General features: G+C 37.4%; 1 protein-coding gene across 4 annotated transcripts; it reads left to right on the forward strand.

Moving 5' to 3' along the window:
* Positions 1-24116: 24116 nt before the first annotated feature.
* Positions 24117-90853, forward strand: LOC124233814 (speckle-type POZ protein-like). Of its 4 annotated transcripts, none has more exons than XM_046651035.1 (12): positions 24117-24413; positions 40908-40992; positions 69038-69174; positions 69359-69480; positions 69747-69898; positions 71800-71927; positions 77240-77417; positions 77497-77552; positions 78977-79099; positions 82230-82372; positions 82462-82515; positions 86200-90853. In XM_046651035.1, exons 3-12 carry the CDS (start codon positions 69097-69099, stop codon positions 86342-86344), a joined length of 1179 nt encoding a protein of 392 aa, XP_046506991.1. In that variant the 5' UTR covers positions 24117-24413; positions 40908-40992; positions 69038-69096; the 3' UTR covers positions 86345-90853. The 4 variants fall into 4 exon arrangements, with proteins under 4 accessions (XP_046506991.1, XP_046506992.1, XP_046506990.1 ...); XM_046651036.1 differs by lacking the exon at positions 40908-40992 and adding an exon at positions 60117-60161; XM_046651034.1 differs by lacking the exon at positions 40908-40992 and having other exon boundaries at positions 86200-90852.
* Positions 90854-144179: the final 53326 nt, after the last annotated feature.

Genomic DNA, 144179 nt, shown 5'->3' on the forward strand with positions numbered 1-144179 from the left:
TCAAACAGATACACTTTTAATAAACTGGTTGAAAGTTTTGTGGGGCTTTTTCCCCCCGTTCCATCCCAACTGATCCCAGAGTGTTGGTGACAGGGTGTTCTATCAATCAGTGCTTTTTCAAATCGAAATGTGTTGCCATTCTACTTTCTTTGGTAAGAGAAGACTTAAGAAAGTGGATGGAAGCAGGCCTGAGAGTACCAAAGAGCTTTCTTCTGCAATCCAGCCCTACTACTTTCATTTTAGTCCACAGATGTAGTAACCTGGACCTGGAAAACTTGGAATATAGCCTTGTCCATCCCTCTGTTACACTTGCAAGTGAAAAATGTGAAGGTACTCCTTATAAGGGCTGTCTAGATCCACAGAGCATTCATTCAGTGTTTTTTTTTTCTTTCCCAGAGTCATAGTATTTAACAACAAAATTAAAAAGATCTTTTGGTAGTTTGGGTACTTTCTCTTTTTAGAAGTATAGGTAATTTTTTCTGTCTAGCTAGGAGTTTTGGATAGATAGACATAGTATTTCTGGATAAATAGATCTCCACCCAAGAGAGTCAAGTAATTTCTACAACTTCCAATTCTTAATATGACCCTAATTCTAAGTCAGCCAGTGGTATTAGTGTTATAAAAGGCCTGAAGAGTTTCTCTTGCCCTATCCCCTGTGTTCGAACCAATAAGATGCAATTATGCTCATGTCTTCATTTTATGGAGTGAAGTTCAACTGTCATGCTGAGGACTCACTGAAACACAAGGCCAGGAGGATCCGGGACAACCGCCTCTCGTGGAGTGCCTTGATCTGCCACCACACTCTACTGCTTCTTTTTCTAGAACAGTGGCTGATTTAAGCCATATTATTATAAACCAGGCCATAGACATTAACTTAATAATTGAGTTCTGTGCAATTTCCAAGCTAAATAATGATGATTAAAGAGTGTCTTCACAATAACAACTTCATAATTAAAACAAAGAAAGGTTTTGTAGAATGTTGTGGGCAATAAAACACATTTTTTCTTTTTAATAAAGCAGTAAACAAGAGGAAGCATTATTGCTAATTATTTAGATTCTCCTACCAATGCATATAATTATAGAATTCCTACATGTCATAGTGAATGTATCATTCTGGTCTGAGATAAAATTCTAGAGTCAAGAATTATAATCAGAGGAATGAAAACAATGAAATTGCTACATAGAAAGATGTGGTAGCACGTACTGGTGCAATATGGTAGGACATTTGCTTGTGGTCTCTGTGCCTCTTGGTAGACGGGTGAATAGAACAGGGTATGGGAAACCTAGGATTGGATATTTCCAAATGGGAACGGTGTTTTTTGCCCTATGCTACCCTTGCTCCAGAGAATGCCATCACTCTATCAAGCATAATTCAGTCAAAACCCTGGTTTTCCAAGGGAGCAGATTGCCATACAATGCGCACCAAGAAAACAGAAGTGGTGTTTCCACAGATAGTCTCAAGAAGCTTGGGTGGTATTTCAAGCCAGCCTTTGAGAAAGCCTCATATCTAATGGAAAATGGGGATATGGAAAATACAGTTTACTATTAAAAATACATCTTGTTCTGAAATGTTATTCAAGTAATTAAAGCAAATATTTCTATGGCATGGTTTTAACATATTTTATGAAACTAGAGATTTGATTCTTTACATTAACAGTGTGGACAAAGACCTCTATCTGGTAAATTAACACTCCTAACTCCAAGTGTATGTGACCATGTGTGTTCTTTCTTGCTCTAGAATAAAATCTTTTGGTTTTATATTTCATGTAAAAATGCAAACATTTAAAAAATAAGGTCCACAAACTGATTTTTCAAACACTATGGTTATGATATTTTAAAACAAATTAGTACAGACTCTATGTGATTGATGAAATTAAGGAACTGTGTTTACTTTTTAAAAACAACTGTTTAAATTTCATACTTTTAGGTGAGACTATTTCTGGACAGCATGTCCAGATTTACTTATTTAAGTATTATTGTGTTCATTGCCTTGTCCCTAAAAGAATGTAGGGGAGATTAAAAAGATATATATCACATGAATCTAGCTTTAGATAGTTAGGTTAATTCAAGATTATATTGTAGACAGTTGTATTCGTCAGGATAGGTCAGATTATGCTTTGGTTAAAAAAAAATACAAACGCAAATCTTAGTAGCTTAATAAAACAAAAATGTGTTTCTTCTTTACTATGAGTCTGTTGTTGGTCAAGGTGGCTCTTCAGGCAACGTCCTTCATATGGAGACTCAAAAAATGGAGGTTGCTTCCACCACCTCCTAACAGTTTTCAGAGCATGTCATTTTGACTTTTATAAAAATTATGTGAGGGAGCGCATTCTTTAAATGTGTATGTGACAGTATCAACTGTAATTTTTACTCTAAGTCCACCCATCCATATAATGCTAGGATAGGGTTTTTTTCCATCTATCTCCACAATATTTACACTTGCAACTTTGCTTGTTAAGTGATATTTGAAAGGCTATTTACATGATTATCTTTGCAATTGTAAGGTCACATCCCTCCCTCTCGAATAACTAAATCTTTTTACATTATTGTGCCTCCTTTTTTTTCCTTTAAAACAGTTCATTCAGGTGACCCATATGAGCATTTAAAACTAGCACTGATTTTGGTCATTTTAGTTTAATTGTGTTCCCCAGACAATATTTGTTTAAAATAAAATAATTTAGAAAATGCCTTAAAATATGAAAGGTTGCAGGCACTGGAATGTAAGACAATATCCTTTCATCCTGAGGCATACTTATGGATAAAATATTAAGAGTCTATTATATGCTAGGCATTATATCAAGTACTAAGAGAAAGATAATACAAAGAGGCAGAGAGAGACCTGAAAACTGGGTATGCGGGAATGGGTGTGTATGCCATTTGACTGGAGGGGAGAGTAGGCCTCTCTTGGGGGGTGATATGCATGCTGATGGTCAAATGAGGGAGACAGTGAACCACATGAAATTTGGGGGAAGGGCATTCCAGCCAGAAGCAATGTTAAGCACAAGCACAAAAGCCATAATGCATGAACAAGTTCAGCTTGTTCAAGGGTTTGGAAGAAAGTCATTTTCTGGACAGAGAGTTGTAGAAGATTAACTCAGAGGAGAAGGCAATGTGTGAATCATGCAGCATCATGATGGCTATGACTTGGGGTTAAGATTGAAGTGTGCCAAGAAGTAGGTCTTGGATATTTTTAGTAGGGATGTTCTGATTCATATTTTACAAAGGCCACTCTGCCTTATACATACAGAATAGTATCTAGGAGGCAGGAAGGGAAGCAGAGGTTTAGGAGTAGGCTGTGGCTCTAGTGCAGGTGGGAGCTGATGGAAGCTTAGATGAGCAGTGGAGATGGAGAGAAATGGACGGAACTCCGTAAGAAAATTCCAAAGACACACAATGAACGGGGAAAATATTTGTACCTCATATCACAGAGGGCTGATTTTCTACAGATCAATAAGAAAAAGACTGACAACCTAAAAGGAAAATGGACAAAGAATATTAACATGCAGTTTGCAAGAAAGGAAATAAAAAAGACTTCGAAATATATGTTAAGCTGCTCAACCTCACTCCTAATAAGATAAACGGAAATTAAAATTACACTGAAATACTTGTTTAACTAGAAGATTGGCAAAAAGCAAAAAGTTCAATTGAATGTAGACTTGGGGAGAGCATGAAGAAATAGATGCTCTCATACATTTCTGATATGAATGTAAATTAGTATACTCTGTGTGATGGACAATTTGGAGATTTCTACCAAAATTACAAATGCACTTGTCCTTAGACCCTGCAATCCTGCTTATGGTAATTTAACCCACAGATTAACTTTTATTCTACATCATTGTAACAGATACTGTTAATGCTCTGTCCATCTCTCTCAGATCTGCAGCCCTCCATCAATGACTCTTAGAAGCCGGTATGTATTTACCTCAGCTCTCTCACCCTTGAGACTGAATAATTGTGAGGAGGGTGTTTTGCTTCTTTCTCAGATTTCTCGGTGTTAACTTCCCATAAGATTAAGCTCCAGTTACCCACTGAGGTACCTGGCTTAATAGTGCGCCATTGGTTGACTTCTTTTTCCTGGATCACTTTCCCCTTCCTTTGCTCGTTTGCCCAGTGCCTCCAAATAAACTACTTACAATCTATGTTGCTTTCTGGAGGAACCCAATTAAGAGAATCCTTGACCTCTTCTCTGAATGTGCTTTCCACCTTGAGATTCCTAAGGGGGGTCTATTGGCATTTGGGCAGGGTAACTCTATGTTGTACACCTACCCCTACCTTTCAGGACTTTTAGCACCTCTCTTCCCTGGGTACTAAACATCTATAGCACTCCAGTCACTAGTCATTGTGACAACCACAAACTTAATCCATGCATTTCCACATTTCCACATGTCTCTGTCTCTTCCCTGGGAACACAGCCTCCCCTACGGCCCTCACAAGTGGTGTCAATTTCTTCTCTCAGGTGCCTCACACCACTGCACCTGGTGGTGGGCCAAGTGTTCTCCTTTACTCCTCTTTATTGCTTCTAGATCATTTTATCTTGCTCTTCCGCCAAAACTCCAGCTTTGAATTTCCCATCTCTCCACCACAATACCACTATCCCTCATCTTAGGGGTGACAATTCCTTGAAAGTTCTTCCTTATTCCTTGATGATTTTAGCCCCTACCTCATTGTCATTCTATCCAACACTACTCCTTTCATAATTCTTGGTGATTGTAATATTTACCATAGCCTCTATCTTCTCTTCTCTTTTCCTGTGATCTTATCTGTCTTTCTAAAGAGAACCTCCGGAAATTCCCACCACAATATCTACCTATCTCTCTGCATCTGTGCCATGTATGGCCTTTCTGTTATTATGAATGAGCTGTCTCTCTCCCTATCTAGGCCAACATGTTTTCTAGTATTCTAATCCCATACTTTCTTGCTTATTCAAGGACATCACTCCAGCAGTTTGCATCTCTCTACCTGCATCATCAATTTTTCCCTTTCCACTGGGTCCTTACTTTCAGCATTCAAGTACATTCAAGCAAGCAATTTCACCCATCTTAAAGCAATAATATACTCACCTAGTTTTTCTCCTACTTCACAGGACATTTTGTCACAGTCTTCCTTGCTGGTTCTGCCTTATTCCCCTAAATTCCAACTATTGAAGGACCCCAGGGCTCAGTCCATGCTGCCTAAATTGGTGATTTCATCCGGGTTCATAGCTTTAAATGTACATACACTGACAAACTCCAGAATTTATTTCTCCACCTGGGTCCTCTCCTCTGAATTTCAGACTCATATATCCAAAATCCTACTTGGTATCTCTATCTCGATGCTTGATAAATGGTTTTAACCAAAAATCTTCAGAGTCAAACTTCTTATCTCCTCCTACCCAAACGTGCTCCTTCAATGGTCCTCCTCTACTCAGGAAATGGAATACCCATCCTTCCAGTTGCTCAGACCATACTCCTGGTATCATTATTTGATTTTTCTCTTTCTCTCATGCTCCATATCTACTTTATTAGCAAATTACTTTTGGCTCTACAGTAAAAGTATATACATGGGCCGGCGTGGTGGTGCAGCAGTTAAGTTCGCACGTTCCACTTCGGTGGCCCAGGGTTCCCCGGTTGGGATCCCGGGTGTGGACACGGCACCGCTTGACAAGCCATGCTGTGGTAGGCGTCCCACATACAAAGTAGAGGAAGATGGGCATAGATATTGGCTCAGGGCCAGTTCTTCCTCAGCAAAAGAAGGAGGATTGGTAGCAGATGTTAGCTCAGGGCTAATCTTCCTCAAAAAAACAAAAAAAGCCACTTACACCTCCATTGCCAACATCCTAGTCCAAACCATCACTCTTTTCTTCACTGTAATAGCCTCCTGGGTTCTCTATTTTCATTTTTGCCCCCTACAGTCTAATTTCAACACAGAAATCAGAGTGATTTTTAAAGACTTAAGTCAGATTATGTTAGTACTTTGATCAAAACCTTGCATTTCATTTGGAGTAAAGGCAAAAGTTCTTACAATGGCCAACAAGACCACACAGAATCTAATCCCCCAGGCATCTCTCCACATGTCCCCTCTTTGATGTCTTCGAATAAATAACTGGAAAGTGAGACAGATTCAGCGTATATTTTGGAATTAGAACTATTAAGACCTGCCAATGGATTGGATGTGGTAAGATTAGGGAAAGAGAGCAATCAAACATGGTAAACAACTTCTTCGTTTTTGGCCTAAGCAACTGGGTAAATAATTGTGTGTTAGCTTTCATGAGAAACACAGCAGAAGAGGAGGTACGGGCCTGATGTATATATGTGGAATGGAGTTATAGTGAGTAGATAAGAATTCTGTTATGTACATTTTAGGTTTTAAGCACCTGTTAGATGTCTAAGTGAATATTATGCATATGCAGTTGGTTATACAAATCTCGTAAGAGGAAACTAGGTGAGCACGATTTCAAGGAACAATAGAAAATAAAATGCTGTTTCAACAAAGATGCAGTGATAAACTATTTTTGATGTTGCTAAGACTGAGTAAAATTAGGACAATGAACTAGACAAACGAAGGTCATTGGTGACCTCAGGAAGATTGTGTCAGTTGAGTGGCAGAATGGATTAAAGAGGAAGTGGGAGGAGTTAAATGAAGGAAACTTTATACAACTGATTCAACAGTGGGAAGATAAATTAGTTCCCTTCTGATTACATCCATTTCTTTTTTTTTTTTTTTGAGGAAGATTAGTCCTGAGCTAACATCTACCACCAATCCTCCTCTTTTTACTGAGGAAGACTGGCCTTGAGCTAACATCCGTGCCCATCTTCCTCTACTTTATACATGGGATGCCTGCCACAGCATGGCTTGCCAAACAGCGCATAGGTCCACACCCTGGATCCAAACCAGCAAACCCTGGGCCGCTGAAGCAGAATGTGCAAACTTAAGCACTGTGCCATGGGTCCAGCCCCTGATTATGTACATCTTTGAAACATCTTTATTGTGATATAATTAACACTCTGTAAATTTACCATTTAAAGGGTACAATTTAGTGATATTTAACATATTCACAAGGTCTTGCAACCACCACCACTATCTAATTCACGCCAAACTCTTTAACAGTTTCTTTCCGTCTTCTCCACCCCAGCCTCCAATCCCTGGCAACCACGAATCTTTCTGTCTCTATGGATATGCCCATTCTGGACATTTCATGCAAATGGAATCATAACACGTGGTCTTTTGTGTCTGGCTTCCCCTACTTAGCCTGTCTTCCAAGGTTTTTCCATGTTGTAGTAGGTGTCAGTACTTCATTCTTTTTATGGCTGAAAATATTCCATTGAATGGATATAGCACATTGTGTTTATTCATTCATGAGTATATGGACATCTAGATCGTTTCCACCTTTTGGCTACTATGAATAACGCTGTTATGAACATTCATGTGTGAGTTTTTGTGTGGACATAAGTTTTCATTTCTCTTGTGTATACTTAGGAGTGGAATTGCTGAGTCATATAGTAACTATATATTTTGTAATTTGAGGAACTACCAGACTGTTTTCCAAAGAGGCCGCACAATTTTAAATTCCCATCAGCAATGTACAAGCAATGTGTGTTTCTCCACATCCTCACCAACACTTGTTATTATCTGACTTTTTGATTACAGCCATGCTAATGGGTATGAAGTGATATCTCACTGTCATTTTGATTTATATTTCTGAGATGACTAATAATGTTGAGCATCTTTTCATGTGCTGATTGACTATTTGTATATCTTTGGAGAAATGCCTATTCAAATCCTTTGTGCGTTTTTAAATTATTTATATTTTTGTTTTTGAGTTGTAAAAGTTCTTTATATATTCTTTTTTTTTTTTTTTAAAAGATTGGCACCTGGGCTAACAACTGTTGCCAATATTTTTTTTTCCTGCTTTTTTATCTCCCCAAACCCCCGTGTACACAGCTGTATATTTTAGTTGCACGTCCTTCTAGTTGTGGGATGTGGGACGCCACCTCAACGTGGCCTGACGAGCGGTACCATGTCTGCACCCAGGATCCGAACCCTGGGCCACCGCAGCAGAGCACACGAACTTAACCACTCGGCCACGGAGCCAGCCCCTATATATTCTTTATACAAGTTCCTTGCCAGATATATGATTTGCAAATATTTTTCCCATTCTTTTGGTTGTCTTTAAACTTTCTTGATAGTGTCCTTTAATGCACAACAGTTTTTAATTTTGATGAAGTCAAATATATCTAGATTTTCTTTGGTTGCTTGTGCTTTTGGTGTCATATCTGAGAAGCTGTTGCCTAATCCAAGATCATGAAGATTTACACCTAAGTTTTCTTTTAACTGTTTTATAGTTGTAGCTCTTACATTTTGCCTTAAATTTATTTTGAGTTCATTTTTGTTTCTTATGTGACTATTATTTTGATAGTAGTGTACACAGAATTATTTTCTTAATTTCATTTTCAGATTATTCTTTGCTACCGTCTAGAAATACACTGACTTTTCTGTATTGATCTCGTATCCTGAAACTTTGTTGAACTCCTTTACCCTGATATTTGGACTGCTATAGCATTGTAATAATTCTTGAAATCAGGGACTATTAGCCCTCTGTCTGCACTTTTCTTTTTCAGAGCTATTTGTATAATGTCTTTGCCTGGTTTTGATATGAAGATAATGCTGACTTCAAAGAATGAGTTGTCATGTATTCCCTCCTTTTCAAATGTTTTGAAAAGGTTTGGGTAGACTTGATATTATATTTCCTTTAAGATTTGGTAGAATTCACCAGTGAAGCCATGTGGGCCTGTAATTTTCTTTATGAGAAGTTTATTTGGAAAAAAAAAGCTTTCAAATTTCTTTAATAGATAGCAGTCTTTTCAGGTTATCTCTTTCTTCTTGAGTGTGTTTTTCAAGGAATATATCCATTTCATCTAAGCTGCCAAGTATATTGGCATATATTTGTTCATAAATTTCCCTTACTGTCCATTCACTGTCTGTAGAATCTGTAGTGATATCCCTCTCTCATTCTTGATATTATTTCATGTCTTTTCTCTTTTTTTCCTGATCAGTCTGACTATAGGTTTATCAGTCTTATTAATCTTCTCAAAGAATCATGTTTTGGTTTCATTGATTTTTCCCTATTGTTTGTTTTCTGGTTTTTATTTCTGCTTTGATCTGTATTATTCACACCTATTTACTTTTGGTTTAATTTCCTTTACTTTGTTAGTTTCTTAACGGTGGAAGTGAGGTCATTGATTTTAGACCTTTGTCTTTTCTAATATAAGTGTTTGATGGTATAAATTTCCCTCTAGAGGAAATATCCCACAGATTCTTATAAGTTGTTTCCATTTTCATTCAGTTCAAAATCGTTTCTAATTTCCCTTTTGACTTCTTTGATTAATGAGTGATATGAAGTGCATTATTTAATTTTGAAATATTTGGGATCTTTAGGTTATTGATTTCTAATTTAATTCTATTGTGGTCAGAGAACATACTCTGTATGATTGGGATCTTTTGGAATTTTAAGATTTGTTTTATGGCACAGAATCTGACCTATCTTGGTGAATGGTTCCTGGCACTTGAGAAGAACGTGTATTCCACTCTTGCTGTGTGCAGTGTTGTATAAAGGTCAAACAGCTCAAGTTGGTCATGAGGGTTGTTCAAGTCTCCTTATTCATTGTTGATTTTCTGCCTGCTTGTTCTATTATTAAGAGGAGTACTGAAATCTCTGAGTTTAATTGTGAATTTCTCTATGTATCTTTGCAGTTCTATCAGTTTTTATCTTGTGTATTTTGAAGCACCATTAGTAGGTGCATAAATTTTTAGGATTATTATGTCCTCTTGATGAGTTGATCACTTAATCTTTATGAAATGACCATCATAATCCTTATGTAATGAACTTGATTTCATAAGAATTCTGAGGAATTATGCCTGGTAATATTATTTGCTCTGAAAATTTTGTTTTCTAATATTAATATGGCCACACAGCTTTCTTTCGACTAGTATTAGCATGGTATATCTTTTTCATCCCTCTAACATATTTTCATCGTCATATATGAAGCACATTTCTTGTTGGCAGCATACAGGTAGATCTTGCTTTTAAATCCAGTCTGACAATTTTACTGTTTTAGACCATTTACATTCAATGTGATCATTGATATGGTTAAGTTTGAGTCCATCATTTTGCTATTTATTTTCTATTTATCTTTGTTAAAGCTATTCTTTGTTACCCCCTTTCCTCTTTATCTACCTTGTTTTGGATTATTTTATGAATCCAATTTTACTGCTTTCTTAGGTTATTCACTATCAGCTTTTTTGTTATTTTAATGATTGCTTTGTCTTATCACAGTCTATGCTTAAGTGATATTATACCACTTAAGCTCTAGTATAATAATTTTACAATTGCATATTTCCATTTCTCCCCTCCTGGCCTTTATACTATGTTGTCATGTATTTTACTTATACATATGTTATAAACATCACAGTACGTTGTTATTATTTTTGCTTAAATAGTACATTATCTTTTAAAGGATTTAAAGAATATGAAAAACAGTTTTATATATATAACCCATGTAGTTACCAATTCCAGAGCTCTTTATTCTTTTGTGTAGATTCATATTTCCATCTAATATCATTTTCCTTCTGCCTGAGGAACGTCTTATAACATTTCTTATGGTATGCATCTGCTGGTAACAAATTCTTTCAGCTTTTGTATGTCTGAAAATATCTTTACTTTACCATTGTTTTTGAAAGATATTTCAGCAGGACATACAATTCTAGGCTGACCAGTTTGTTCCTTTCCTTACTTTAAAGACATTTTTCCGGGGCTGGCCAGTGGCACAGCGGTTAAGTTTGTATGTTCTGCTTCGGCAGCCCAGGGTTCACTGGTTCAAACCCCAGGTGTGGACATGGCACAGCTTGGCAACCCATGCTGCGGTAGGTGTCCCACATAAAAAGTAGAGGAGGATGAGCATGGATGTTAACTCAGGGCCAGTCTTCCTCAGCAAAAAAAAAAAAAAAAAAAAAAAGACATTGTTCCACTATAGTCTCACTTGGATTGTTTCCAATAAAAAAACTCAAGTCAGTCTTATCTTTGTTGCTCTGTATATAACATGTCTTTTATCTCTGGATACTTTTAGGTTTTTCTTCTTTATCCACCATTTTTGAACATCTTGAGGATGATAGACCTTGGTGCAATTTTCTTCCTGTTTCTTGTGATTGAGTTTCATTGAGCTTTTGGGATTTATGGATTTATAATTTTCATTACGTTTGGAAAGTTTTTGGACATATTTTCTCAAATAAATTTCTGCCTCTACCTCCTTTTCTCTTGTGAGGACTCTAATTACCCATACATTAGGCCACTTGAAGTTGTCCTGTAGTTCACCGAAGCTCTTTAATTTTTTTGGATTCTTTTTCCTCAGATGAGCTTCATTTTAGATACTTTCCATTACTAAGCCCTCAAATTCACTAATCTTATCTTCTGCCCTGTCTAATTTGTTATTAATCCCATCTAGTGTATTTTTCATCTCAGACATTATGGTTTTCATCTCTAGAAATTTGATTAGGATTTTTTTAAATCTCTACTCAACTTTTTGAATATATAAACTATAGTCACAGTAATTGTTTTAAGGTCCTTCACAGCTAATTATATCATCTATGTCAATTTTGGGTCAGTTTTGACTGGTTATTCTCCTCATTATGGGTTGTATTTTCCAGTCTCTTTTCATGCCTAGTAATCTTTAATTGCATGAGTACTTTGTGGATTTTATTTTCTTGGGTGATAGATACTTTTGAATTCTCATAAATCTTCTTGAGCTTTGTTCAGGAACAATGTTAAGTTCCCTAGATGTTAAGTTTGATCCTTTTAAGTTTTACTTTCATGGTTTATTTGGCAGGTTGGGAGCAGTCCTCAGTCTAGGACTAATTATTACCCATTATAGAGGCAAGACCTTCTTGAGTAATCTACCCAATGCCTTATGACTTATGAGTTTTTCTGGTCTGGCTGGTTGGAATAGGCACTATTCCTGGCTCTGCATGAGCTTCAGGCACAGGTTCTTTCTATTCCTTCCAGATGATTTTTCTCCTGGGTCTCATGTAGTTTCCTCACAGGCATGTGCTGAGCAGGACTCTGCTGAAAATTTGACAGGGATCCTTCTGCAGACTGCCAGTGTTCTTCCTCTACAGCTCTCTCCTCATTGTCACTCGTTCTAATAATTCTCACTGCCTTGATCTCCCTGGACTCTCACCAGTATCTCTTCTATTCATGGTCCTAACTGGGCTTTGTATCAGTTCCCCTTCCATATGTCATGGCCTGAAAACTCTCTCAAGTTAGTACACTGGGACAATGGTAGGTCTCATCGCTTTTTTTTTTTTTCTTTCAAGAATCACTGTCTTTCATTGCCTGATATCCGGTGTCTTGAAAAGCATTGTTTCATATGTTTTATAATGTTTTCATTTCGTTTTGTTTTGGTTGTTACATGTGGGAGGGTAAATCTAGTCCCTGTAATTCTGTCTTTGCCACACAGTTTTTGTTAATCAGAGGTAGCAGGAAGGACTCTGAAATGGCCCATCATCAATGTCTTCCCTTCCTTAATTATAATGAGAATGGGAAATTTGGCTCAGATCATTTCTATATATATTGACACAGATTTTTTTTGCCCAGATCTTAAAAAACAGACAAGGCAAACACTGATACCTCAAATGGATTCCTTCTCCAGAAACAAGATAATTTCACCGGGGAACACTCATTTATAGTGTGAGATGCTAGCCCAAGCTTCGCCCTGGCAGAGTTTATAGATCCAAATGTCTACACAAGGGTCTGATAGATGGCAAATTGCAGGCCAGATGTAATAAGTAATAAACTGGGGAAATGGTAAGGAATGTAGAGGTTGGCCAGGTTCAAAGTCATTCAAATTCAATAGTATGACAACAAATAAGAGGGTCCTAACTCTCTGGCCCAACTTAATGGCACTGTGAGCATCTTAAACTCCCACCACTTACATCAGTCATAAGATTATTTTTATTGAAATACTCTATGAAAAAAATGTTTAAGAGAAGAGTAATATATAATATTAATAATTATAGTGGAATTAATATTAATGCCCATAAATCCTTCAAAGAGGGCCCATAGTCCCCCAAGGGAAGATTAACCAGAGGAATGCAAAATCAGAGAATGAATCTAATTTTCTTGAAGCAGTAAGTATCCTTTTTACCAACCTTGGAGACCTCATGTCCACAAAGCTTAGCAATATACTCATGTTACGGATGGTACATCTATTCGGTCTTCCCAGTAAAAGTAGTGCTGTTACTATACCCTGATTCTCCTGTTTTACAATCCGCTTTGGTCAATATTTTCTTAAGCTAGCAAGAAAGCTAATTGACGTAATTGAAGATAGGAAACTGGTCTTAGAAACCTATTGACAATATAAGCTAGAAGAGACATGTTTGGAGGGCTGGGATCAATATTTTTCAAATAATAATTTCTAGATTTTATTTTATTTTATTTCTTTGAGGAAGATTAGCCCTGAGCTAACATCTGCTGCCAATCCTCTTTTTGCTGAGGAAGACTGGCCCTGAGCTAACATTTGTGCCCATGTTCCTCCACTTTCTATGTGGGACACCTACCACAACATGGCGTGCCAAGCGGTGCCATGTCCGTACCTGGGATCCCAACCAGCGAACCACGGGCCGCCGAAGCAGAATGAGCAAACTTAACTGCTGCGCCACCAGGCAGGCCCCTAGATTTTAAATATCTATGATTCGTTCCAGTGTCCTAGAAATTCAATGGTAGTTATGAGTATCATATTAGGAATTGTAATAATACGAAGGATTCTGCTGATTATGTCCTGGCTGTGATGCTCATAAAATTCTAACTCTTGCTGCTACCCAAGGTTGTCTAAACATGTGCAGACCCAGAATATGAGTCATATTGTGACTGACATATGTGTTCCTACTAATATTCAATTTGAATTTCCTTGGCTTAAAAGTCATCAAAAGATATCAGCATAGGATAGTCAGCTATAAAGTATTAGTGTGGTTTTTTAATACCTAGTAAAAATTACAAAAGGTATTAATTGTATGAAGAAAGCCCATCTTGGTTAGGTAGTCCAACCATAATACTCAACGGGAAGATTAGTCTCTCCAACAGAAATATTTAGTAAGACAAATCACTGCTATGACAATACCACTGACTTTCACTGTGGAGTATATGGATCTCTAAGATAGGTTGTTTCATGACTGAATTACATTTTTTTAATAGTATTCTAGTATTCTTTTTTTTTTTAAGATTTTATTTTTCTCCCAAAGCCCCCCAGTACATAGTTGTGTATTTTTAGTTGTGCGTCCTTCTAGTTGTGGCATGTGGGACGCCACCTCAGCATGGCTTGATGAGTGGTGCCATGTCCACATCCAGGATGTGAACCGGCGAAACCCTGGGCCGCCGAAGCAGAGTGCGCGAACTTAACCACTCGGCCATGGGGCCAGTCCCTGAACTGCATTTTCAAAAGCCCTTTTGCAAAATCTTCTTTGGAAAGCCAAACTCCTTTATTTATTTTTTTAACAACTTAAATTGAAAAGAGGTGACATTTTTCAAAGTAGATTTGATTAGATCAGTGGTTCTCAACCTGGGCTGCTTTTGCTCCTCCCTTCTTCCCAGGGGACATTTGGCAATGCTTAGAGATGTTTTGGTTGTCAAAACGGAGGAGGAGGTGCTATCATCATTTAGCAGACAGATGCAGGGATTCCACTGAACACTTTACAATGTACGGGACAGCCCCCTACAACAAACTCACCCAGTGCCAAACGTCAATAGAACTGAGACTGAGAAATTTTGTGCTAGACGAAGGCAGGGGGATGCTACTAAGCTTCAGGATAAATGCCAGTTGAGGAGTATCTTCACTGTTAACTTTTAAAATTATATTCGTTTCAGGAAAAAATAACTCATTTACTATTTTTAAATAATGTCTTACACTTAGTTGCATTTTATCATTCACAACATCCTTTCAGATGTTTTAGTCTCATTTGTTCTTCATAGCTCTGATGAAGAAGTCATCTTTTCCTGTTTTACTACCAAGGGCACTGTTGTGCAGGAGGAGGCTAAGGGATTCAAGTAAGTCCACACAGAGTCAAATTCTAAACGGAAAACCCAGTGCCCTTTTTGCTATCCTACCGCTGTGACACTCTTGTTAAGAACACTATATAAAAGGGATTTAAAAATTAAAAAAGGAAATCGTTAGGTATCTATGGGGTTGTGACTCCAGAACACAGATGTCATAATGCTCTAAGGATGGAGAGTGGGAGGCGACAAGGCAAGGACTGGGTATTACGGGAGGGGGAAAGCAAATATGGGAGGTAAGGAGTAGAAAGAATAATGACAGACAAGCCATGTGGAGGAGAACAGATAGATCCCTAAGTTTAAAGTGACTGTTTCTCTGTGAAAATCATTCCTTCTCCTATAAATAGGATAAGACCCTTATGAAAACATAAAATGGATAAATGTGTGGAGTCCAACCAGAAAAACAGAAACCACACTCATTACTTCAAACAGAGAACTTGATACAAGGAATCCACTGCACAGGTGATGGAAAAACTGAGAAGAATACAGGGATTAGCCACCGCAGGAAGCCATTCCCCTTTTAAACCAGAGAGAGGGAGGAGGTGGTATTGCCAGGGATGATTCCATGATAGGATTGTCCAGCAGGAGATGGAGGAACTGGAGGAAACATAGTTGCTGCAGAGGAGGGTGCCTAAGGCAGAAAGACAGCGGGAGAAATACACTAGCTTCTCCCTTCTTCCTTCCACCCTCCATGCTCCTGACAGTGCTTTCTATCGACCTAACCCAGCACAAAGCCAGCTGAGACAGGAGCCTGGCAAAGAGCCTGCAGCAGCTGGCCGAGATGTGGAGCAGAGTAGGGGAAGGGCAAGGGGGGGATCTGAAGGCAAACAGGGAGGACACCACAGATTAGTTCAAGCCATCAAGTGAATATTCCAGGATGTAAATCATGTTTTCCTTCAAGTCAAGGAAAACATATCTAAAGTCCATCCTGGACCAAACAAATAAATAAGTAAAATAAAAATAAAACATAGAAGAGGAAAAGAATTTGACAAATAAAGCACAATAACATTTTTTATAAATGTCCAAACCTTTTATGCTTAAATGATGAAAACGGAGAGAAATAAAAACTAGAAAAAAAGAAAGAACACAGCTCCAATAGGTGTTCAGAAAGGAAGCTGGAATTTTGTCACACCTGTTTTGCACACAGTAGGCTCCACATTCAAAATAGAAGCAAATTCTGAGCTCTTGACAACATGAAAATAAAAAAATTCATCACCTTTCCTCTCAAGATTGCAGACTGTAACAGACCACGATTTTTAAAAGGCTAGTCTAATTTTCTTTTCTTTTTTTTTTTTTTTTGGTGAGGAAGATTAGCCCTGAGCTAACATCTGCTGTCAATCCTCCTCTTTTTGCTGAGGAAGACTGGCCCTGAGCTAACATCCATGCCCATCTCCCTCTACTTTATTCGTGGGATGTCTACCACAGCATGGCATGCCAAGTGGTGCCATGTCCTCACCCAGGATCCGAACCAGCAAACCCCAGGCCGCCAAGAAGCGGAATGTGCGAACTTAACCGCTGCACCACCGGGCCAGCCCCTCTTCCTCTGTTTTGTATGTGGGATGCCACCACAGCATGACGTGATGAGCAGTGTGTAAGTCCTTGCCCAGGATCCGAATCCACGAACCCCAGGCTGCCAAAGCAAAGTCCACAAACTTAACCACTAGACCACTGGGCTGGCCCCTAGGCTAGCCTAATCTTTTTTCTGGAGGGAAAAAATTGAGAAAGGAGACTGAAGAGGCAATACCGTATTGCTGCAAGGTCTCCCTCCTCACTGGTTCATTGTGTGCACTGAATATGCATCATTCAATTTGAAGAAGTATACTGAAATTCTAGAATCACTAGTATAAAAACTGGAAATCCTGGAAAGTAAAAGCCAAACTTCTAATGGCTATTTCAGCTAAGTAATGGTTAATAATTAGATGTGATCTGGGGTCATTGCTGGGACATTTTGGTTTCTTGTATGTATTCTCAGTCTGTGATAATGAGTGGTCAGGACACCCTCCAGAGAAGTGTGGCAGTGATGCTGCACGTGACTGAGGTATACAAGGCCTCCTTCAGAGAAGCAGCCATCCAAAGCCCAGAGAAATGTGAGCAGACACTTAAGTAGGAAAACGGAAAGTCTGATTTCTGGGAGCTATTGTGCCTCAGACATAAGTGGGCTTCGCTGGTTGGTCCTAGCAGAGGGTAAGACTGAAGCAACCAAAATGCGGTCCTGGCCTTGTCTCCTGGAGTTGGGGGTGCCGCCGGAGAGCTGGGTGCAGCTGCAAACTTAGGAGAGTTCAGTCTGCAAAGAACATCATCATGTCTACAGGGTCAAGCAAACAAATGCCATAGTCCAAAGTTACAGTCTCCTGGAGGGAGGGGTTCTAAGACAATAACCTGGGCCCTCACTGGTGGAAGGAATGCTGTGAAAGGGCACCCAGGGGCTGGTGATGCTGTGAAATCCAGGCAAGCCAACTGGCATTTGAAATAAGGGGAGTGTCTGTGTGAGGAGCACAGGTACAAGATGAGTGACCCAGGCAGGGAACCAAACAGAGAAACCAGTTATTAAAAACTGGGAAGAAGAAAAATTTAAGTGATGATGGGGATTGGGGAGCTTGAAACTGAGTCAAGTGTGAAAGTGCTGACCTCCCTCCCTCCTCGAGCCATTTTTTTAATCTTTTTAAGACTCAGGTTCTCACTATAGGCACAGCGCCCAGGGCCCGTAAGCTTTTCCAGGTTTTATCAATTTGTTTGAGAGCTGGAAAAGAAAATGTGTTGGCTCTAAAATACAAAGAAAACTGCAAAGTGAAATTAATAAATATTTCAAGAGGAAAATGATATGAATCTTTCATTTTGCATAACAAAACATTGTATTTTTCATGTGGGACATGGCTACATTTTCCAGTGTTTGATAGGATGTGGGATGAGGCCTCTAAAAGAATATGCAGGATTTATGTAGCCCTTGAGTTGGCCTTTCTTCAGCCTGGCATAGTTCAAGCAGAGAAGGTCAAGAGTGTGCTAAAACTTTGGCAAGGATGCACAGGGCAAACGAGGGGAAGGCAAAAACCCAAATCACCAGAGGCCAGAAATGTAGGGGGAGGGGAGGGGCAGAGGGGGAAGGGAGGTTTGGGGAAGGGTGTCTGGGACAGTTGACTGGTACTGGGAGGTGCAGGCACAGCGTCCCTGGAGACAGCACAGTCTGGTTTCTAATTTTGGAAATGGCCATACCAGGGTTTCCAATCTGGCAGGCAGGCTGGCAGCAAAGGGCTCGGAATAGCAGAGAGAACCATCTGGTGGCAGGTGGCCACTCCGTGTTGTGTAGGGGTATGAATGCAGAATTGGCAACAGCTGGCAGCAGGGCTTAGTTCTAAAGCGGGGAGGCAGCAGAAGGGAAGGGAGGACCGAGCGGGAGAACTCAGTCCTTCGGAGGCAGCAGAGCAGTGGAAAATCAGAGCCAAGGAAGACTGAGGCACAGAGCTTCCTAGGCCCCGGGGTTCACCTAGTGTCTGACTGGCTGCCGGGCAATCCCGGGAACACAGCAGGAGCTCACCCAATGGGCCCTCTAGGACTTCCAAATTGCTGGTCTGGGAATAGGACCCAATTCTATATGCCTCTGTCTTGGGAGGAGGGCTGCCTTAATCTGAGTGAAACAGGAGGTCACCTGTGAGAGTGTGCTGGAGGCACGGTCCCTTGATGTAGCTAGAGGAAAGGGCCGTGGAGCTGCCATTTCTTGAGTCAGGGTCAGAGGGGAGTGGAGTGAAGTAACTCCAATTTTCAGGGAGAAGAAGACTAGAGATACAGGGAACCACCCCGTGGGTGTTGCAGAGGCAGCTGTTTAAATAAATTCCTCTAGCCAGAAATTGCCTTGATAGGCAGAAGGGTGTGTCTCCCTGGGAGGGGACCAAAGATCATGACCCGGAGACATTGTGATGACTGAGCAGAGATAAAAGAGGAGGAGACAGTGCAGCTGCACCTCCAGAGGCATTTGGGGCTGCTGCAGAGGCTGGTGACCTCTGGCTGGAGAGCAGAGTGGAGAGCTCTAGGCTTCCTCTGGGACTATCTCCAGGGTCAGAATCAACCGCAACTTCTCAGGTTACCTGAGAGCAGAAAAGGGGCAGGGCCAGGGCACCAGCAGAGGAGACAGAGCTTGGTTGGCCAAGCTGAAGAAGAGAGAGGTCATCAGGGACTACTAGATCATGGCAGCAGCGACCGCCTGCATCTTGGCACAGAAAAAGATTTCCAGCAACTGTAAGTGACCTTGGATGAGAGTTCTCAGGGCACGCCTGGAGGGATGCTGTAGGGGGTTTGGATAATCTTGTAAGAGAGATCATTTTTGTTGTTTTTTTCCTATTTCATTGTGAATAGAGGACGTTCAGGTCGGGGGGGGGGGGGGGGAAAATTTTTCCAAGATGGTATCTTGCCTAGGTAGAAGGATTGCTATTTCTCATTCATTGGGCTTTCTTGATCCAGAATCTAGGAATTACTAGTCTTTCGAGAGCCTCAAAAATGTTTCAAACCTGATTAATATTAATACTTAATTGAATGGCTATAAAATGTAATAGTATACCAACTAGTGAACTGCAACTCAACCCTTACTCTTCACATAGCGATAGAAGAAAAACAACAAAAATTAGTTCTCCTATAGTAGACCCAACAGATTATCCAAAGGACCAAAGTGTTAACCATATGGATGCATATTTAATTTGAAATAAGGGAGCATCCGAAATATTTGACATAACGTGGCTGGCAACACGAAAATAAGGGTGTCAGTGAAGGACTTAAACAAATGACATAAAAATGATCCTGGTCTCAGAATTCTGGATGGGCCCTGTTCTTAGTTTTCTGGGAATGATTTTTGAGTGATAAGTACATCAAACTTGCCAGCACTTTTTTGCTATTGGCATCATTACGCAAGGGTTGTAGGTATAATGCTAGAGTTCTGTAGTTTTTGGATCCTTAAAAAGTGAGTATCATATAATGCAGAAGTACTACAAAACTAGGAATTCTCAAGCAAGGTGAAAAGCCAGAGATAAAGAAATGGAGACAGGGGAAAAGAAATGAAATTACATGTAAGATAACTTACAAGTTATTAAACAAGGGTTTTAGTGTGTTCTCACAGGTAAAAGGCCTAATATTTATAACAGTGAAAAATAATTAGCAAACAAGTTGTTCTTTTCTTTCTACATAAATTCCAAAAGCTAAATGTTATTTTAAATGTCTGACCACATGTGTTAGCTTATAGAGGTAAGGCCTGAGTTGGGTTCCCTTAAAGAAAATTTAAGATAGAAGGGGATAATAGTTAGAAAAATATGGGGAAGCCAGCTCACTAGGAAAGAAGAGCTTGGTGGACCACTTTAAAAAGGGTAGGGTAGGGCCGGCCTGGTGGTGCAGCGGTTAAGTTCGCACGTTCCACTTCTTGGCGGCCTGGGGTTCGCTGGTTCGGATCCCGGGTGCAGACACAGCACTGCTTGGCACACCGTGCTGTGGTAGGCATCCCACATATAAAGTAGAGGAAGATGGGCACGATGTTAGCTCAGGGCCAGGCTTCCTCAGCAATAAAAGAGGAGGACTGGCAGTAGTTAGCCCAGGGCTAATCTTCCTCAAAAATAAAAATAAAAAGGGTAGGGTATGAGCAAAATGTCCAGGGAAGCTCAGAGAGTACATCACTTAGGATTCATCAAGTAGACCATGTTTGCTAACAAGCATATTACCACTTTTTTTGACCTCTAAACAGAAGATAATAATGGATTTGTGAATTGTTTGTCACTACATGCTTTAGTTTTTGATAACCAGAATTGGAAAATGATAGTACAAAAGAAGTAGTGGTCTGGAAGATAGTAGCAAGTCCATTGTGCATACCCAGCTGTGAAAAGGGAGCATCTGTAATTTTAATTTAGAAAAGATGAATAATGGGGCTGGCCCCGTGGCCTAGTGGTTAAATTTAGTGCTCTCTGCTTTGGCGCCCCGGTTTGGGTCCCAGGCACAGACCTACGCCACTCATTGGCAGCCACGCTGAGGCAGCAACCCATACAAAATAGAGAAAGATTGGCACAGATGTTAGCTCAGGATGACTCTTCCTCAGCAAAAAAACAACTAACAATAAAAAAGAGGAAGAAGATCCTGCAGTCACTAAAAGATCAAAGTGGAATGCTTGGTTGGCTCTTCAGACAGAGCCTCATAGGGTTGGGTCAAGAAGATCCAAAGTCTGATCTTCACCTGTGCTCATTAAGCTCAGAGAATGGCTATTCTGATCTTTACTAATTGCCAACTTATTAATTACAATAAGTAGAACTTCCAAGTCAGCCACATCCACTGAGCAATCTGAATGGTTTCCTACAGAAAATCGACAATGAGTAGCAAAATGAGCATCATGAACTTTCTTGGTGTCTAAGGAGTTGACTAATGCATAAAGCAGCACAAGCCTGACACATAACTGGTGGAAATACTTTATGCTCCACATCAGTGATAAAGCTATTCCTGATTTCTCTATTTTTAAAAGTCACTTATGACAGCAATAGAGTCAAGCCTACTGTAATAGTCTAGTTTTCCAATAGGTATCCAGGAAGCAGGAAATCAAATCAAGAAAGGTAGTTCTTTAGGGGATTGACAACACAGCACTAAGCTCTAATCTAAACTAATTGACCACAGGACATTTCTCGCTTTGCCGTACCATCACAGTTTTATCAGCATTACTTACAAGCCATATTTACTTACTATTTACCATTACTTTATCAGTGGATAAAGCAAGGAAAAGAATAGTATATCCTAACACTGCAAGGTGTCGACAAAAATAATCCATAACCAATCTGTAAATGAAAATTTGGGTGAGTTTATTCTGAGCTGAAATCTGAGGACCATGGCCCGGGGCCTTTCTTACCAAAGGAAGAAAGGGCACCGAAGAAATGGGGTGCACAGAGTGGTTATATACCCCCAAACAGGGTGTTTCACATATGATTGAAATGTCCCTCCCACAATAGTCACAAGATTGCCCTGTCGGCACAACACTTGATGGACACAGCAGGTAGTGGGTCTGCTATCTTGATGGGCGTAGCAGGAGGCAAAGTCTATGTCTCGAGCTGGGCGGTCACAGGTGAGCGCAGCAATCAGTTTCTAGCGTAAGGAAAGATGCTTAATCCTAAGGAGACGCCAACTTTGGGAGGGGGAGGGAAGTTGGACCTTTACCTCAAGGGCCTTTTGCTCTTGCCATAGGGAATCTCTAAAGCAGATATACAATGCATGCTTAACGGCCGCGGTCAGGCCCTTTTGGAAAGACAAGGTCAGGCCGAATTAGGTTTATACCAAATGGCTTCCTCATATTCTCCAATATATCCTATTGCTTGCCATTTTTATTTGTCAAAGGAGTTCAAGCCTAGAGAAAAGAATCTACGAGAATACCCTGATCAGCTATTTGACATCTTTTTGGTGGAAGTTTATCCAACAACTCCCCAACTAAAACCAGTTAAATGTCAAGGGTCACCAAGTGTCACTCATTTCTTAACTCCCAATTAGAAATCTACTTGAAGAATTTATTATAACTTGATTCCTTGAGCATATTCCATTTATTAGTGCCTAATCATGATTGATTAGTGAAAGAGAAGGTGTGATACAATATTAAGGGGTTGAAATAGCTAAAAGGCCTGGGCAAAAATTACATGTAACATTGTTTCTGTCACATATCATAAAGTTAACACAGACCCACGAGTACGGCAAATAGTTTTACTGTTCTTTGTTCAAGTTTGGAGAACGCGAAATTTTGCACTAATATTTCCTCTCCCCACTAGTCCTGAGCACACCAATGCTTACTTTCACTTCTGTTTCTTAACTCTTGGCCTAAGGCAATTTTGAACTCTGTGGTTACGCTGATCTGTTTTCTGAAATTCTTTGCCCTTGGTTGTATCCCACGCAGGTTTTGTGTGTTAAATACGTGAATAAGATTGCCAAGGTAGTGCTAATTTGAAGTGAGGGGATCTGCTTTCCCAGTGTTCAAACTCCAGTAACCCTTGGATGAGTGAGTTATTTCTGATCCTCAGTTATTTTATCCGTAAAACGGGAATAATTTCTGCCGTGAAATTGTAAACAAGGTGAGAGTAGTAAAAAAAGATACAAGCGTGTGCTTACAGTGCTCAACACATAGTAAAACAATATTTTTTTCCACCCGCCTCTCCTTTTCTTGCGAAACCAGATAAACAGTTGAATGATGCGCCAAGTGAAAGGTTTTGGGGTCCTTAAACGATACTTGTGTCTGCTCTGGCAAAGCCTGAATTGTTAGTCCTTCAAACCTCTTTATTGAGAATATTCTAGATCAAGTATCTTTCTCCCCCAGGTGCGCTGAATAAAGTTTTTTCGCCTCTTCCTCTAAACTCCACGAGTTCGTGCCCTCGTCTGCCTCTTCAAACATTTGCTTAGATACAGCTTTGTTGACAAGCGTCCCGTCTTGCGATGCCGCCTGCTCTTCCGTGCTTCTCAAGCATCCTCGGCCGCCCCTAGGCGGACCCCTTCCTGAGACTTCCCATTAGACGCTCATCTCCTCCCACCGTTCCACTGGGGCACTTTGTCTACGCAGACTGTGGTTTTTATTTCTCGTTGGACTGTGTACCGCTGTTTTTGTTTTAGCAGTTCATACACTTCTGGGCCCTCAGCAAGGGCTCAGTAAAGTTGTGCCTTGGCTTTCTAGCCTGTTACAGCCCCAAGGAAATCGTGCTCGGAACCGTGGTCGCCTTTCGCATCCTACGTGGATCAAACCAGTTAGGAGGCGTTATCGGTGGAGCTTTTGAGGGCAGAGAAAGTTGTATGTTGGGCCGAAGAGGGGGGTCCCCGTAAAACCTGGGGCCCTCGTCGTGCTTTCCAGACCGGCCCGAAACGCACCCCTCGGCCAGAGAGAGAGCCCAACGCCCGTCGCAGGCGGGGGCGACAGCGGCTATCTGCAAAACCCGGCGGCGGATCCGGGCCGGCCCGGAAGTGGCGGCGCGCGAGGGAGGGGGGGGTAAAGCCTCGCGAGCCGACGCCGCCGCCGCGCGCAAGCGCTGTCGCGAGCTGGGGCCGGGGCTGGAGTCGCAACTCGGAAGCCGGAGCCCGGACGGGCCCGGGGCGGGGGGAGGCTGCGCGGGGGCGGGAGCGGCGGAGGCGGCCGCCCCTGGCGGCGGGTTTGTTTATCCCGGGGAAGAAGTTTAGGAGCTGGAGATAGGGAAGGAGGGCGGGCCGGGGAGGAGGGATGCGGTTCGGCGGAGGCGGCCGCCACAGGGACTCGCCGCCATCACCTCCGCTGCCGCGGCCGCCGCAGCTTCGGGCTCCCGGGGCCGCCTCAGCTGGAGAGAAGCCGCCGCCGGGACTGGCCGCTGCCGCCCCGCACGTCCGGGTAGGTGCCCCTCCTCCTCCGGGGTCCCCGCCGCAGCCCGGGCCGCTGCCCCCTCCCCCCCAGGACTCGCCTGCGCCCCCTTCCTCTTGGTCCCGGACCCCCACTCCTGCGGCGCTCCTTCCCCTTTCTGAGGGGCTACCTTTCGCCCCCGCCCCGCAGCCCCACCCTCCGCCCCCCGGCCCGCCCTCCCTTACTCCCCTGTGATGCCCCCCCCCCCACTCCCATTGATTTCCCAGCCTTCGCCTACCAGGATCCCCCTGACTTTCCTCCACATGCCCGCCCCTTTATACCTTGTCTCTTTTCCTTCGCACCCTGAGTTCCGCCCAAAGCAAGCAATACGCCCCCCACCCCCCACGGCGTCCACATCCCTAACTCCTCATCCCAGACAGACACACTCGCAATTATCATCCCTCTTACCCCATTTTATGGTGAATTCTCAGTTCCCCAGCCAGACCACTCAGTACCTCCACCCCCGTGGATGCCCTCAGCCTCGCTCCCTCTGAGTACACCTTTCCCTCTCATTACTTCTCTCTCACATTTACCAGGGTACTTCGAATCAACTCTGCTGTTCAGGGTCTGAGTCTTGAGTTTCCCCCTTCCTGTTTCCTTCTGCTGTCCTGTCTCCTAATTCCTCCTCTTGAGTCTGTGTATTTGTGTACTGAATCACATAAAGGGAAGGGGATGGTAGGATTTTCTCCCTCAAAACAGTAATAGATCTAGCAGAAATAAGATTCACCTTTTGCTTATCCCAACTTTTGGCTTCTTTCCCTGTGAATAGTGTCATTCAACCATACTTTTGAGGCTTCTGGTGCTTTGTCTGCATTTGCATAATCCTGGGCCTAGGTTGTTCCATAATATTACTTGTCTTCCCAGTTCCTCCTTACAGCTGAATCCACTGTGTCTTAGACTGGAAGCTTAAGTGATAAAACGTTCGTACGTTGGGAAATTGCATCTCTCCTGCCATAATGGGAAAGGTGGAATATTTCAAATTCTCATCCTGTTATTCTTGAGAGAAATGGTGCCTAGTGGTTAAGAGCTCAGACTCTGCAGCTGACCTGCCAGGGTCTAAACCCTTGCCTTGCTATCTCCCAGCTCTGGCCTTAGGCAAGTTATTTAATCTCTCTGTGTCTCAGTGTTCTTACAGCTATAAAATGAGAAGAGTGATATACTTCATAAGATGGTGGCGATAATTGCATAACTTAATGTAGGTAAAATGCAACAGTGCCTGGCACATGGTGAGCGTTCGATAAATGTTCTTTATTATCATCTCTTGACTTGGTTTGGCTGTTGGTAGGTAAATTATGAGAGGAGAAGGTGGGACAGGAAAGCTGCCTTTTTCGTTTAACACTTTTTGATGTAGATATGATTCATATTTTGTATTCTTATTTCGTTTGTATAAATTAATTCTTTCTGGTGTGGAAAGTACAGAGTTTTAGCTCCCTATTTTCAGCTAAGTTACCAGGCTAGAAGCAGGTCAGTCCCAATTTCAGACATCTGTTTGAAAAGTTAAAAATGTTATCTTTGTTTTGAGAATAAATGAAGTTGAAATATATACTAGATTTATTATGATGGGGAATAAGGATTTTTCAGATAAGAGTTTTAGTGCTGCAAATTCAATACTCAGAACTGATGGGGTTCTCACACCCATCTGTCCTTTATGTTGGGTTGCTACTCAAGATGGAGCTTTGGCTTTATTCAGAAGACTGGTGGCTTTTCTGTCTTAATGTGTTATGTTTACTCACATGACCATGCCTTGATGTTTCCCAAATTTTACTTACTCTTTAAAATCGTGACCATTTTTGTCGTATTAGCTTACCTCCTGTGCATTATTATTTTCTTGATACATTTTTTTGAACAACTCACTTAAAAAAAATCCAAATAGGTACTGTTTACTTTAGTGTTATAAATAGTAAAAATTTGAAATCACAATTTGCTGTCCTAGTTACACTTAAAAATATGTACATATGCAACTATCAAAATAAAAATGTTTGCCCATGTATAGCCTAAAATCATTTTTTGTGTCACCAATGGGGTGTACTCCAAACTTTGGGAGACACTGCCTTTGCTTAAGCTATTCCCTGGCCTAGAATAACCTTTTCTCTTTCCCCTGCATATCCAGATTCCACCTATCTTCCACCTATTTCTGTTTCTTACTATTGCTACATAGTTCTTGCCAACATTGGTTTCTTTGCTTCTTGGCTTTCCTACTGTCTATTCTGCATTTTTGGCTTTGGCTAACACAGGCAGCCCTGGCTCAAGAAAAATGACTCACCTATTATCAGACTTTTAAAGTTTATCAGAACTTTGAAGGAGTAGAATCAAAGTGACATTTACATCTACTCTGTGCTAAGCACTATTCCTTTGGTTTTTGTAAATATTCATTCTTTCCAGAAACATTTAATGAGCCCCTACTTCATGCTAGGTATTGGGGATGCACAAAAGCAGCCCCTCTCAACCAGGGTTCCAGTGAATATCAAGCCCTAATGCTCTCAGGCATCCCAAGGATGTAGTGAATTAACTCCTCTCCTGAGCACCTAAAAGGGGGCTAGCTCCATACCATCCTTGAGAGAGACAACTGAGGAAATAGTCACTTACTTCAGTTTGTGTATGGCTTCATTCTTACAGAACCTTGCTTGACAAAAGCTCCATCAGAGAATAATAATACAAACTCTGCTTGTTTTGCAGTTTAAATTTCAGTTTGGCACTGACAGACAATAAGCAAGTAAGCGGATAAAATTTATGAGAGCACTGGTAATATCAAAGATAATGATAATTGCTGACACTTAGAAAACACTGTGCCAGGCACTGTTTCATATGATTTGTGTATATTAACTTGTTTAAACCTCATAACAGTCCTTTGAAGAAGCCTTTATTGTATCTCCATTTCACAAATGAGGAACATGAGAAACAGAGTACTTCTCTTGCACAGATCACACAGCTAAGTAAGCAATGGAGCCAGGCAGTATGGTTGTAGAGTCTATTACCCTGGGTTGTCTCCCAAACCTTCCAATTTTTTGTTGGCTACTTTAGGCAAGGTTCTTCACCTTTCTGGAAAAAAATTTTTTTAAATCTCGACACAGGTTTCCCTGTCTTATTAGGTTGTTTAGGGAAGTAAAGAAGATTTAGCTTTGATAATGCGTCTGGTACACAGACTTTTCCCAAGTTTTATATATAATTAGATATTGAAGACATTTGCATTTAGTGGTCCTGCTCACCACTTTGTTTCCTGACTTGGATTTATTTACTTAGCAAAAGTTTATTGATAACTGATCTGTGCCAGGCACTGTGCTAGGCTCTGGTGACACGCATTAATGGAAAAGGTGTAGCTGGATTCATGGAGGTAAAAGACTTTGGGGGAATAAAAGAACCCAAACAAATAATTTCAAAAATAATTACAGTTATGATAATTGCCACAAAGGGAAATTATTATAAAAAACAAAAGCCCACTAGTGTATCAGAGAATGCTTCTCTGAGGAAACGACCTTTAGGCTGAAACCTGAAGGATGACCTGGAGTTACCCACGTGCTGTTGGCAATTTCAGCTTTCTAGAACTGAAAAGTCCTTTAGGGGCTGGGCCTTAGCAAATGAAGCTGGGTGATGTGAAATGAGACTGGAGCAGATCACAATGGTCAATCATTGCTAAGCATTTTGTACTTAATCCTAAGAGCAATGGGGAAGCTACTGGAGAATGTTAAACTGCTGAATAAGTTGCTTAAATTTTTGCTTTAAAAGCATCACTCGGCTGCTGTGTGGAGGACAGATTGAGAGGCAAGTGTAAGTGCAGGGAGACTAGTTAGGCCACTGCTTCTCAGACTCAGCTGGTGAAGGACCTGTTTTGTTTTCTAATCTATACTGGTACTTTAGTAACAGAGTAAAATGGATGTTGTGGCAGTGTTAAATTGCTATAAAAATTTCTACATGCTTCCTTTCAGTTTCTGTGTTTACCTTGTCTCAGACCAGTAACAATAATTCATGGGTTGGTGTTAGTCCATAGACCACACTTTGAGTAGAATTGAGTTCAGCTATTCTAGTAATTTAGGTGAGAGGTAGTGGAACCCTGGTCCAGGATGAATGTGATAGAGGTTAAGTAGCTGGATTTGACAGACTTTTGGGAAGTAGAATTGATAAGGTTTGGTGATGGATTAGATTTGATGATTTAGGAGGAGGAGAAGGCTGACTTCCAGGGTTAGTGGTTCTTGTACCTAACATAGGCATTACTGCACGAGGAGAGTTTTTGTTTGTTAGTTTCTGGGAAGGGGAATAATTCAGTTGGGAAGGGTCAGTATATAGTTTATAATTGACTTCTTAGTGTGGGAGGTGGGGAATGAGAGTGCCTAAGGAGAGAGCATAGTGAGAGAGAAGATAAAGGGACACATGAATCTTCAGCATTTGAACATTGGGAGAAAGAAATGGAGCAAAGGAGACTGAGGAGGTGTAGCCAAAGGTTGGAGGAATTTTCCTTGGCGTCACTGAAGTCAAGGCAGTGGACTGTTTGAAAAAGGAGGGAGTGGCTAATCAACTGTTGAATGAAGCTGAGGAATCAGTTAAGTTGGCAACTAAAAAGTACACACTGGATTTAGCAACATGAAGAAAATTTTATATTTCTCGGTAGTCAGTCCGTCCATAAATTATTTGATGATGAATTTTGTTTTAATCTGCCAAAGCAACAATCCTAGATTTAGGATAAAATTATCATATCTATAGCATGAGCCATATCTTCCTTTCTGAGCTCAGACCCGTGGTTTTATTTTTCACCATCTGGATATGCTATAATCATCTCAAACTCTCTTTCTACAACTCATTCATTTAGAACATATTCAAACAGGATTTTTTTTTAAGTACTATTTATCAGGCATTGAATACTAGACTTTAGGAATGCGATTAGACCTCAGAGGCTGGGGCAATGGACAGTTAAATCTTGTCGTTATAATGTGATTAGGGCTGTCATAGCAGTTTACTCAGGTTGCCTTGGAAGCACAGAGAAGGGGCATCAGGGCAGGCTTTCTAAGGAGAATGACACTTGGGCAGCGTGTTTCCAAAAGACAAATGGGGGAGGTGGAGAGGGCTGTGCTGTGGTAGAGGAGTTTAAAGAAATGATTATTTTAGATATTTTGAAAGCATGCAAAGGCAAGGAATTGTGGCTATAGCATATGGGTGGTAGGTTAGAGAGATTGGCCATGTCGTTCAAAAGTTTTCCTCTTGAACTTCTTTCTTTTTGCTATTTTAATTAATATCATCACCACCCAAGTAGCCAACAAACATGGAGATATATTCTGAATATCTTAAAAAATTAAAGGTAATCTTTGTCGTAGTATTTATTATCCAAGGTTATGTTTTATTTTTGCTAGTTAGCTTTATAGTTTATATATTACACCTATACTTATAGAATCATTAAGTAACTGATAGCATAACTCAGATATTTTGGTTACACTTTAGTGATTTTTTGGGGGAGAAATTTTATACATATAACTTTTTCTCAAATTTAAAAAGTTGAAACTGAAGGCCTAGGTAAGGATTATGAAGAGTTGACTACTAAACCTCAGGTATCTGGTCAGTGATGGTGCTTTTGGGCTCAGTAGAATAAGAACAGTCCTCGATACCTTAAATGCTGTTGGAGATAGTTGTCTAAGCGTCCTTAGACTGATCTCTTGCACCTTAGTAGAACACGGTTCAATTGCAGGGATTGCTTTCTGAAGAGTACTGTAGGTGGCAAAACCTCAGTTGGCAAGATCCAAGTCTCATAGAAAATAGTGTGTTAGAAGAGAAAATGATGTTAAAATGGATTTTAAAAGCACAGTAAATTAAGATTCTAGAAGACATCTGCTTTAAAATAAAAGGGGAGTGGGCTCTATCAAAACTTGCTTCTGAGATACCTTCGTGAGTTATTGTAGAAACATTGTCATGTTATTCTGACCTACGGCAATCTTCCTTAAATTTCATATTAAGAAAATCTGTAACTTTTAAAGTTTATTTTTACTAGTTCTTGCTAGCTTTAGTATCTTTTGCTCTTGCCTTCTCCCTGGTTTTTAGTTTTTAAATCGCGCTAAATTCTTGTGTAACAGCTGTATGCTTTTCATATATTATTGTGGTTCTTACAGGTACACTATTCCAGGCCTTTTATTTATATACGTAAGTGGAGCTGCTCTGATATTCTTCATACTTACTTACATGTTCTAAGGAAGGACAGAATAATTGTTAGCATTATATTCTGAATTGAGTTATATAACTGTGAAACAGAACTTTGTATAGGTAAAAGCAGATTAAAAAAGTTTTTGTCTATGAATATAAAATTGCATTATCTCAAACCATGATTGGGATGGGTTATTTATATACCTGAAGTGCAAGTATGATGGAAATAATTCGTGTGTGCAATATGAGTATACTTAGAAAATACCCTCCCCACAAACACACACAAACTCTTTTGGGGTTGTCGTATTTGCTTTCATCCTTTATTAGATATAGGAATAAAAATAATTAGGAATAACTATTAAGAACAAAAACAAGAAAGAGAGGTTTCCTTCTCATTTTAGGTAATGTAAGACCTCAAAGGTTGTGGTATACCTGAAAAGTAGTATGATGCTTTTTAAGTATTATTTGAGATTTGTTAACAAAGAAGATACCATTGTTTCCCTTCTGGGTGTGTTTTCTGAAGCAAATTTAGGAGTTTTTTCTTGTGAGCATTTTGTCAATAACATTTGAGAACTGGCTTGAATCAAGAGTTATCTTGATTTATACTTTACTGTTGATAGTTTTACTTTTCTCAGGTATCTTATTTTCACTGTTGTTTTGTCTGTCTGTCTCTCCCCACCCCAAGTCCTTTATCAACAAAAATGTTTTCATCCAATTGTATAATGAAACCAGTGTTTTTTCCCAGCAGAGTATAACCAGGTTTATTTGAACATCGCCTGAGAAACTGACAACTTACTACAGTAGAAAGACATCATTACATAGAATTTCCTCATAGATCATTTTGGTTTAAAGGGAAGAACTACCCTTTTTAAAGCACTTGTACCAGACACTCTGTCAAGTACTTTAGATATTTTATCTCATTTACTTGTCACTAACCCATGAGATATAGATAATACCGTAAGTTTTTTTTTAATTTTTTTAATTTTTGATGAGGAAGATTTGGCCTTGAGCTAACTTGTGTTGCCAGTCTTCTTCCTTTTGCTTGAAGAAGATTGTCCCTGAGCTAACATCTGTGCCAATATTCCTCTATTTTGTATGTGGGACACCACCACAGCATGGCTTGATGAGCAATGTAGAGGTCTGCGCCCAGGATCCAAACCCATGAAACCAAAGCCACCAAAGCAGCGCACATGAACTTAACCACTACGCCACCAGGCCAGCCCCTACCAGAAGTTTTTGAGTTGTACTTTCCATCAGTTACCAGGTGCACTGTGATTTTATGTACCCCAAAGAGAGAGAGCACTGTCAATTACAACTGTAATATGCCATCCATTTCAGAATATTAAAATATTAAAAAAATGGGTGTCTTAGAATTAATGAAACGTGACATTAGAGCTCCCTTGTTTTATGGTTATCAGCCTAGGTCCTCAAAATAACCAGCCTCCCAGCATCAAATGAGGTCAGGATAAATTTAGTCTGCTTTTCTTCAGAACTCTCTAGGCAGCATAGCATACAGGCTGAGTGTGCATCCAGTCTGCTATTCAATAACTTTGTCACTTTAGGCAACTTACTTAGCTTCTCTGCCTCAGTGTTCTCATCTATAAAACGGAAATGAGAATGGTACCTACCTCATAAAAGTTGTTGTAAGAACTAAATGAGTTATGCTTACATTTAGAATAGTGTTTTCCACATAGTTAAGTGCTTTGTATAAATGTTGGTTAATCCAAACGGTGATGATATTTCTGATCTAAGATATGTACATAGATGATATGCTTACACAGGAGTGAAAGAGGGCCTTATCAAATGGTTTTTTGGTGTTTTGTGCACAAAATAAAGATTAAAATATTTTATTGATTTGTAAGATTGCAGTCCTGAGGGTTTTTTTTTGTTTTTGGTGAGGAATTTGGCCCTAGGCTCACTTCTGTTGCCAATCTTCCTCTTTTTGCTTGAGGAAGATTGTCAGTGAGCTAATATCCGTGCTGATCTTCCTCTACTTTATGTTGGATGCCACCACGGTGTGGCTTGACAAGCAGTGCTCGGTCTGCAACTGGGATCCTGACCTGTGAACCCTGGGCCGCCAAAGTGGAGTGCACGAATTTAACCACTGCACCACTGGACCACCCCCAGTCTTGATGATTTTGGTATCTAAATAGCATTTTTATTTTCATAGAAATAATACTGTATAAAACTTCAGCTGAAATCTGCTTTCCTTTCATCTCTGTTATGACATATTTAGTTAGAATATTGACAGGCTATGATGGATGTCTTGAAAATAACCTGTGATATACTTATGATGCCTGTCAACCTCATAAGGAATTCATTCTGAAATACTTTTAAAGAGTTTCAGTATTAAAGAACTATATTTAATTTTAGTTAAAACATCCCACTTCTACATTTTGAAGTATATGGAGGAAAAGTAATACTGAGGAAGTTTTTGTTTATTTTAGTGGTTTTATATGTACATGATTTTGTTGGTTCATTTGAGATTTAAAATCTTGTCATATACCCTGAAAACAAAAATAGGTTAAGACTTTCCTTTGAACTTCTTGATTTTTCCCACATTCCCACTTTTGCCTTGTTTTTATTTTGTCCTTTTTCTGTTTTGAGTTCACATCATTCATTTACTCCACAAATAGTTTTGACCAACATTTAAATGCCAGGTTCTGTGTTTACAGTGATGAATTGGAAATAGCCTTTGACCTGGAAGACTCACTATTTGGGATTTATTAATACTGTCCAGTCATTGAGTGCTTAGGCACAGTGCTGAAAACTTTGTATATGTACTCCTTTTGTTTTAATCCTCCCAACTACTCTGCTAGGTTAGGTCATTACTTTTCAAATGTTTCTACTAAGTAAATAGCAGAGAAGAGTGAGCTCTTGGCAGATGGAAGGGAGGTGAAGATCTGAGTGTGGTCAAGGTAGTAGTGGAGTGGGAGAGCTTTGGTGTTAAAATCCTTGTCAGATTAGTGTTTTCTTCTCAAAAGAATTCGATTCTTGCATTCTATTACTGTAATATAGCCGCCTTTATTTTAATATAAAAATGTTTTAAATTAGCACAAGAGAAGGTTCAAAAAAGTATTCTGTCCCAATTTTAGGGTGTAGGGAATATAGCACAGGACTTTATTATAAACATGTAGGCATCAAGGCTGATTATTTATTTATTAAATTTTTATTTGCTTTTTTATTTTAGGTAAACTTTTATTGAAACACACGTTCAAAGACATGCACATAGCATCATACAGCATGTACACCCTTGTTTCTGGCTTCTTACCCTAAACATTTATTTCTATTTATTTGTTTATTATTTTACTGAGGAAGAATAGCCCTGAGCTAACATTTGTTGCGAGTCTTCCTCCACTTTATATGTGAGTTGCTGCCGTAGCATGGCTGACGAGTGGTGTAGGCTTGTGCCCGGGATCCAAAGCTGCAAACCCAGGCTGCCAGGGGGAGCACGCCAAACTTAACCACTATGCCACAGGGCCAGCCCCACTAAACATTTATTTTTATGTGATCCATCCATGTAGTGTGTAGCAGTAGCTTATTCATTCTCATTCTGTGGTATTCCATTCTGTTATGTGACTATATATACTGTAATTTACCCATTCTACTGTTGATGAACATCTAGGTGTTTTTCTGTTTTGAGCCACAGTGAATAGTGTCCTTATAGAATATTCTTGTACATATCTTTTGGTACACATGTATACATTTCTGTAGGATATGTACCTTGTAATGGAATCGTTGGGCTATGGTGTGTGCTTATGTTCAATTTTAGTATATATTACTGTTTTCCGAAGTGGTAATACCAGTTTATAGTCTCATCAGTAGTGAATGAGTGTTCCATTTGTCCCACATACTCTGCAACTTTTGCTTGATTTTGTCTCATTTATTTAGCCATTCTTGTGGGTGTAAAGTGGTATTGTATTGTGAATAGGCTGGTTTTTCAAAATGAATATGACTCCTTTCCCCACTCATACCTACGTACCTCTCCCACATGCACACCAATGGAAAGTGGAGTAGAGACATATTTATTTTCACAAAACCCATCAGGTGATTCTGGTTGCCTTGTCAGTTGATAAGATGCAGAATATAAAACAAATTTAAGTATAATTTAAGGAAAATGAGACTGTCATGAAAATTATAGCTTCACTGTATAGTTCACTGGCTTTCTGACATATCGTGCATTTCTGCCTAACTATTGCTAAACATGAGAAAGGTTTTAAGATTTTGCAAGCTAGTGAAAAGTTTTGTAGGCTCTTTTATTGAGTGAGTCTGCAACATTGTCCCAAAGCTCTGATTACACAATGCTGGAATGCACTTGCTCTTACTTGACTGTCTACCCAGATTGTAGGTTGTGTTCATTCATTATTTTGTGAGGTTTTGCTAACCCTTAAAGTAAGGGAAACACTGTCTACATAGCAGAGCTTACTCAGTTTTCAGAACTTGAAAGTAGACAAAATTTTACCATATGCCCACAGTATGGTTTGTGTTGTTTTATATTTAATTTCTTGTTATTTATGGAGTTTATCTTGTGTCACAGAAGGCAGTATTACCTAATATGTATAAAACCAAGGATGCAAAAAATATTTTTGCATGTGTATCTTTTTCAGTGTTAGAATGGTGGTTAGTCTCTTCTCATTCCTCAGTGAATGTAGATCGCGTTAGAGTCTTATGTCGGAGAAGCACCATTCCTGTACCTTTTGGGAATCGTATTGATTTTTTTCTGTTAAAAAACACATTTAAACTTAGAGACGTATGACTCAGATAAGCCCATAGTTTTCCCTTTTTATAGCTAATATTTTTATATCTGACTACTTCTTACTGCTGCAAAGTACTGTTCCTAGGTGGAGTAGCCATTTGATAAACACTTGTGCTCTCCATATTCATAAGCAGTTACTGATTATCGCTGGTTATAAGAATCTTGGAATTATTAGCTCATCATCATAAGAGCTGAGATGGCATTCATGTCCTTAAGGCATTCCTGTGAGGCACAAGAACAACTCAGTTTATTTTGCAAAGCATTTCCTCATGAGAGAGGTAGAGCTGGTAGGTGGATGGCAGTAGCCCACTTTCATTGTCTAGTTTCACTTTGTGTTACATCATTTCAGAAGAGACTGGATTAAAATCCTAGCATTGCTTTTCGTGGATCATTTTGCTTCATTTCTTTCTCTTTAGGCTTCTTTTTCTTTCTTTCATTTTTTTCTTTTTTTTCCCCTGTAAACTCAGCAGCTATGCAAAATGATTTTCTTTAAGAAAACATTTTACTTTAAGGAGAATTAAGCCATTTTACTGGTTATGGACACACAAGATATAATGATATAGACATGTGGATCCCTATCCTTTATCTTAAGACATGCTATTTTTCCAATTTTTTTCATAGATTTTATTACTAAGAGGTCCAAACAGTAGTAGTCCCTCATTTCTTTTTCAAGGATGATGGTTTATCCTGCTTTTGCCTAGGTTAATACTAAATTTCTGTCTTTTGTCCAGCATCCTATCTGATTGAGCATTTGTAACAGATATTTAATTTTTTTCTTTCTTTTTTTTTTGCTGAAGAAGATTCGCCCTGAGCTGTCATCCATTGCCAGTGTTCCTCTCTTTTTTTGGCTTGAGGAAGGTGAGCCCTGAACTAACATCTGTGACAGTCTTCCTCTATTTTGTATGTGGGTCACCGCCACAGCATGGCTGACAAGTGGTGTAGGTCTGTGCCGAAGATCTGAACCCATGAACCCTGGCTCCTGAAGTGGATTGCTCCAAACTTAACCGCTAGGCCCCTAGATATTTAATTTTGAATGTATCAATTGTTGCATTAAAATAAGCCTGAGTGGATTTAGTAGACTTTTTACTTCAGCTGCTGCCATGAGCTAGTCTAGCCATATGTGAGATACATATGCAATAATGACTTCTATCTTTAACAGGTAATAAAATCTGAAAGGAATCTACCAAGTACACCTTTCTTTCCCTAACCCTCCTCAGATACAATGTAATCAATACCTTCCCTTAATGACAGTATTGGGGTGGGGATCTCCATGATTGGAAGTGGGCTGGGACACAAATGACTGAGGTCAACTAATTCCTTTCGGTATCAGGTGATGGTAACAGATAGATTTGATGCCACTGCCCTTGTTGAGCACTTTGGGCACCAGCCTGTTATTCCATGTTCAGTGCTGCAGCTTGCAGGGTTCTTGAAGTCACAAGGATGGCAGTAGGTGGTGTCAGTAGAAAATTACAGGTTATATGAGCTGAAATAGTGGCTGAGCAGTACTGCTATAGAATGTGTAGAGCAGCACTGTTTTAATGCTTTGTGCAGTGGTAGAAATGTTCTGAATTCTGTACTTTCCATTCTAGCAGCCACTAGCCACATGTGTCTATTGAGCACTTAAAATGAGTCTAGTACAGCTGAGGAGCTGAATTCCCACTTTAATTTAATTATTTCATTATTTGGTCGACTTGTATTTTGCAACAAACCCTTTTGACAGCAATTAGTTAAAAACAGAAGTATGTATTTATTGAAAGCATATACTTAAGAGTCTGCTATTCTGCTCTTTTAAGATTTTCTACACCATTGCTCAGTGAACCAAATAAAAGAGCGGACAATGGGTGTTTAGATTGATAATGGAGTAGAGGGTTTACAGAATGATTGTGGTAAAAGAACAATGGAGTAAAATGTTAAGCATGCTTGCTAGAGAGCGTTTGAAGTGATGCACTGTGGGTTTTGAGTTTGATAAGGAAGGAAGTGAAGCCAGTATGGGGATAATGACTTCAGAAGAATGGGAAGGGCTCAATGAATTGTTGTTGTAAGAGATATTGGAGGATTAACTTGACAGAATGGGAATAAGTTCTGTTATGAAAATGATATACTGAAGTTTATTTTCATAGTTGATCAAGCTATTCTAGGTAGTAAATTTCAAGTCAGAATCTTTGAAAAAGATTCCTAATATTTTAAGTGGGTGAGATCTTTATGGAGGTCAAGAAACTTTGATGTTGGTAGCTTGGAGGTCCACAGAAGTGCAGTCAGCCAAGGTGATGGCAGGAGTAGTGAGGAAGACAATGGAGACAGGTGTTGAAGTCTTCCATAAATGAACCCACCTAGAAGAGAGGTGAGAAGGTGAGAGCAAGGGGGAAGAGGACAAGAGACCCTAACAGTGGGCTCATGCAGTTCCCTACAGTTTTGGTAGGAGGTTGGAAAAGTGTTCTGGAATCAACCATAGGGAAAAGAACTCTATAACTATTCAACTGTTTTTTCTAGATCCTTCACAGGTGTAAGAAAAGGATACTATTTTAGCAGTTCTCCTTTAGCTGCTTTAGTTAGGTATTTGCTTCTCTGACCTTATCTTTGTTTCTCCAGTGCCTGACCTATTTAGGTACTTAATAAATGTTTGTTCAGTAAATGGTAGATGAATGTGAAATTGTTCCAGTGTCCTGGAATTCTGGAACAAGGAGCATTGCTTGCACACTTTAAAAAAATGATTTAAAAACAGGTAAAAGGAACTGTTACTTTAACACATTTGTATTTTCAAAATATGGAATTAATAACCCCAATTTTAATTAGATATGTTTGTATTTGAAAATAGGGAATTAATAACCCAAATTTTAGACATGTTAGTTTAATAGTTATATTTTCAAAATATGGAATTAATGCCCCAATTTTAATTAGACATGTTTGTATTGATGCATATCTTTAGACTTTTCAACAGTTGTTACAACTCTAATCTCTGGCAATGGGTTGCTTTGTTGTTTTCTTTCATTGGAGCATTAGGCTCTTGAGGAAGGAATTATAGCAGATTAACTTTGGGCAAGATGAGTAAAGAAGTCTTCAGTAATTTAAGGTAAAAAATTTTTAACCATCTCTAAATGAGCAGGAGGAGAAACAGGAAGGCAAAAGACTCCATTGTAATTTTGTAAAAAAAAAACCACAGGGAGGGGCTAAAGAGATGAGAGGAGAGTAGGAGAACGAAGATGGAGAGAATATAGCTTTTATTTTGGATGAATGTTTTAGGACTCAGGTAAATTTGAAAAATGCCTAGGGTTAATATTAGTGTATCCAAAGTTAGCAACTGTGCAGAAACTAGTGGAAGTACTTTACATTGTCTCCTTTAACACTCACTCACTGTAATCTTTCTGAGTAATTATTCTCTTTCTGAAGATGACAAAGCTAAGGGCCAGAAAAGGAAGGTGTCTTGCTCAAGGGCTAGGAAACCTAAAAAAAAATTTAATATGTATTTTTTAATAGAAACAGGATTTTAATATAACTATGTTTAATATTCTATTCTAACATTTGCTCTCTACAACAAGTAAATATTGCCCCTCCCCAATAGGTAAATAGGCTGGGTGCTGGGGTAGAGAGATCAGGGAGTTGAGGCAGGGTTGTCCCCTCCTTCCTGGCCTTCAGGGGATGCCAGGAAGCTCACAATGTTCTCCTTCCCATCAGGGTAGGAGGAGCTGCCCCAGCGCACCCTGGGTGTCCCAGCTGTGTCCCCACAGCTGAGGATGGGGCCACACTTCAGCTGGTCTCAGGAGTGTGATCTGCCACTGGAACTGGGCTCTCTGTCAGGGGCCTGGTTGTTGCCCCTGAGCTTGATGATGGCCAGTTCTTCCTGGTCTTGAAGAACAGTTGCATATTGCTGGCCCACTGGTGTGGGGGCTCCAGCTGGCAGGACAAGCTGTAGCTCTCATTCTCACTGAGCTGCTCCATGACCTGGAAGCAGGCCTCAGATTCTCCTCAGGCTCCAGGTTGTAATGATTTGCAGCCATTTGGAGCAGCTGGATCTCCCTATTTACTTTGAATTCCTGAAACACGGGAAGGACAGGATGCAGTCAGGGCCTGGATTGGGGACCCTACAGGGGGCTTGTGGGGGGTCAGGAATGGGGCAAGTGGCCAGTATGTCTTACAGGTACATTTCAGTGAGTTCTGATAGATGTATTCACCTGTGTAACAACAGCCCAGTCAAGATATAGATCATTTCCATCATTCCAGAAAGTTCCCTTAAGGTTACACAGTTCCTAAGAGACATTTTGAACATTTTCCAGCTACACCTCACATTACTTGCATTAAAAGGGAGATGGAAGTTGTTAGAGATAAGCAATGTGAGAGCAACAGAGTTAATACCTGATGTAATGGCTGATGGAGAGCCAAGTGAAAGGGTTGAAAAAACAAAAAGAAAACCTGAAGAAAACTTATTTAGGCAAATTTAACTCTGCTCTTCTTCATAGCATGAGATTATTGCTGTTTTGTAAACTACTTCTATCTTTGAGTTTCACGTTGGTACTCATATACTTTAAGTAAACTAAGAGATTGTGTGGTTTCTATGTACCAGACACTACAGTAGGTGTCTTCTATACATTCCCATTCAGTACACCAGTCATTTGGGATAATTACCATTTATTATTCTGATTTTACAGACAAGAAAATTGAGACCAAGAGAGTTCACACGATTTCAGAATTTGAACCTAAGTCTAATATCAGAAACCAAATTCTTAACCCTGATGGTGTTCCCTGGATCATTGTGTAGTGCTAAATTATATTTGGTACTTTGTTTTTTAGGAGGCAATAAATTATGTACTGTCTAGTAAATATGTAATACTTTTGTAGTAGCTGACTTCAAATCCAGTCAATATACCTTTGCTTACTTTCTGCCGTTTTCTGTACTAGGCAGTGGTTACATAAAGGTGAAAATATAGTAATCTCAAGGAGGTCAGCACATTTGATGAATTGGACAAATCATAATATTTTCAGTTAAAAACCCTGGATTCAATTTCTGACTAGCTGGTGGTTCTTTTTTTCCTAAACCTCTGGGCCTTAGATCACATTCCTTCTGTGTTTCAGTCTCCCTGTTTGTAAAATAGAAGGAACTACTTCACAGGGTTGTTTAGAGGATCAAATGAGATAATGTTGTTTAAGAGTGAAGTTCTCAAGTGGAAAGTAAAATCTTATGGATTATTGAACTAATAACTACAATAAATTTGATTAATTCTGTGTGCGAGGCATTGGTTATGAAAGTACTTGGGTAGCTAGGGATTCCTTCATTTTACTGAGGAAAATGGTATAGGGAAGTAGGTTGGTTAGTAAAAGTTTTACAAAAGAAGGTGGCGATTAAGATGGATAGATTAAAACACAGTGTTGGTGCTTAAAGAAGACATAAGGTTAAATTATCTATCGTTTGTTAATTGAGGTAACTTACTCCTCTGAGTTAGATAAAAGAAGTGTGTTACTGTAATTTATAAATTAGAGCTTGAATTAAATTGACTTTCAAAATTTAAAATTGTATCAGAAGTTTATGAAATGTGTATATTTCCATGCTGTTTCACACGTTTTACAAAAAAGACAAATTACTCATAGATAATTTCTGATTCTTTCTGTCTTGTTAGTAGCCTTAAGCCGTTCCTGATATTTGCAAAACTCTGTAGGCTGATGCCCCTGTAAATTTGCTTTTAGAGACTGGTGAACTTGAAGGTAAGTCTTTGGTGTTAAGAGTATCTGAATGATCCTGTTCCTTTTATCATGCTCCTGCTGCTTAAAAATAAATACGTTCATACACATATGAATTTGGGTGACAGGATTTGGTTTCAGCTATTTGAAATTTTTACCACAAAAGACTTGATCAGGTGTTTGCTGTTTTGTTTGTTCTCTTAAGCACATTTAAAGTTATAGAAAATTTAACCAGAAGAACCTCTGAGATGTAGCTCATATTATGAGGTTAGGGGCTGTCTTTCTGTTCTCCTTCCTTGTTTCCACAGGGCCTAGCTCAGTGTAGGTTCCCCAAAAATACTCAAAACGGGTCAGTGAATAAGAGAGAGAGAGTAAAGGACCAAATGTATGATTAAAAAAAAAAAAAGAACCAGAGAGGTCTTGCAACTTGGCCATAGTGAGTAGTCTCCTGATTTCTAGTCTTGTCGCTTTTTAGTTCACCACAGTTTATTTATTACTATAATTTAAAATCTTGCCTTATGGGGGCCAGCCTGGTGGTGCAGCGGTTAAGTTCACATGTTCTGCTTCGGCAGCCCGGGGTTTGCTGGTTCGGATCCCAGCTGCAGACATGGCACTGCTTGGCAAGCCATGCTCTGGTAGGCATCCCACATATAAAGTAGAGGAAGATGGGTACGAATGTTAGCTCAGGGCCAGTCTTCTTCAGCAAAAAGAGGAGGATTGGCAGTAGTTAGCTCAGGGCTAATCTTCCTCAAAAAACAAAACAAAACAAAAAAATCTTACCTCATGAAGTTTAATAACCATAGTTATAAACTGTCATGCTAACTGAATAAAGCTGATTTTTAAAAATCCCAATAATATTTTTATAAAATTTCTGGAAGTAGCCTCTTTTTAAAAAGTGAAACATGCTTCCTATATTTTAAGGGGATATATCTATTAATATAAATACAGATAGGCTTATATTTTTCTTATTGTGCCTTGTATATAAGTTATTATATAAGTAATAAAACAATTGAATTTATAGCAACTAGCATGACATACAAATCTAGTTGTTTGCAAATGATGTTTAAAAGTGATTTGAAAAGATCCAGAATATCCTTAATATGTTATGCCTTAGGAAAAGCAATCAGGTTCTGAAATGATCTATAGTTGTGCAGTAGATTTTTTTTTTTTTTTTTTTTGAGGAAGGCTGGCCCTGAGCTAACATCTTCCTCTACTTTATGTGTGGGATGACTGCCACAGCATGGCTTGATAGCGGTGCGTAGGTCTGCACCCAGGATCTGAACTGGTGAACCCTGGGCCGCTGAAGCAGAGCATGCAAACTTAACCACTGTGCCCCAGGCCGGCCCCAGTTGATTTCCTTTTTTTTAAGTTCATTGCAGTCTGAGGAAGTTATGTGATGATATCAAGTAAGTCCTAGTCTAAGGTGTATGAGTCTTACTGTATTAACTTAAGGTAGAACTGGATGGGACTGAGTAATTCTTGACCCCAACTCTTTGTATAGCCAAAAGCTCAGTGATATAGGTCGTGTGGCTGAAACCTAAAATGACTAGGAAGAGTCCACATCTCTCAACATGTGGATCCTAGGGCTTTTTTCCATTTTTTCATTGTTAAGGAAAATGACATATTATGTCTATGTCTAGAAATGATGTTAATTGGTTTCTTACTTTTAATCCTTTCTTTGAAAGTACATTAAAGCAACAGAAATTCAGTGATTTTTGTGGGGTTACAATGTGTGTACACAGGAGTTGACTTTTAGTTTTTCTTTCTTTTCTTTTTTTGTTTTTAAGGGAGAGCCTTGGTTTTGAAAGACAAGGCAACAGTAAGCAGTCTTTAAATCGCTGCTTGAGTAGAAACCTCCACCATAAAAAAGAGTTGGTCTTAAAATGTGTGTAAGTCTTTTGCTTATCCTTCTAAAGTTTCCATACATACTATATGCAATTAAAACTCCCTCCTTACTTTCAGTGTTAGAGGGTGTTGTGAATTTCAAACGAGATTCCATAACACTGGATAAGACCCTGGAACAAAGAAGTTGAAAACTAGCCCAACCCCTCAGGATAATACTTAGGTAAAAAGGAAGACTTAGTCAGAGGTAGAGGACAGATGGATAGCTAGGGCAGTGAGGATGAGATTTTTGTATTAGTGGTATTAATAGCTTTCTGGTCTGACCCTCAGACTAGAACAGTGGTTCTCAGTGTGAGATCCCCAGAACAGAAGCATCAGCACCACGGAGACCTTTGTAGAAATACAGAATTCAGGGCCTGACCTAGACCCACTGAGTCATTAACTCTGGGATTGAGGCCCAGCATTCTGGTTTAACAAGCCTTCTAGGTGATTCTAATGCACGCTTAATTTGAGGATTGCTGCCCTAGAGAAATATAAATCCAAAAGGCTACCATTTATAATCACTTAGATGCTGGGACTATTAGTTTGCACCATATGAAATTACTGATATTCTTCTGCTTTTGACTTCTAAAAATGATTTGTTGAAACTTGTTAATCTTGAAGGAAAGTAACCTTTTACTTGGGGCAGAAAGTTTAAACTGTAAAACAGCTATTTCACTTAGGCCTCTCAATAGCCAAAGTAAAAAAAGTTAAGGGCCCAGGTAAGTAGACTATAAGGTAAAGGAAGGTATTTGCTCAGCCCATGCATTTTTTCTTTTTGTAAGCCGAGGCCCGGTGTAGTTTTGTCACTGTCAGCCATACTCCTGGGTGGGCATCCCCTCCTCCTCCCATTTGCCTCAGCTCTTTTGGCTTTCCCTTCATATAGGAATGTATGTAGTCAGGGAGGAGGAATGAGCTTCCCATCCATAGCCAGCTTTTTTCCTGAGGGTTCAGAATACTGCTGTTGCTGTATTCTTCATCTGTTCTTGCCCCCTAGGATTCTTCTCAGACTTGCAGCCACTGAGGTGAGTCATTCTACTGAAAGTCACAGCTGTTTGTTTATATTTTGAAGAGGAGACTTTCTCTCCATGTTACACACATTTTAGTAAACTTCAGACAAACTGGTTTTAAGTGATGGGAACTACAAGTTGACTTTTCTGTTTTCATGTCTAGGTCTAAATTAGCTATTTCATTAATTCCCTCAGACCATATAATTAGTCCCCCTTCCTCTTTTTTTAAACATACACCAAGCATTGTACTAGGCTTTGCATTACAGAAATGAATAAAACACACAAGACTTTCATAGAGATCATAGTTTAGGTAAAAACACAACAATGCACATAGAACTCATAGTGAAAGGCGTAAATGAAGGGGAGTGATGGAGGTGGTGGTAGGAGTGTTTAATGTGAGCTTACTATGGCGATGAGTAACCAATTTCAGCTTTCTAAATGAGCATACGATGTTATCTACTACTCTTTTCCTCCTTCTTATAATGCTTTTTAAAAACAGAAGTCATAATTGGGCCAGCCCGGTGGCGCAGCGGTTAAGTTCGCACGTTCCTCTTCGGCAGCCCAGGGTTCACAGGTTTGGATTCTGGGTGCGGACCTATGCACTGCTGGCAAGCCATGCTGTGGCAGGTGTCCCACGTATAAAGTAGAGGAACATGGGCACAGATCTTAGCTCAGGGCCAGTCTTCCTCAGCGAAAAGAGGAGGATTGGTGGCAGATGTTAGCTCAGGGCTAATCTTCCTCAAAAAAAAAAAAAAAAGTAGAAGTCATAATTGTATTGAGATGTATTACATAAGAGAGTGAAAAGAATAGGAAGTCACTTTCCTACTCCCACTGTAAATTACACCTCCTTTTAGTTCTGTTAGTGGTTTTTATTTATTAGCTCTAGACAGTATTGTCTACCACTCTAAATGATAGTCTTGTTCCTCTTCTCCCTCTCTCAATCTCCCAATTATTATTTGTTGTTAATTTTATCATCAAAGTATTTGCATTTTATTTTTGTAACTGTAATTTCTTTTTTCTTTATTTATAGATCAATTCTAAAAATTTTGAACCTGGAAATACTTATAATGTCGTTATATAAGCACTTAGTCTAGAACAAAGTAGAATGGCCTCACAGAGAATGAAATGTAATCCTATGTACATTAAAACTTTACCAATTGAAAATTTTCCAAGTGTCAAATTCTAGTGGATTCTCTTTTAGTTTTTTTAGTTTCCTTCTCTTCCTCTGAGGCCCGTTCAATTCTATTGTTTCTTCGAGTTCATGGGTTTCTTTTTCCTTTGGTTAGGCCTGTGGTGTTCAAAGTGAGACATCCCCATTAAAAAGGGTGCACAAGATAATTTTGGGGAATGTCAGAATACGTTAGGAATTAAATTATCTGTTAATTTTATCTGATTATTTTAAGTTTTTATTTTGAAATGCTTTATAATATATGTAAATATATTAGTATAATAATATGTTAGTTTAAATAAACATACTGAGAGCATATGTTCAAATGGTTTTTTCTCATAAAGACATGTCTTACAACAAAGGTTGGAGTTCACTGAGTTCACAATACCTCATTGATTAATTTTCAGTATAGGCTGGCAAAACTTTCAAGTATTTGCTGTCTGAAAATGTCCTTTATTCAGCTTGCATTCCTGAATAAATTTGAGTATGGAATTGTAAGTTCAAGATTTTTTTCTCTTATAAACCTTAAAAGCATTCAGTTTTCAGTGTGATTTGTTCCTTTGTAGATAACATGGGAAATTTTAGGATTTTTTTTCTTTTTTGTGGAACTCTGGTTTTCCAGGATCTAGCGTAGGTATAGATCTTTTTTCAGTAAGCCTTCTGAGCGCTTGGTGAGGCCTGTCTATGAACTCGTGGCTTCCTTCACATCTTGGAAATAGTCTTCTGGTTTTTTCTCTTTAAATATCTCTATTATTCCTGTTTTTATCCCCTTAAGGAACACTTATTAGGGTGAATATTGGATCTCTTCAGTTAGATCTCTCGGTCCCTAACTTCTCTTATTTCCTACGTTCTTTGTGTTTTTAGTCTGTCTCTTCAGAAGTAGTCTTTATCTTTTATTTTTCACTTATGCCTCTGTTATAACCATTTTTTTATTCTTGCCAATTGAATTTATCATTTATATTTTTAATTAACAAGAATTCTTGTTTTTCTGACTGCTTTTTCAAAGCAGGGTATTTTTGTTTTATTCAAGCGTACTTTATGATTTTTTTTTTTTTTTTTAAAGATTGGTGCCTGAGCTAACATCTGTCGCCAGTCTTGGTTTTTGTCTTCTTCTTCTCCTCTAAACCCCCCAGTACATAGTTGCATATTCTAGTTGTGAGTGCCTCTGGTTGTGCTATGTGGGACACCGCCTCAGCATGGCCTGATGAGCAGTGCCATGTCTGCGCGCAGGATATGAACCCTGGGACGCCAAAGCAGAGCGTGTGAACTTAACCACTTGGCCACGGGACTGGCCCCGAAAAATTTTTTTTAAGTGTACCATTCTGTCTACTGAATCGTCTCCATTTCTACCAGGGTTGTTTTGTTTTGTTTTCCATTTTTGGATCTTCTCCCAAATGTCTGTGGTCTTTGGTTTTCCCTTAATACTTTGGGATGAAGAACTAAGTTGCCAAGTGATGGTATCTGGCTGGCGTGGTTTTCTCAGAAATTGTGTAGGTACGTCTGTTCCTCAGCAGGCCTCTTTTGAATGGGAAGGCTATGGATGTGTTCAGTGTAAGTGGGCAGTGTTTCAACATGGTAACTCTCTGTAGGTTGTGTGGGTGGGTTGGGAACCCCTACTCATGCCAAAGTAAAGAGGGCTTTATTTTGTGTGTTAGAGTGCTTTAATGTCTAATTTCTCTTAGGAATTATCTCCTCTCTCTATCCCAGCTCTAATGTCTGTTATTCAGAGTCAATCCAATCTGTGTCCTGTTTGTCTCTCAGGCACTGACACTCTCAAAGGAATGTACCCAGACAGGTGGCCCACTTCCTTTAGAGGGCACTTCTTGGGCTTTGGCATGATGGCAAAAGCCACAACTGCCAACATTGGGAGTGAGGAGGGCCCCAGCTGTCTCAGCCAGCCCAAATACTGTTTCTAAAATAATTAACCTGATGATCGCCACTTGGCCTTTTCCTACCCTTTGTGTTTGATAAAAGGTTGGTTCTTTGGCCGTCCTTCAAAGAGCTGTAAATACCTCTAGTATCTTGGATTGTGGTTTTCTCCCTTAATTTCTCTGCAAAGTTGTTCCCATCTGATTGATTTCTCTGCTAATTTGTTCCCATTTATCTGCCTTGAATTTCTCAAAATTTCTGATCCACCAACATCACCCTTTCTTATTTCCCAGCCATGGTATGGCTTCATTCTTCTGTGAAAATTTTCTGTCATCTCATTGGTATATTGGGAAATAAAAGAGACAGATAAATGTGCTCACTTCACTGCCTTGAAGCATGTGCTGTTTTCAGAGTTCCATCTTGGGTGCAATATCTGATCCAGGCATCTAGAAATTAGAAAATTGATAGAAAGCTATATATCTGTCACATGAGTTTGGAAGAGGATGTGAATCCCCTTTGTTTTGGGTTTTTTAAACGAGGCTTTTTTTTTTTTCTGTTGCCAACATAAATTATTTAAGAATTTAATGTATAAGCTTAGGCTCAGAGACAGGCTTTGCCAAATTTCAGCATTATCATCTTGGGCAGGTTACATAGCCTTTGTGCGCTCTAGTTTAATCATCTGTAACATTGGCAAAGGCAGTTATTACCTTCCTCATAGAGTGATTTTGGGAGTCAAATTGCATACATACTTAAGCCTGCCTTATAGAAAATCTTTACAAATATCTGCTCTTGGTATTGTTAAATTGTTTCTATTCAGGAAAAAGCTAGTTATACATTTTAGACAGCCCCTTTTTCCTTACAGAACAGATAAGTTTCTGCAAAGTTGGCCATGAAGTGGATTATTTTACAATAAATTTTCACAATGATTCTCTTTATAATACTGAAGATGCATTTGCAGAGAAAAATCCCTCTGTTATATGAATTGAAAGCTTTTGGTGAAGGGCTCCCTGGAATCAGTAGCAAGCACACTTGCAGGGTTTTAGTTTCTAGAGATTCTTGTTCCCTCTTAGGAGGCACCTGCTGGAATAATAGAGTTCTTTGCATGATTAGACTCATACGAAGCCAATAAATAACACTTACCTGATTGTGTCGTTTTTCTGTGTCTGTGTGCTTCTGTAAAGTTACAATAAATGTGATGTATATTTTTATGGTCTTTTTGAATATGTTTATAATCCTGCCCCCACACTGGTATCTCAAAATCTTAAGTTGTGTAAAACCCCAACTTATGCTTACATGAATCCCCTTTATTGCTGAGTTAAGTCTGTTTTCTAAACTGCAAACTTTGATAACATCTATAATTCCTCAAAATCTTGTCACTTATACCTCTGCTATTCTGACTTCTTATATCTTAAGATAGTTTTACCTGTTTTAAAGCTTTGTATGAATGGAAATCATGCAGCATGTCTGGCTTTTTTGGCTTAGCATTATGCCTATGAGACTGATCCACGTTGCTTGTTGTAATAGTGTTCATTTTCATTGCTGTATAGTATTCCAGTGTATGAGTGTACCACAGTTCAACCATTGTATTGATGGACATTTGGATTGTTTTTAGTTTTGGACTATCACAAGTGCTTATTTTCATATTTATATCTAGAGTCCATCTATGAAGATGCTTGTACACGTCTTTTGATGAACATATGAATGTCTGCTATTGGCTATATACCCAGAAGTGAAATGATGAGTTGTAAGGTATTCATTTGTTTAGCTTTAATAAATATTGCCAGTAGTTTCCCAAAGTTGTTATACTGATTCGTGCTTTCCTTCTCTGTAATTTTAGAGATTAGTTCTCCATATCTGCCAACATTTCTTGTATTGTCTTTTTAAATTTTAGCTATTCTGTTGCTTGAGTAGTGGTATCACATTGTTGTCTTAATGTGTTTGTATGATGACTAATGAAGTTGAACGTGTTTTCTTATATTTATTGACCTTTGGATATCCTCTTCTTTTCTTACTTTTTATGTAATATTTAAGTTTTTGACCAATTTTTCTGTTGCATTGCTTGCATTTTTTATAATAATTTGTAGGAATTCTCTGTATATTCCGGATATAAATCCTGATCAGATACCTGTATTGCAAATATCTTCTACCCTGTGTCCTGCTTAAGAAATGTTTGCCTACCTCAGAGTTATAAAGATATTCTCCCATTTTTTCCCCCCAAAAGCTTTCTTGCTTTACTTTCATATTTATTCTGCAATGTATCTGGAATTGATCATTGTATATGATGTGAGTGAAGATTTTATTTTTCTATGATTATTCATTTGATCCAGCACTTTTTTTTTTTTTGAGGAAGATTGGCCCTGAGCTAACATCTGTGTCCCTCTTCCTCTACTTTATATGTGGGATGCCTGCCACAGCATGGCTTGATAAGGGGTGCATAGATCTGCACCCAGGATCCAAACCAGTGAACCCTGGGCTGCCAAAGCAGAGCACACAAACTTAACCACTACGCAAGCACACAAACTTAACCACTAAGCCGCCAGGCCAGCCCAACCCAGCACCATTTGTTAAAAGACCATCCTTTGTGTACTGCACTTCATCATTAACCTTTATCATAAATGAACTGACTATATATATGTGCATTTGTTTCTGGACTCTTTATTTTTTTCCTTTGATCAGTTTTTCTATTCTTTCACCAATACCACTCTTTCTTAATTTCAATGGCTACATTTTAAGTCTTGATATTTTATAATACGTACATCATATACATTCGTGCGTCACTTAAGGACTGTAATATGTTTGGAGAAATGCGTTATTAGGTGATTTTGTCATTGTTTGAACATTACAGAGTGTACTTACAAACCTAGATGGTATAGTCCACTACACACCTAAGCTATATGGTACTAACTTTATGGAACCACCATCGTATATGTGGTCTGTCATTGACTGAAACATTGTTATGTGCTGTGTGACTGTATTTAAGTCTTGATTATCACATACTTGGTGTACTTATAGTTCTTCAGCTTTGTTATTCTTCAAGATTGTTTTGGGTGTTCTTGATCCTTTTGCATTTCCATGTAAATTTTAGAATTTACCTGTCGATTTCCACAAAAAAGCACTGTTAGAATTTTGATTGTGATTGCATCGAATTTATATCTTAATCTGGGGAGAATTCTTCACAAGATTGATTTTTCCATTTCATGGACATAGTGTATTCCTCCATTAGTTTAGCTTATCTTTACTGTCACTCAGTACCACTTTCTAGCTTTCAGTGTAGAGATTGTGAGCATCCTTAATTAGATTTACTTCTAGGAGAAGTGAGTTTTTAAATACTATTAATGGTATCCTTTAAAATTTCCTGTTTGTTGCTAACACAGAAATATAATGGATTTCCTAATGTTTACATTTATTTTACTTTTATTGAGTTTTACATTATATTCAATTGTAAACACTTTCCAGAATTACTCTCACTTCATCATTCCTTTGTTCTAACTTCTTTATCAATCTCTTCAACAGTAAGAAATGGAGCGATTATAGCATTTTCTGGAAAATTTGACATTAACCTTTTTAAAAATTATTATTTTCTGTGACATTAATTTGAATTTTTGACTGGTACGGCACACCAAAGTTAAAATATTCTTAGTAATTTCAGTCCTATTTAAGCAAAACTAGAATTCAAAATTTGAACCTCAGCAAATGTTGTAACTAAGCTGGCATGAGAACAAGGAAATGAACGTAAACAATCAAAATACTTGTTTAACCTGTAGAGGATATATAAATCTATTTAAACTCTAATTTTAAAATATTTTATATGTCAGCTATGAGTTTAGTGCATGTAGAGTCTTTTCAGAATATTACAGAAATATCTTGACTAAAGAGATGGGCTGTCATAGTCTCTGGTATACTGTTACACAATTTTAAAACAAAATTATCTGTTATAAAAGATCATTTGTTAAAATTAGGAAGATGGAGTGACTGACTCGATTGCATATATTTGGGAGAGCATTCTCTGTAAAAACATAGCCCTCAATTTAAAAACTTTCATATTTATGTATTATGTAATTTTAGGAAATTATAAACTGCTTTAACAGCAGTTACAAGATAGCAGACGATTTTCACTTAGGTGCTTCAGCTATTACCAAACACTCCCCTGGAGAGGGTCCCTAGAGACTCTCAGGCCAGCCAGATTTACCAAGTCTAGCTGTTAAGTGTGGTGGGCAGACTCTCAGATCTCTGCCTGTCCTGCCGTTGTGTGTCCTCCTCTCCTTCTACTGTGCGTTTTTCTATGTTGACCTTGTATAAAGCAACCTGGACAAAATTACTTGTTAATTCTGTTAGTTTGTACACAATCATGTTATCTGTGAACGTGATCATTTTCTTTTTTCTTTCCGATTCTTATGCTTTTTATTTTTCTTGCCTTAAGGTACTGGCTAGGACTTCCAGGGCAATGTTGAATGAAAGTGCTGACAGTGGTCTTTCTTGTCTCATCTCACTCGGCACTCTTACTGTAGGGCTGTGGGTGTGGATGTGTGTTTTAAGACACTTTTTGTAAAATTAAGGAAGTTCTCTCTTATTCCCAGTTTGTAAAGAGTTTTTCTCCTGAATGGATGTTTTGAATTTTATCAAAAGGTTTTTCTGCATCTGTCAAGGTGATCTGTTCTCCTCCTCCTTATTATAATAGGGTAAATTACATTAATAGATTCTGATGTTAATCACCCTTGCATTACTCGAACAAAACTCCATTGGTCATGAAGTGTTATACTTTTTATGCAGTCCTAGCTTTGACTTGCTATTAGTTTGCTTAGGATTTTTACATCTGTGTTTATGAGAGAGATTTTCCTTTTTTGTAATGTGCTTACCAGATTTTGTTATAAAAGGTACACTGATTTCATCAAACAAGCTGCGAAATTTGGTTTTATCTTCCCTTCTGTGGAAGAGCTTCTGCAGTGAAGCCATCTGTGTAAGTTTTCCTTGTGGGAGGGTTTTTAATAACTAATTGTTTTAATCACATAAGACTATTTATGATTTTTCTCTGTTATATTATGTGTCAGTTCTGGAAGTCTTATGTTTTTCAAGTAATTTTCTCATTTCTTCTGAATTATCAATTAGACTCGTGTAACATTTTCATGAGAGCCTCATTATCTTTTAGGGCTTCATTTTTGGTGTTGTAAATTTGTATTCTTTCTGTTCCCTTGATTAATCTGACTAAAGCTATCAGTTTTGTTATTTTTCCCAAAGAGCTAGCTTTTGGCTTTGTATTTTCTCTCTTGTACATTTTTCCCTAGTTACTGGTTTCTGCTCATGCCTTTATTATTTCTTCTACTTTCATTGGGTTCGACTTATTTTTTTCTAGCTTCTTTAGATGGAAGCTTAAGTCATTGATTTTCAGTCTTCCTTTTCTGGTGTAGTCATGAAAGGCTATAAATTTACCAAGTACTGGTATAGCCACATCTTACAAGTTTGGAAATTTCTTATCTTTAATGTTGTTCAGTTCAAAATACTTTGTAATTTCCATTGTAATTTCATTTTTCACCCCTAGATTTAGAAAGCTATTGTTTAATTTCTGGGGACTTAGATATTTTCTGGTTATCTTTTGCTTATTGAATATTTTTTTCTTTTTTGAGAAAGATTAGCCCTGAGCTAACTGCTGCCAATCCTCCTCTTTTTGCTGAGGGAGGCTGGCCCTGAGCTAACATCCATGCCCATCTTCCTCTACTTTATATGTGGGATACCTACCACAGCATGGCCTGCCACGTGGTGCCGTGTCCGCACCCAGGATCCGAACCGGCGAACCCCGGGTGGCCAAAGTGGAACTCAAGAACTTAACTGCTACGCCAACAGGCTGGCCCCTTGCTTATTGATTTTTAACTTAATTCTGCTGTGATTAAGGTTCATCCTCTGAATGATTTCAACGACCTGAAATTTGTTTGCAAGGCTTTCTTTATCCTGCACCAAAATGGCTAGTTTTGGTAAATGTTTTCTGTGCAGTTGAGAAGAATTTGCATTCTTTTGCTGTTAGTGCCACGTTATGTGTATATACATGTATATTTCATTAAGGTTGTTCTTTCACTTATTGAGTGACTGGAGTTAAAGTCTCCCACAATGATTTTTGAAACCAATCCTATTGCATACAGACACATTTAGAATTATGTTTTCACAATTGGCTTTTTTTCTCAGTTTATTATTTTCTTTTTTCTCTCTCCTAACGCTTCTTGCTTTAAAGTCTGTTTTGTCTGATCATAGTATAGTTGTACCTGTTTTGTTTTGGATACAATTTGTAAGGTATATATTTTCCCTTCATTTTAACTTAAACCTTTTTATACCCTTATATTTAAGTCTTCTCCAAACAGCAAATAGTTACTTTTTTTTCCTCACACAGCTTTCCATAATGTTAACACACTATTAGACCCCATGTTAAGGAGCAATTACATTTAAACACCTTGTTATTGTATTAACTAATATAACAATATTAAACTTATCAAAACCAAGAAATTAACATTGGTATAATACTGTTAACTAACTGAAGAATTGAACCAGATTTTTACCAGTTTTTCCTCTGCTGTCTTTTTACTGTTCCAACATCTGACATTGCACTTAGTTGTTATGTCTTCAGGTATTTATTTATTTAATCCAGGCTGAAAATTGTAGTATGTAACCTATTTACATATAGTGTAATTATATATAATCATTATCTATCATCGTACTATTTTTCAATAGTTCTTCTCCCCCTTTTTTTGTTTCTCTATTAGATTTTTAGTTATGCTATCTCACATTTATTTTAGTGGTTACCCTAGTGATTAGAGTATGCTTCATTGACTTATTACAACTAGTACCAGTACTTACGCTTGCTGCTTCCCCATTTAGAACACTTTTTATTCCATTTTCTCCCCATGGCTTTTACATTATTCTTGTCACGCATTTTAATTGTACATATATTTAAGCCCCACAAAACGTTACTATTGTTTTGTTGACCAATTTTGGAAAATTCTTAGTTATTTATCTTTTCAAGCGTTGCGAGTCCACCCACACGTATGGCAGGCTTTCACTGTCTCCCATTCATCCTAGGTTCTTTTTGCATTTTCGGTAATATTTTTTTCTGCATTGGTGAAAATATCTTTTATTGACCTTTTAAAAAGTTTTCTAGTCCTATCTTTTGTTGTTTAGTCTGCTGTTAAACTTACCTATTAAGGGAGCTGGCCTGGTGGCATAGTGGTTAAGATTATGCATTCCACTTCAGCAGCCCAGGGTTTGTGGGTTCAGATCCCATGCGTAGACCTACACTCCACTCATCAAGCCATGCTGTGGCAGCATTCCGCATGCAAAATAGAGGAAGATTGGCACAGATGTTAGCACAGGGCCACTCTTCCTCAGCAAAACAAACAAAAAAAAAAACTTTACATATTAAGTTGTTGATTTCAATTATTTTCCAGTTCTAGAATTTCCGCTTGCTTCTTTCTTAAGGAATTCTTGATACAAGTCTATTTTTCATCTATTTTTTTTCCATCTTTTTCTATTACAACATATTCATCACAGTTATTTTAAAGTTCTTGTCTGAAAGTTCTGTAGGTCTGTGTCTGTTACCTGTTTTTGTTTTCTCCTACTTTTCAGTCATATGCATCTGTCTTTTTTGGCAGCCTGGTAATTATTATTGAATACTAGCCATTATGAGAATATTAAAGGCTCTAGATGATATCTTCTTTCATAGAGGATCCTTCCTTTCCTCTTAGATATAAGGCACAGGGACCGATCACTTTGAGCTAGTCAGAGACTGAAGTGAATTAAGGCTATTTGTATATTTGGTTTGTCCTTCTTGTATAGCCTAGCTTTCCAGGCCTTCCAAATGAGAACCGGGTGTTTTTACTCAGCCCCTCTCTTTCGCGGATCCTGAACTCTAATCCTTGTCTCCTCAGCAATATGAGATATCTGAACACTTTGCTTTCTTCTTGGCTTCCTGCTCCATGCTGGGTCTGCATTTGGCAGAAATCTTAAAGGGCACTTTTCATCAGGATCTTAGCCCCTCAGGTATCCTATTTTTATCTCCTACCTCACCAGGCCAACAAAATCTTTGCTGATACTTCTACCCCTTGGCAGTGGCCCTCAGCCCGGGCAAAGCCTGGATTCTCGCTCTGCACTGTGGCTAAAATCAGCAAATACTCGTAGAGAAAAAAGTAGCTGTAGTCTATCAGCTTACCTTTAGATGATTCCCTCTTCTCTGGAATCTTGGAACCTCCCGTCCTGATTGCTTGAGCATTTCTAGTTGCCATTAAACAAATAGTTATTTTATTTTTATCCAAGTTTTTCTACTTCACAGCAGAAGTTAGTTCACCTACCAGTGTTCCATCATACTCAGAAGCAAGACCGCATGACAGCCTTTAAGTACTTTTTATACACATTATTTGTCTTGGTTATTCCCACCCATATCACTTCTGCCCAAATTATTTACTTCCAAGGTCACCTGTGAAGTTTTCCTTGCTATATGTCTGTTCTAGTACTTACTTTGTGTGAAGTGTAACCACTTATATGTATATTATTTCGTGTTGTCCAACCATAGGGAAATGAGGTACTGGAATCCTTTAATGGAAAAAAGGAAAGTCCCAATGTCTGTAAGGTTACAGAATCCATGACAGGAGAGTGATTCACATTAGTCTCACTATAGAACCCTTGCTTTTCAAATCTCTGCTGTAGTTTATGGTTTTCCTATCATTTGCTTTCTTCCTTTAGAATCCAGCTCAAGGGCTTTCTTCAGGACAGCCTTCCTGTTCTGAAAAGGCTTCATTTACTGTGTACATTCCTCTATTATTGTATTGAAAGTATCCTAGCAGGTGTCTCTCCTACTATCTTATGGTCTTCTCTAGAGTCAGGACTATTTATTATTCATGTTTGTGCTTCAAGGTCCCTTAGAGTGCACAATATATCTAAGCGTGTAATAAATGTTTATTGCACTCCCATGAAGTCGTCATATGCTTAATTCAAAGAGATTTAATAAAGATATGATACATGTATTGTTAACTGTTTTATCACCTTTATAAACATTTATTACAGTCTAATTATTCCTGATAACAGTCTTAGCAAAACTGTTGAATATTATATATGTGTTACATATTAACTCATTTCCTTTCATTATGTAATCATAGTCATAATTTATAGAAAATTGCTTTGATCTCAGTATTTTCAGTTATAACTTTATGAAGCAGTTCAGATAACTTTTAGCAAAAATATCCTAGTATTTCACAGTTTTAGAGTGATTTACATTTTGTTAGTTGAAGAATTAATAAACAAAAATGCTATATGATTAACATCCAGGTTAAGCTAGCTCCTAGAAGACTTGAGCTGATTTCAGATGACAGTAGAAAAGAAGTATCCCATAAACATGCTGGTTACATGGTTATGAATGGATAGAATTTTAATAATATTCTTCAGACAGTGATTTAAAACAACTACTTTGCTGGATAATTTATATATTCCATTGGTCTGGAAGCTCAATAGTTAGCATACTAGGAGTATTGCACAATTCAAGACAAATGTTAAAAAACCTTAATAGTTTTTCTTTTGAGAGTCATTAAAAATCTGTTTAAGTACTTAATTCTCTAATCGTGGCTAATTTCGACTCAATAGTTATAGAAGAAACTTTATAATTACTTCCATTACTTTTTTGTTTGTTTGTTTGGCACATTGAGTTTTGGTTTAGTTTTCTTTTTTTTCCCCCCAAGTTTTATTGAGAAATGATTGACATACATCACTAAGTTTGAGGTGTGCAGCATCATGGTTCGATTTACGTATACTGTGAAATGATTACCACAATAGGTTCAACTAACATTCCTCTTCTCAAATAGATACAATCAAAAGAAAAGAAAGAAAAAAAGAAGAAAAAAAACTTTTTCTTGTGATGAGCACTCGTAGGATTTACTCTTTTAATAACTTTCCTGTATATCATACAGCAATGTTAGCTATGCTTATCATGTTGTACATTGCATCCCTAGTAGTTCTTTATCTTGTAAGTGGAAGTTTATACCTTTTGACCACCTTCTTTCAAATCTCCAGCCCCCCCCTGTAGTAACCACAAGTCTGATCTCTTTTTCTATGAGTTTGGTTTTTTTTTCCGTTTTAGATTCCATGTATAAGTGAAATATCTCAGTATTTTTCTCTTATCTGACTTGTTTCACTTAGCATAATGCCTTCAAGGTCCATCCATGTTGTCACAAATGGTAGGATTTCCTCATTTCTTATGGTGAATAATATCCTGTTGTATATGTATACCACAACTTCTTTGTCCGTTTGTCTATCTGTGGCCACTAAGGTGGTTTCTGTGTCCTGGCTGTTGTAAGTAATGCTGCAATGAACATGGGTGCGGATATCTTTTCGAGTTAATGTTTAAGTTATCTTTGGATATGTTCCCAGAAGTACAGTTGCTGGATCATGCGGTAGTTCTGTTTTTAAGTTTTTGAGGATCCTCCATACTGTGGATCTATTACTTCCATTACTTTTTAATCACAAAAGAAAGATTTTTATGTAGTACATATGGACACGTATGTGCCTGTACTTTTTTTTTAATGAGGTAAAATTCATTAACAAAATTCACCATTTTATCAGTTTTAAAGTGTACAATTCAGTGGTATTTAGAACATTCACGGTGTTGTGCAACCAGCACCAGTATCTAGTTCCAGAACATTTTATTAATTCAGAGGGAAACCCCATACCCATTGAGCACTCACACCCCATTTCCCTCTCCCTATAGCCCGTGGCAACCACTAATCTTTCTCTTTTTATGTATCTGCCTATTCTGTATATTTTATGTAAGTGAAATCATATGATGTGTCACCTTTTGTGTCTGGCTTTTACTACTTAGCATGATATGTTGAGGTTCATCCATGTTGTAGCATATATTAGTACTTCATTACTTTTTATGGCTACATAATATTCCGTTGTGTGGAGATGCCACATTTTATTTATCCATTTATCTGTTGATGGTCTTTTTGGATTGTCCATCTGTGAATTGATTATTAACCAGTAACATTTGGGCTATTGTGAGTAGTGCTGCTGTGAATATTGTTATACAAGTTTTTGTTTGAACACTTGTTTTTTTGATTATTTTGGATATATACTTAGTAGAAAAGCTGGATCATGTGGTAATTCTATGTTTCACTTTTTGAGGAACTTCCAAACTGTTTTCCACAGTGGCTGAACCATTTTACATGTCCACCAGCAATATACAGAGTTTTCACTTTCTCTTCATCCTGCCAACACTAGTACTTTTCTGTTATTTTTTGTTATAGCCATCCTAGTGACTATTTTTTCCTCGTCTTTGGTTTTCATCATTTTTGCTGTAATGTGTCTGTGGATCTCTTTGCATTTATCCATTTGGAGTTAGTTGAGTTTCCTAAATGTGTATATATTACTGGTTTTCAATAAATTTGGGGAAGTTTTCAGCCATTATTTCTTCAAATGTTTTTTCTGCTCGTTTTGTCTCTCCTCTCCTTTTAGTATGCCCATTATATATGTGTCAGTCGGCTTACTGGTGTCCCACATTTCTCTGAGGCTCTGTTTATTTTTCTTCATCCTTTTATCTCTACATTAGATAATCTCTATTGATCTCTCAGCAAGTTTAATAATTTTTTTTTTACCAGTTCATATCTGCTGTATAGGAACATAGTTCCTTATGTGAATTTTTCATTTCAGTTGTACTTTCTTACTCCAGAATTTCCTTTTTAAAAAAAAATAATTTTTACTTCTTTATGGATATTCTTTATTTTTTGTGACATTGTCAACATACCTTCCTCTACTTATTTAATCATGATTTTTCTTTAGTTCTTTAGGCATATTTACAGTGGCTACTTTGAAGGCATTGTTTGTTCAACCCAGCATCTTCTTGCAATCAGACGTTTCTAATACCTCCTTTTTGCCTGTTGCTTGGGTCATACTTTGCATGCTTATAATTTTTTGTTCAAAACTGGACATTTTATATTATGTAGAAATTCTTGGAGCTAATTTCTCCCTTCCGGTGTTTGTTATTGTTTCTTGCTTATTTAGTGACTGGCAGAGTTATTTTAGTGGAGTCAATTTTCCTGTCCTTCCACCCCCTCCTCCCCTTACACACACACACACACACACACTCACTCACTCACTCACTCACTCTTAAGCCTCTGATGCTGCTCCTCAGGGACACAGTCTTGGGTTTTCCCAGTTAGCCTGGGATGGCAGTCGTTTCGGCAGGGCTCTCTTTGACTGTCTCCTTCCTTGACCACATACAACTGTTAAGGTCCACTAATCTAGTGCTAATTGCTCTGTTGTTTTCAGCATTCCTTGATGTAGTAATTGATCCACAGACTGAACTAATCAAAATTTGAGTTCCTTTGGAGTGATAATTTCCTAAGTTAGTGCTTGATTTGTTTCTGACCCTAGGCAGGCCCCTCCCAGCTGTTTGCCTTCTTGTTCTCTCTGGCAAACAAACCAGCCTTTAGTTTATGCTTTATGCCCAATAATTTCTCCAGTGTCCTTTCAGTTGCCTTTTACCAGGACCTGCACTGTTTTTTTAGAGCACCCTTGTCCATTCCCTTACAAATGAAGCCAGTACTTCTCTAGGAAGAGATTTGGAGCTGTTTTATGAACCCCTTTGCCACATAGGCAGTATCATCAAATCAGGTCTCTAGAATATGGAGTGGGGACAATGGTGCATTTCTCTCTTAGTGATATCTCTGCTCTAGGAGCTGAGCACTTAGTGGAATGGGAGAAGAGGGGAACGGTACCCTTAGATCTTCTTGTCTTGGCTCTCCCAGTGTGGAAAGCCTCATCTTACAAGCTGGAACAATAGCACTTTGTGCCCCACCAGCACCACACCCAAGGTATAGCCTATATCCCACCACTGGGGGCTGCATGGAAGAAGGGATGCATCCTTCACCTCCCCTCTTAGCCACATTAGCTTTAGCAATAGGTAGCTGGAGGCAAGATGAGAAATGTTGGCATCCTGCCCCTCCCAGTAAGATAGAACCCTGAGCCCACTGGGCAAAGAGGGAGCCCTGTGCTCTTGGCTTTACCCGTCTGGAGTGGAGTTTCTGACTCCCTGAGCTGGAAGGATGGAGGGAAGGGCAGGTCCTGGTTCAAACACCACAGACTCTCACATTTCTTAGAGCACCTAGTAGATTTTCTTGAATACATCTTTCTTCTTTGCTCTGTAGCCCCAGGACCATTTCCAGAGGTAATGGTTGTTCTTTTATAATTTTCACCAGTTTCACTGGAAAGCAAATCCATGGAGCTCCTCAGGCTGTCATGCTGTAAGTTGTTTTTTAATTAATGATTCAGTCTCTTTATTGGTTATAGATCTGTTCAGATTTTCTGTTTCTTCTTGAGTCAGTTTTTATAGTTTGTGTTTTTTAGGAATTCGTCCATTTCTTCCAGGTTATCTAATTTGTTGATGTACAATGTCATAATATTCTCTTATAATCCTTTTTATTTCTGTAAGATTCGTAGTAATAGCCCCACTTTCATTTCTGATTTTAGTCACTTGTGTGTTCTCTCTTTTTCTCTTGAGCAGTCTAGCTAAAGGTGTCCGTTTTGTCCATCTTTTCAAAGAACCAACTTTGTTTTATTTTTTTTCTATTTTTCTGTTCTCTATTTTATTTCCTTTCTCTCTGCAAGCTTTGAGTTTAGTTTGCTGTTCTTTTTCTAGATCCTTGAGATATAAAGTTAGCTTATTGATTTGAGATCTTTCTTTTTTTAGTGTAGGTGTTTATATTTACTACACATTTCCCTCTGAATGCCACTTTCATTGCAACCCAGAAATTTTGGTATATTGTTATTTTCTTTTGTCTCAAAGTGAAATTCTGATTTTTCTTCTCATTTCTTTTTTTAAGAATGTGTTTTTTGGGGCCGGCTCTGTGGCCAAGTGGTTAAGTTCACATGCTCTGCTTTGGCATCCCAGGGTTCATATCCTGGGCGTGGACATGGCACCGCTCATCAGGCCATGTTGAGGCGGCGTCCCACATGCCACAACTAGAAGGACCTGCAACTGGGACATACAGCTATGTACAGGGTGGTGGGGGGGGTGTTGGGGAGATAAAGCAGGAAAAAAAAAAATGTGTTTTTTAATTTCCACATACTGGTGAATTTTCCAGTTTCCCTTCTATTGATTTCTAGTTTCATTCCATTCCAGAGAAACACTTTGTATAATTTCAATCTTATAAAGTTTATTAGAGACTTGTTTTGTGGCCTAGCATATGGTCTAAATGGAGAATGTTCCATGTGCATTTGAAAAGAAAGTATATTCTGCTGTTGACAGGTGAATCTCTGTTAGGTTTAGTTATTTTGTTCAAGTCCTCTATTTCTTTATTAATCTTCTTGATTGTTCAATGGATTATTGAAAGTTGGGTATTGCTGTCTCCAGCTATTACTGTAGAACTGTCTATTTTTCTCCAGTTTTGTTGGTTTTTGCTTGATATAATTTGGAGCTCTGTTGGTTGGTGCATGTATGTTTATAATTATGTCTTGATTAAATTGACCCTTTTATCAATATGTAATGTCCTTCTTTGTCTCCTGTAACAATTGTTTTTATCCTTCCTTCCTTTTTTTTCTTTCATTTTTTTATTGAGTTCATAATAGTTTACATCATTGTAAAATTTCAGTTGTACGTTATTTCTTGTCTGTCACCATATAAGTGCTCCCCTCACCCCCTGTACCCACCCCTCATCCCCCTTCCCCTGGTAAGCACTGAACTGTTTTCTTTGTCCATGTGTTTGTTTATATTCCACATATGAGTGAAGTCATATGGTGTTTATCTTTCTCAATCTGACTTATTTCACAGCATAATACCCTCCAGATCCATCCATGTTGTTGCAAATGGGATGATTTTGTCTTTTTTCTGTGGCTGAGTGCTAGTCCGTTGTACCACATCTTCTTTATCCAATCATCAGTCAATGGGCACTTGGGTTGCTTCCATGTCTTGGCTATTGTGAATAGTGCTGCAATGAAGATAGGGGTACAAATGTTACTTTGGATTCTTGATTTCAAGTTGTTTGGGTAGATATCCAGTAATGGGATAGCTGGGTTATATGGTAGTTCTATTTTAGTTTTTTGAGGAATCTCCATACTGTTTTCCATAGTGGCTGCACCAGTTTGCAGTCCCACCAGCAGTGTATGAGGGTTCTCTTTTCTCCACACCCTCACCAACATTTATTTTTAGTCTTAGTGATTATAGCCATTTTAACAGGTGTAAGGTGGTATCTTACTGTAGATTTGATTTGCATTTCACTGATGCTTAGTGATGTTGAGCATCTTTTCTTGTACTTATTGGCCATCTATATATCTTCTTTGGAAAAATATCTCTTCATATCCTCTGCTCATGTTTTGATTAGGCTGTTTTTTTGTTCTTGTTCAGTTGTATGAGTTTCTTATATATTATGGAGATTAACCCCTTGTCGGATATATAATTTGCAAATATTTTATCCCAATTGGTGGCTTGTCTTTTTGTTTTGATCCTTCTTGTAACAGTTTTCAACTAAAGTCTATTTTGTCTTATGTTAGTATAGCCACCCAACTCTCTTTTGGCTGTTTGCATAGAATATCTTTTTTCCACCTTTTCACTTTCAACTGATGTTTGATCCATATATATATGGAGACAAAAAAAGCCCCACAGCTTTTCTAGTCTTGTAGAGTTTGGCTCTCTGTTGGGGCACTCCTTCACTGCTTAGCCAGGCCATTTACGATTCTGCTTTAGCTTCTTTCTTCTTGCTTGGCACCCAAAGATCCACCAGAGTTGATAGCTTAGGGTCTTCTCACATATTTTCCAAGCATGTGTTTGGCCCCAGGTATGTACATGGCCTTCTAGTTTCCCCTGTATATGTGGGAGCTTTTCAAAGCCCTTTTCCCCCAAATATATTTCTCAGCTTCTTTCTTCCCAGCCTTTCCTTTCTGGCTATTGCTCGCCCCATCTCTTATCCCTCGCTCCAGGCAGCTGCAGCTAATACGTTGCCGTTAGATGCTTTTGACAACTCCTGCCCCCCAGAATGCTGCTTCTACCCTGGGGATGCTCCACAGCAGGTGAAGCAAAGGTAGGCCCTTGACCTGATTCTTCAGAGAGTTACCAGACTGGACAGAGCATGCAACCACAATTATTTTAGAATAAATCTATGTAGCTCCCTCTGGTCCCAGCAGCCTGCGTCAGCAATGTGGGCTGATGTCAACTCGGCTGCTGCTGAATTGGAGAGGGGGCCATGGTGAGTGAGTATCTTAAAACGCCACAACTCTTACTCCCTGCAATTCAGCAGCTGCATTCTTCATTTAGCATTCTCCTGGTTGTATGTTTTTGATTCACTTCTGGGTTATGAAAAAGTTTTTGCCATCTTATTCATTGCTTTTGTGGAAGGATGGAGTTTTGGAGTTCTCCACTTTGCCATTTTTGGTGATGTCTATGTCCTTTATTACATATCTGTGAACTTCTATCCATATGGTTTAGGGATTCACAGATAATAAGAATGTGAAGAAATTCATTGATATAACAAATTCAGGATACAGATAACTTCTGGTAGTGAGAGATTTGATGGTGGGAATATATACAAGGATGGCAGGAAGATGGTTGTTTGACATATGACTCTTTGTGTATTTTTTGAATATTTGAAATTTTTAATAATGTATATAGTTGTGTGTGTGTTTGACCTATAGAACATTAATTCTGGCACTCAGACATTTTGTTAAGCTAGAAAATCACATTCGTGTTTTTTCCAATAACAAGTAGGAGTCTTGCTTTCCTTTAATAAGTAAAACTAGGAAACATCACACTTTAAATTTGTTTACAAAGCAAAATACAGAATATAGAAGAAAGCTTTATTTTGTTAATGTGTATAGATTGATTGTCTTGTATTATTCTCTAGATCTCATTTTGGTTGTGCTGTCTCTCTGCAAGCTTTTCTGCAAGCACAGCAATAGGAAGTCGTGAATGTGGTTAATTGTCTACTCTCTTTCTCATTTTTTTCCTTTGGAAAAGAAAAGGAATACTGGACATAGCACTGAAATGGACCTTGGGAGATCTTTGTCCATCTTTTAATATTTATCTAACAGTGTAAACTTGGACAGTTTATGTAACTAGTCTAATCCATTTCTCTCTTCTTGGTTCTCCACTGTAAAAGAAGAGTTAGACCAGATAGCTGAGGGCTGTTTCAGCTCTGTAATATCAGGAGACGCAGCATGACTATAAGAAAGAGTATAGACGTTGGAGCCAGTAAATTTGTGATCAACCACTTTCTGGTTACTTACAGTTAAAGGAAACCTTTTAACTTGTCGTTAATCATTTTCTCATGGTTAAGATGGGATTATTACCACCCGTCTCATAGAGTTGCTGAAGAATAAACAAGGTGCGTCGTCTTCTCAGTGCTCACCAATGCAATCTGCTTCACCAGCATTCTCCATATCTCCATCCCATAATTACATCATTTGAAGAAGCTGGAAAGAAAACAAAAATCTTTGTAACCTTTTATTTAATTTGCTTTTATTTATGAATTACATTGTGTGTTATACTTGAGGAGGGTAATAGCTCTTGTAGAGCCATTAAAGAACTTTCTCCTCTTTACTCTCCAGAAAATGAAATTTATTTTTTATTTATATATTTTATTAGTATTAAATTAGCTAGTGTCTTCTTATAAAAACTCAACTTTAATCTGCAGTGTTTTTCTTTGCCTTACCATCTTCATTGACCTGACATCTCTCAATCTCTGCTACTTGGAAAGTAACATATACACACAAACGCACGCATAACATATTTTCTGTGGGTTTATTTGAGTATGCAAATAACTATGTTTTTTACTTCTTTTAAGAATAATGACTTGTATTTCTTTATTAAAACATAATAATATATTTAGAAAATATAAACAAATGAAAAAAGCTCATCACCCAGAGATTAGTAATATTTAGATGTATATCTTATCGGCATTATCATGGCAATGCCAAAGTGCAACTCGGTGCATCTGTGTGCCAGTCTGTTTCTCTTTATGCACTTGTACCTGTATTAACTCTATATGCTGTTTATATTTACAAAAGTAAGATCTTTTTAGGCATACTCTTTGATTTTTTTATATACTACAGTTCTTAAATGTCATTAAGAAAATTTTTCATACACTCTCAATGGTTGTGTAGTTCTACATGCATATCACAAAAACATACTATGTTTATACTTATCTTTTTCCACAGTTGTATTACTTTTCCCAGGATGAGTTTCTAGGATAAATCTGACAAAGAATTTCTTTTCTCTCTCTCTCTTTTTCCACCTCAGCACAGTAGACAACCATGGTAGTTTTACCAGCCTGGGGCTAGCCAGGAAAACCAGCAGTTTTGCTGTCAGATCGAGTGGATTTGATTTGGGGCTCAGAGTGGGGAACCTGTGGCTTTGTCACCAAACTGTTTGAAAGAAAGGGGACCGCCTGCATGCAGCTTTGTTAAGCAGGGAAAAAAACTTAAGAATAAAAAGCTAGACAGAAATATCAGCAACCACGCAATATGGTGGAGACAGATGTTGCAGTTAAGTCCAGGCAAGCTATTAAGAAGAAGACAGCAAGCCATAGGAAAACAACTCAGAATCAGAGTTGCTGTAGTATGTTAACTGGAAATGTCCAGCTTTCAGCCAGAAATTATGAGACATGCTAAGAAACAGGAAACTGTAACACTTAGGGGAAAAAAAAAGCAGAAGCCAGACATAAAGCTACATATTGCACAATTCTGTTTGCATTAAATTTCTAGACAAAGTATAACTATAGAGAGCAGATTAGTAGTTGCCCAAATTTGGAGGTGGAAAGGACCTTTTGGGATGATGGAAGTACTCTAAAACTACATTGTGTTGATAAAAGTTCACTAAAAATCATTGATCGGTACATTTAAAATGAATGAGTTTATGAGTTTTGTGATATGTAAATTATACCTTAATAAAGTTGTTAGATATGGAGGGGGCACCAACATGTTTAAAATGATGGTAGTCTATTAGTGATCTCAACTTACTGTGGGGTGGCTACCTGTTTGCCGTACTGTTTTCAGATAAAAGCAAATAACATTTGTGATTTGTAAAAGTAATTGAAGATGATAACTGGAGGTACTTAAGAGCAGTATGTAATTTTTATGTAGAAGTGAATAATTCTTTTGAAAGTGACAGTGTGTGGTGCTCTTAAATAGTGTATTCACTTTTCTTGGAGGCACTTTTACTTTCTTCCATCATTCATCGCCTTTATTCTTGCTTGTGTAATTAAGGAACATCCATTCTTCACCTTTCTTTAATGCTGATTGTGACTTTTAGGTGCTCTTGATAGACTATTTCCAGTGTTACCCTTCTGACTTTACTGCCTGGTTACCTTGCTGATTCCCCAGTTCATTGTGTAATGCCATAGGTGCCTCACATGATAGGAACTCCTGTATGTAAGGAACCTGCATAAGTATTTGAGTGAGTGTATTAGTATTGATGCCATAATTGAAAAGGAAAATTACATAAACAATCTAATCACAAAGGATTAATTTAAAAGTGTTCCATATGAAGGACTTCCTGATATTGCATACATCACTTTATTGAAATTGAGTCTCCCCAGCCCCCACAATTACTCTTCTGTCTCAACCTTCCTCATCTGAGTACCTCGTATTACTATCCCCCCAGTTGCTCCGGTCCCACACTAGGACTTATCCTTGATTTCTCCTTCCTTTAATTTTAATCCATTACACATTCTGTTAATTTTAAATATTGTCTTCAATCGATAGGACCACTTTCCCCATCTCCACTGTCATGCCATATTAGTCTGTGACCCCTATCTCTTGCCAACTATTCTTAATATCTCCTAATTGTTTCCCTGCTTTGATTCTTCTCACCATTTTATTCCCTGAAAAGCTGTCATTCTTATCTTACTACTATCTAAATTACACTGTTGTTCCCCTGCTTAAAATTCTTCAGTGACATCAACCACATTGGATTACTTTCTTTTCCTTAAATTCTCTCAATTTCTTTCCTGCCCTAGGGCCTTTGCACTGGCTATCCTTTCTTCTCTCTTACAGACACCTTCCCTTGACTTGTCTCTGCTGTTTTTTCTTATCTTTTAGTTCTCAACTCTTCAGAGAAGCCTAAACTGATCACTCTATCTAAAGTAGCCTCCTGGATACCTACTTGAAGATTTTTCAGTTATTGCATAGCAACTACTCTGTCCCACGTCTGTCTCTTTTTTTAGTTTCATTTACTACAATTTATCTTGCTTAGTTACTTATTTACCTGTCATTGTATTTTTTTTTTCCTGACGTGTTTCCTGATCTTGAAGATTATATTATAAATAGTAGCTACTTAATAAGCATTGGTGGATGAATGAATTATAATTAATTTGGCAGATTCTTCTGCCAAATTTAGTTGTTCATTTGAACTAAATCTTAAATCATTTAAGTTGGCAGTTTGTTTGGTTTTTTCCCCCCATGAAATGGCTTCTGGTTTGAATCAGCTATTTCTTGATTCTAAGGATCAGATGAATTTATATAGTTCCAAAACTAAGTCCTGTGCCCATTGATTTTGTGCCTTAAGAATAATTTTACTTAACATTTTATTCACTTGACTTATTTTGTCACAGTGCCTTAAGAACTATTTTTTGACATGTCCATATAGTTTTAAAACATTATGGATTTGTTATACGTGTTCAGAGTTATAAAAATCAGAACTTCTTCATTATGATGGAGATTTTTGTCTTTGTTTTTCCTTTTGATTCATCTGTCTTTGACTAGAAAATAACTTGACTGAATTCGTCCCTCCACCAAATAGCTATGGAGGTGGTATACATATTTTACACATCTAGAAATGAATTTGTGCTTGTTTCACCATGAATGAAAACATGATGCACTGTAAAATCCTTGTGCTACAGGTCTTTTCCCCTTAGAACTCTAGTAATTATCCTGTTTTCCTCAGACATAGAGCAATGAGGAGAAAAATGGGGCCATCTTGATTTTTGTTCCTTTAAAGGAACATGTATACTTGTAGCATTTTTTTTCTGATTTTGAATTCCACAGAAGTATATCTCAGTGATGGCTTATTTTGGTTGTTTCTACTGCAGTTTTTAATGTCCTTCATTTGTACTTTCGAATTTTTTCATACCTTTTTTAGATCTTTTTGTTCTATGTATCTTTCAGGTGGCTTTCTTTAGTCATTGTTTTCTCATTTCACACTATGGTTTCATTGAGTATAGACACAAAGTAAATATTTTCTTCTGTATTTGAGATGAAGTCCTGCCCTTTTTTCTACTAGTAGTTTCTTTTTATAAGATTCGTGTGGTTTTCTTCTCTTATTAATTATTCTTGAATGAAAAGAGGATTCTCGACTTAAGTCCCTATGTTGGAATGTAATCTTGAGACATCCACACCAACTTCCCTGCCACATGCACTACTTATGTAGCTCTTCTGGATTTTGCCTGTTTTCTTTTACAGACTTTACAAGTTGCAAAGCATCATCATCTAGTCACTAATGTCCTGGCTAGGTTATGATGAATTTATTACAAGACCAAATGGATGTAGTACAAGAACAGCTAACTGGGAGGAAATGTCATGATATGGTAGAGATTATCTCGTAGGGAGGTCTCTGATAGGGACAAAGTCTTATCAGGAACCTGTTTGAGGTAGAGGTAGACTTCTATGGAAATCTAGATAATTGTTCTTGTATAGTATTGCCTGTTAAGTCCCATTCTGTGTTTTAATTGGTCAAAACTTTGGAGTCTGACAGCTGAATAACTAATATTTATAGTTTCCAGGGCTATTCTCTCTTTACAGCCCTTTTGATTTCCATGAATATGTCAATGAAAAGATGAAGGAAGGAAGGTGAATTAGATATTAATTGTTGCCAGTAACTTTCCATGTTATTTTGTGATTTTATGTTTATGATCTTACCATTTAGCTATATGTTATTTTTTGATTTGTCATATGTTGCAAAGTGTGCTTTTATAAAATAATGTCTTGTCTATAAGTATTGTTTAGATTTCAAATGTTATATGTCACAAAGACTTATGACTTCATTTCTTAAAAATTATTAAATAATGAAATCTTCATATTTCCTCATAATCTAATTTGGGAAAGTAATTGTTTTATGACTGTTTAAATACTTCTTCCCTCTTGATTCAGTCAGTTAAACTTTTTGATCAGTAAATGAAACTTCTCTTCTTTGTAGTAAAGTACTCAGCTGTGTAGGATATTGCATAAATCTTGGAAGACTGCGATAAAGTGGCAATGTCTCGAGAACCCACCCCACCTCTCCCTGGAGATATGTCCACTGGTCCTATAGCAGAAAGCTGGTGTTATACACAGGTACATGCTGTTAAAGTGCCTTACTTTTTGTCACTTACAAATTTTATAGTATTTTGAGAATTTTGTGAAGCACTTTGGCATAGTTATTAGAAGTGTTAGAAGAGTGGGTCATAGGATGTTTAACATGCGATAAATTAAAAGTTTAAAAGTCATCATTATAAAAGTGGTTTTCTGAATCTCTTAGGTTAAAGTAGTAAAATTTTCCTATATGTGGACCATTAATAACTTCAGTTTTTGTCGAGAGGAAATGGGTGAAGTGTTAAAAAGTTCAACATTCTCATCTAGCCCCAGTGACAAAATGAAATGGTAAGATTTTTGTTTGTTTTGAATTTTTTCTTTTGATGTTATCATCGGTTACTTTGTGGTTTTTGTTGTTGTTTCTAAATGGATATTAGTCTAATTTTCTATTAGATTTGTGCTAAGTTCCTAATAATATAGAATTCTAGAGAACCGCGGGGATATTGATGGGAGTGCTGTTCGTGATATTATTTAACAAATGATTTCACTGTTGCCTTTCTCTTCACTGTTTAAAGTATTATATTCCTCCATGTGAGCCTGTTGTTTTATTTTAGGTGCCTGAGGGTAAATCCAAAGGGATTAGATGATGAAAGTAAAGACTACTTGTCCTTATATTTGCTTTTAGTCAGCTGTCCAAAAAGTGAAGTTCGAGCAAAATTCAAATTTTCCCTTCTGAACGCTAAAAGGGAAGAAACAAAAGCAATGGGTAAGTGATTTGCAAACTGAGTGAAGGAGTCTCTGTGTGACTACATACTGTGACTTCTGCACTTTGACCCATAAAAACTTGGGATATTTTTTTCCACTATAACCTGCTTAACCTAAAATATTTAAATGGCCATTATTTAATTGTAAATGCCGGTGTAGAGTTTTGGTTGTTTTACTAAGTCTTAGACTTCATAAGACATGTAAAATTAGTTACAAATAATATTAAAATTTAAGTTTTTCACCTAATCTTTGTCTTAAAATGACATTCCCTTGTCACTTGGAAAAATGGTTGCTATTAGGGCAAAGTGCCTGGTTCAGTGCCTGGCATATATAATAGGTGTTCAGGAAATATTTCTCTTCTTCCTCACCATTTTTGCCAGATAATAAAATGTGAAGAACAAACTGAATGTCCTGATATTTTGTCACTAGAATTTTTTTGAGCAGTGGACTGAACACTGACTGAAGGGAAATCAGTTTTCCTTAGTCTCAGGACCTGTTAAATTCATTTTAGGCTTCACATGTCTAGCCAGCTAAAACCGTGTAGCCTGGAGGTTCATAATAGAAGAATATTGTAGGAAATGCACAATGTGCATAGTAGGAAAATAATGTCATGAATTGCCACATTAAATTTTAAGTGAGTTCTAGAAGTGAATCACAGAACCAAGTAATGTCGTTACAATAAAAAAACCTCCTCCAAAACCACATTTTTAAATAATATCTTTTATTACTGAAGTAATACATAGTTTCACATGCATTTTCACGTTGTCTGACATTTAAGATAGTGCGGGGTCTTAGGCAGTTCAGGCTACTGTACCAAAGTACAACAGCCTGGGTGGCTTATAAACAAGACATTTATTTCTCATAGATCTGGAGACTGGGAAGTCCAAGATCAGAGTGGCAGCATGGTCAGATTCTGCTGAAGGCCCTCTTCTGGGTTGTAGACTGCTGACTTCTCACTGTCTTCACATGGTGGAAAAGGCTAAGGAGCTTTGTGGGTTCTCTTTTATAAGAACACTAATCCCATTTATGAGGCCTGAACTCATGACCTCTTCTAATCCCAATTACTGACCTTTAATACCATCACATTGTGGGGTAGGGTTTCAACATGAGAATTTTGAAGGGATACAAACATTCAGTCCATAACATGAAATATTTCAATTAGATTTATTATAGGTTTTCTGCTTCTAATTATTCTTTATATAACAGATAGTGAATACTTTCTATAAAGGATCTTGTTTATTTCATGGTATACAGTTGTTATATAGTATGTTAGGCATTTGAAACACTTGCTTCAGGCATTTATTAAATCTTTTATAAATTATACTAAAACTGTCTTTTGGACTTTATGGAGGTGGTTTTTAGGGGTGAAGGAATTATGTCTAAAAATTTGGGAAAGATAAGGGACTTTATTTAGTTTTCGCCTATTAATGGATTTTTCTCTAGTTCAGTAAAATTTAAATCAGTGGGATGGATGTGCCAGGAAAGCTTAAAGGATGATACCCTGGGGATTTAGAGTATGCATCTTTAAAGGGAGAAGCAGGAATGAGAGGTATGTTTCTAACTGGGTTCTGCTGTTAGATATGTAGTATGTCTGCCAGTGTGTTTTGATTCTACTTCATTATTAAAGAGCCTAGATGTGTTAAAATCTCTTCCTTCTTCACGAGATTTGATCTGGTTTTTTCCTTGGAGATCCAGAAATCTGAAAGTGAGCTCATTGATGATGGCCAAAATTTGAGTAGCGCTGTGGAACATCTGGTTTATGAACACACGTATCTGTAATTTTGATGGTGGATATGTATTAGCCAAGTCCTATTTTTGCATATTCATTTAACTATGTTATCATTAACAAAAATGTTTCTTGGATACTTGTTTTATTTAAACTTCTGTTCTGTTTTTCACTAGAAAGCCAAAGAGCATATCGATTTGTGCAAGGGAAGGACTGGGGTTTTAAAAAATTCATTCGGAGGGATTTTTTGCTTGATGAAGCTAATGGTCTTTTACCAGATGACAAGCTTACATTATTTTGTGAGGTGGGTACGTTCTTTCAAGGAACAGCATGGTTATATTTGGTGATAAAGCAAAAATATAAACTAGAACAATATTGAGCATACTTTGAAAATTAAGTAATTTCTATAATTGCTGAGGTTTTATTTGTAAATGTTTTACCAGTGAAAGCTGACTAGATTGTCTTAGAAATCAGTATAGTGGCCCAGTCTGAAAAAATTCTGTCGTATTTCTACCTCTAAATTGTATGTGCAGTTATACTACCACATACTAAGTACTTCTTCCTCTTAGGAAGACTATGGATGTGTATATCTTTATATGAAAGTATGTAAATATCTTCTTCACTTTGAATAATTTTGACATAGCTGATCAGTAATTTTTGTCATATTCAGATTGAACATATTAAACATTATTAGTAGTTTATCAGTTTGAATCCATACTTGAATGGTAGTAAAAGTGCCTAAAAATGATTGGGAAGCTTTTTGTTCATTAAAGCAGTTGGGTTCCTTTAATCAGATAGATGTTAACGTTATAAACTATAGCATCTCAGTTTTTTAAGATATGCCCATGTCTGTTGACAAACTTATGAGGTATATTTATATATATAAAATGTCAGATTTTAAAGTTTATCAGCATTGCCCCTGCCAATAATTTACACTTATGATTTGTCTTAATTTGAGATTTGGATTTGCTTCTATCATTGTTATCATGTCATAGTTTTATCTATACAAATTGTTCAGATTCATCTTTGGAGTGATTTCAAGGATTATAGAGTTTATAGGGAATATACATCAGCAACATAGTTTTTTCAGAATGTTTAAAGTAGTTGGATAATTTTCATAGGAAAGCCAGTTGAAAAGGTTATGATCAAGTAAACTCAACATTGAATATATTTCAATGGGTTATTATAGATAGATGAGTATCTCAGAAGCATGACAGCTTCCTTAACTGCTACTAAATTAGCTTTAATCTCTTTATAGAAAATGTGTAAAATTTCTTGACAAGATTACAAGCTAATTGTATGACATTATGCTGTGTCAGAAGAATAATTGAAATATGGCCCCAGAGACTACCTAGTGCAAATATAGTGCATCTTATTTTCACTTAGATAAGTTAAATGAACTGTATGATGAATTTGTTACGAATACAGTTATTTGGTTGATAAAACACATAACACAAGTGTCTTGAGCAGAGCTCACCATTAAATAATTTGGGGAGAAAAAATCCTAAAGCATTTGTTGCCAATAGACAGATCTTCTAAGTAGTATTCTAAATAAATATAGATTATGTTATTTAAAAATTTTAGCATCCTTAATGTAGACTCTTCCAGAATTTTAGCAGTTACCTTAAATTTCAGCATGCTAATTTTTTTAAATCACATCATCTTAGAATTTAAAGGACCTTCAAAGGCTATGTAATCCAGTTTTAAAAAAAACAAACCTACAGCTGAAAGTCTTTTTGTGAATAAACTTTTTAAGAAGATTTTCTTTTAGAATTGAAATATTGTTATTCTCCTAAGCATATTGCGCTGGAACCTAGACAACCAAGAAATTCAGAATGAAGGCTGAAATTAAGATCTTTTTTCAGTACATATTTTTGAAGTATACTTTCTATCTACATGCTAGGTTATACACACTAGTGACCTCCTAAAAATAGAACCCACCATGACATACATTTTAAGTTGGCATGGATCAGATTCAGTTTTGGATACTGTAACATGTGCCTTTTTACTGATGTAGACATTTATACCCTGAGCACTGTTTTTAACATAGGCAGGCAGAAAATGCTTTGAACAAACATTCCTCATACCATCCACCGTTTCTTCCATACCTCTCATTGATGCCCTTCCTTCTACAGCATCTCCAGCACTGCTTGCAGAAGAGGAGGAAGCATTGCACTGCCCTACCTAAAGAACTGCCTCCTCCCCCTCCCCTGCAAGTGGTGCTGTAGACAGGTAAGGCAGTTTGCTGCTACCTTTTTGTGCAAGACATAACTTAATCTTGCAAGTTCCATATTATGAATCAAGTAGCTAGAGGTAGAGATTTCTAGCAGTGTAAATAGTTCTGCCCCTTCTCTCTCAAAGTAATGCAGAAGACAGGAATTGAGGAATAAGTAGGAAAAAAAACAGAAAATTGATTAGATTAATTCATCTTCTGAAATCCAACAGATTTTAATAATCCGTCTATCGACCAATGCCATACTATCATATACAGAAGAATATATATCTACAGATAGAATATAGATAGCAAGTTGTTCATGAAATTAAATTAATTTAGGAGGACGTACCTTTTTCCCCTTCCTCTTTTTCTGTTGCTAAGATACTTTTCTGTTTTAAAATACTTGTGATAATGGATGGAAGTTGGGTTTTATTCTCTAAAAAGCCCTTTCGTGGCAAAATGAAAAGTTAACAACCCTGCTTCTATCACCCAAATTTTTAAAAAGGATACCTATCTATGAAAGTCAGAAAGTCTTAAGACCTGCTATTCTAGAAGATGATGTGAAATTGGACTATTAAAAGTTTCTCACTTTGGAGCCAGTGTGAAGGATGGTTAGGTAGTTGATTAGAGTGGCAAAATTTTTAGTACTATGCACCTTTGTAAATTTCCTAGTTTTCAGAATTGAATGGAAACTTGAGATTTTTAAAAATTGAAACCAGTAGTCACCTAATTCCACACTAGAGGAGACCCAGATTTCCAGGGTAGTCATAGTTGACTAAAGCCTGCATGTGTACATCTTTAGCCTAAATTACATTCTCAGGGTTGAGCCAGAAGCAAATTTGAAAAAGAGCTGTCCACTGAGTTTGAGGTTTTGCTTTGCACCATTTGTGAAGTTTGAGTATTGTGCATTTGCACTTTTACTTTGAAAGAACAACAATTTAACCTCAGGAAAGAAACTCAGCCTTCTTTCTGGATTTTTTACTCTAGGTTCCATTCAGTAAACATGTTCATTACCTGTATTTGAATATGTACTAAAAACCGAAAATTTTATTAATTTCTTAATTATAGATATCAAGAAAACAGTCATCAGAATTCATTGCATTTCAATTGTTATAACATTAATTTCTGCTCTATAAATAGTCTCTTGAATACTTTTTGGAGTATGAAATGTTAATTATATCTTAGTTAAAATTTGTGGTTGCTATGATAATATTATGTATTGTATGTCAATAATACAAATTCTTCTGAATTATTACATATACAAAATACAAATATAACATCATCAATATATATGCCTGATAATAATACCTTTGTTTTTTTGATCTTTTTATTTCTTCTGTCACCTGATTTTTGTCAGATTTTTACATTATATTATTTTGAGTTAGGGTAATAGACAATACTTAGGATTTAGAAATCTTTTCCTAAATTAATAGCCTCACATTTTTTTTATAACTTCACTGCATACTTTATGCAATTGAACTGATCGTGTTCCTGCTGCCTAGAAATTTCAAGAGCAATGCTTGATAGGAAAGAATAAATACTATGTGATAAAAAACTGATCCCTACCTAAACCTGGAATATTAACACCAACATTTTTGGTTTATGTGTCATTAAATTATAATGGTGTAACAAGGCAATGAGGTAAGGATTAGTGAAGCTTTTTTTCTGTTTTGCAGTTATTAAAATTTTAGAGACAATTTGAATAATCAAAAGCTTAGAGGAAAACCTTTATTGGTGGATTTATTTATGTACACAATATCTTGGCTCCTATATTTAGAAAAACATCTCACCAGATTATTGTAATAAATCATTTCTGAACCGTAGTTACATTAAAGTAGTACTACTAATTTTTAAAAATATCCAAAGAAATAATTGTGTAGTACAAAGAATGCTAAAAAAAGGAATCTGGGCATGTAGCTCTAGTCTTCTGATAGTAGCAGTGTGATTGAGGACACTTTGGTCACTTTGTCTTGATGTCATTTTGAAATCTTTTTATGAAATAAGGTAATTGGAGTACGTGATTTCTATGACACACACGATTCCAAAAGATTAATAATGCAAGTTGGAAAAACAAAGTGATTAATAAAAATGTCCTCAGAAAATAAGGTTTTTCTTTAGAAATGTCCATTCATATGCTACATGTTTATACATCTGGGTGAATGAGGACTTCAGAGAGTTCATATTCTCCAAGTGTTTATGTTGGAGCATTATTACTTTGTGTTAGCATGTTAGTAGTTCAGTCCAATTCTATCCATTTCTAATTTACATTTTCTACATAGTTTACTGTATTTATACTTGTTCTTAATTTATACCTACTTTTATTTAATTAGAACCTTATGGCATATGTTTTTAACTGAACAGTTATCCTTTGCTGCACAACAAATGACCATAAAACTTAGCAGCTTAAAACAGTAGATAACTAATATAGCATTTTTGTAAAAGATCGTTTATTTGTTCTGAAACATTTGCTTTACTAGTTGAGGTAGTATTTTCTTCAACTTATTAAATTTAATGTGAAATTCATGTTAATATTAGAATACCTTAAAAGTGTTGTGCAAGACTTTTAGTCAATAGTGTATTTTTAATTCAGTATGTAGTCATCTTTAATGAGATAATTTAATTCGTATTATATTGGAATCTATAAAAACAATTTTGTAATCATACCAACTTTTATTTATTGATTATTTCATAGGCAAATAAAAAGTCTGCAAATCAAACTAAATTCTATTTGTATTATTCTTACTGTTGATTTTTTATAAAAGATTTCCATGAACTTTAATAACTACAGTTGCTTTTATGAGAATTCTTGTACTTTAAAATTTAAATCAATATAACTAGATATTTAAATCAGTTTTACTAGAGTTGAAACATGTAGGAACAACACTTAAAATATTTCCCAAATTGTCTATCATAGACTGTAGTTTTATAACCTTTTTTAATACTGTAAAAAGTTACTATGAGGGTAGCGCTGTGTTTATTGTGTGTATAATAAACTTTAAATGTTGATAGGTCTGTAGTATGAGAAAATGAAAATTAAAGAAGTTTCTTCCTCCACCTCACAAAAATGTCTTCTCCTTTTGCTTTTGACATCATATTAAGACTTTCTCTTGTTGAGAAATAGTTTTTGTAGTTACTTTAATGAACAAGCATTCCAACCAGTCGATAAGCCATTTATTTACATAAAATGTCACCTCAAAATGATCTACTTTGTTTCGAATTTTTTCTATATTCTCTCCTTTAAATTGTATGCTTAAATTCAATTTCCCGGTGTTAGCAGTTTTGATCAGGAGTATATTGAATTATCCAAAAGATTTTATTGATAAGAAATTTAAGTATAGACTTAGTAAGTAATTGTTATTAATTTGTAAAAGTGTTCTTTTTTGCTATCCCTTTTTTATTAGGTGAGTGTGGTCCAAGATTCAGTAAATATATCAGGACATACTAATACAAATACTTTGAAGGTGCCTGAATGTCGACTAGCAGAAGATTTAGGTAATCTCTGGGAAAACACAAGATTTACAGATTGCAGTTTTTTTGTGAGAGGACAAGAATTTAAAGCTCATAAATCTGTACTTGCAGGTACTTTCTACTTTTGGTAATATAGTACATTTCTTTCATATATTTGTGCATTAAATAATGATGCTTAATCTTGTTACAGCTCGATCCCCAGTTTTTAATGCAATGTTTGAACATGAAATGGAAGAAAGCAAAAAGGTAAACATGGTTTAAAGGCTAATATTTAATTTGTACAAATACAGAATACTGGAATGTGTATTTCAAAAATAATGGTGCAGGTTCTCTTTGTTAATACTGTGATTTCAGAAAGAAGTAGAAGACGGTGGGGGGGGGGAGGCATGTATTCTATAATAGAACAATAGATGTAGCCTAATGTGGGTGAATGTTCCAAATAACAGCTATTTTTATGCTCATCTGGCAGCAGAAGAAATGGGTAGTTGTTATCCAAAAGGGTGGTTTTCCAAAAGGACTGTTGTGGTCCGTAGCTATTTGAGAGTTCTCTGATTAAGATGTATATTCTTCCTTTCTAGACTTTATGAGTTGATTTTGGAATTTGTTTTCTAGAACAAAAATAATGCCTACATTCTACTACTAAAATAAGAGGATATTTATTAGATTTAACAAAAACGGTATAAATTACATCGGTATTCTTATACATTAACTGTAATCAAAACATTACCTATTTGGTTATCCCAGATGTTTCTCTTTGACCTGTCATCTTGAAATGTCAGATTAAAGATCAGAGGTTGATTCTTTGCTGGTTGCATTACATGTGAGCCTTAGTGCTCCAACTGGACAACTCCAGAGTTTATTTATGTGGCTCAGCTTTATTCTTTCTGCAGAACTAGAGGCTGCCACAGAGTAGCTGCTTTCTTTCCGTTGAATGTTTGTCTGGGCAGGTCCTATGTTTAACCTTCTGATTACTTCCAAGTAAGGAGACATCAGTGATGTCAAATGTTATTGTCAGCAGAATCAGAAATGTTTGGTATTGTTTAGTGTTAGATATTTAGCTTCATTGATCCCAGGAGAGAAATCAAATACAAAGATAGAAGAGTGAAAAGGAGCTAGTCCTCTTTGGACTTGAGTATGTCTCAAACAAAGAGACAAGGTGCCAATAGATAATATTATGTGCCATTTTTGCAAAAGAGAGAGTTCTGAGTTAGTGGGCTCTGAAATTATCTCAAATACCTGGCTCTACTTTTGCTTAAAGCTGGGAATAGAACCGTTGGTTATAGGATCTTAGGCATACTATGACCTAGGAATTCAGCAAAGAAAAAGTGAATAGCAATCTTCCTCTAAGATCGAGGTCAGAAACTGAACACAGATATATTTTGTTTGCCTTACAGTTTTTTGTTTTTGTTTTACTGTTTTTTAATTGTGAATTTGGGGTTTATATTTCTACATGATAGTGCTTGACTGGGTGTACTTCTCCTCTTAGATCTGCTTGCTTAGTTTAATGAAGATTTATTTAGCTCAATTTTAAAATAGAGTGTAATGTATATTTGAGTCAAAGCGTACTTGAGTGCAGATTTGGAGCTTTTAAATTACTGTCGAGTTTTGCTTTGGTTCGTGTGTGTGGGTATTCTTTAAGTATAACTTTTCTGTGTTGTTTTTAATATCAGAATCGAGTGGAAATAAATGATGTAGACCCTGAGGTTTTTAAAGAAATGATGAGATTCATTTACACAGGGAAAGCACCAAACCTTGACAAAATGGCTGACAACTTGTTGGCAGCTGCAGACAAAGTAAGTAATTAGGTCTTAAAGAGCTGAAAAATGTCCTCAAGTTTGAGGTGTCTAGAAGGCTATCATCAAATGAAAACCCCAAATAACTTCAATATTGAATTAATTATACTATTTGTAGATGGCTCTTGAGAGTATTACAATACAGCATACAGTGGGATAATATGGAAATGAGATTTTTTTAAATCAATAGGACAAAAATACCTTGAGCCATATATGGAAGAAAGTGAATTTTTCATGGGAGATTAAACTGTAAAAAGAAAACCTAGTAGTTTTGAGGGTATCTTTATTCTGTTTTATAAGAACACACACACAATAGCATATATAATTTATTGAAATTTTCAGATATTCTTAGTCTTAAGATACAGTGCGTAACCTTTGTTTGAAAAAGGAGAAAATATTGGGTATTTTGTCTAATTTAATTTTCTCTTCATGAATTTATTTTTTAATATAGCATAGGAAGAGAAAAAACTTGATTTTATAGTACTTTTATAATGATGATTTCTTGAAGATAGAGAAACAGTGCAAAAATACGAGAAAATTTCAAAGCCAGTAGTTCTCAATCCTGAAAGTACATTGAGTGCTTTCTCCAAAAGTACTGGTGTCCATGCCACTTCCGTCCATGTATACGTATGCATGTGTGTGCATATGCATATATATATATATATATATATATATATATATAGTGATATTATACCTGGGGGGCAAGTGTATATGGATCGAATCTGTTATTTCTTACAACTACATATAAATCTGTAACTATCTCGATTAAAAATTTAAATTAAAATAAAAAATATTAAATGTATAAGCATAAATCTGACAAAAGATGTTCATACCTGTATACTTAAAATTACAATACATTGCTAAGTGAAATTCAGGTAGAGCTAAATAAATGGAGAGAGCAATCTTGTTTATGGATTGGAAGTCTCAATACTGTTAAAATTTCAGTTCTCCTTAATTTATTAATAGAACCAACATGTCCCTAGCAGCGGTTTTGTTTTGTTTTTTTAAAAATTGAAAAGCTGATTTAAAAATTTATATGCAAGTGCAAGAACCTAGAATAGTCAAAAAGCTTTGAAAAAGAAGATCAAAGTAGAGGACTAAGACTTCCTGATAACAAGACTTTTATTTATAAAGCCTCAGTATTTAAGACAATGTTATACTGGTGACAAGATAGACAACTCATTGCATCAGAATAGAGTACAGAAATAGACTGTCACACATATGGATATCTAACTTTTGATAAACTGCAAAGACGATCCAGTGGAGAAAGGATAGTCTTTTCAACAAATGATGCTGGAATAATTGGATACCTGTATGCCTAAGAAAATGAACTTTGATTACATTTGTTTGAAAGAATGAATTTTGTATATGAACTTAACACCATATACAAAAAGTAATGCAAAATGGATTATAAACTTAAAAATGTAAAACTTTTAAAAGAGAACATAGGAGAAAGTCTTCACAATCTTGTGTTAGGCAAAAATTTCTTAGCTGTGATACCAAAAACATAATACATAGAGGAAGAAAATTGATAAATTGAACTTCAATGAAATTTAAAACTTTTCTTCAAAAGACACAACACACTTAGGAGAATAAAAAGACTAATCACAGACTAGGAGAAAATACTTGCACAGCATATATCTGATGAACAACTTTTATCCAGAATATATCTGGTAAAGGACTTTTGTATTCACAGTATATAAAGAACTCTCAAAATTCAATTATAAGAAAACAGTTATTTCTAAAAATAGAGAAAATATTTGAACAGATGCTTCCTGAAACAATGTCAATATGTCAAAAGATTCTCAACATCCTTAGTCATTAGGGAAATGTAAATTAACACTATCATCAGCTATTTCTATACGTGTATTATGATAGCTGAAATTACAAAGATGATACTAAGTAAGCAGCACCTCTGATATGCCTTCTACTGCTGTAGTTTGCATTTTCTGGAGTATTCTATAAATGGAATCATATAATTTGTACTCATTTTTGTCTGGCTTCTTCCATCAGTATCTTTATTTTGAGATTCATGCATGTTGTTGCCTGTGTATCAGTAGTTCAATGCTTTTTTTATTGCTGAGTAGTATTCCATTGTGTATAGATATACCACAATTTGTTTATCCTTCATCTGTTGATGAACATTTGTGTGTTTCCAGTTTTTAGCTGTTATAAATAAAGCTTCTATTAACATTGATATGGAAGTCATTGTATGGGCATATGCTTTGTTTTCTCTTGGGTAAAAAGCTAAAAGTAGAACTCATTGGATCATATGGCAGGTGTAAAACTTTTTAAGAAACTGCAAAATGGTCTTTCAAAGTCATTTGCACCCGTCAGCAGTATATGAAAGTCCTAATTCTTCCACCTGCTTGACCATACTTGACATGTGTGTCAATTATACTTCAGTAAAGCTGCTAAAAGTGTTATATACACTAATAACTGTAAGAACTTTTTGTGGTTATGAATGTGATTTGTTTTGCTTTATAACTCGTTCTTCAAGATTGACTAGTGGCTACATGCAGCGTACTGGCTGGTACACTCTGGTGTTTAAAATAGTAGAGAAGAGAAACACTCATTAAGGATGTTGAGTAATAAGGGTTGTTTTTTGTTTTTAAGAATAAAACCCTCCTTTTTTTTTTTTTTAAAAAAGATTGGCACTTGAGTTAACATCAGTTGCCAATCTTCTCTTTTTTTCCTCTCTCTCCCCAAAGTCTCCCCGTTACATAGTTGTAGGTCCCTCTGGTTGCGCTGTGTGGGACACCGCCTCAGCATGGCCTGATGAGCGGTGCCATGTCCACACCCAGAATCCGAACCGGCAAAGCCCTGGGCCACCGAAGTGGAGTGCGTGAACTTAACCACTCGGCCACAGGGCCAGCCCCTAAAACCCTACTTGTAAAATACACGGTATTTTGCATTTAGACAAATTGAAATTTCCTAAAGAAAAATCAGTCTTTCTTTTGAGTACATTCATTCATATTTCCTTGTATTAGGTTAAAATAATTTAAAGACTTAAGTACCCTCAGTTCAAAGTAAAATGTGCTTTAACTTTATTTTCTAAGTTAAAATATCATGTATTTAAAACTTAGTATTTTGGGTAAATGTTTAATGGTTATGTTTTCCTTTATGATAGTATGCACTGGAACGGCTGAAGGTCATGTGTGAAGAAGCTTTGTGTAGTAACCTCTCAGTAGAAAATGTTGCTGATACCCTTGTCCTTGCAGATTTGCACAGTGCAGAACAGTTGAAAGCACAAGCCATAGACTTTATTAATAGGTAAGCTGTGCTTGTATTTCAGTGGGCATGACACCTTCAACATTTTTTCACCGGACTTTTTCTTAAGTGTGTTTAAATCTTCAATGCAGGTGCAGTGTACTTCGACAGCTTGGGTGTAAAGATGGGAAAAACTGGAACAGCAAGTAAGATGACATCAGTTTCTGACTTAAAGTTGATCTGCATATATGAAATTAAGTATTTGCATAGCCTTTTGTTCATCTATAATAAGTATGAATCCAGATATTAGTTATATGAAGCAAACTGCCAGTTATTATTAAAATAATAATAATTTGACTACTACTTAGTGGATTCTTGAGGCTATGCTCCCTTGTAGATCAGCTTCTAGTGTGAACTGGGATGGACACTAATATCTTAAGCACACATGCTCACGTAGTATATAGCTGAGTCCCGGTATTTCAGTGGCTACTAGACATCCTTTCCCTGCCCCTTCAGAAAGCATTTCTAAAAATGTGGGAAATATTCCTTTTATCCTATGAGGAATGTACCCTCAAGATTTGCTTAAAAGTTTTTACATTTGAATCTAATCCACTGCTTCTTAGGTTAGCTAGGTACCTTGCGTCAAATGCTGTATTATGCTAGCTGGCTAATATTCCAAAAATGGTAGCAATTTGATCTTTCCTTTCCCTGGTAAAATTATAAGCGGTGGGATAGTTGTTACATCTTTCTGAGCTTGGACCTTCTGAATGTGAGCTATTAAAACTTATTATTCCCCTTTTTCCCCTTTCGTTCTTAGAGTGACTTTTCTACTCTTTGTAATTATTCAAAATCAAAAAGGGTAAAGAGTCGATAGGTTGAAGAATTTCCATCTGCTTTTGATTAGTTTTTGCCTGTAAACCCTTAAATTCCATTTTCACAAATTGTCAAAAGTTGATCCAAAAAAGTGAAAAAAGACAGTGTTAGAGACAATAAAATCAATGTTATTGACTTATTTCCAATTACTTTCATGTGTTTTGATATCTATGAAGTTGGTTAACCGAGTTCATATCAGTTTGTGAATTCTGTTTTCTGAACGTAAAACTTAGTGACTACTTTTACATTATTGGTTCTATATATTTGTCAGTCTGTGATAATACATTATGATATGTGATCCTAGAAAAAGTCAATTTGAATTTAAAATGTAAGGTATTAGCAGCAAATGACAATTTGTGATCCTTTATACTTAGCCACTCTCAAGCTCTAGTTTTATTCTGTTAAAATATTCTACATTGTATAACTTTTTCAATATCAGAAAATATTAGCTTATTTTGTATTCCTTGGAGAAGCTATTATATGCACATACCTTCAGTGGGTATTTGTTGATTTAAATAAATGAAAATTCAGATATATTAAGAGGTATCTATGTGAATCTAAACAACTAGTTGAAATTATAAACATAATGACACATGGTAATTTGATATCAGGCGAATAAAAAAACCTGTTTTGTTATTAGCTGCTATTTACTTCAACAAACTTTTATCTAGGATTTGTTGTATCTCAGGCACCATACTAGGGTGCTGCATATAAAAATAATTACGAGAAAGCATCTTTGTTCTTGAGAAATTTATGTAACAAAGGAAGTAAATATGTGACCTTATCATTTCATTGTAACATGGTAAGTAATGTAACAAAAGAGGGCAATTGACAAAAGGCTGGAGGTTCAGGAATGGCTTCCTGGAGATGACTGAACTGAGTCTTAAAACATGAATAAGAATTAGCAGAACTAAGAAGGAAATAACAGGCATTGCAGACAGAAAGGATAGCTTGAATCAAAGTATAGAAACATGGAGCGGTAGTTGATCATTCACTTGACAGATATTTATATTTATTATTCAGTAAGTACCCAAGGCACTGTGATCAGTACAAAAATATAGTGGCGAACATGACAGATGTTTTCCTTGCCTTCCTGGAGTTTATGGTTTAGCAGGAGATAAGTAGGAATTAAACAAGTAATTGAAATAAAGTATGATGATAGGGAATGTATAGCATATCTATCTGAGCATGTAGCAAAGGAACCTAACCTAGGGGTCAGAGGAAGCCTTTTCAAGGAATTGTTGTATAAATAAAGACCCAAAGTATTAGTGGGAGTCACCCTGGTGAAGAAGAGGGAAGAGATGAGAAAGTTTGTCCCAGGAAAAGGGAATCATGTGTGCAAAGTTTTGGTGATAAGAAAGAACAATATAGAGTAAGAGAGAGAGGTTATGAGAAGAAGTTGGAGAAAGCAGGCAGAGATCAGATCCTGGAAGGCCATGTAAAGCACATTAGGGCTTTTAGACATTATGTGAAGAGTATGGGCATCCAGTAAAAGGTTTTAACCTAGGGTAGGGCCTGTTCAGGTTTGCGTTTTTAGCAGTCTGCAGGCAGGATAGAGAATGGATGTGGGGAGGTTGAGGTGGTGGTGGTAGTTGAGGAGCAAGGTTAAATATAGGTAGACCAGTTGGAAAGTTGTTAGAGTAGTTCAAGTAAGGAATGAAGGGTAAAATTAGACCTGATTGGTGACCGTGGGAGTAGAGAGAAATGAAAGTATATAATATTTTGAAGGGACAATGATAATATTTGGATATTATTTGGATAGTGGATTGGGTACCAGGGGAAGAAGACAGGAGTCCAGGAAGGGTAACTAGATTTGTTGTTTGAGCAATTAGGTATTTACTGTAATTGTTCAGTGAGAGCGTGTTGTCCATAGGGTTCAATAAGCAGTTCAGTACCAGTATACAAAATGCCAGAGCATAGAAGTGGGAGGTGCAAAGCTACAGAGAGGAAGTAGGAAACCTTGTTTCTCTTTCTAAAGAACTTGGATGCTGGCAGTGGGGAACAATAGAAGAGGACATGATGTAGTCATGTTTATGTTCCTAAGGTAGCATGGAGGCTGGTTTGGGAGGAGCAAGATAGGAGACTAGAAGACAAATTAGGAGAATGTCTTTGGGAATTAAAATAGGACTGACGATTAATTGGAAAGGAAAGGACAGGATGTCTAGGGTGACTCCCAGGTTTCTGACTTGAATCACTGGATGATAGTGGAAGCATTAGCTCATTCGAAATGAACGAGGAAGAACCTGGGGCTTGGAGAGAGACATGTTGAGTTCTTATCTGACAATCCTGCAGTTATGGGTCTTGAGGCACATCCAAATGGTCATGCACTGCATAAGAACGTTTCAGTCAATGATAGACTGCATATATGACAGTGGTCCCATAAGATTAATACCGTAGCCTAGGTGTGTAGTAGGGCTATACTATACCATCTAGATTTGTGTAAGTACAGTGATATTCGCACAACAAAAGCACTTAATGACACGTTTCTCAGAACATATCCCCATCGTTAGTCAATGCATGACTGTAAAGAGAACAAGTGGTGGGGAACAAATCTTGTGGGGAGGCCTAGGATTTTGCAAATCAGTAGTTGTCATCATTGAGTATGATACTTAAAATTGTGAAGGGTAGATGAGATAGGATGAATAATGAATGTTAAGGGAGACGAGTAGAAGGCAAAAGTTGCAACTCTAGAGAAAACCTGCACATTTAAGAGCCGGGGAAAAGAGCTCTTGAAAGAGCCAGGACAGAAATGGTAACAGTGGGAGTGGGGCTATGGAGACAAGTGCCGCATACTTCAGGAGAGTAGAAATTCCGGAAAAATATAATAGTTTCACTTGCAACAGAAAATACCAGTAAGCTAAAGATAATATTTTAATGAATTCAAATGGTTTGAATACGTAGAGAGGCAGACAGTGTTCAAAACATTTTGAAATCTGTAAATTAAAAAAAAATTGACAGTGAAGCAATGCGTCTTGAAAAGTTCTCTTTAATAAACATTTCTTAATTTTATTTTTCAGCCAAGCAACGGACATAATGGAAACCTCGGGCTGGAAGTCCATGATTCAGTCTCACCCCCATTTAGTAGCAGAAGCTTTCCGAGCACTAGCCTCTGCACAGTGTCCACAGTTTGGCCTTCCACGCAAACGGCTAAAACAGTCCTGAAATCTTCCATGAACTGTAGAAAAGTGGAATTGACTTTTTCTCCTCCAGGGCCAGAAGGATTCTAATACACAAACCATAAGCAAGAGTTGTTTCTGTTGTTTTGTCCACAGAACAGAAGCTGAAAAAGCGTATTGCTTGCATTTCAGGTGGATAATTTATGGTTTATTCTTCAGCTTTAAATTAGACTGATTATACTCTAATTCACTTCAAGGCCTTAAATTATCTTCAATGACTTCTCTTGTTCATATGATAGTTTAATTTTTTTATTGTGCCTTGTCATTTTGACCAAGGCTATGCAGGATTGCACTAGCTCCATAATGCAGTAATGTTGATAACTGAAGATATTAAGTTTCAAAAGGATCTTCCATTAGTTTGAGAAAAGCAAAATGAATTTTATAGGGTTTGTCCTATGCTATCTCAAAGTTTTAAAACTAGGTTCTCTTTAAAAGCACTTGTATTGGAGATTATTGGTAGTATCTCCAATCTAAGTTCTGTAAATACAGGAGAACCCGCTTACCTTCAAGGTAAGTTATGGCAATACACTGCTTCAATTCTAATTTATTGTTCATTTCAGGGGGCAAATATGCAATGAATTGGCCCAAAATTTTAGTAAAATTTGTGATGTTTGTCTATATGTTAACTGTCCAACAAACTAAGAGAAGCATAACAAACCTTTGCTTGTGTTTCTTTGTGGGTGTATCCAAGTTTACAATGATTGAGAACTGATTGAGGTTAAGGTTTCAATAAGAAGAAAGCATGTTTTGTGCTGAATTATTTTTTTTTTTAATTTATAGTGACTTACATTTATATGAAGAATTCTGTACATGTTAAAAGTAAGGATGACCAAATGTAAATTTAATGAGTGGGCCAATTAAGATATATATGCACTTTTAATGTGTAACTTTTGTATGCTCGGTGGTACATATATTTTTTTGCTTTTGAGGGAATTAATAAGGTATAATTAATTGTGTCTTAACTTTTGAAAATTTCTAAGGATGGATGGAGGCAACTGGGATGTTTGTGATAATAGATAAGAAAGATATCCTTGATTATAGTTAAATTGGTTTGAATTTCAGATATTCATTACTGAATTTGCTCCTGTTTTATCACACTTTGGAGAAGTCACCTGAACAGTAAACAAATCTTGAACAGCATCCTCTCCTTCTAAAAACAATGAACTGATATTATTTGCAGACTAAAGGAGATAACCCTTAGAATATGTCAGGCCACACTCTAGACATTTTTTCCCCCTAGCTTTCTCCTTTCTGTTTCAGTTACTGTACTAACATTGTGGATGATATTGAAATTCTGCATAATGTGAACAGGATAAACTATTTATAAACTGCTTTTCATGGGCCAGTTCTTTATTATAAATGAATTTTTGCTTTAAACGCATACACATGTTCAGTGTTTGATAGTTCTGTTCACAATGGAGGTCTGTTCTGGTGCGTTGTCCCAGAGAAGTAGGAGAAATCAGTGGCAAGTTGCTGTGCCTGATTTCCTATCACAGTGACAAATTGCTTCTTAGGCAAGACCTATATTTGACCACAAGAAAGAAAAATATGTCACTGGAAAAAAAAATAAATAAACCTATGTATTTACCTATATAACTTTAATCTCCAAATTAAAATTTGTATATAGTTTTTGAATTTAGGACAAAAGGAAAAAATTAAGCCTGAGATTTTAACATAGAGTTTATTTTTGTTATTTCTTTGTTAGGTACTCAGTGAAGCAGTCCTAATATCAAGCATAATTCATATTTACTTTGAACAAACACTGTCAAATAAGCCTTTGTTATCCGCAACAAAGTGGAGTTTGAAAAGATCCTATTTTCCGGTATCTTCATTTCTTTCTGTGTAGTTTGAGTCTTTGTTGTATTAACTTAAATTTGAAATTGGAAGAATCTTTTGGGATAGAAGAAAGATTCTTACATGTTAGTGGACTCCGTCCTATATAAAAGTAGTCTAGGGATCAGAAACTCACTTCCTTAATTTCACCATAAGATTGAGTTTATTAAATTTACAGTGTACAATTTAAAAAAATACATACACACATAGGTGTACACTTTAAGATTTTAATTTAAGATTTTGTCAGGGTCTTAGAAGAAAACAAAAATTCCTTACTCAGGCTATAAAATTTTGTTGTCATACTTCAAAAATAAAAATATACTGGTGTATCCATTTATATTAAATGCACACAGGCACATTGTGAATTAATTCACTGCTTCAACCTACATTTCTAACCATAGTGACTTCAGAAATAACACCGTATAATGAACATTTCAGCTTGCCCTTACTTACTTAATTTTACTGTTTATTGCAAATCTTAAGGGTTTTATTATAAAGATTTTTTCTTTAGTTTGGTAGCACATTTTTATACCAAAAACGTCAAACACTGTGCTGTAAGAATATCCACATTTGTAGAAATGTTCGCTTTTCAGATAATATGCCTACCATTATACTAACAGAATTGTATGGTAGTTTTATTTTTTTTTATTTATTATCTGTGTTTTTGGTATTGTTGGTTCTTGAGGCAATGATAAAAATCTGCTAATGTATTCTGATATGAGTGCTCTAATAGCTGTTCTTTTTTAAACTACACACGTTGTTTTCAGTAGGCACAATTCTGTCCAGAGCAGTCTTGCCTTTTGAACTGTCAGCCTGCTCCTGTTTCCCTTTTTGTCAGTTAAACAAAGCTTTTCCTTAGAAAAGTAGTGACTGGTTTTAAATGTTACATATTGTAAAAGTAAACATTGGAGAACTGTTCTTTAGATTGAGATACAGAAACACTATATTTGTGCCTTTTTCGTTTCTTAATTTTAACGTGTATTGGTATTTGGAGCACAAATATGAAGGTGCCATAATATTATGGCTTGCCATTGTTACCTCTTTGAGTACTCATGTGTCATTGTCTTGAAATAGTAATTGGAGAACCTTGCATGTATTATTACGTAGTCATTTGAGCGTGTGTGTGTGTGTGTGTGTGCGCGCGCATGCGAGTGTGTGTACACGTACTTATATTCGCTTGGACTTTGTGGTATGTTCAAAAGAGTGAATTTCTGAAAATAGGACTCAAGTTCAGGTTAGTTGAAATATTTCATTTAAATGTGCTTTATTTTGGGGGACAATTGATTGACAGAGGAAGTTATAATTCTCAAAAATGTGACCAGTTTACTGCATGATGAAATGTGAAAACAGTGCCTTTTTAGGACATCGATTTTAAAATTGTTTTAAAATATTAGCAAAAATCTCTTAAAAAGTTGTCATGAGCATTATTGGCTTATTTTTAAACTAGACCTAACTTAGAGCTTAAATTCCCAAAAGTTTAATTACTAACTTTATTTACCCGTTTAAGTTTTATGCAGAAATTTAAAACCTAAGCAGAATTCTTTATAAAAATGTGCATCATAGATACTACCCAGTGTTAGTAAAATAGAACACTAGGGACTTCATAAGTTGTTTTGTTAAAATCCGACTCAAAAAGCTTTTCTCATAGCCAAGTATACTTGAAGAGGTGACCTATTCCGAGTTGGACGTTCAAGCTCTTTGATGGATAAAATAAAAATATTCAATGTATTCTTGCAAAATAAGGCGGGTGGGTGGGTTTTAGTGTTTTCAGATTGTAAAGACAGCACTTTCAGCACACGTAAGAGTATTTTGCAAACCTCTTTTATACAGATTATGAGCTCTACTTTATTTAAGTGTTCATGGAATGATGTAAATTTTAGGTCCAGTTGAACAAATACTGAGTGCCTACCATATGCAAGACTTTCTCCTCACTAGAAATGAAATCACCACACCGTGTCTTCTGTTTGCAGTATGTGGATTTTATGTTTGAAAAGGAATTCTTATATTTAAATCTTTTTATGTTGTTAGAGTTTATCATTGTATACTGTAACCCAGTTAATTTTGCCTTCAGTTTTTTAGAATAAAGATATAACTTAAGTGAGTTCCGTTTTTGAAAATAAAATTCTGCTAAAATTATTTAAAAATTAGTTCTGGGGGAAATTGATTTTCAAGATTCAGATGTATAAAAACATATATTGACCTTTTCAGCCTCATTTTTAATCAGCTGATGTTAATGATGAGATACATACTTTTTGTATCTTGTTGCTGAAAATATTTTTTGCATTTCAGCACGTTGAGTTAAAATAAAGTTGTTACTACTTATTCAGAATTAATTGGTTTATTTTGTGTTTATTTGAAAATATGAACTCTTCTTTTTCAGATTACTGTGATGCTTTGCAAAGAGCCATGTATTGATATGGTAACTTTTAAAATTATGGAGAGTAGCTGTCTTTTCTACATAGGGAAGCTAATATTTTTTGGAGCCTACTAAAGACTTATTCCTTAACTGTGAGATGTTACATATATATTTACTTTAATATATGTGTACCGTCAATATTGAATGACTTATGCTAATGTCATGTAACTTTGCTGTAGCACTTAAAGATTACCTTTAGCTAGTCCTCCTACTACTTCTTAATTTCAACTAACAGCTTAGTCATTTGCTGCTGTCAGAAAGAGCAGATTTGGGGCAGTGCATTTCTGGACCAACTTAGTAACAGTAACATAATTAGTGCTTAAAAATTATGGCCAGAGTAGCAGTAGAAATGCAAAGTGAAAAACTTTCCATATCCCCCACACATGTACACACACAGATTTCCCCTTAGAAGAATAAAAGAAGGGTTAAAAAAAGAACATTGTTTATGCAATTATAGTAAAATAGGTCAAGTGGTCATATTCTAAACTTTTAAGTGAACTATATATAACCCTTTCTGTAGCAGCCAGAGCCCTTAATACTTTATTTTAGGACATTGGGGTGTTGTTTCCTCTGTTCTACCATCTCAGAATCATTTTGTTTCTAAGAGAAGGCTAAGGGTAGCATTTGCTTTTTAAATAGAAGACATATTGGTAGAAATCTTTAACATAATATGTTGCTAAGTGTTTTTCTTTTTGTACCAGTGAGGTTTGCATGCATCTTCAGTGGATAGTGGCAAAAAAGGTTCATCATGCCTGTTGAGTGCTTCCTTCCCCTCCCCGCCACCCCAGTCTCTTGCCCTCCACCCTCAATCCTTTGTAAAGAATTCAGGTGTAGTCCTGTGCCAGTCTATAATGTAACAGCCAAATAATTCCTTTAGTATCTAATCTTACTCTTTTGCCCAAATTCAAACCAGGCCTTAATAAATAAAGGCAAAGAAAGGAAAATTGTGGAATTTAGGAATAACAATTGCAGCACCAAAAAAAATTTAAAAAAGCAACCAGTGTCCTAGGTGACTCTGATACTCACTTTGCTCGAAAGTAGATTTATTGCCATAGCAGAAGCTTTTCAGAATGTATACTTAATATTCTGAATGCTAAAAAGATGTGTAAGTCATTATGGAAATTGGGCAAAAATGCAGAAAAATGAAAACGACATGCAGTTGAAAAAGACTAGTAAAATTAGGTACATTAACCTTGATAAATACCAGAAATGGTAAAGCAGAAATTTGAATCAGTAGATGACAAGGTTCAGAAATGCTCGCAGACCACAAGGACAAGAATAGAGAGATGAAAATAAAGATTTAGTTTAATTTATCAACCATTAATTAAATGGAGTGCTAGGCACTGTGCTGAACGTGTTTACAGTGATAAACAAGGTACAAGTGGTCTATATCCTCATGAAGTCTATATTCTTGAAGAAATCACAATTCTATAATACAGTGTGTGAATTGTTCTGGTAGGAGTACAAGAGGGGCACCTAATCTGGGGTGGGGGTAGAGATCCCAGATAGCGTTCCTGAGGAAGCGGTGTCTAAATTTAGATTGAGTGGAAACTAGGCAACTTAGTAGGAGTATCATCCAACCTGTTATGTGAAGTCCCCGAGTTGACCAAGGTTCATATGGAACATTTATGGGAATGCAAACGAACATGGCTATGTCCTAATGTGTAAACTGGAGAGAGGGCTAAACCAGTAGGCAAAGATCATGAGTTTTTAAAGGGCTTATTAGGGAATCGAACCTGTGAGTATTGAGCGATTTTAGTTGGGGTTATAACATGATCAACAATCTATCAATCTTCAGATGCATCAGAAGGGGCTAGAGGAGAGGGGAGGGAGACTTTCTTAAGATGAGGAATGCTAGTGCTCTGTGTTAGGCTAGAAGCACTGGGATGGAGGGAAAATGGAGAGAGAGGAGCGAGCTTGGAAATAAATTGCATGTGGCAGAAGGAAGAAGGAGGAGTCAAGAGACTCCCAGCGTTTGTCTGAGCAACTGGATGGAGGATAGTACCATTCACTGATACAGTATTCACAAGTGTAGCCGCTTGGGGAGAAAAACCTATTTTGATATGGAACCCATTGAGCTTAAGGTTTCTTTGGGGCATTCTGATTGGATATGCGAATCTTTAACATGAGTGTCATCTGGATTATAAAGTAAGGAATTCTTGATATACAGATGATAACTGGTATTTGTAGGCTAAGGTGAAGAGAAGGCAGTGCAGGGCAGAAAAAGGAAGAGAGAAAGAGCAGCTTGCAGAAGAGGATGAATGATCATGAACATAAAACCAAAGAGTGTCCATCTCACAAGTTGGAAAAGAATATTGCAAGAGAAAAAATGGCCAACAGTGTGAAATGCTGCTGAGCAGTCAAATAAGAAGCTAAAATATACATTTGATTTTTGAGAGAGGAAATGACAAGAGTCTGGACTGGGGAAAAGAGTAGGATTGGAGAGAGGAAATGGGTGTTCCAAGTATAGAATATGGGGCGTTCGGCGAAGACAGCAAGGATAAAATGTAGCTGTGGGATGACATTTAGGATCTGTTTATTTTGGTGGTTTTCCTTTACAGTGGAAGAAGTGTCAGTATATTAAGGTAATGATAAGGAATCAGAGAACAGAATGCAAATGGGATTACTGAGGTCCTGGTGAAGAAGAGAAGAGAAATTGGAATCAGATGCCAAACAAGAGGATAGCCCCTAACAAGTACGAGGAAGAAATGCATGGATACAGTCAGATTTATCCTCTTTCTTGTTTTTTTGCTTGAAAGTTGATATAGTCATTTTATGTCTGTTATTCCTGTGAAGCTATCTATTCAGAGTAAAGGAGGTAGGTGAGTTTAGAGCAGGGGCCAGCGAACTTTGTAAAGGACTTAGGTAGTAAATATTTAACCTACTCAGCCATGCCGTTGTAACGTGAAAGCAACCATAGACAATATGTAAACAAATGAGTGTGGCTTTGTTCTGTTAGAACTATTTACAAAAGCAGGCAGTGGGCTGGATTTGGCCCTTGTGCATAGTTTACTGAGTTCATAGGTTTGAAAAGAGCAGAGGAGTTTTGAAATAATTGATGTGGAGAAAAAACATGGACAGCCCAGTTGAGATTGGAGGCCATGATTACAGAGGATGAGTTGAGTAGACCCAGTGTTTGCATGATTGACGTTACCAAAGAAACAATTGGTATAGAAGCAGTGATTAAAGAGATTAATCACTTTAAAAATATACGAACTTTAGAAATGAGAAAATTCATAGTGCTGCAGATGGAATTTATGAACAGACATCCAAACCTAGACATACTGGGTGACTTAGAAAAGGAAAGTAGTGTGAGCATCCAAGCAATAAATAAAAGTTTTAAAGTCATGTTTCTCTGACAATACTTTAAGTGAAAAAATTTTGACTCAAGAACTCTTAACTGTTTAGTGATTTATTTCTAAAGTTAACATTTAAATTATATAGAAGTAGTATATTAACATAGTACCTAAAGCGTAGAGAATGCCAAAAATTGATCAAAATTAATTCAAGCATAGGAAGTTGAGGCCTAAAAGGACTGGGAATGAGTATTATACTGTTAGAGGGAAGTCTAACTTATTGTGACATTGTTTACAAATATAAGTGTAACCAATGTAGAAGTTGACGGTGACCCCCTCCCCCACCCTCCTGCATTCCCCCTTGCCTGGTGCACCCCGCCCCCGTTATACAGCCATTATCCTCCTACAGAGGGGCCGTCTTGCCTCGCTGATGAACCCTGGCTGGTTTAGAAATAGAAACCATAAAATAAAATGTAAAAGTATAAAGGTTACAAATATAAATGTGCAAGTCATCATCTATTGTAAACCAAAAGGAAGCTAGACAAGAGGAAGATGGGGAACTGGGATTGGGAAGTACAAGTGTAAAACTCTTCCATAAACAGGAATTAAAAATGTTTCCTTATTTTTAAACTTGGAGTTATAAACATTTGAGGATTTTTTTAATAATTAAGCTTTAATTATCTACTGGTAGAACTTAAAATAGACCATATATATCCTCCAAAATATAAACAAAGTCCAGAGGAAAAAACCAATCGGGACATCAAAAAAGGAGAGGGCAAAGATCACATTACAATGATCCAGCAGAACTGTATGACAAATGGAATAGGTTAAACACACCTACTCTAAGAAAACCTGAGCAATGGTCTCATTCATCAGATTGTACTGGATATGTAATAGTGAGAGAGAGATGGCCTGTTCTGATGGAATTTAGTAAAATCAATAACAAAAGATAAGCCTTGTGAAAGAGGAGTAGAGAGTGTTGTACAGCACATCTCAACAGTACATAATTGCTGGCCAGGTGTGGAGGAGAAAGATTGTTTGTGTAAGGGAACAAGTGTGAAGGCTGAGGGGTCAGAGGAGAGGGTGATTTTACCGACATTCAGTAGAGCTGAAAGGTAGTGATTTTTGTTGCTGTGTAGTGCCTCTCTATGTGTGTGTGTGTGTGTCTTTTTTTCATGGGGATAGGAATCCAAGTGAGAAAACTCTGGTAGGACTAAGTCAAGAAAGCCCTTTTAGGGGTTGGCCTGGTGGTGCAGCAGTTAAGTTGACACGTTCTGCTTCGGCGCCCGGGGTTCACTGGTTCGGATCCCGGGTGCAGACGTGGCACCGCTTGACAAGCCATGCTGTGGTAGGCGTCCCACATATAAAGCAGAGGAAGATGGGCACGGATGTTAGCTCAGGGCCAGGCTTCCTCAGCAAAAAGAGGAGGATTGGCAGCAGTGCTAATCTTCCTCAAAAAAAAAAAAAAAAGCAATAAAGGTAAAAGTTAAAAAAAAAAAGAAAGCCCTTTTAAGTTCTAAATTGCCCTAATTGACTAAAATAAGGAAAAAATGGAAACAATTATAAAATAATTACCTCCATAAAAGGCTTGGAACTAGGTTGGCTTTATATGGAAATTATTTCAAACTTTTTAGGAACTGATAATTCCTATGATATGTGAATTGAAGTAAATAATGAAAAGTAAATTTAAACAAGTACTTTTAATCAAGCTAGTATAAACCAGAAAACCTTATAAAATTGCAAAAAATAAATGAAATTGTGTATGTAAGACTCTAGTGCAAAGTCCTAGAGGTAGCAGTAGCCTAGTAAATGTTCGTTCCCTGTCCCTTCCCCCTCTGACTAAGCCAATACCCAAAGGGTGAGACTTACAGACCCATCTCTGTTATAAATATGAGTGATAGAATCCTAAATAAAATGCTAATAGCTTGAATTCAGTAATAAAAAGAAAAAAAAACCAAGTCACCTAAGGTTAACCTAGAACTCTGAGGATGGTTCAGTTTTTCACCGTATCAAAAGGTGAACTGAAAGCCATGATCATCTAGTTGAATTCTACAAAATTACACATCCATTTCGCACAAGATATCCTTTCAAACCAACTACAGGAGATAATTCTTCAACAACATAGAGAATATCACCCTCACACCATTAGCCAACAGCATCTTAATGATGACACAACTAGAGTTGTTCCCATTAAAATCAGAACCAAAACACAGGTAGCTTGACAATATGTTTGTTACTTAAAATTATTCTAGAAATTTTAATCTATGAAATTCATATGAAACAACCAATATAAGTATGGGAAAGGAGGCCTATATTTGAAAGTTATACATAATTGTTTTCCTTGAAGACCCAAATTAAATTTAAAATTTAATGCTAGTTTACTAAAATGGCTAGGAAAATCTAGAGATAATCTACAAGACATATATATTGGCAGAAACCATTTATTAGAAATAACATCCCAAACACAGTGGCAGAAAGTAAAATGGAAAAGGCGTTAGAATGATCTTAGACTGAGATGTAAAAGCACTACAAAGAGGGGAAAATCCTACGAAATTATACTGAAAGGGAAAAAATGGAATTGTAAATTAGAAAAGAAAAAAGATAAATCATACTACTATATACCGATATTTAATAAAAATATCCTTGAGGGAAATATAAGAACACAATAAAAGTGTTTGGATTATCTACTGGGAGTCGTTTGTACCAATGGACTGCATTTTCTGAGATTTCCATAAAACAAACATGTTTTACATTATTAACGAGAAAAAAAGATTAAACATTTAAAAAATATACATTCTGGAAAACTGAGTAAGTTGACTTTTTTTAAAGCTATCCAGGTAAAAGTGGTAAAATGGAGAACAATAAATTAGTGAGACTTGACTACCTAGTTTGGGGAAGGGAATATTACAGGTCATGTGATAGCTCTGTTAGCTTGTACTTAACTCTCATGCAGACCATCATTACTGATGAAATTGTTTATAATCATTTGGAAATAAAGTGACATTCAATTGCTAGGATAATGTAAATTCTTATTTTAAAAAGACATATTTACTATAAATGGATTTTCGTTTTCTGCATTTTCCATAAAATGAATGCTGATCTTTTGAGAATCGATAATACTCAAACAAGAATTTAGCAGACTGCAATCTTAATCTGATCCATTCCTCTTGGGATTTAAGGTTTTAGGCTGACTGGAAGAGTGTTTCCTTAGGTACAATACAATTGAGTCCTTATTCTATGCAAGATGCTGAGGATACGGTGATGGTAAAAAAAAAAAAAAAAAAAAAAAAATGCAAACAAAGACAGGTCCCTTACTCGTGCACCTTGCTCACAGACTAATAGAGGAACTGTCATTAATCCATAATGATCAGTCTTGCTAGATGTATATAAAAAAAAGACTTGGTTGATTTTTCTCTGATGTTAGTCCGTTTCCGTTTCATTGAAGTCCCCACTTAGCTTTATTGTTTACTTCCTGTTTCCTGGTTTCTTAACGTAGAAGCTTAGATCATTGATTTTTACATATTTCTTCTTTTCTAATAATCATATAAAGCTATTGATTTTTCTCTGAGCACTGCCTTAATTACACCCCACAATTTTTTGTATGTTGTGTGTTCGTTATCACTAGTTCAAAATATTCCTTGTGATTTATCCTTTGGTCCATGTGTTTTACTTTCTATATTTGGGAGGATTTTTCTGGATATTATATTTTTATTGATTTCTAATTTAAACCTTTGGTGGTCAGAGAATATACTGTATAATTTTGGTCAGTTGATATTTATTGATACTTGTTTTACGGCACAGAAAATGCTCTGTCTTGATGAAGGTTCTAATATGCATTTGAAAAGACGGTGTTTTTCTGCAAGTCTTGTGTTGTGTACCGTAAATGACAATTAGGTCAAACTGATTTCTAGTGCTGTTCAAATCTTTTATATGTTCACTAACTTTTGTCTACATTTTTCTAGCACTTACTGAACAATGGGTTTTAAAAATCTCTGACTGTATCTAAATTGGTCTGCTTGCCCCTTTTCTGTTAATTTTTTCATAGTGTATTTGGAAACTTTGTTTTTAAAGGCACACACAGAGTTGTCAAGTCTTCTTGGTAAGTTGATCCTTTTATCTTCATAAGAGGTCTTTATCTCTAGTGATACTCTTCATCTTGAGGTCACTTTATGATTACTATAGTCACATCAGCTTTCTTACACTGTTTTCAAGGTCTGTCTTCTCCTGTTGTTTTACTTTGCCTCTGTCTTTATATTTAAAGTGTTTCTTATAAGGAGCGTATAGTTGGATCTTGCTTTTTATTCAGTGTGAAAGTCTCTGCATTTTACTTGGAGTATTTAGTCCATTTCTAATTAATGTGATTATTGATATGTTTGGGTTTTTGATTTGATATCTGGCATTTTGATATCTGGTGTTTATCCCATCCTGTTCCTCTCTTCCTCCTTTCTGTGCAGTGAATCCCATGGTGGGGTTTTTTAAAAATATTTCATTATACCTTCCATATTGAAATTCTTGCTGTGGTCCCTTTGATCTGTTTTCAAATGATTGCTGTAGAGATTACAATATGCATCTTTATCACAGTCTACCTTCAAGTAATACTATAATACTTCACATACAGCACTACACATGCTACAAACCCCACATTACATTATTTTTTATTTTAAACAGACAATAGTCTTTTAAATACATTTGAAATATTACATATGTGTAGTGTAGACATTTTTTACAAAAAAGTTACCTTCATTTACTCGAGTATTTATCCTTTCTAGTGTTCTTGGTTCCTTTCTTCAGATCTCTATTTCCATCTAGTATCATTTCCATTCAGTCTGAAGAACTTCCATTAGCTATTTCTTCTAGTGTAGTGATGGTGGAGACAAATTCTTTCAGCTTTTGTCTGCCTGAAAATGTTTTCTATTTCTCCTTCATTTTTCTTTTATGGTGAGGAAGACTGGCTCTGAGCTAACATGTCACCAATCTTCCTCTTTTTGCTTGAGGAAGATTGTTGCTGAGCTAACGTCTGTGCCAGTCTTCCTCTATTTTGTATGTGGGATGCTCCCTCAGCATGGCTTGATGAGTGGTGTGTATGTCCGCACCTGGGATCCTAACCCATCAACCCCAGGCCACTGAAGTGGAGCACACAAACTTAACCACTACACCACTGGGCCAGCCCCTATTTCTCCTTCGTTTTTAAATTACCATTTCACTGAATGTAGAATACTAGGTTGACAGTTTGTTTTCTTTCAGCACTTTAAAGATGTGATTGCATTGTGTTCTGGCCCCTGTTGTTTTTCATGATTTGTAATGTTGTTCCCCTATCTGTGATATGTCTTTTTTTCTTTTCTCTGGTTGCTTTTAAATTTTTTTATCTTTGGTTTTTAGCAATTTGACTATAAAATATCTAGGTATGTTTTTCTCTGAATTGATCTTCTTTGGAATTTCTTGAGCTTTCTGATGCACAGGTTGATGTCTTTCATCAATTTTGAAAGGTTTTCAGTTATTATTTCTTTAAATATTTCTTCTTTGCCATTCTCTCTCTACTCTTCCTGTAACTCCAGTTGTGTATGTTAGATCATTTAATATTGCTTCACATATCTCAGGTACTCCATTTTGGTTTTCTTTTTCCATTATTTATCCTGTTTCGTTTTTAGTTTGCATATTATCTTCTTTCCTAAATGGAATCCAGTCTGCTAGTAATCTCACATAACCATGGAATTTTCACTTAGAGAATTTCCATTTGATTCTTTCAATGTTTCAATGTCTCTTCTGAAGATTCTATATATATTGTTCAGCTTTCCATTTCCTTCAGCTTTTTTATTATAGTTTCAAGTCACTGTCTGTTAATTCCAATTTCTGGGCTATAGCTGGGTCTGTTTTTATTGACTATTTCTTTTCTTGATCATGAGTTGTATTTTCTTTCTTTTTAATTCTTCTTTTAATGTTTGATTTAATGCCACATATGAACAAAAAACAAAAAAAAAGTTAAAGTAAATAATATTTACTTCCCAAAAAGTGTATCCTCTGTCTTGTGTCATGCCACTAAAGTGAGGTTGAGTCAGTATCATCTTTAGTGATTTCAAACACTGGCTTCAAATAATTTGAAACAAAATCAAGATTTTCCCTTCTGAGCACTGGCAATATTCCAGATATATCTTGTGTTTTATAGATAAGCTTCCAACTGAGAAGTTTCATTTACTCTTCAGTCTTGTTCCAGAGATCTCGTTCTGCCTAGAATGCCTTGGAGAGGTATCTGTTACTTCTAACCACACCTTGGAAGCTGAGAGCATAGAGTACCTGGCATGGCGAGAGAAGAGAACTGCTCTCTCAGTTCTTCAGCTCTGACCCCAAACTTTGTAGGTGAAAGTCCTAAGTACCTTGAGTTGATTTCTCTCCTTCCCTTTGCTCTGCCCATTCAGTTCAGTGGGGGGCTGCCTTACATTTGGGAGAGGCTCTGCATGTGTGGAGGGGTCTTTCCTGTCCTGTTCTCCCCTCAGATTTGGTGTACTGTCCCTAGTACTCTGTAAGTTCCCATAGGAAAGATTTGGTAGGTTGGTGCCTGACTTGCTCTGTGGCTGTGGCCTTTGAGAATTCTCATTTGTCATGCTAGCTCACATACAGCCATTAAGTGATTTTAGAAAGAATTTTTGGCTATTTACCTTATCTCTGTGGCAGATTCTTCTTTACTCTGCTGTTTTGCCACACGTGAGAACAAGCCATGAGTTTCTTCCCCCTTATCAAGAGTTAGTCACTTTCTGGAGTTTTCTTTACTTAGGTTTTTGATTTAATATATATGTTTAAGAAATTTTGTATATTCATGAAGGATATTGGTCTATGTGTATGTGTGTGTGTTTTTTTTCTTGCAATAGCTTTATTAGGTTTTGGTATTACAATTTTTCTAGCTAAATTATTCTAAAATGGGTTGGGTAATGTTCCCTTGTCCTCTGTTTTCTGAAAGAGTGTGTGTAATGTGGCATTATTGCCTTCCTAAATGTTTGAAAGAGCTCATCAGTGAAGTCATCTAGACCAGAAGTTTTCTCTATAGAGATGTTTGACTTTTTATATTATATACATGTACTACTCAGATAACAAAAACAATTGTTAAGCTAATAAGAATATCCCAGTGAGAGAGAAAACATAAGTATATAAGAACCAGGCTAAGGGATCGTGTAAGATTTCTGAATACACACATTGGGATGATATTCAGTTCAAAAGTAAGTGGCCTTAAATAGAAGAAAGTTGCTCGGGTCTGTTTAACAAGAGGGAAGGATAATAGGAGCAGAGCAGATGATGGTGGGTTTATGTTTGGTGATAGGAGACTGAAGGGTGTTCTGGTTCTGTTTTCTCTACGAAGACGTCAGCATGAGAGTAAAATGAAGGTACCAAGTGTCAACTGCTTTTCCCCAAGACCTAGCAGTGATGAAGATGAGAGGATTTTTTATCATTTAAAAAATATCCGTTAATATTCTTTTGGTTATTTTTGTTGTCATGTTCATCCTTATAGCTGGATACTTTACTTCTTAGTTTATTTTGTATGTATTTCCTTTCATAATTTCTCTATTTCTTCCACTTAGTCTCAGGTTTATTCCCCTGAAAAGACAGTTATAGTCCTTGGAAGATGTGTTCTTTTTCTGATCTCTGAATAACCAAAATAAGCTTTATTTATGAATCTCTGGGGGCTGTTAGCATCTGAAGAGAAATTATAAATGTCCATGTCATCCCTCTAATGTCTGAACTCCTTCTGTGCTTTGGGTAGTATGTGATCAAGATGATAAAGAAGCTCAAAATCAAATGGGGGTCTAGAACAAAGTCTGCTACGCATAACTTTCTGTCTTTAAGAGCCAGATAGATGTGCTTTGGACCCAGAGGGAGGATTCGTATACCTGATAATAGTGACTGAAGAGAGCTGCATAGACATTGAAGGGACACCCAATCTAAGCCATATGATTAGAACTTGGGTGCACCATCCAGCTGTATTTTCCTGCTCTCAGCACACGAGTTAACTAAGCAACTGGAAGTTAGTATCAGTGCAATAGAATCCTCCACCGCTTACCAACTGTGGGTTCCTGGGTTACTTCAACTCTGAGTTTATTGCCTCATTTTTAAAAATGTTGATAACTTTATGACCTTAAAGGAATGTTGTGAGGGTTGAATGACAGAGTGGATGTGAATGCAGCTGTCACAACTGATATAACATACAGGCACATACTTGGCTACAGGAGGAAGTAGCTCTCATCACCCACCTCCACCATCAACCGATCGATCAGTGGTTAACCTAAACACCAGTTCTTCTAACTTTAAGGAAACTTGCTCTTTAGAGAATCAAGAGTTTTCACCTTTCAGTGAGGCAATTGGCAATCAGTTTAAGGTTCTGATGTGGGAAGTGTGTAAACGAGATGGAAAAAGATGAGGCTAATGTGGAAGATTAGGAAAAGGGAGAGGCTGAAGTTGGAGACAGAAAAGAGTATGAGAGCAATTGCAGAACTAAGATGCTGAGGTCCTAACTCAAGCTTATGACCATGAGCATGGATATAGGGGCAGACCCAAGACTTCCAAACTGTGCTGACGTGGCCAGTGTGTAAATATGGGTTTACCATGAAATTAGTAAAGCTTCAGCTTCAAAGCCCCTCACTTGCACAGATGAGCTCCTCCCAAGGCTATGGGAGAGATTCCTGTAATGTAATTCAAATTTATCTATTTTCATAAAATTTCCAAAGTAAGATGTTTTGACTGCAATTGGTTAAAGCTGTTGCCTCTTTTCACTTCAACTTTCTGTCACTCTTCCCCTCGTTTTGGGGGTGCGGGGGGAAGGCTGGTATTGGAGTGGCCACAGGCTTTTGATGCTGCAACCAAGGAAAAATGAGTTGGGAATGCATTTAGTTTGAGTTTTTGCGATCTATATGGGTCACAAGCATTCATGTACAGTTAAATTATTGCTAGCTGTTCGGGTGTAGGAATGGCTTCCAGGAATAATTCTATTGCCTGCCATGCCAACTTCCTGAAACCACGTGAGAAAATGTCCAGGGTCAAAAGCTGTATCATCATATAAACATGTCCTACTGCACCTGGCATTGAAGTATGTGGGTAATGAAGGAGAAACAATGTTTGAAATGTCTGGAGCCAAATGGGCTGTAGAAAAGTCCTCCAACCCTCACATGTGTACGTTTTCAAGAGGTGAATTCAGTTCTCATTAATACCTAGAAAAAAAGAAAGTTCTGTCTTGTGAGAATATACTCAATAATGCACCATATCTAATTATCAATGCACGATCATTTTTTCTTTCTTGATAGGATTTGTGTGAAATTTATCAAAAGTGCTATGTATGTAGGGCACAAAACCTGTAGCAGTGTTACGGATGCAGTACAACTGAGTGTGAAGTCATGTTTTATGCATCCCAACATCCTGCATCTTGTTACCAATAACAACTTGTGAAGCTGAACGTTTTTTAAAAAAACTATCAGTACTATAACGCAAATTTCATCAGCCACGTTTCAGGCTGAATTATGTTTCTGTTACCTCTTTAGAGATAATATATTACAAAATTGTCAATATGAAAAAGTGTTCAGAGGTTATGCAAATTGTAGAAAATAGAGTAGTGTGTGTCAGGCAATTAATTATTAAAAACATTGTGTTTATATTGATTTTGTGATGTCTATATCAGCTTTTAAAAATTTGTAATTTATTGTAATTTCTCATTCAAAATAAATATTCACTTTCATAACAAATTTTGTATTAATAATTTAATTCTTTATTTTCCTAAAGAGGCCCCCCCTACAAATTGTATAAATTTCAAACCTCACAAAACCTGACACCACCCAGACAGTGAGATGATACAGGATAGAACAGAACTCATGTCCCTTTTTTCTAGAAAGGGACATGAGTTCAATCCTAACGCTGCTGAGAGCTCCCAGTTAATCACTAAACTCCAATGAATCATTCCACAGACAGGGCTACTCTCGAAAATTGACTTTTCTTTTACTACCTAGTTACGGACTCTTAATTCTCCTTAATGGATCAGCTGCATCCTAGAGCAGATGTTGGCCAAAGCCTTTGGGTATCCTTGTGCTTAATGACTTTCTCTCTCAGATTGACATGAGACCTCTCAAGCCTTCTTGTTTCCTCCCAGCAAAATATAGCAACCAGTACACAAGACCTTGAGATACCAAAAGAAAAGCTTGTGATGTGCTCCCCCTTACTGCTCTACGAGTTTATCTTAATTTCTCTCTTCCTTTTTTTTAATAGAAAGTAAACCTAGGAACTCCTCTTTATGTCTACAAATCAGAAATTGGGCTTGAATTGTCTCTGAGATAAAACCAGGTGCTCTTTGTTGCAGTGATTACGGATGAAATATTGATATTGTGGATATTCACAATATGATATTTCAAATGCAAACTGCTATTAAGAATTCTTTCAACTCATCCTGTATTACTAGCCTTCAAGAATCTCTCTAAACGTCTATAGATCTTGTCATTAATTACACATTGAAAGTTGGAAGGAAGGAACAAACAGCATTTCCACTGCAATCTTCTTTTCTCATAGAATTGTAAAGAGCAAGCCAGCGAAGAGATTGATTTACAATAGGATCAGTCCTCATTTAGGGGATAGTTATCCTACCTTGTGTAGTTTCCTGTGATCTCCATTCTGAGTTTTGCAATTATCAGTTTCTAACTTCCTGAGGGCAAATCCCTTGGTCTTTCCCTAGGAGAAAAGTGACTGTCAATACCATAGATAGCAAGGAAAGAATAGGTGGACAGGATCAGATCAATTTAAGAAAGATCTCATTATTTTAAATTTGACTTTCGCTTTTTTCAAGGCTGACACAATCAGTCTTTTTAATAAGAAGACCTATGCTCTGGTTTCTCAACTCTCAAAAAAGTGTTTGGAACTAACTTCCTGAGCTAGAAGCCATGGGAATGAAAAGCCAGCAGACAAACAGATGAAGCTGCAGCGTTTTGCTAATCTGAACGTTAAACGTTCCTCACGTGGTCTATATTCCTCCTGCCTGGATCAGACATCTGCTTGTTTGCGTTTTCCAATCAGGCAGCGTTTCATTCCTTCCTTTTCTCTCCAAAATGTTTCTTTCTTTTCAGATTTGCAGAAAAGCTTTTATGCGATGGCTATATTTATTCCTTTCATAGCTCTTGGTATATTAAAATGTATCTCTGTATCTCATCTACATTTAAGTTTAGTGATTTCCTATCATCTTCTTAGTCAGTGTTCGTACCTCTTGAGGTTTTGAGTTTGTTTTGTGAAAAGAATGCTGAGAACCTCTTTCCAAAATTGTCTCGGATTAAGTGACCTTCTGCTTAGAGTCTTCAGACCTCTATTTTCCAGCTAACCCTCCCCCACCCCTTCCCCTTCCAGTTCTCTATCCTTCCTTCTTCTGCCTGGCCCCTTCCCATTGATTTCATTGTGGTTCAAGAAAGACTGTGAAAGGGAGAAACTACTCACTGGTTCTCATCTCTACTGGGACCTGAAGGGGACTCCGTCCACCTTGACAAGATGACCACTGTTGGGGGCAGAGGACAGCTTCTGCCTAGAGACTATTTGGATCTAATACTAGGTTGCACCACTCGGTTTCCCCATCATAATAAGGAAAGGAGACTTTGTGAGCCACCAATACAAGTGAGTGACTGAATTTCGAGAGAGAGGGAAGTTTCTCAGGATTGTGAAATGGAAATTTCTCTCTCTGCTTCTGGGAGAGCTACCACCCCAGTCATGCTTACGATGTCATTTTGAGAAAATATTCATTCATAGTACAGAAAACCTTGAAAAACCTTAGATTAAATCATGTATCTCTCCAGCTCGCCAAATCTGAGGTCCAACCTGCATTTTTATTTATGTTTAAGCCACATTCCTCACTTAGTCTGCAGGATTGTCCTCAATAGTTTGCTATGTCTTCCTGTCCTTACTGCAACCACCAGGGAGACATCTTCAGAGGTCCAAGTGGCAGGAAAACATTTTGTGTTTGTCTTGGCTCTTTGATTACAGTATATTCAGTGACCTCCAGTACCTCTTATGTGACTATCTGAACTCAAGGCTTAATTTATCAGGAAATATCCCAGTACTATTTACATCTTCCATTTTCCCTAGATACAGAAGATCATCAGTTTTACCAGGTACAATTATTTTCATACTATACATTTTACAAATAAACTTAATACTACAGGAGTTTTTTTAAAACATGCACAAAAATTAAGATGAAAAAAGCAAGAGAAAACATGACAGCCATTAAATTACAATACATTTTTGAGATTCCAATCAACCAAAGCAAAAAGCAAAAGCTGATGAATTATTATTGCCCAGTAAAAGGAAATGTACTGATTCCTCAGATGAGATTTTTCTAAATTTTGACTTCTTAATGCATTTGATCAGATTATAAAATTCCAATAATATTAACGTCTCCCATGTTCTCAAACAGTCTCACATATATTCAAAATCTGTAAAATGGCAATAGTAATAGTAACTATTAGAAATTGCCTTGGGGCCAGCCCAGTGGCTCAGCGGTTAAGTGCGCACCTTCCACTTCAGCGGCCCAGGGTTCACTGGTTTGGATCCCAGGTGTGCACTTGTCACCCTTTGGCAAGCCATGCTGTGGTAGGCGTCCTACATATAAAGTAGAGGAAGATGGGGACAGATGTTAGCTCAGGGCCAGTCTTCCTCAGCAAAACGAGGACTGGCAGCAGTTAGCTCAGGGCTAATCTTCCTCAAAAGAAAAAAAGAAATTGCCAGTTTTGTAGGTCAAAACAGTTAAGTGATGCCAATTTCATGTGGAATAACCCCATATCTCATGGGGTTTGTTGAGATTAGTAATCTAGGGAGAAATTGCTCACACTGCTATCTTCATCTGAACCTAATGCTCCTTTTAATTGTTTATTGTGTCTTTTTCCAGAATATCTTTACATCAATATAAGCAAATAAAAATATATATTCTTTATTTTTCCTTTTCTTGCAAAAAGAAAGAAGTGTATGGACCATATTCACTGATATGCGTCTTGCTTTTTACAACAACTTATATTTTATGTATCAGTAGCTTCCTGTCCCCTTTGTGCCTCCTTTTTTTTAAAAAAACAAGTATATAACTGCTCCGTTGTAAGAATGTAGTATAACTTATTTTATCAGCCCCGATTGGTGGAGTTTTCAGGTTGCTGATATTTTTAAGATGACTATTGATATTACCAGGCAAATCTTTTGCTATGATAAACAATGTCATAATGACTGACAGTAACATTATGTCTTGTGTGTGCAGATGTATGATTAAGACACAGTCTCAGAAATGAAGATGCTGAGACCAGTGGTAAGTGTGTTTGGCCTTTGATGGGCCCCACCACCCCCACTGGCACTTTGCGCTCCTGCCAGGCAGTGAATGAAAATGCCGTTTCCTCGCAGCTTCACCAACATGCTATGTTATTAAATGGTTGGAATTTTTGCCAAAATGATAGGAGAAAAGTAGTATTTTAGTTTTGTTTTAATTTGTATTTCTATTACTATCAATAAAGTTTAGTGTTTTTTCATTTAAGGAACTTTTTGTTTTGTGTTAAAAGCCTATTCATCTCTTTCCTCCGTTTACTGTTAAGTTGTGGGTCTTATTCTTAGCACTTTCTAGACGCTCTCTATATTTTAGGAAAATTAGCACTATATTTATAATATAAATTGTAAATCCTTTTCCCAGTTAATCATTATATTTTGACTTTGCTTATATTTGTATTTTTTACTAAGTTGAACTTTTTATTTTTAAGGAGGTCAATGTATCCATTTATCTCTCTTTTCTTTAATAGCTTCTAGATTTTGAATGATAGTTAGAAAGGCTTTCCTTCAAGTTTATAAAGGATTTTGCTGAAGTTTTCTTCTAGTGCCTTTGTGGTTTTTAAAAAAATATTTAATTAATTGATCCATATGGAACTTACCATAATACAGAATGTAAGATTTGAGCCAACATTATTTTTTAGGTGGCTATCTAGCTTTTCCAATATCAATTATTGACAAGCCCATCTTGTCCCCAGTCATTTCATATGCCATCTTTATGTAGATGTCTCTGAATATTTATTTTATTCCATATTTATTTTGTTCCATTGTCTATTATTGCACTTATACCTCACTGATTTCATTATGAAGAATTTCTTTTCAGAATTTTCCAAGCCATTTTTCTTGTTTATTTTTCTATATAAGCTTTACAATCACCTTTTTTAATTTTTAAAAAGATATCCTATTGGTACTCTTGAGAGTATATTACATTTCTAAATTAATTTAGGGAGAGCTGACATCTTGTTATTTTTTCCCCTAGAAATTATATCTTTTCTGTTGCAACTAGGATGAATTTTTTTCTTCTGTTACATTTTGTGGCTTTTCCTGGTATATATGAAATCGATTGATTTGTTTATGTTAGTTTTCTACTCTGCTGCCTTATTGAATTCTCTTACTGCTTGTAGTAGTTTTCAAGTTAATTTTATTTTCCAAGTATAAAATCATGTCATCTGCAAATAGTGATAGCTTTGTCTCCTTCCTATTTTATATAAGCAATGTATGAATATATGATAGCTGTATAAAAAGTCAAACAATACAGAAATATTTTGAATCACAAACAAGTATCTTTCCTAACTTCCCCAACCAACTTCCTCTTCCAAATGTAACCACTGTTCAACTAAAGCTCTTTCTGCACATTTCCATAGGTCTGTTTGTAAAACTATACATAGTTTTGTTTTTCTATTTTCAAATTTGGAATATACTTTATATACTATTATTTTATATACCTATCTTTTAAAAAAATATTTTGAAACAACAATTGCAAACTTGGGAGTTCTACATACAGAAAAAAGAACTTATTTTCCTGAACCATTTAAGAGGAAGTTACTGACATGATAATTCATAGCCCTGGAGACTTTAGTGTGAATTTCCTACATCCAGGGATGTTATCCAAAAGCATCATTGAAATCAGGTAATCAACATCAGTACATTAAAACCACCTAAAGCTGACACCACGTTCTCATTTTACCAGTTGTCTCAATAATGTTCTTTATGGCAAAAGGATCCAGTTCATCATCACGTGTTGCATTTAGTTGTAATGTCGCTTTAGTCTTCTTTGGCCTTTCTCTGACTTTCGTGACCTTGACAATTTGAAGATTACTGGCCAATTATTTTGTAGAATGTCCCTCAATTTGGGTTAGTGTGACTTTTTTTTCCCTCTCAAATTTAGGTTACACACAGGAGTATACTGGCAGAAATGTCAGAGAAGTAAATCTGTGTTCTTCTCCTTGTATCTTATCGGGTGGCACGTGACTCCCATTTGTCCCATTACTGATGATATTCACTTTGATCATTTAATTAAGGTGCTGTCTGCTAGGCTTTTCCACTGTAACGGTTCTGTTTTATCTTTTTGTACTTAGTAATTTTGTGAGGAGTTACTATGAAACCATGTAGGTATCCCACTCTCCATGAAACTTTTTACTAATTTGTTCATGTATTTATTTATATCTATATGAACATGATTTTCTATTTTATTCAATGGGTTATAATCCATTACCATCATTATTTCTTTTGTTGGTCAAACTGTCTCTGATTGGGCCAGTGAAGGCTTTATCAAGCTGACTTCTGGGTCCTTTTGTCCTGTGTCCTGACATTCTGCAAGCACTTCCTTGCTTCCTGATATAGCAAGATGTTTCAGACTTATTCTTCTCCTGCTTCAGCCCTAGGATCAGCCATTTCTTCAAGTAACCCCACTTCCTCTTAGTGGAGAATGATATTTAGAAGCCAGGATGTGTGCCCTTGGTACGCTTATTACTACTGGAGTATCTCTGTTCCCAGAGCCTTTTAAAGGCCAGAGCGAGGGAATTTATGTATACGTGTATACATATACATATACATACATGTATATGTATAGACACATATGAATATATATGCATAGATATTTATTTACATCTTTTTTCTATATTTATTCTATGGCCATCTGTATACTTTGAAAACCACAAGTTTACATCGATATTTCCAAATCCAATACCAAATCACAGGGGTCATTTTAGTGTTCTCCCTTTCATCGTTATAAACCCCTTCTTTGCTAGTGATAAACCTGGCTTCCACTAACCTTAATATATTTAGTTATTTGATCAGTTTTCCTGAGGATAATCAATCTTCTATTTCCGCCACCACTCCCACGTTCACTTGTGCATCCTCCTTATCCTCTTTGAACTGTCACATCCCACTCTGGGCCACTGCCGCTCCCCCTTTCTCTGGTGTGGGCCCCTACTTTGTTCCATCCCGCTTAATGACTTCAAAACTGAATCGTTCAGGAAGAGGCAGGGAACAGGAAGTACAGCTAGATCTCGTAAGCAAAATTTTTTATTGTAAAATAGCCCAAACGTCAATTTTGATTTCGACTTGCTTTTCATCTTACTTAATGAATGTATTGGAAATCTTTCAGTACGAGTATACATATATCTATATATCTATATATTCATTCTTTTTAAATTGCCTTGATGCATTCTATAATATGGCTCTGCCGTATCTTGTCAATCGAGCAAAGGCAAAACATACAATTGATTTCTTGAATTTTTCAATGTTATGAACAACAGATATCTTGTTCACGTTGCCTCTTGGTATAGAAAATGGAAAGTGGAATTTCTGGATTGAAGGGTTTTATTGGTGTTTTATTTTAGTCAGTATTTTGCCAACTTTTCTTTGAAATGCTTATGTTTTTCTTACTGATTTGAAAGAACTATATTAAGAATATTAAGGCTTTGTTTCATATGTTGCAACTCATTTTACTTTTTAGTCTGTCATTTGTCTTTTCATTATTTTATGATGTCTTTAAGCTATATATATATATATATATATGTTTTCATTTGAAGAGGATTAATCTATCCGTCTTTTTCCGTAGGTCTCAGTGATTTTTGAGTTTTCTTTAGAAATTTCTTCTAGATTTTTTTAAGATAACTTTTCTTCTCCTCTGATATTTTTAAATGAGATATAACTTACATAAAATAAAATGAATGGATCTTAAGTGTACAGGTCAATGAGCTTTTCTTATTGTAAATTTACCCCAATCATATAGAACATTTCCATTACCCCAGGAAGTTCCCCCAGGCCTCTTTCCAGTCAATCCTCTTGATCCAAAGACAACACCACTATCTGACTTCTATCACCATAGATTAGTTTCACCTGTTCTTGAACTTCATAATAATGAACTCATACAGTATGTACTCTTTTATATCTGGCTTCTTCAACATAATACTTGAGATTTATTAAATTTTTGGATGTATCAATAGTTAACTACTTTTTGTTCTGAACTATGTTCTACTATATGCATGTACAACAATTTTTCAGTTCTCCTGTTGATGCGCATTTGAATTGTTTCCATTTGACAACTATTATGAATGAGGCTGCTATGAACATTGGTGTACAAGTTTTTGTTTTGTAACCTTTGGATATGTTCATTTTTTTAGATAAATACCTAGGAGCAGAATCGCTAGATCATAGGATACGTGTATGGTTAACTTGATAAGACACTAACTCACAGTTTTCCAAAGTGGTTGTATTTTTTTATACTCTCACAACAAAATGTGAGAGTTATAGTTGTTCCACATCCTTGCCAACATTTTATAATGTTATTCTTCTTAATTATTGCCATTCCATTGTTTGTGAAGTGATATCATTGTGATTTTGACTAATGTTTAATTGTTCCTAATGACATTGAACACTTAGTGTTGTCGGTCATCCATATATCTTCTTATGTGGTTTAAGACTTTTGCCCACTTGAAGATTTTTTAATTATTTGTTTTAATAAAATTTAATGTATCAGTTAATAATTCCCATTATTGATTTGTAGTTATTTGTATATTCCAGATACAAATCCTTTGCCAAATACCCTAGTCTATGGCTTCTCTCTTCATTTTCTTAATGGTGACTTTTCGTGATCAAGAAGTTTTACCTTTTGATCAAATGGAATTTTTCCATTTTTTAAAATGGTTACTACTTTTTGTGTCCTGTCTAAAAAAATGTTGCCTGCTCCAGGTGCATGGAGACATTTTTCTCCTGTTTTTCTCTGAAACAGTAGGATTTTAGCTTGTACATTTGGATTTATGATTCCTTTTGAATTGATTTTTGTGAACGGCATGAGGTAAAGGTCAAAATTCATTTTTAAGAAAATTTCAAACGAATATCCTGTTGTTTGAGTGCCATTTTGTTGAAAAGGCTTTCCTTGACCCTACTGAATTGCCTTGATACTCTTTTATTTTTGTTAAGGAGAAATTCACATATCATAAAATTAAGCATTTTAAAGTGTACAATCCAGTGGCATTTAGTACATTCACAATGTTGTGCAACTGTCACTTCCATCTAGTTCCAAAACCTTTTCATTGCCCCCAAAGGAGACCCCATGCCCATTAAGCAGTCACTCCCCATGCCTCCCTTAACTCGATGCTTTTCTTGAAAATCTATCGGTCAGTGAACTGACTGATACGTGCACGTCTTGATTCTGTTCTATTTAACTATGTATCTATCTGGATGCCAATACCCCGATTTTTTTTTTATTATTGTAGCTTTGTAGCAAGTCTTAAAATCATGTTGTGAAAGTTTTCCATCTTTGCTCTGTTTCAAGATTGTCTTCACTATTCTAAATCTTTTGCATTTCTGTATAAATCTTAGAATTAGCTTGTCATTTTCTACTGAAATAAATGCTGGTAATATTTTGATTAAGATGCTTTGAATCTAAATAAATTTGAGGAGCATTTACATCTTATCAATATTGAGCCTTCAAATCCATGAATATGGTATATTTATTCACTGCTTAAGGCTTCTATAATTTTTCTCAGTAATGTTTCCTAGTTTGTAGCGTAGAGATCTCATTATATTTATTCCTAGTTTGATTTTTTTGATGCTAAGATAAATGATACCAAAATTTTTTTTAATTTAAAATTTTTTCTGGTTGTATTTAGAAATGCAAATAATTTTTGTATTTTGATCTTAAATCCTGGGACCTAGCCAAATATACTTACTAATTCAAAAAGATTTCTGTAGATCCCTTGGTGCTTTCTATATTTATAATCATATCACCAGCAAATAACAATTTTGATTTTTCCTTTTCAACTTAATACAATTATTACACTTTTCTTGCTTTAATGCCCTTGGTTAGCCCTCCAATACAAAGTAGAATATTAGTGGTGGGAATTGACATCCTTGCCTTATTCCCAATCTGAGAGTAAAAGCATTCAATATTTCATCATTAGTGTGATACTAGCAGGAAATTTCTCATATATGCCCTTTATCAGTTTGAGGAAGTTCATGTCTGTTTCTGGCTTTCTGAGTTTTTGTTATTATTATATTCATTGATAATTTATTTTGCCAAAGACACTTTGGGGGCAGTTTTTTAAATAATAATTTGATTTTCCTCTTTCTTTTCTTCATATAGTAAATTATATTGATTGTTTTTCAAATGTTAAACTTATTTTCAGTCCTAAGGTAAACCCTGCTTGCTGTTTCCTCTTTTTTATTGTTAGACTTGATTTGCAAATATTACATTATTAGGGATATTTGTTTATATTCAGGAGGAATATCAATCTGTAATTTGATCATCTTGTAATATTCTTGTCAAATTTTGGAATTAGAGTTATGCTGGCCTTGTAAAACAGATTAGGAGGTCTTCCTACTCCTCTAGTTTCTGAAAGAGTTTACGTAAAGTTGGTTTTCTTTCTTCCTTAAATGATTGAATTCACCAATAAAGCCATTTAGGCCTAGAATTTTCTCTATGGAAATATTTTTAATTGCACACAATTTTTAAAATAAATATAAAGCTATGCAATTTTTAAATTTCTGTATTACATTTTGCTAAACTGTGTTTTTTAAGATATTTCTTTATTCCACCTAATTTATTCAATTTACTGGTATTACATTATTTATAGCATCATTTTTTTAAATCTCTTTAATGTTTGTAAACTCTTAGTAACATCCTCTCTTTATTCCTGAAATTGGTAATTTGTGTTTGATCTCTTTTCATCTTGATGTAGTTTTGTTTGGGGTTTATCAATTTTGTTAATCTTTTCTATGAAAGAACTTGTGGTTTTGTTGGTTTTTCCTGTTGTTTGCTTCCTATTTCACTGATTTTGATTTATCCTTATTATTTTCTTTCTTCTACTTTAGGTTTGATTTTCTCTTCTTTTCATAGCTTGTTAAGGTGGAAACCTAGATCATTTATTTTATAATTATCTCATCGTCAGATATAAGCATTTAACACTATAAATTTCTCTCTGAGCACTACTTTAGTTGCCTCACAAAAGATTTGATAGACTGTGTTTTTATTATCATTTAATTTGAAATATTTTCTAATTCCCATTATGATTTATTTGAATCATGGATGATTTACAAACATGTTCTTTAATTATCAAGTATTTAGGAATTTTCTAGATAACTTACTTTTATTTATTTCTAATTTAATGCTGTTGTGGTCAGTGAACATACTCTGTGATTTCATCTAAATTTATCAAGACCTGTTTTATGGCCTAGCGCACATTCTTCTTGGTGAATGTTCCACGTGTACTCCGTAGTTGTTAGGTGTAGTGTTCAATAAACCAAAATGTCAAGCTGGTCTTGTTAAAAGAAAATTTTCCACAGACGATTTACTAGTAGGCTGTTATTCAGTGATTCATGAATCGGGCAGCATCCAATCTAGCAGATAGAAAGGAGCTCTGAAGAGCTGCAGAAGGTGAGAGATTTTTACAGACCAGAGTGAGCAAGAACAAGGATGTTATACTAGGCATTTGCTGGCTGGTTAAAGTGGAGCTGGGTCAGGTAACTTATGCTGAGCAGGCAAGCAGTGATTGATTGACTGAGGCTTTCCTTGTCTGGGAGAACTGAGCATAGACACTAGTTAGTTTTGGTTTTGCTTAAACTTAACTGGAGTTTAGTGGGGCTTAGTATGAACAACATCATCTTGGGCCTATTTTTGATATTTTAACAGTCTATAGATACTTGACACATATCAATTTTATTTTTATATATGGTAAGAGATAAAGGTCTAATTTTTTTCAAATGTATGGCCAATGGTTTTAATACCCATCACAGCTGATTTATGAAATGTCACCTTTTTCATATCAGTGACTATTCTTGACTGCTACATTACTTCTTGGGGTCAGATATAGAATTACCTAATATGAGAACTCACATAAACAACTAGTCCCACCAATTATTTACTAGAAACATATTTTCCAAATAGATATAATTCATGAACACTATTATAGTTGCTCTTTGCTCTTCCATAGTGTCCTAGTCTATTTCATATATATTCTACTTTCTATATATTCTAAATATAAAATGGCTACCTATGTTTAAGACAATGTTTACAATCCTTCCACAGCAACCTGGCTACACAACAAATCAATAAGAAATGGCTGTCAGGGACCGTGTACTTTTAGAGAAACTATGACTTGTAATAAATAAATGCTCAATCTATATCAAGTAATTTGGTAGGCTTGAATTGCTGATGTTTTTTCCTAACTCCTGAAAATAATATGATTTTGGGTGCTAGAATCTTCCCACGATTTAACTGTTAATTAAATTGTGACATGTTCCCTTGGAAGAACTTGTCCTTTTTAACTTGGTGCATCCCTTTAAGGTTAGCCGTGAGGAGAAAGCTGTCCTCATGAGAGAGGTGGTGGGATAGGTGGGGCTGGTTGTTCTGGGAAGGATGTGAGGCATGTGGTAATGGCTGACAAGTGTTTATTCTGGCTCCTTTAATCTATCCCTGAGTCACTTGGACTAGAATTATTTCTTCCCTTTTCAAATGGCTAGTGCTTCTCTCTTAGGATGTTGATCACATACTGGCTTGCACTATTATTCAGACACACTGGTTTGCACCATTATTCAGAGACACACTGATTTGCACTATTATTCGGAGACATGACCTACTTGGCCTATGAAAATGTTTCTCCTGGGGACAGGGACCATGCCTTCAACATTTTTGTAGGTGTTACTGTGCCTGGCCTACTGCTCTAACATTTGGGGACTGCAGTGGTTAAGCCATCTGGATCTCCAGAAGATGAACAGAGACAGTGTTAGAGCTCCAAGAACTGATGCTGCTTTCCTCCTGGAGAAGGACATGGCCTATTTGATGCTGCTTTTGGTTCTAGAAACTGCTGAGTCTGAAACCTTTTAAACAAGAGTCAATTCTTGTGGACTGGCAGTGGAAGCCCCAAGTTAAAAAAAAAAGTGCAGAGAGTGATGTCAGCATCATGGCTTAGTGAGCTCTTCCCTTAGTCTCTCCCTGCTAAGATACAATGAAAAGGACATTCATAAACCAACAGAGGATATTCACACAACAGATATCTGAGAGGTCCACACAGCCATACGTCTGAAGGAGGGGGTGCTGGACCCCCTTGGGAGGCAGTGGAAGGAAGCAAGGGGGTCTCCTTTCCTGAACAGCAGCAATCAATGGTGTGGGACCTTGCATGGTGGCTGGCTCATTATGCTGAGAGGAGAAGGAGGAGAAGGCAGCCATCCACAGGAACACTTATGCTCTCATAGTTGCCTCCCAGCCTGTGGTAATGCTCCACACTGAGGTGGCTAAGCAATCAAGGGGATGTCCACACCAACCTGTGCACCCCAGGCGAGTAGACAGTGAGTGCAGAGTGTGTTTGCCTGGGATCATGCACACAAAAGAAAGCATCCCTCCCCTCTCTCCTGCCTGACTCGCCAGCTCAGCCTGTCAGCCAGAGCAGGGAATACCCACTAGAGTGCCTGCATATATGTGTGTAAAGTAGCAGCAGTCAGCAGGCAAACACAGATGGACCCTGTTGGCACAGCTTCCAATGGACAGGCACATCTGCCAGGGGTCACAGAAAGCTCAGAAAACACAGCTTCTGCCCCTTCAGTGGTGGCAGGTAGAATCTGTGACCAGATACAACCACTATGCAATGGCAAAAGTCCACCCCATTAAATAGCATGAAGAGGTATATTAACACTCCAGACCAGAAGGAAAATGGCAAGTACCCAGAAATCAATCCTGAAGTCACAGAAATTTACAATCTAAATGACAGAGAATTCAAAATAGGTGTCATAAAGAAACTCAACAAGTTACAAGAAAACTCAGAAAGATAGTTTAATGATCTCAGAAATAAAATTAATGAACAGAGGGAATTCTTCACAAAAGAGATTAAAAGTATAAAGAAAAACCAATCAGAAATGTTGGAGATGAAAAACACAATGAATGAGATAAAGAAAATTTGGAATCCTTAAAAAAAACAGCGCTGATATTATAGAGGACAGAATTGGCAATTTAGAGGACAGAAATTTGGAAATGCGGTAGATAGAGGAGGAGAGAGAGCTAAGACTAAAAAGAAATGTAGGAATTCTCTACATTTACATGTAAATGAAGCTAATAGAACTCCTAATTACATCACTGTAAAAAGACCTTCTCCAAGGCATATAGTAGTAAAACTGGCAAAAGTCAATGACAAAAAAAAAAAAAATATATATATATATATATATTAAGGGGAGCAAGGAAGAAGAAAATAAACTGCAAAGGAGCCCCTATCAAGCTTTCAGTTGATTTCTCAGCAGAAAACTTACAGGCTCAGAGAGACTGGAATGATAAATTCAAAATTCTGAAAGACAAAAACCATCAGCCAAGAATACTCTACCCAGCAGAATTATCTTCAGATATAACGGAGAAATAAAAACTCTTAGATAAACAAAAGCTGAGGGAGTTCATCACCGCAAGACCCCCCTACAAGAAATGATAAAGACGGCCCTCATACCTGAAAAAAAGAAAGTGTTTACAAAGCCTTGAGCAAGGAGAGAAGTAGGCAAAATCAGAAAATTGCAGCTCTCTAGCAGAACAGGTTAGCAAACACCTAAGTATAACATTAAAGATAAAGGAACCTGTTTAGATTAAGGAAATAAGAGGCTATCAGAAAATGGACTATCTCAGCTACAGGATCTTTTATAGAAACCTTACAGTAATCACTAAACAAAGATTCAGAACCGAGACACAAATGATAAATAATGAGAAAACCATCATAGAGAAATACCAAACTGAACTGGCAGTCACAAATATATGGGACAAGAAATGAGGGAAATACAGAACAACTGGAAAACAAGTGATAAAATGGCAGTATTAAGCCCTCATATATCAAGAATCACTCTAAGTGTAAATGGATTGAATTCTCCAATCAAAAGACACAGAGTGGCTAGATGGATTAAAAAGCAAGATCCAAAGATATGCTTCCCCCAGGAAACACATCTCAGCTCTAAAGAGAAACACAGGCTCAGAGTGAAAGGAAGGAAGATGATACTCCAAGCTAATGGCAAACAAAAGAAAGCAGGTGTTGCCATACTTAAATCAGACAAAGTAGACTTCAAGATAATAAAGATAATGAGAGACAAAGAGGGGCAGCATATAATGATAAAAAGGATACTCCACCAAGAGGACATAACACTTATAAATATATAAGCACCTAATACAAGAGCACCAAAGTATATAAAGCAACTATTAACAGACCTAAAAGGAGAAATTAACAGCAACACAATAATAGTAGGGGACCTCAATACCCCACTTACATCAATGGATAAATCATCCAGACAGAAAGTCAACAAGGAAATAGTAGAATTAAATGAAAAACTAGAACAGATGCTCTTAATATATAGAGAACACTCCATCGAAAATCAACAGAATACACATTCTTCTGAAGTGCACACAGAGCATTCTCAAAGATAGACCAGATATTTGGAAACAAGGCAAGCCTCAATGAATTTAAGAGGATTGAAATCATAACAAGCATCTTTTCTAACCATAATGCTAAGAACTAGAAATCAACTACAAGACAAAAGCTGGGAAAGTGACAAATATGTGGTGACTAAACAACATGCTGCTGAACAATCAATGGATCATTGAAGAAATTAAAGGAGAAATCCAAAAATATCTGGAGACAAATGAAAATGAAAATACGCCATACCAACTCACGTGGGATGCAGCAAAAGCGGTCCTAAGAAGGAAATTCACAGCAGTATAGCCCACCTTAACAAACAAGAAAAATCTCAAATAATTAATCTTAAACTACACCTAATAGACTAGAAAAAGAAGAACAAACAAAACTCAAAGTCAGCAGAAGGAGGGAAATAATGAAAATTGAAGCAGAAATAAATGAAATTGAAACCAAAAAAAAAAAAAAACCAATAGAAAGGATCAATGTAACTAAGAGCTGGTTCTTTGAGAATATAAACAAAATTGGCAAATACTTAGCCAGATTCACTAAGGAAAAAAGAGAGAAGCCTCAAATAAATAAAATTAAAAATGAAAGAGGATAAATTATAATAGATACCAGAGAAGTATAAAGGATTATAAGGGAATACTATGAAAAACTATATGCCAACAAATTGGACAATCTAGAAGAAAGGGATAAATTCTTAGACTCATACAACCTCCCAAAATCAAATCAAGAAGAAATAGAGAATATGAATAGACCAATCACAAGTAAAGAGATTAAAACAGTAATCAAAAACCTCTGAAAAAATAAAAGTCTAGGACCAGACAGCTTCTCTGGAGAATGCTACCAAACATTCAAAGAAGATTTAATACCTATCCTTCTCAAACTATTCCAAAAAATTGAAGAAGATAGAACACTTCTTAACACATTCTACAAGGCCAGCATCACCCTGATCAAAAGCCAGACAAGGAAAACACAGAGAAGAAAAATCACAGGCCAATATTGCTGATGAACATAGATGCAAAAATCGTCAACAAAATATTGGCAAACCAAATACAACAATACATTAAAAGGATCATACACCATGGTCAAGTGGGATTTATACCAGGGATACAGGGATGGTTCAACATCTGCAAATCAATCAATGTGATACACTGCATTAACAAAATGAGGAATAAAAACCACATGATCATCTCGATAGATGCAGAGAAAGCATTTGACAAGATCCAACATCCATTCATGATAAAAACTCTCAATACAATAGGTACAGAAGGAAAGTACCTCAACATAATAAAGGCCATATATGACAAACCCACAGCCAACATCATACTCAACAGGGAAAACCTGAAAGTTATCCCTCTGAGAATAGGAACAAGACAAGAGTGCCCACTCTCACCACTCTTATTCAACATAGTACTGGATGTTTTGGTCAAAGCAATTAGGCAAGAAAAAGAAATAAAAAATATCCAAATAGGAAATGAAGAAGTGCAACTCTTGCTGTTTGCAGATGACATGATTTTATATATAGAAAACCCTAAAGAATCGATCAGAAAACTATTAGAAATAATCAACAACTACAGCAAAGCTGCAGGGTACAAAATCAACTTACAAAAATGAGTTGTATTTCTATACTCTAATTACAAACTAACAGAAAGAGAACTCAAGAATGCAATCCCATTTACAATTGAAACAAAGAGAATGAAATATGTAGGAATAAATTGAATGATGGAGGTGAAAGACATACAATGAAAACTATAAGACACTATTGAAAGAAATTGATGATGACATAAAGAAATGGAAAGATATTCCATACACATGGATTGGAAGAATAAACATAGTTAAATGTTCATACTACCTAAAGCAATCTACAGATTCAATGCAACCCCAATCAGAATCCCAGTGTCATTCTTCACAAAAATAGAACAAAGAATCCTAAAATTCATATGGGGCAACAAACGACCCCAAATAGCTAAAGCAATCCTGAGAAAAAAGAACAAAGCTGAAGGCATCACAATCCCTGACTTCAAAACATACTACAAAGTTATAGTTATCAAAACAGCATAGTACTGGTACAAAAACCGACACACAGATCAGTGGAACAGAAGTGAAAGTGCAGAAATAAAACCACACATCTATGGATCTTTAATCTTTAATCTTTAACAAAGGAGACAAGAACACACAATGAAGAAAAGAAAGTCTCTTCAATAAATGATGTTGGGTAAACTGCACACCACATGCAAAAGAATGAAAGTAGACCATTATCTTACACCACACACAAAAATTAACTGAAAATGAATTAAAGACTTGAAGGTAAGATATGAAACCATTAAACTCCTAGAAGAAAACATAGGCAGTACACTCTTTGACATCTGTCTTAGCAGCATCTTTTCAAATATCATGTCTACTCAGGCAAGGGAAACAAAAGAAAAAATGAACAAATGGGACTGTATCAGACTAGAGAGCTTCTGCAAGGCAAAGGAAACCAGGAACAAAACGAAAAGACAACCCACCAAGTGGGAGAAAATATTTGCAAATCATATGTCCCGCAAGGGGTTAATCTCCAAAATATATAAAGAACTCACACAGCTCAACAACAAAAAAAATCAAACAACCCAGTCAAAAAATGGGCAGAAGATATGAACAAACATTTTTCTAAAGAAGATATGCAGATGGCCAAAAGGCACATGAAAAGATGTTCAACATCACTAATCATCAGGGAAATGCAAATCCAAACTACACTAATATATCACCTTACACCCATTAGAATGGCTATAATCACCAAGACAAAAAATGGCAAATGTTGGAGAGGATGTGGAGATAGTGGAACCCTCATACACTGCTGGTGGGAATGCAAACTGGTGCAGCCACTATGGAAAACAGTATGCATATTTCTCAAAAAATTAAAAATAGAAATACCATATGACCCAGCTATCCCACTACTAACTATTTATACAAAGAACTTGAAATCAACAATTCAAAGACAGTTATGCACCCTTATGTTCATTGCAGCATTATTCAAATAGTCAAGAAGTAGAAGCAACCCAAGTGCCCATTGACTGATGATTGGATAAAGAAGATGTGGTAAATATACAATGGAATACTACTCAGCCATGAAAAAGACACAATCATCCCATTCGCACCAGCAGGGATGGACCTTGAGGGTGTTATGTTAAGTGAAATAAGCCAGACAGAGAAAGACAAACACCTCATGATTTCACTCATATGTGGAAGATAAACACACAGACAAAGAGAACAGATTAGTGATTACAGAGGGGAAGGGCATTGGGAGTTGGGCATAAAGGGTAAAGGGGCACATATCTATGATGACTGGTGAATGATAATGTACAACTAAAATTTCACAATGTTATAAACTATTATGACCTCAAGAAAAAAAGTGGAGAGGTATACATTCATGGTTTTCTCTGCTCAGGAGGCCCAACCTGGTCAGATTTGCTGGTCACCAGCTGCTGTGTGTCCACCCATCAATGAGGCTTCAGGGAGAAGCTCTCTAGGACAAGCTGTATCTGCGTCGGTTCCATATTGCTGCCTGACTTCCTTTAATATCAGGCTCCTTGGTTAAAGAAATTAGGAATTTCAGGTCGATGTTTATGGTCTTTCACCATCAATCTCTCATTTGTGTAAAATACCAAAAGGAAAATTTAAAACACTGGGGGAAGGGAGAGGAGGGGCGGGGAAAAGTATTTAGTGTTCCAAGTGGTTCAGTAGGGAAAACCAGGTGGATGCCTTCACACATTGTCTGTTTTCTCTACCAATTTTTTGTGATGACTTTGGTTTATAAACTAGAAAAAAAAAATTGAACCAAATAGCAACTTTATATTTGGCACACAGGTGGCAAGTGAAAAATATACTCAGAGAAGCTCTCAGCTTTCAGAACCAGGTGACTGACCCACAAGACAAGTTTCAGGCATGCGTGAAGTTTCCACAGGTGACCAGAGCTCCACGTAAATAACAGAAGACGCCACACTGTGGCCTCTCAGTTTTATAATTTTAGCTGCTAAGACTTCCGATTCTGCCGTTAGTAAACTCCCTGTCCTCGGTAAGTAACTCAGACTCCCCAAGACCCTGTTTCCTATTTAACTAGAGGAAAGCTTGAACTAGGCTCTTTTATTTTATTTATTTGCCTCGGAAATGTCAAACACTGTGCACAGCTATGCGCAGACCATGATGAGTAAAACGCGGAGCCCAGCTCTTGAGGCTACATTCCACGCAGGAAGAAGCTCTTATTACGTAGTGAGTCAAATCCAATAAACCTTCGTAAGATTACTTTTATGTTTAAAATTCTATGACCTCATGGAGAGGGTGAGATATATGAAGGGAGTTTGAAAGTCAAAGCACGTGTAAGTGAGATCATGCAGTAACTGTCTTTCTGTCTGGCTTATTTCACTGAGTCTGATGTCCTCCAGCTTCATTCATGTTGTTGCAAATGTCAAGATTCCCTTCTTTTTTATGGTTAAATAATATATCATCGTGTGTGTGTGTGTATACACATGAATATACACACATACACAATGGAATTCTTTGTCCATTCATCTGTTGATGGATACTTGGGTTGCTTCCATGTTTTGGCTATTGTGGGTAAAGTTACAATGAACAGGGAGTACAGATATCTCTTTTAGAAACTGATTACATTTCCTCTGGATATATACTCAGATGTGGGATTACTGGATCATGTGATAGTTCTATTTTTAATTTTTTGAGCAACCTCCATACTGTTTTGCACAATGACTGTACCAATTTATATTCTCACCAACAGTGTGCAAGGGGTCCCTTTTCTCCACATTCCTGTGAACATTGAACTTGTAGAACTAGAGAATAGTATGGTTGTTGCCAAGGGCTAGAGGGTGAGGGAAATGGGGAGATGTTGGTCAAAAACTACAAACTTTCAGTTAAAAGATGAATAAGTTCTGAGGATCTAAAGTACAAATTGGTGACTATAGTTAATAATACTGGATTGTACGCCTGAAATTTGTTAAGAGGGTAGATCTCAAGTGTTCTCATCACACACATACAAAAATGATAACTGTATGAGGTGATGTGTTAACTTGATTGTGGTAATCACTTCACTATATATATATGTATTAAATCATCACATTGTATACCTTAAAAAATCACATTGTGCAACCTAACTGCATACAATTTTTATTTGTCAATCATACCTCAATAAAACTGGAAGGAAACTTTTTTAAAAACCACAATACTAATGCAAGTTTTATCATTACCATCCGTAAGCCTGAAAGAACCCAAATTCAAACTGAAGTTGCAATTAAATTCAGGGTTTTCTTCTTGTGGAAGAAAAATTGACAGACAGTATGTTGTAGTAAAGATTTGCACAGGAGAGGTGTTTATGTAAAAATTATTTATTACTAATTTATCTACTGATAGCTGGATGCCTTAAACAGATTGTGTAAACTTTGGGCACCATTTGAATACTGGTAGAAGAGCTTTAGCTACAGAGTTCCAAACACACTCCCTTGAATAAAACCATCTCTCAAAGCAGAAAAAGTCATGTATGGTCTTGATGTGAGTACAAATTAGTAATGTTGGAAGCAATTTGGCCATTTCTATCAAATGCTAAAAATGAATATGTTTTGCAATCTAGCAATTCAAATCCTATTCATCAATTCTTCAAAATCAGTGTACACGCTGAGATGTATGTACAAGGCTGTTCCATGGAGCATTTTTGTAATAGCAAAAAATGTAAACAGTCTAAATTCCAGGTGATAGAGGGATAGTTAAAATGATGGCATTAGAAATAATATGGTAGATCAAGAGATATAGATGTAAAAATATTTCAAGACATATTGCTATGTTTAAAAAAGGCCAGTCACAGAATAATACGTAATTCTTGACCTAACTGATGTGAAAGGAAACTATATATGTGTCTAGTTCAGCTATCGAGTAGAGTCTGCATATATCATCTATGTGATCGCATATATGTCATATATAGTGTCTACAACCTGTGGTTACCTTGGAAGGAGAAAAGGACCCTGGTGGAAGGTAAAAGATGACCTTGGCTTTTCACTGCATATAGTTTTGCATCTCTTGAATTTTTTAAAATGGAAATGTCTTTTATTACTTGTGTAACTACTTTCATTTTAAGGATTAAAACATGGAGAAAAATGGAGCAGTGATTGATGATGTTGTCTTGCTCTGTTAAATTAAATGCCATGCACTATGGTGGGTAAGAACATGAACTTTATAGTCAGACTAATCTGTGATCCAAATCTGATTCTAGCATTTACCAGCTGTGACTTTGTATAAGTTATGTAACTACTCTGGGTCCTTGTGTTTTCATCTGTAACATGAGGATAATAATATCTAAATGAGATAATCTGCATGAGGCATAGAGCACGTTTGGTCCCTAGAAATTCTTTGATAAATAGTAGCTGCCATTCTTCCACTTCTCCTCCTTATTATTACTATTAATATCATCATCATCATCATGAAATGATTTTAACTAAGGTTACACACATGGACTTTTTAAAGTCACTGCACAGTGTGTGTATGTATGGATGTGCACAGAATGCTGTTTAGAGGTCCTGTTTTCTGAATGTGAGTCTAATGGCCACTTCCGTGTGCCAAATTCCTATGGTACTGAGCCAGTAAGTTACACACTAAACAGAGTCCCAGGGAACTGGCGACTATTTGCAGTATTACCCTTACACCTAGGCCAGGGGGGCTCTGCTCTGAACCTTCTATGTTAGAGGCCCAATATCAGATCCCTGAGACACCAAATTTCTTACCCTATGTCCCTGAAAGGACAGTTGATTGTGAAGATTTTTGGGTTGAGTCACTGCCAACTTTGGAAACAGACGCTAATTTGGAGTTTGAGGAGGATTCCGGTGGTGGGAGCACACAGATAAGAGAAATAGCAAATAAATTACTTTATCCAATTTTCCCTGTCTGAGAGCATGAATGAACTAGATTTTTGCCTAACCAAGTGTCTTCTTCCTAGTGGTGTCCAGCGTCCATTTTCTCGTTTCTCTTTGTGTTCCAATTTGTGGTTCAGGAGGGATCCGTGAATTAGTGCTGTATCCACCACAGTTCACATGGTGACAGAGGAACATTTTGTAATATAAAATAATCAAAATGCCTTATGTATATATACATACATATATATACACACGCACATACACACATACGTGCATATATATGGATTTAAATTATAGAATGTGTTTTTATAATTAAAAGAAAAGAAACTACATGTGACTTGCAAAAGTGACATGGCGATAAAATATAAGAAATTAATTAGAAATTAGAAACAAAAATGACTTTAAGGAGAGACAAATAATATGTTCAAATAATCTTGAAGCTAATTTTTAAGACGACTTTTTTCTGGCTGTTATAGATTAAGATATAGTCCTGTTTGAAGAGAGATTTGAACAAATCTTACAACATACTACTATTTTCAGTTTTCCTTACAAACATCCTAAAATTGAAATATTTGAAATAAGAACTTAAGGAATGTGGAATGGCTCTAGATATTGCTTTAAATAATGGGCAAAACTGTGATATAAGTGATAGCAATTTTTATGATGAAATTAAATATATTATAACCCTTTCTGTGATAATTATAAATTTTCATATGGAAATGAATTATGTTTGAACATGATCTATAAAATTTATGGTCCATATCTGAGTCTAGGCATTGCTTTAAGCATTTTGTTGAAAATATCAGTTGCTCTTGCCTCAGGGAAGTGTCTCAAGATTAACATTCATAAAAAATAAGAAAAATATGCACTCAAGGAATTTGGTCTAATCTGGCAATACTGTCAATAAAACACAAATTATGTGAAAAGCTTGACAACAATAACATAATTAGTACATTTTCTGAACTTAAAGTAAGAGAAATAAATTCTATGGAATACATGTATGATAATTTATGAATTATGTATGTCTTTGTTTTATTACTCATCCTGACATCAGCAACCCTTCAACAGAACACCCAGGCAGATCATCTTGGGTATTTTGCCGACTTTCAGTTAAACCAAAACCATAGTTTTCCAATTTCTTTTTAAATTTTGTAGTAATGAAAGTATATTTGTCAAAATAAGAGAATAGAACATAGTTTATTTTACAATTTTTAGCATAAAATATAACTTGGAAATAGTTAGACATATGCTATCTGGGTCTCCATTTGTATTCTTATCCTGAGCCCTGTAAATGTCAGGGGTGGGCTGGTGTATTGTGATCTCACTGTGATCTCTCTCTATGCAATGAGCAAGTAATCATATGTGTTGTAGGTTTCAGCAGAGGAGAAGGAAGGGGTCTGGTGGAAGTGAAGAGTAAGGGAGGGGAAACCAGATTACTGCATTGCTTGTTTTTTTGCCCATGTATCATGCTGTTTCAAGTCCCTGGGCCTGCCTCATGATAGTCTTTCTACCAGAAATATCCTCTCCTCCATACCCACTCGGACACTTCCTATTCGTCCTTCACGTACCACTCACTGCTTCCGAGTGGACTTTGTTGACAGTCCAGTGCGAATTTGGCTGTACGCTGTCAGAGGGAGTGAGCTAAAGGTAGAACGTGGCCAAGTAGAGAGTAGTGTTTTCTAACTCTGCATCATATTGTTATGTTCCCCCTGTAATTATGTGCAGGCTCATAGCAGCGGCAAGTTCTCCTGATATGTTCCCAGTATCAAACTGTCTAAGGAATCAGATGGGTGTAGTGGTGGTACCCATTCCTTCGAACTCCACTCTTTTGGAAGGTGGCGACCTTGGCCGGCAGCACTCATGCTCTGGGAAGGACAGTGATGTTAATAATGCTCATTCATCTGGAGAACAGAACAGCCTTTTGGCTCCAAGATTAGGTCCACTGGATGCAATGGCTCAGCTTCTCTCTGAGCCCCAGAGTCGGAAGTCTCCAGTGCCACCTACCTGGCATTTGTGTCAGGAGTAGCATTTTCAAAAGAACCCTGGTGTCAGCAGCTGCTTGTGTGGGTCACACTAGGTGTAATCATCCACTTATGCTCTCAGATTAAGAGTTGATTAGGCCAATTGTATCCAGATCATTTCCCCCCTGTGAACAATGGCAGCTGCAGAGCACGTTTTCAAAATATCTAGTCTAAATATGAGAAAAAGACACTTTTTCTTTCTCTTGGAAAAGAGAAAATAGATTTGGGCTCTGCTTCTGAATTATATTTTCTCTCTCTCTAGGTTTCAATAGCAAGCCTGATGTAGCAGTGTGTAGAAAAGAAGCATTTTAATCTGGAGGGAAGGGGTTTGCCCTCTCAACAAATTGACATTCTCTTCTCCATAAAACACTTGAGCTTGAATATGCAAATGATCCTCTAGTAAGAATTATCATTAGTCATTCTTTCACAAAGAAATAATTGAAGAACATTGTGATCTACGACAGACAGCATTAAGATTCATCAAGTTTCAATTCTTTGGATCTGTCAGCTTGTCAAAAAGCAGATGTCTGATTTTATGGCCCTGCTGGTGAAACACTGGACTCTTTCTCTTGGTGCACCACTTAGTCACCTCCTATAATTTGCTTTGAAATGGACAAGATCTGGCTTGGTACATCTATTTAATGGGCAATATTATAAACAAGATTAAAAGAAATGGCTATAAAGCTATTGTCTTTGCAAATTGAATTTGGCAAGATATTACCACAGGCAACTAATGAGCTTACTAGATATATTATCAGGACTGAGCACCAAACTCAGGAATGGCATAGTTTTCTTTACAGGCCTTAGGAAATGTATGGGGGAGTGTGCAATTCAAACACGAACAGTTACAGAAAACCTAGGATGGATTCATGTGGTTCAATTTTAGGTGCAAATAGAAGGAGACCATTATTCAGCATAACTTTTATTGTTGCCTGGGATCTTTGGGATACAGCTGGGTAATCTGCAAATTTGAAAAGTTTTACTATTACTAACGTCAATAACAGTTGGTTACTATATACGGCACCCATTGTATTTAGTGCTTTCCACTTAATCCTCATAGTGATAAAAAGAGATAAGTAATACTGTTATTCCCATTTTCAAATAAGTAACCTGAGGGTTTTAAGCATTAATTTGTCTTGATCAATAGCTGAAAAAGGGCAGAGTCAGAATTCAACCTATGCCCATCTGACTCTAGAGCTTGCACTCTTAGTCCCTGGGTTAAATATCTCAGAGCCAGAGAAGAGTGTTCTGTGTGGAGAACTTCTGTTTACAAAGCTGACCGAGTCACCTGATTCCTTTGGACCCATAATCTAGATCCAGGGGAGGACACAGCCCCGAGGAAGAGGCACAATGTACACTTGGCTCTCAGGACTGACATAACTTCTTTCTAGTTTTTGCCCTCTCTGAACAAACAGAAGTTTTGTACCTATGAAAACACTGCACCTTCTTGAAAGGAAGGTTTTAGGTGTGTGATATTGTGATTTATAATAAGAAATGTATATGTGGTCTGCATCCTCATTCCTGGCACAGAGTTCCTCAAACTCCTGGAATTTCCTAAGTGATAAGAGCGATAAAAGTGTCTTAATATTCATAACAAACCCCTTTCAACCACACCTGAGTTTGTGGGAATGAAATGACTTTTGCAAATCATCTAAGGATAGAGGCTGGTAGCCAGAGGAGGCAACCATGCAATTAGAGGGTTAGAACTTTCAGTCCTACCCCTGACCTCTGGGGAGGGGAGAGGGGTTAGAGGTTGAACCAATCGTCAATGGTTAATGAATTCATCAGTCATGCCTGTGTAATGAAGCCTCTATAAAAACCCAAAAGGATGCAGTTTGAAGAGGTTCCGGGTTGGTGACCATGTGGAGATTTGGAGAAAGTGGCGCTTTTGGAGAGGAAATGGAAGCTCCGCGCCCCTTCCCACATACCTTGCCTTATACAACTCTTCCATCTGGCTGTTCCTGAGTTATATCCTTTTATATAATAAACTGGTAATCTAGTACGTACAATGTTTCTCTGAGATCTGAGAGCTGCTCTAGCAAATTAATCAAATGCAGGAGAGGGTTGTGGGAACTTCAATGGATCAGAAGCACAGGTGACAACCTGGACTTATGATTGGCAGCTGAAGTGGGCGGTGGTTAGTCTTGTGGGACTGAGTCCTTAACCTGTGAGCTCTGGTGCTATCTCTAGCTAGATAGTGTCAGAATTGAGTTCAACTGTAGGAAAACCAGCTGGTGTCAGAGGTATGGGGAAAAAACCCACATACTGGAATTGGTACCAGAACAGTAGGTGTATTGATTAATGTGACTTTAATTCAAAGCTTTCTGCGACAGATAATTTTAAATGATCCCCTCAAATATTCTCCACTTTCTTCTTTTCACTTTCTGATCTCCAAACACTCGATTCTGCAGTCTCCCTTGAGTGAAGTGAGGCCATATGACCCACTTCTAGCCCATGAGAAATAAGTGTAAGTCTGTTGGGAGGACATTCTGGGAAAGTTTGTGCTCTCCTGATAGTGGGGGAAGAAGAGACTGTTGAACCCTGAACCAACCCCAGAAATCACTTACTCTGGACTTGTTCTATGAGAAAAATAAATTGAGTTCCTAAAGTTACTATGAGTTGAGTTGTTTTTTTCGTTTGCCCAAATACACTCATTATTTGACCATATTGAAAATTCTCATTCAGTTTAATTAGGTCAACAATCACATACAGTAAATAGCATGATATTATCTCCATTTTAAAGATAAGGAGAACACTAGCTAGGGTGACAAGCTACCCACTGCAAGAGCTGGAGCTGGAACCCAGCTCCTCCAACTCCTGCCTGAGTGCTCTTTAAAATGCTCAGTGCAGAGGATGTGAATGTCATGTTGTCTTTTCTCATATTTGCATTAGAACCACTATGGGGCTTAAACATCATTGCAGCTTGATTTAAAATGGAGAAGGGAAAAATTTCATTAGAAACAGTCCTCTGAAAGATGAAGGGAGTCATTTATGGAATAGAGTTAGATTACCAAATGTAATGAATAAGAGAGAGAATTCTTCAAATACAGAGAGAAGCAGAGGAATGGAGGAAAATGAATACAAACTTCTACTACAGTAGTGAATAAGCTAAGAAATTAGCACAGAATAGGACAAGAGATTTAGCTAAATATTTTAATGTGTTTTCTTTATTCAAATCTGAGTAAAAGGAGCTTTGATTAATGAATAGAGCTTGGTTGGTGAGAGAGAAAAGGAATGAGAAAGAAAAGGAATGACGATGAGAATATGAGATATCTGTAAACTGGAGCAACCACATAAATTCCTTAATTGGCTGAACCATGAAGCCACATGCATAACATAGATATTCACCTCCTCTTCCTCCTTTCAAGAAATCTAAACTGAGCCTTCAGAAGTCCTCCCACTGGCATTTGAAGAAAGTTGAGTGGTGTTCATTGATGGTTGTAGGCAGTCACCCTTGTAATGTAGATGAAGGCTTCCCTTGACAGAGATGTCAACTCCACAAAGCCTGATATTCTCGTTGACTCTAACCCAAGGCATTGAAGTTCCTACTTAAAAAGCAAATGTTTGAGAGGCATATGCCATTGCCACTCAAGGACATACCAAGTCAGAAGGCACCATAGATGCATGAATCAAAAGAGGGATAGAGAAAGAAGGGTTTGAGGGTGAATGCAGTGACACAGGTTTGGAACCCAAGTACCTGATTATCAGGCCTGGTTGGAGCTGATAGAAAGAGAGGCTAAAGATATTCAGTCGACATGAACTACCTGGGGTGGAAGACAAAGGGATGATCAAAGAAACCTTTATCTAGGGGCTGACCCCGTGGCCGAGTGGTTAAGTTCCTGTGCTCCACTTTGGAGGTCTGGGTTCACTGGTTTGGATCCTGGGTGTGGACCTACAGGCTGCTCATCAAGCCATGTTGTGGTGGCATCCCACATGGAAGAATGAGAATGACCTACAACTAGGATATACAACTATGTACTGGGGCTTTGGGGAGAAAAAATGAAAAGAAAGCTTTTACCAGCCTTATCCTAAGTGGGTGTGTCCAAAGATTCCATAATGGATGTGATCCCTGAGAGGTGTCTTCTATACAGTGGTAGTAATTCCAACTACATGTCAATGACTCACAAATTCAAGTCTCTTGTCTGGTCCTTTTGTTTGAACAGTATTCCTTGGTTTCTGATGCATACCTGACAACTTCAAAAGCTCAGTGGTTTACAACAATGCTCACAGGTCTTCAGATTGGCTCAGCGAGGCAGGGCTCACCTGGGTCACGCTGGACCCAGTCTTCAGGTTGTGTTCAGGTCAGCTCCATTTGTCTTCATTCTGGGGCTTAGGCTGGAGGGTCAGTGGCTGCCTAAAACATATTCTTCTCACAGAAGATCAAAAGAACACAAGAGGACAAGCCAAACATGAAAGCATATTTCAAGTCTCTTTTTACATCTCATCCACTAATATTATACTGATCAAAAAAGTTACTTGGCCAAGGCCAAGATCAATGGGAGAAATATGCTTCTCCCACTGGTGAGAGTCACTGCTAAGTTACATGGCAAAGGGTGTGGGTGTAAAATCCTGTTATAGGAGAGTGAAGAATTGGGAGCCATAATCCATCCTGCCACAGACCTCTAGCCCATCTATCCAGCTGCCTACCGGAGACAAATGCATTCGGATACCTCTAAGGCACTTCACATTCAATGTGAGCAAAATTGAACATACGATCCATCTCCTCCTTATCCCCTATATGTACACACAACCCATTTCTTCTCCGGTGTTTCCTGTCTTGGTGAATGTCACCACCATCCACCCACCCACCTACGAAAATCAAACCCCAGAAGTCATCCTTGGCGTCGCTCTCTCCATCACCCCTCCCTAACTAATCAATCACCGAGTCCTATTGATTTATCTCCTAACCATCTCTTGAGTTCATCCACCTTTCTCCATTTCTAATACTATCCTTTCCCAGAGTTGACATCATTTTTTGCCTGAGCTATTGCAGTACATCCTAACTCATCTCTTCAAATCCATTCTCACCTACTTCTATTATATCCTTTACTCTGGAGACAGAGTGATCATTTAAAAGTGCAAATCATCTTATTCTTTTGCTTAAAAGCCCTTCGGTTGCTTCTCGTTTTCCTCATGATAGCTACCAAAGATCTTAACATGGCCTATAGGGTCTGCACGATCCAGTGCGGTCCTAACTCTGCTGCCCCATTCTCTGACACTCTCCCTCCTTGCCCCCTATACTCAGGTACCACCACCCTTATTTCAGTCCCTTGACAGCTCTCAAGTCCTCTGACTCACGGCCTCAGCCCATGCTGTGCTCTCTCTTAGGAGCCTTCTTAACCACATGCTTTGCCCATTTAACTTGGATTCAGCCCTCAAATCTCACCTCTTATGTTACTTGCTCAGGAAAAGTTACCTCTGACGGTGAAGACTAACTCAGAATCCTCATTATATACTCTCTTGGCACAATATACTTTCCTTTTTTGGCTCTCATCACAGTTTTTACTATCATGTGATTTCCTAGGAAGGAAACCCTTGCTAGAGGGAGCTTAATGAAGGGAATGGTTACAGATGCTGGGCATGTTGGAAGCAATTATGGAAAGCCACTGCCATCCCTGGGACTGGAGGGATGATGAGGAGCGAGCAATCTATCAGAGCCCAAGAGCTGGCGATGCCTGGTGGATGCTGGAACCCTCGGGGAGAAGCTACAGAGTGGGAGTTAGAGTCTCAGCCAGGGCTGTCCAAAGGAGACACCGTCAGCGAGGAGAACTATCTCGTGGTTTTTCCCTTCCTCTCACCCTCCAATCCTGCCAATGCATTCTGTTGGCTGAATCACCCAGGAAGCCAGAAGGCAAAGGAAATGCAGCAGATCGGGGAAGAGCAGGAAATAGCTCCGAGAGCAAACAAGCATAAGGCCATGGCTGGCAAATTATGTATTTGTTTATGTGGTTATTTGTGCGCTACTTGTCTCCCATACTAGACTGAGCTCCTTGAGCAAGGGCTGTGTTAATTGTACTGACCATTGATTCTTAGGTGCTTTTCACAGGGACTAATACTGGTCCGTAATATTTGTTCAATGAGTGAATGAGTAAAAGACATCGAAGAGTGCCTAAGAATGAAGAAAAAATGCTCTGCCACATTTTGGCAGGCACTAACTTGAGAATGGGCATATTTTCTCTCCTCCACCTCTTCCCTGACCCCAATCCACTTCCTTCTCCAGAAGTTTCCAATTAGGGCTTACCATCCTAATTTGGAGTTATGTTGTTGAAAGAATTGACAAAAAAAAGAGGACAGTGATGCTAATTGTCCACATTCGCAAACACACGCAAACACACACACTCTCACAGAGTTTCTTTCTCTTTCCAGCCACAAGAGCAGAGCCCTGAGGAGGGTCTTGTGTAATTTGCAGAGTCTGTTCCTTTCACAGCATAATCTGTGGAAAACTGGGAAGATGCCAATTTCTGCTTTCCATGGTGAGTATTAAATAATGGCTTCCAGTCCCTCTGAATTTGAGCAAAATGTAAAATAAAATAAAAATCAAAGTCTTATATTTATAACCATCTCACAAAATGATTGAAACCGGTTATTTATGAATGTGTTTTTGACCCCATTTCCAGAACTTGTCATGAAAGTTTTTAAAACTATTTAGGGGGAAACATTGATATTTTGGGTAAGCTGTCTTTTGGAAATTACAACTTCAGGGAGAGATTATTGTAACCGTCACCACGGATGGGGACAGTGATAGCAAAATCTGGGGTAAAGTGAGATACATTTGCAGGTGTCCTTTCCAACTAATTCTACCTGTTGTGTAAAATTGTATAAGAAGCTCCCAGGACCCCCTGTGTTGGCATTGGTGGGACAGGAAGGCAGGTAAAGATCAGGCCCCCTGGAATATCTCTTGCTTTCTGTGTTCCTTCTTTGATACCCTTAGTGGCCAGTGTGGGAGAGACCATGGTGTTCCGCAAACATTCTGGTTGCTTTCCCACATTTTCCAGCATCCTTAGAAGTTGGCAACAATGTAACTTAGAAGTTACATCATTGGTCCTGGCTAATGGGCCGTGGTTGGGAATGACGTGTGTCATTTCCAGGCCAAGGCATAGACGAGCTGCCATAGCGCCTGATTTGGACTTCTGTTGAGATGAACAGCTCGGGTTGCTGAGTCAAACATGGAGGAAAGTTGCTCTAAAGAGTTATATGGAGCCACAGCAGACTTCTTGTGAGCAAGAAAGAAATCTCTGTTGTATTACACTACTGAGATTTGAGATTGTTTGTTACTGCAGCATAGGCTAGCCTATTCTGACCAATAATGTGCAGGTATAATAAAAGCAGGAAGGCTTCTAAAACCCTGCTTTGTTTGCACGGCTTTGCTTTCTCTTTTCCCTTTCCTCTTTCTTTTGAGAGTGTGAGAAATTCATTGGCATGAAAAATAATAAAGTCTGAAAACTGAGCTAATTTGGAATTTGGTCCTGATAATCTTTATTCCAGACATATTGATCTAGGTCTAATGAGAAAAGAAGGAACTCCTGGTTAAAGTAGACAGGCCAAAGTCTCCTTTCAAAGCCATTGAACTTTCACCACAAAGCACCTGCTAGGGAACATTCCTGGGCAGAACCTCCAGGCATCATGTGATGTGCGGAGGGGGTGTTGGAAGAAGACTTCTTGTACGTCACATGATCATCCCCCATTCCTCAAGAAGACAAACTTGCTGGAATAAGATTTTGTCTCTTATTGACAGTCAATGCTTAATGGGCACTTAGGAAGACACTGAGGATGCAAAGATAAAAGACACCTCCCCCACCAATGCCTAAAGGAGTTCACAGAGCAATATTCTTGTAGGTGTAGAGAGACCTCAAAACCAGTGGCCAGCCATGAATAAATTAAGCCAGAGTTAGAGTCTCAGAGCCTACAAGACTATTTCATCGCCCTATTTTATTTCTCTTGTGTCCCTTATCATCATCTGAAATTATTTTTTTATTAGCTTATCTGCTTATTAACTTCATCCCCTGTTAGAATGTAGCACCACAAGAGCTAGCGGGTTGTTTGTGTCCATCACTCTATCTCCAGAGCCTAAAGGAGTGCCTGGCACAGAGTAGATGCTCGATAGTATATTTGTTGAATGAAATGAAGGAAGGAAGGAAGGAAATAGACAGAAGTGCTGCTGTCCACAAGCACAGACACAGCATCTGGGAAGTCAAGGCTGGATGGGAATTGAGCTTCCTCATGGAGCAGCATGAGAACCACAGGAGTCTGGAGGCCTGGCTGATTCTGAAGGTGGGAGAATTGTTCTCAAAAAAAAAAAAGAATTGAGAGTGGAAGAGGAAAGGCCAACCTCATGGTTTTGCCTTAGAGACACTGCTAGAAGTTTGACTCTGGTTAAGTGGTTAAAAAATCCCCAGAATCACCTCGTTAGCATTCTACCAGGCCATCTCTTCAGATCAGGGCACACGCAACCTGTGTATGTAGAGTATAAAGGAGTGAAAATTCAGTTTTAAAATATGGCAAAAAAAAAAAAAAAGCATTTCCATGAGGCTCTGCAATATTTCAGAATATTTCAGAAGCTGTATGGTTCTTTGAGTGTTCCAAGTCCATAGGACCTATAAGAATCCTTAAGTGAGCTATTTTGATGGATTGCTGGTTGACTATATTCTTATGAAAAGTGATACAGAAAAAGAATACAAATTGGACTACATGTTTACAAAATAAAATCATGCCTGAAGTACATATTAAGTATGTTGTGAGAGGCCACCGCTTAAGCACCATTTAGTAAGACCCTGGCAGGCTGGCCTTCTGCTGGGGCTTCTGGGCAGGGCAGCGCAGTGCAACTTCACACGGGTGCAACCTGATGGTGCCCAGCCCCCGCTGGGGCTTCCTTGTTGCAGGGCCAGGAGATGCTTGGACCACTGATGCAGGCACAAACCTGAGAGGCAGACCTTTAGCCGATGAGACGCAGAAGTGGAGAAGCAATACATTCTTCTTCCTTTCTCCTCCAGATAGTGGCCATTGTGTCTCAGTCACGTATAAGACCTCTCGGAAGACAGTCCCTTGAGATCCAGCGTGTGGCGGCCAGCTTAGTGATGCTTCCATTCCTGCCTCACTCGCTTCTCCCCATCCCTCTACCTGGGATTTGTATTCTCTGATAAATGTTAGCACACACATTTTGCCCCAGGCTCTATCTCCTGGGAACCCAGGATAAAACACTGCCTAAACACTTTCTCCCAGAAATATGATAAACATCAAAAGAAAAGTATGACTTGAAAGTTAAAATATTTATTATGTGCACATTTTTTTTTTCATGTTTATACCAGATGATATAAAGAAAGGCCAACAGCTTTCTGGGTCCTTTGGAAGTTCAATTAAAATAAAGTCCAAATTCCTGCCTGCAGATGGGTTCCCCTGGATTGTAGCAGGTAGACCCTTTGAAGAAAGAATTAATATCTTTCATCAGCAAGCTCTCTATAATTTCAAAGCTCTTTCAGATTATTGTGTCTTTATACCTTTGTAATAACACTACTTTTACTAAGGGGAAATGGAAAAGAGGAAGTTTAGTTGACATGTTCAAAGCCAAACAATATGAAGGTACCTGAACAGGATATAAATAGTCTAAGTTTTCTCATTTTCACCCAAGGTTTCTCCCCTTATACTTCCCTAAGCTGTGAAAACGTAAACAGAGAGATGCACATGTGGAGGCAAAAAGCAAGCACTTTGGCTGAAATGGGTAGAAAATCTCAAATAATTTTTAACAATAATTTTAACTTAAACAAACCTCAATATTCAAATACAATCCTGCTGCCTGGAAGATGACTTGTGTTTGTTTGAGCTCTTCCTGTTCTGGATGCTTTGTCCTATGACACAACATTAATAATTTGGCTCGAAACTTACAGGTATAACAAAAGAGTCCAGCTATCTTGTGCCGAATTATTGAACGCAAAGTCTGAGACCCAAGAAAAAAAATACTGATTTAGAGTAAAAAGAGAAAGAAGAACTAGTAAAGACATCTCAAGTTATTTCAAGATCCAGAGTCATGAGTGTGTAATTTTATTTTGCCATTCAAAGTGTCGTTCCAAAGTTGGCATTTTCAGGTCTATTCCATGTGGTGCTGTTTGGTTGGCATTCCCTCTGAAAGGAAGGGAGGGATTTAGAGGTCACTGGGGTTAGAATAGATGGACTGGGCCAAAAGGTGCCCCCGAGGGACTTGGTGTCTGAGCTCAAATCCTTTTTGCATCCTTGTTGGAGACAGAGAAGTGTGTTGGCTGCCTTCCTGATGTGAAATAGAGGGGCCCCAGGGGTCATCGTTGGGCAAGATGGGGGATAGAGGTTCTCCCACCAAAGGAGGCAGGGCTGCCGCTAGTGCATACTAACGTGTACCTTTGTCTGGATTAGAAAAAGGCACAATCCCTCCCAGGGGCCTCTGCTGCTGCTCCCTCATGTGATGGCTACTCTGCTGGCCTCAGCTCTCCTCTGATGGAGACCGCTGCTGAAATCCCCAGTGGCCTTAGCGGAGCTGACAATGCTCTTGGTAACCCTCCCAGCACAACTGAGCCACGTCCTACCTGATGTGACTTCTAAAGAGACTTAGCTGTCAGCTGGGGGAGAGAAGCACAACACAGGCTGAAACTTACAAGTGTGGCCAGAAGGATTAATCTCAGCTTCCATGTAACTGAGTGTCTAACTGAAGTGTCCTTTGAATTGGTCCTTCTCACTAGGTCCTGACCTGTAGACATGTGGCAGAGACCACTCAAAATGCTCCCTTCACCGGAATGCTCCAAAAAACCCTTGGAATTTAAGCCTACCTATCCTCTTTCCCGCTTTCAAAGAACTCACAATTAAAGGGAAAGAGAGAGGACTTCCCACACCTTGTTCATGCCCTGGAATTAGCATCTGCAAAGGATGCTTGACAGTGGGGTGACGTACTCCTCTTGGAGAAGGGGGATCACGCTCTACTCTCAGGATGGAGTCTGGTCAACAATTCCTTTGCAAATTGGGCTCATTCAGCCGTGCAGCACACATGTGGAGCCCAACAATCCCATCCCAGTAGCAAGGTGCCGAGTGCAGATCCAGCCATGGCCACGGTCTCCTCCAGCATCAAGGGCAGAGAGCAAGCCTGTTCTCATCTCCTCAAACAGCCTGGTCTCGGTGCTCATCTCTCATGGGTAATCATTTAGTTGAGAATTCACGTGCCTGTCTCAAGAACAAGCTACAATTTTTCAAACACAGGACAATCTATTGCTGTTGTAGGGTGAAGAATGTATTTAACAATTCAGGGACACACTTTGCTAAAACATCCATTTTACATTGCTATGCAGTTTACTTAATAGTTCAGTCTTAAGTATTTATATTTGTTACCTACAAGGCTTCCCTAAGGACAGTATTTGGATACTTACCTTACATTTGCAGGACTGAAAAGGGTTCTTTCCAGAACAAAGAGAAGATAGGCCACAAAGACAAATTATAGTTTCTGGACCAGAGCACCAGAAACTGCAAATAACCACAAGATGACAGGTTTCTAACTTTAAAAAAGTGACTCCTTAGTCCCTTCTGGGGTAACTCATATTTATCCTAATGAGAGCATTGAGGCAAGCCTTCATCAAGTGTGGCTGACAGGAATTGCTCCCTTTCCTTCCTCTCAGACCCTCAGGCTAGATCTATATTTGATGACTATTTTTGATGTCCCCCTTGGTCCATATTTCACACTTTCATACAGCCAAATATTTCCTTGCTTATAGCAGGGCTGATATTCCAGATGTATGGAATTTTCTGTCTAATTCTCACAATAAGTACAGAGTATAGATCAATTCTTTACACCTCCCTACTTATTTCTCTTCCTCTTAGCTACAGTAAAGATCCAGGCATTTTATGAAACATAACTTCTTCTTTAAAACATACTTTGCAAATGTCTGACCTGGATCCCTGTAACCAAATGACTTTTGACAGGATGAGGGTAACTTCTAAATTGAGCATCACCTGAAAAATCTCCCCCACTGTACAGAAACAATCCATCAAGTCACGCTGATTTGAACAAGTGGACATTTTCCTCTGGCGGCTGCACTTTAGAATTGGCTATTTAACCACTTGAAATGAATCCATCCTTGGGATACAGTCTCTTCTACTTCATGACACCAGTGAAAGACCCATACAACCACATTTCCCTGTATTCCTATTCCTCACTTTCTTATTGGATTCCAAACTAGTTTTTCCAAAATTTTTCTGGATGCCTCATAGGTATCTCAAACCTAAATGTCCAAAACCACGTTTGCTATCTTCCCTCATAAATTGGCTTCTTCTGACTCACGTTGGTTACAGGAGAGTTAAACCATTCACTCATTTGCCACGTGCCTAACTCACCTGAGACCCCTCTCTCTCGCTGCTCATGTCTCCTTATAATCAAGTCCAGGCATTTCTCCCCGCTGTCCGCCTCCTGAAGCTCTTCCCTCTTCTCCATCTCACACGTCTCCATCACCCCTCCTCGGGACTATTCCAGGCAAGTGATGATTTTCCACGAAGGGTAAGCACAGGGAGTTGGGGGTCACACTGTCTGGGTTCACATCTGGTCTGCCACAGTCCGTCTGGACTTGGTCAAATTATTTTCCTTCTCTAAGCCTCAGTTTACTAATCTATAACTAGGGATAATATTAGTTTGAGGATTAAATGAGATAATACATGGAAAAGTGTTTATAACAGTGCAGGGCACATAATAAGTGTTCACCTTAAAACTCTGTGAAGCCAAAGACCTTGTCTGTCGTATCTGCCACTCCATCCTGGTGCCAGCACAGCAGAGCGTAGAGGGTGTCACAAGTGTCTGGTATGATGGAATAAATGAGTAAGAGTTCGTTGTTATTATGATACCCCTCCAATCTGTTCTCTGAAAGCCTTCCAGAATGTGGTGAAAAACAAAGATGTTTCTGCCCATCCCTCTGGGGGTTATTCTTCCCTACTCTGGTGTCAGGCTTGGCTGCGAGAGCTGCTTTAATTAGCGAAATGGGGATGGGAATGTCCTGTGACACATCCAAGCAGAGGCTGTAAGGGCCTGCATGCAGTTTTCTTTCTTCCTTTTTTTTTTTTTTTATGTTATCATTTGTGTGTGTGTGTTGAGAACACAAGATCTACTCTCTCATCAAATTTCAAGTATACAATCCGGTATTATTAACTTTAGTCACTGTAATATACATTACATCTTCAGAATGTATCCATCTTTTAACTGAAAGTTTGTACCCTTTCACCAAAATCTCCCCCTTATCTCCAGCCGCCGGTCCCTGGCACCCACCAATCCACTCTCTGGTTCTGTGAGTTTGACTTTTTAGACCCTACATATAAGTGAGGTCACACAGTGTTTGTCTTTCTCTGTCTGGCTTATTTCACTGGGTATCATGTCCTCCACGTTCATCTGCGTTGTCACAAATCGCAAGCAGTTTTCTAACTTCTCTTTCCCTGCGCCAGGAGAGCTGTGATGCTCCAGGTAGAAGACGTTCTATTATCGGGTCCTAGAGTGAAGTCAGGTGGAACTGAGCTGGGGTCTAATTGTATTAGACATGTAGAAAGAATGAACGAGAAATAAGCCTTCCCTGTTGTAAACCATTAGTATTCTGGGATTATTTGCTATCCTAGTGTATCCCGGCTGACCATTCAGAAACACACACATGAATATGTTGCTCTCTATTCGCTACAAAATAAGCATTTAATGTCCTTAGCACAACATACAAGGACCTTCAAAATTTGTCCACAGATCACCTCCTCAATCTCCTTTTCCTGCCAGACTGTCCTGAGATACTGTTTAACCCACGCAGAATTTCTTAAGTTCTCCTAAACATTGGTCTGAAGATCTGTTTCCACCTCTCTCTGAGCTCATGTTGCTCCTTGGCACTTGTATTTAAGAAAAACAGAAATATCTTTTGACTCTAGTGAGTTTAAGGCAGGATTTACAGCTGATTACTAAGTGGTTTACAGAATCATTTGGAGGACTAAGGGAACTGACTGTAGGCTGAGCTGCCAGGGCAGACTCCCACCGCCATCCCACAGAACCAGGCTGACGAGGGGGCCGCGGTTGGGACCACAATCACAAAACCTCTACAGCTGTCCACTGCTAAACCATGCCACTTCTGTTAGAGTTGGCACCTGCAAAACCCGGGCTCTTCACTGTATCCGGTTCCGTACTGGAGTCCCATAAATGTACGTGATTGGCAGAGGACCGAATTAGACCACAGTTGCAGTGTCTGAGAAGTGTCGTTTTTAACTTCTCGGCCCTAGAGAACAGGAAGGCCTCCTGGAAAGAAGTCGGAAGAGATGCTGATAGGATCATTCCACACTTGTCCAACACATGGTTTATTATTTCTGCAGTGCTTCACCTTTGCCATGGACTGAATGTTTGTGTCCCCCCCAAATTCATATGTTCAAGCCCTGACCTCTAATGGGATGGTATTTGGAGGTGGGGCCTTTGGGAGGAAATTAGATTTAGACGACGTCCTGAGGGTAGAGCCCTCATTTAGGATTAGTGCCCTTATAAGGATAGGAAGAGACCAGAGCACTCTTTCTCTCCCTGTGATGTGAGAATACAATGAGAGAGCAGCCTTCTACAGGCCAGGAGGAGAGCTCTTACAGAGCACTGAATCTGCTCACACCCTGATCTTGGACTTTCCAGGCTCCAGAACTGTGAGAAGTAAATATCCATTTGTTTAAGCCACCTGGTCTATGGTATTTTGTTATATTTGCCCAAGCTGGCTAAGACAACTTTCAGTAAAGAACGTTCCTGCATCTTGTCTCATGAAGACCCCTTGAGACTTGTAGCACAAGGATCATTCTTCCCATCTCTGAGATGAGAAATCCGAGACTCACAGAAGTCACATGGTGAAGCCAAGAGCAGACTCAGTTTTCTTAGATCCTAGTCCAGGGCGCCTCCTGATGTATTGGGAATCTGAATTTTACTAAGTCCCTGGCCACGGGAATTTGAAAATTGAGAGTGACAACTGCAGCCGCTGCTGTTCCACAGCATGAGGCAGCGTTATCAGTGATGCAGGAGAGCTCTTGAGGAAAAGCCCATCCTCCCCCAGGGTGGGGAGAGTTGGCTCCAGGGAAAATAATTAATCCTTCAGTCCTCTGATTCCTATTAGGATAGCATTGCTCTCATTTGTTATCTTTAAATGAAGTGAAGTGGGCGCTATCAGAAAATGGTGCTTCCTCGTCTGCTCGTTGGGAAGTTGGAGGGAAACAAAAATATTTTCCACGTTTTGATTTTCACTGGGAGAGATAAATCTTTGTGGGTCCCTCCCACACCTGGTAAATCCTATTTGCTGTTATACATATTTGACTGGAAAAGAGAATTATTGATTTTCCTGGGAAATAATGAAAAACCATTCATGCATTTATGCCTACGTGCATTGAGTGGCTGCATGAGAATGTTACTGTAATATTTTAGATGGCATTTCCAGAATATAATTCAGTCCAGGTCAAAGAAGAGATGAATTTTAAAATTCAGGAGTCTGAAACATTAATTTCATAGCCTCTAAATCTAGAATTTATTGAATCCTAGAATGTTTGAGCTGGAGGAAATCTCTCAGAAATGATCTGTCCAGTAGATTTTAACTCGATTTAGAGCAAGGAAACCCTTTTTTCAAACAAGAGGTTACGGAGAACCCACAACCGGATAAAAACAGAACTGTTCTCAGTGAAATGGGGCAAGCCTGATACACGTGGCCACTTTCTCACAATGCTCCCATCCATCCACATTTCCAAGGAAACCCAGGAACTGGGTCAAAAAACACAGTTCAAAGGCCACAAAGATTGTCCAACTGAAGGCCGTATAGACAGTAGCAGTACTGGAATTTGAACCCAGGCCTCTGATTTCTTGATCTTTCCTTGAAAAATCCTTAGATAATGTCTTCTTTGGTGACTTCTGCAGATCTCCCATGCCTCGTTCCCAAGCACTCATACCTACTTCTCTAACACTTAAGGGCCAGCCACTTTGCTAGTAGATCCGCTGGATGACTCTGTTCCTGTGGGTCTTAGCTTCCAGGCCCAGCCACTGTGCAAGGCATTAAGGATGCATTGATGACAAGATATTGTCCCTGTCCTCAAGGGGGAACAGAGGGCAGCAGGTTGTTAAAAGGGGAAACCCAGAGACAGCCAGAGGAACAAAAAGATAAAGACACGGATTTTAGAGCAAATTTTAATCTTGGACAACTCTTGTGACATGACTTGTGTCCTCTTCTTCTAGGGTCTTGATATTTAAGGGGATGAAGCCAGGACAAACCATCTTTCCTTTATTTCACCCCTTTCTGCCTTTTCCACTTAAGCACTGCTCCAAATCCTTCAAGGCAATTGCTCTCAAGTTAGTTCCAAGGTTAAATTTTAACAGTGGCATTGATTTGCATAAAAATTAAGTTAATTGATAGAATTTTCTCAAACTAAAGTTTATCTCCCAAAGTATTTCTTAACCTTTGGTGTCTACTACTGCTTGTCTGTCACTGAGAGCTAACAGATGGCAAAATTAATGAACACATAGTGAAGGAATATTTATGCAAAACTTAGGAGCACCTGACCTTGCTCGGGTGAGCAGCTTGTTTCTCTGTAGACCCGTGGGCTCACGCTTTACACTGTATCCATCCGTACAGCATAGGCTGGCATATGTTTGGTGAAGATATTGTTAATAATTCATGTGATAACAATAAGAATATCAATTTTTATGCTTACGT

Source organism: Equus quagga, unplaced genomic scaffold (assembly GCF_021613505.1).
Source record: "Equus quagga isolate Etosha38 unplaced genomic scaffold, UCLA_HA_Equagga_1.0 251_RagTag, whole genome shotgun sequence".
NCBI lineage: Eukaryota > Metazoa > Chordata > Mammalia > Perissodactyla > Equidae > Equus > Equus quagga.

Coding starts and splice junctions, on each gene's coding strand:
- LOC124233814 (XM_046651035.1), top strand. CDS start 69,097: ATGTCTCGAGAACCCACCCCACCTCTCCCTGGAGATATGTCCACTGGT. Junction 69,175..69,358: donor AAAGCTGGTGTTATACACAG/GTACATGCTGTT, acceptor TGAATCTCTTAG/GTTAAAGTAGTAAAATTTTC. Junction 82,516..86,199: donor GGGAAAAACTGGAACAGCAA/GTAAGATGACAT, acceptor TTTATTTTTCAG/CCAAGCAACGGACATAATGG.